The 144,179-nt window shown below is 44.5% G+C and overlaps 2 protein-coding genes across 2 annotated transcripts; both read right to left on the bottom strand.

Moving 5' to 3' along the window:
• Positions 1 to 3,593: 3,593 nt before the first annotated feature.
• Positions 3,594 to 56,342, bottom strand: PPP1R18 (protein phosphatase 1 regulatory subunit 18). The gene is made up of 4 exons (XM_082262676.1): positions 56,034 to 56,342; positions 51,351 to 52,757; positions 8,241 to 8,433; positions 3,594 to 4,076 (listed from the first exon to the last, which is right to left on the bottom strand). Exons 2-4 carry the CDS (start codon positions 52,614 to 52,616, stop codon positions 4,057 to 4,059), a joined length of 1,479 nt encoding a protein of 492 aa, XP_082118802.1. The 5' UTR covers positions 52,617 to 52,757; positions 56,034 to 56,342; the 3' UTR covers positions 3,594 to 4,056.
• A 46,448-nt stretch (positions 56,343 to 102,790) lies between these two features.
• On the bottom strand, positions 102,791 to 126,588 carry NRM (nurim). Its single transcript, XM_082263565.1, has 4 exons — positions 126,410 to 126,588; positions 107,799 to 107,998; positions 106,617 to 106,793; positions 102,791 to 103,283 (listed from the first exon to the last, which is right to left on the bottom strand). Exons 1-4 carry the CDS (start codon positions 126,585 to 126,587, stop codon positions 102,984 to 102,986), a joined length of 855 nt encoding a protein of 284 aa, XP_082119691.1. The 5' UTR covers position 126,588; the 3' UTR covers positions 102,791 to 102,983.
• Positions 126,589 to 144,179: the final 17,591 nt, after the last annotated feature.

Genomic DNA, 144,179 nt, shown 5'->3' on the forward strand with positions numbered 1-144,179 from the left:
AACCCCAACAGGTCCTAGCAGTCCAAAGTCAAGCTCATGTCTGATTTTACAGCATGTACATAGAATAGATAATGTTTACGGATTTTCATGCATCCAAGAAATACAAAATGACAAAACATATACAAACACATATATTAAAACATTACAAATTAAGTGCAAAACACAGTGCATTACTGAAGCAGAGGTAACTCTGCTGGAGTATTATCATGTCAGGTGTGCCTAAGAAAAGCACCCCTTTCTGTTCTGGGGTGCAAGGTAGGCCTGCCATAACCACACATTGGAGGCAGCCATTTTTTCACTGTATTTCAATGCTTGGACTTTATTCTGTTCAGTAAAAACCTGTCCTTCGGAGTCTACAACATGGAATTTGGAGGTGGTGGGCAACACAGGCTTACCCAAACTGGCATTTTCTCTTTTGGCTGTAGTGGGGAAGCGTTCGATCTTCACTGGGTCATTCCAACTTTCTTGGTCCCAAAAGGGAAATCACCCCCCCACATTTGTGATAGGATAAGATTTTCCATCCTGCATTACGTGCTACTAGCCTAAAGGGAATGTCCTTCTATCTGTATTGTGGGCATTTTTATTTAATGTGTCCTGCCCCCCTAGGGAATTCTCTGTTGAAACACATAAAAAATCCACAGGTTTGTGACTAGGTTTGCTCAAAATGCCATAGAATGGATTGTATTCATAGTCATTTGATCCTGCTCAATAAAAAACTTTTAAAAGTGTCTGATCTTAGAGCACATGTATGTGACCCCAGGAAGCCATAGCAGTCATCGTGCTGTGGTCTGCCTGTGCCAGCAATAATATAAAACAGAGCATGCAAAAAGAAGTCCATCACTTCCTGCTACAAGTTCAACTAAAATGATTCCACAGTACAGCAGAGTAAGGTGCAAAAATTTGAAAGCCTTGTTCAGCCAACATAGTTATGTTTTAGTCCTGAATAGACCTTTATCAAACTTGAGGGCTCGTTTACACGCGCAATGACCTGTGTTTTTTACTTACTGGATCAAGGCACACAAAAAAACAATTAGTTTTCTATGTGCCATGTTCACACTGCAGCTGAAGGTACAGTGCAGTGAGTTACAGTGCAATGCAGATATGTAGGATTTTGTCTCAGCCCACTGGAAGACACTGCATGTCACCACAGCGCACAGCTATGTGGAGACAATAATGAAATGTCACTTTTGACACTTCAAATAAAGTTAAAAAAAAAGTAAACTGTTTGGTGCACTTAAGCACACATCACACTAAAAACTTACTGCCCCTGAAGTTAAAACTGAGCATTTTAGCAAAGGTGCTGTGTGAACGTGCCCTAAATCAGATTCAGTCCAGTCAGGAGTAACATGCTGTCATGGTTAGGTATGCAAGGCTTGTAATCATACAAGGGAATTTATTCTTAGCTTGCAAATGCTAATCTTAAGAGCACTGCATTCAGTAGGCATTAAAGCAAGCTTTGGCAGCCATTTTCCACATGCCTGAAGCGGTCAGCCCCATGCAGCAAGCTGGGAGTGTACTTCTAGAAGCATTTAAACATAAAACCGCCACTCACTACAGCCAATCCTAGTGTGGGTGTATACATGTGAAAGCCTCAGTCAAGGCCTCTCCTCTAGCTATGCCCTCCTGACATGTTTCACCAGAAGGCGAGGCATTGACTGAGGCTTTAACATGTATACACCCACACTAGGATCAGCTATGGTGAGCGGCGGTTTTATGTTTAAATGTTGATTGCCCACTGGATGAGTTTTTCTTGTGCTGGCATCCCTACTTATCCTCAGCCTGGAGCGGCACCACCAACTAATGGCATACTTCTTCAAGAATGTTTCATTTCTTCTGCTTTCATTAATCACATTCAAACTTCTAAAGCAAGACTGAAAAGAAAGGTGACTGCAAAGGGTGAGTTTAGGAATTTCTTTCCTAGATCCCACACAGGAGTTCACAACCCAGCTAGTAGGGTATAATCACCCAGTGATGCTCTGTCACGCCATTCCTGCTGCAGGAACCTAACCCAGGTAAGCTGCAATGTAGGATTTAACCTAAAGTTGGGTACACACATATCGAAATTGGCCTAGTTCAATAGGAACTGGACGAATCTTGATCTATGTGTTGCCCTCCCTGTTTACCTGTTGATAACTGACTGACCGGGTTCTGTCGAATGGTCCTGCTGGAAAACCCCCAAGTAATCAGCTGCTGCAGCCAATGGCTGCATCACTGATTTGTGTATTCTGACAGAGGGGAGAGTCACTGTTGTCAGAATACAATAGCACAGCGGAGGAGATCTCTGCATCCACATCACTTGCGTGGATTCAGGAATCTGTGAGGTTTTTGTTTTCTTTAATCAGCCCGCAAGATGAATGAAAAAACTCACAGCGTATGCCCAGCTTAAGTGAATAATATCACTGCCTACATGACAGTGATTAGGTCGGGTATTCGGTTGCACATGGGGAAAGTCAAGTGCTCCCCCATACCTGGTTTATTGGGTGAACTAGATGGATTTGTGTCTTTTTTCAACTAAATTAACTATGTAGCATTACAGCAACAGAGCTAGGGCTTCAACTTAGCAGGTAATCACTAAAGGAGCACAGATTAGTGAGTATGCTTTGCTGAATGTTGCAAGAAACACTAGGTAGCATTTACAAGCATAAATAATAAAAAATGCAGCGTCCATTAAGCCTACAACTCTGCATTTTGCAGTTTATTCTACTATACTGTAAACCATTTTTAACACCTCAGTGCTCAGTCTAGTGAGCTTCCAGACTGCAAATATTCATATTCCTATGATCTACAATGGCTGCCACCGATACTAAGACAACTCTTCAACTCATTTTTCATTTTAAAAAACTGTAACAAGAACCTAAAAACAGAAACATTATAACATTCAATACAGCTGAAGCGAACAAGCCATTATAGTATGACTCTCCGCTCCAACCAATCAAAACAGGAATTGGCACTCAAATGTATACTGAACTTTAAAGCCTGGGTATCAATTGCTTCTTTTCTTATCAGCATCTTTAGAAAAAATACAAAAATATTAAAAAATATATATATAAAAAAGGGAAAACAAAAGCAGTTGATAAAAAAAAAAAATACTCGCCGGTAACACTAACTAGTAACGTAAACTAGCTTGAACCAGTGTGTCCTCACTAAAAAGTGTCCTCACTAAAAAGTGTAACAAACCTGAGCCAATATTTGCCCTTTGTTCAATGGCTGCAACCGGTGATCCCCAGCCAACTAAGGTATACCAGTGGTATTTACTATTCTTTCTATTTACCAGTACCTTTGACTAGTTTAACCAGTAATTTTCTTGGCTTACTAGTAAAGTTAAAACAGTTCACTGGAAACTTGTTTCAAAGTAAGAAGCTTGCATAAAACTAACTGGCTAACTAAATACAATTTTTTTTTTTGTTGTTGCTAACAATTACTAGCATGCAAAAAGATAAGCAAAAGCAAGCAGCTACTAGCTCTACTTTAAGTGGTTGGTAACGATAACTAGTTCTGCTAAAACTAAACCGTGGCCTGCTAGTAACTGGAAAGATTACATTTTGTTAAAGGTGTGATGACACAAATAGCTTGGAGAAAAAGGTAAAGTGAACTGAATGAGATGGCCCAAACTAGGTTCATTTTTTTGTGCTTGGTTAGCTATATCTAATTTCACCTTTAAAACATGTATGAGAACAAGTCATTGTTACCAGCTCTGCTTCAAAAAAGTAGAGCGCAGCTAGGTCCATAAACCGTTGGTAAGCCACCAAGTTGCAGGGGAAAAAAATAGACGGTTCCAATTCTTAGCAAAAAGTCTTAACGGAACCCATACTTTCGCATAAAAGTTTAACAGTAACCAGATAATCACTGGTAACACTAAGCCAAGTGGCTAAGCCACCATTCATAGGTAGACAGGTTCCAGCTCTTGGCTTTGGAAGTAACAGAGATCCACTGGTAAACTAGCAGATGTGAGCTGGTCGCCTTGTTTTATCCGTAAACATTTAGGTTCCACGGGTTTAGTAACCCAGATCCACAGGTGCTTGCTGCTCTGTACCAAGAATACATGGAGTCTGATCTTCAGCGCTTGCAAGACTCATCTGTAACAAACAGAAAAAAGAGGCATGTTGGTGAGGACAAAGACGGCTGCAGAGGCAGAGACTGCACTTTCACAAATACATAAGCAAATGCAGATTCATATATTGCTGTCAGTGTCCTGTTGGGGAAATTTACCTCAACTTAATGCCCATAGGATGCAATAGGAAGTTAGAGAGAGTGAGGGGCATTCACTTCTTTAAGGGGAACTTTAATTCCTCCTCAACCCCCCCCCCCTTCCTTTTTGGCATTTTTTTTGGGGGACAGGAGTGGGTAGCTTGTTTTGACAGAGGTTAGCCCCCCTAAAAAAGGGGGTGCATTTAGCGCCCACTTGCTTGGGATTATGGCCACCTTCAATATAGCTTCAGGAATAGCCATAGGTTTAGTGGGATGGTTGCAGGTGGGCTATTATGGGGTTAATTCTACCTTTTGGAGCTGAGGCAGGTATCAGCCAATGGGGTAATTAGAGGCTTCTAGAAGACAGGTGCAAGGTGTTATAAGGAAGTGCCTGTGCCCTGCTTCCTCCTTTTGCATCCGAAGAGCAAGAAGGAAAGTTCCCCACCCCCCCTCCCTTGTCGCGTGCACACTTTGTGTGGTAGGGTCACCCTAGTATTCTAGGGGGGACGGTATTTTTGTTAATTGATTATGAAGTTAACGCTTGCTCGAGTTCTAAATAACTGAGCTAGTACAATTTATTTTCACTATGTGATTTTGGTTTGAAGTATTATTATTATTATTATTATTATTATTTATTATGATTATTGATCATCTGAGTATTTGATTTCATATTTAAAACCAATAAAGCGTGCCGCGGCCATTTTCTTGCCAATACTGCTGTTAAGTCTGGTTATTTACTAATTAAAGTGATGTTTGAATGGATGAAAGTGTGGCCTATAATCCCATCTCCTTCCCCGCAGCCCTCTGGGACACATCACAGATCCCAGAAGAATGTGGCACCATTCACAAAGCGCAGCACAGCTTGTGCATGTGCAGTAGGAAGCTGGCTGGAAGCCAAAAGACGTTACTGCCGGTTTCCCTTAGTTAGGATGCTGGATCCTGGACCCAAAGCCGATTGAAGAATCAGCTCGGGTGAGGATAGCGCTGTAACCTGAGGTATGCAAGTCTCCTTTTATTAAAAGTCAGCAGCTACAGTATTTGTAGCTCTTGACTTTGAATTTTTTTTAGGGGGGAGACTTCCTCTTTAAACTGGCCTTACACCTGTAGAATTTTGTTAAATTTTAGAACATTTGTCTGATTACCTATGAGTGAAAGTGGACGATTCAACAATAGGTTTTGCCCAGAGCTAGCAAAATCTAACGACAAGGATGAGAATTTGTCAAATTTACTGGAAACAAACAGATTTCCAATCGTTAAATTTGCTGCCAGCTGAGAAAAATTTAGACATTGATGTGATAACTGAACATAAAGCTGTTCAAAATTTGTCAGCCCATGAAGGCACCATCGAATAGCTGAACAAGCGATTTTTATACCTTCTTGTCCAAAAAAAATTCTACAAATGTAAGGCCAGCATTAAGCCCCGTACACACGCGTCGAAAGTTGGCAGGGAATTTTCGTCCAACGTCCGATATGCCGATTTTCGGCTTGTTAGTATGATGCTTCCGACAACCAACTCCGACTTTTCGGCCGAAAAAAATCTGGTGTGCAGACCATAAAATTTTTGTTGGCCGTCAACACAACGGCCGATTTTTGTGCAGTCAGTACAGATTTCGACAGGGAAAAATCTGATGAGCAAGTCTGGGCATGCTCAGTGAATAAAAAACACAAACAAAACAAACCAACACATGACATCACTTCTGAAGTAGAATTTTGTTGGCCGAGAAAATTTGTGTGCAGTCTAGGCACATTCCAACCAACAAAACACAACTTGTACAAAAGTCGGACGATCGGTCGGCCGATAATCATTGCGTGTGTACGAGGCTTTAGTCTGGAAGCACATGGGTGACTAGTGCTTTAAAGATGTAGTGAGAGAGACAGATTGCTACTACATACAAGTGCATCAATCACTAGGAATTAATTGCTGGCTGATAGCGAGATCATTGATCGCTATAGAAGAAATTGACAGTGTGCACCCAACCTTAGACAGCTGAAACAATCCTTACTGGATGATTTCTCCTTACCTCTTGTCCTGGTGACAATGCTAACATTTTGGATTTCCCATCACTTTCTATCCCAGTGACAACAATCACCAATATAAACAGAGAGGGTGAAACAAGCCAGTAAAGACACGGAAATGAAAACTTCACAGAGGTTCTAATCCTTCCCTACACCATGAATAACTTTAAATGTAACTTTTAGATCACAATAAACTTTACTCCATAGAGGACACGTTTCCTAAAGAACAGCAGTTACAATGAGAAGAGAATAAAGTCAACTGTAAACACAAAGTTTTAATTGGCGTTTTGGGTAATGTCTTTACTAACCACCACAGCAACCACAGGAATACATTACAATACAGAATACAATCTTGCACATTATGTATAGAATATAAATTGAGTCATAAGGTGTGACAGTTTGCTTGATAGAGCTTATCACAGGAAACAGGAAATTATATAAAAGGCACAAATGCGGTAATATTTCACATATACAGTAGACCATTGAGAGGGCGGACTGGACATATTATATATGTGTATTAATCGATCATAACAAACATGCATGCTTTTACTAGCTGAACATAGTGTACTGAATTATAAAGGAATAATAGTAAATAGCTGTGAAGCTCCACCTGAGCTGGGAGAAATTATTTCATTACTTCTTCCTCAAAATTCAGGGAGGAAATCAGTCAGCTAATTTTTTCCCATGAAAATGGCCATGATTGTATGTCTGTGGGCACTATGTGACCTCTGCAGGACAGATAGTGTCCAATGCCTACTGTATTTAGCCAGATCAGGTGACAGTTATATACCGTGTTTTAAACCTTAATGAAATCTTGTCAGCAACCTTAAAAAATTGAGGCAAAAGCACAAAATAAAGTAAATTAAATGCTTATTGCAGCCTTTTTCCATGAACAATTTTGTATTCATTTGCAATGCGCCTCTGAACATGCTAGCTAACTTGACCATTTAAGAAGAGTAAGTTCTCTAGCACAGCTCCCTCCTTCCTTGCACAACATAGCTATATCCTTTTCTGGGAGTGTCTACTGTCTGATCTGGCCCCACTTTTATATAACCTTTTATGTAGCAGAGAGGGAGGAGCAGACGGGAATACTATAGCGTGTCATTAGAGTGACAGCTTGAGGTCTACGGACGCTGCTGACATCACATCCAAGATGGCGGCACTCAGTAGCAGCCTCTGGGCTTTTGAATGTCCAAACAAAAGAGCTACACAGGTAATTAACACGCATAAAATATGTTAAATGCATATCCAAACTTATGGAAAGATTGTTGTGCAATTGAATGGTCAAGCCACAGGGTCTCTTTAAAGCAGGGGTGGGGAACCTAAGGCCCGCGGCCGTATGCGGCCCCCGAAGCCATCTGATCCGGCCCTGCCAGTGGGCTGCCTCCGGAGGGGAAGGGGAGGGGGAGCGCCTCCTGATTACACACAGAGCGGGTGCGGCTGCTGTCATACAAAGTCACGCCTCCTATGATAGACAGCACAGTGGTGACGTCTATCACAGGAGTCGGTCCAGGAGGCGTGACCTCGTATGAAAGCGCCCGCGCCGGGTAAGTAGAAGAACCCTGCTCTGTGTGTAATCAGGAGGTGCTCTAATCCCCATGCACTCTGCATTGATTGGGGGCACTAATCACTCTGCATTGATGGGGGGCACTAATCACTCTGCATTGATGGGGGCACTAATCACTCTGCATTGATGGGGGCACTCATCACTCTGCATTGATGGGGGCACTCATCACTCTGCATGCATTCTAGCTCCCAAGAATACATAACAGCATTCAACAGATCAAATCTTTTTAAGGATGTTGGTATCCAGTCTTTATTTACAGTATATGTAACCTCTTATACAAGTTTGTGATACCTGGAATATGACCTGCTCCTGCCTAGTTTTCTTCCTTGTCCTGATTTATGTATATACAACCCTACCTATGTAACCTACAGAAAATCTGTAGTGAGAAGAATGCAGTTGTTGCAGTTGCAGACCCCCCCTTCTCATATTATTTGTTTGAGGAAAAGTGTGGTTAAAAGACACTACTCACCCACTATGAGAGCTTTCCTCCTTAAGATGCCACCTAACAGGACACTCTCCTCCTCTTCATCGTCCTCTGGCTGAGCGAGCGGAGGAATTGGGACCTCAGGCTCTTCACAAGGACCATACTCTGCCAGCAGAGAGCTCTCAGACGGATACTCAAAGGTGCGTTCAAGCTCCGCCTCAGGAAAAGAGATGTTCATCTAGAAGAGAATAAAATAAACAGAAGATCCTCCGGTTTAGGATATCGGCTTATCTTACATTGACAGCTTTGCAAGATTTACAAATTGAAGCAAAATTGTTAATAGGTGATATTTTGATATTTAAACAGTTCTGGCATTAGCAAAAAAAAAAAAAGTTTTGCTTACATTAGAGTTTATTTTAAAGCCTAATTCTAGACCCCCCTCTCTCCTCCAGCATGCAGTTTTTATTTTAATAATAACCTTCATTCAGATGTCTTCTGGCCAAGTGACACGCAGGGCAGTACTCTATAATGCACAGGGTTGCCCTGATGAGGTCAGGACTGCTCTCGGCTACATTGTACTGTGAGTACAACCCCAGGGGGTGAACCCCCGACACCCAGCACTCACAGGAAATAGGCTGAGCCTGGGTTCAAACTACTGCAATGCGGGAACCAGCGCGAATCTAGTGCAGGTTCCCACATCGGATCTCCCCCCGCAGGCAGTTCACACTATCTCTGCAAAGCGCTGCAGGTGTCAGTACAAAGTCAATAATACCCCTAGATCGGTTCGCAGATCACAGTGCTAACTGTGAATTTGGACAGGAATCAGATCGCATGGGTGTGAACACCCATGCAATCTGATTTCAGAGAAGGAAAAAAAAGGTGATCCCTGAAGACGTCATACGCTTCATGACGAAACGCGTTGGGTCCCGTGCTACGCCCCACGTCACTTCCGGTATCTGGAACGCAGCCGGAACACAAATCGGCTACGGCGCTGCTCCATTGATTCAGCTGTTCTTTTCATACTGATATGTAAGTGGCTATTGATTTTATTAAATATCGCATTTATACATACTGCACCATGAGTTTTCCTGCTTTTTTCATGGCATACTGAGACCACCATACTTCCGAACGGGGCACATATAGGAATCCCACCCAGCGCTCTTCCAAGCTAACAGCTAGCATTCCCGGACATATTTTCAGCGGGGAAATACAAGTCTGACAGAGATACCAGGAATCATATAAAGAGACCATTTATCCTCGCTAGACCCCAAGGGGTCATCTGGTATGTGGGCTGAACATTTGGTGACGGACTCCCTTCCCCTATCTTACATGAGGAAATTACTCTTTATTGAACACTAAGCACCTTAAAAACAATCACTTTAAGGTTTGAATATTTTAGGGGTAACCCACTGGTTTATTTAATTGTGTTTAATAAGCAATAATAATTTTTTATTAGAAGTGATCGATTTGATTTGAACCTTGTAAGTAATTGATTGAGCGCTGTCTTCTTATTTTTTCACAATTTCACAACCCACTGTTGTTTTTGACCAGCAGCTCTCTCTTTTTTCTTTTCATTTTTCACAACACTAATATTGATCTAATACCTAGGCGCGATCACTGAGTAATACACTCACATTTTCTTCCAGGAAAAAAAAGGTCCCTGCATCTTTTTCTTGCTAATCCAATGCAAGTTCAGCCATACAACTGTATGGCTAAATTCCCATTACACAGACATGGCATGTGATTGATCTGCACAGCAATGCGGTGCGAATCACATGCGATGTCTGACATCGCAGTAGTGCAAACCTAGGCTTAATGATGCTGGATGTCATTGAGAATTCCATTTTTTATTTCTACTGGTGTAGGGCTAATGATTTTTTTTTCTTTTAGACAAACAAGTCTAAAATCGTATTTACAAGCAGCTGCAAAACTGCTTACTTAAAGCGGAGTTCCAGCCATTCACTCACCTGTCCAACGGTCCAGCGATGCGGCCGCCCGAAGCCTCGATCCTCTCCCTCGGTGCCGGCATTACTGCTGTGGGAACCCGGCTGTGACAGTTTGCGGCTTCACAGCCGGGTACCCACTGTGCATGCGCGAGTCGCGCTGCGCGTCTTGATTGGCCGGCAATCTTCTGGGACCTCTGACATGTCCCAGAAGATTGCAGGGAGGGAGGGGGAGAGGAGAACTTCCGTTCAGGGCGCCGCGGCACTCCGAACGGAAGTGGGAGCGGGTACCTGTCAAAACTAGGTACCCGCTCCCCCCCCCAAAAAAATGACATGCCAAATGTGGCATGTCAGGGGGTCAGGACTCCCTAAAGCGGAAGTTCCACTTTTGGGTGGAACTCCGCTTTAAGCTGGCCGTATATTATACAATTTTCTTACTCCATTTCCTTTAGATTTACCTTCAACTATGTAGTGCAAGGACCTGCCTGATTGCATACAAATTGAAAGTGTTTAGGTTTGACCTCATATTATATGGTTTTGGTAAATCTAAAGAAAATTTGTGCAAAATCACTTCACAGAGCAGGTAAGTATAACATGTTTGTTATTTAAAAAAAAGCATGAGACTTTACAATCACTTTAATAAGCCCAGAGGTGTGTCATTATTGCATCCTTATGCTGGCCATACACTAGCCAAACATCGTTCGAAAACCTGTCATTTGATCCGTTCGTTCATTTTTCGTCCAGTTAATGGACACAACTAGAAAATTGTTTTAACTTTTCAGAGCCGAAAAATCGAAGGAACAGTTTGGACAATTCTGCCGAATGAACGATAAATTGAAAGATTTGTGTTTTAAGCAGACTTTTTACAGTGCAGGCCAGCAGCCTACTCTAATGACTGTAGCACCCTCCTAGTAGGTGCTAGTGAGAGAGTATAGTGGTTGGCTGTCTGCCTATCAGAGGAGCAGCAGGCAAATCTATATTGCTTTCTGCCTACCTACTCTGTGAGTTAGGACTGCTCAGTGTGTGATTCATTGGGTCTGGATAGTGTTTCACACTGGTCCAATAGGGAGGCATGTTGGAGAGTTGGAGGAAACCTGACCAATGGGTGCACAGGCTTTGATACAATCCCAGTGATTGGCAGAGACAGGCTGTCTCTGTGCATTATGGGATACAGTATAAAAGCCAGGAGCACGTGTGCTGCAGGGTCTTTGGCTTGTGAGCAGAGTCCCGGAGGGAGGGTGGGGGCTGCCTCCTCCTCTGTAGTGGAGGCACATGTCACAGGCGGTCGGCCTAGGGATCAAAAGGAACCGAACAGAACCCAGAGGTCCATGAGAACTGACTAGAGGGGGGAGAGACACTGGAGACCCTTGAAAAAAACAGTATCGTGAGTACAGGGGATCGTGTCAAGGGGCCTGACCTGAGGAGGGCCACCCCGGAGTAGGATAGTCAGAGGACAGGTGTCAGTGTGTCAAGTGAAAGGGGATACTAGGAGAGTATTCTGAAGAGAATTAGTTCATCAATTCTTCTGGATAGAGACTTAATCTACATTCACCTAGTAGCAGGGTAAATCAGCAGCCTGGCTGCATCATCAGATAGGAGTCCTCGTATCTTGTGAATAGTTAATCTGGAGTATCCCACTATTCCCTTCTCCCATCCCTATTTAAAATAAAACACCAAAAACTACAAACCCCTGGACTAATCATTGACGGAGCCAAGAAGTTAAGTGTTAAATTGAAAATGCCAGCCTTGCTTACGGTAACTCAGGGGGACCCAAAAGTGAGTTATCCAGCAGTCCTCAAGGGGGCGGTGCTACATGACTATGCAGAATGGATTGGCAGATGGGTTGCAAGTAGGGCTGCCAGCCTGGAAACAAATTTCATTTCTGCAACTTGAAAAATGCAGCTGGGGTGATATTAGCAGCAGAGGCTGAGTGGCTGTAAAATACATGGGGATGTTTGGTTAAACAGTATGTCATGTGCAGCCTAAAAAATTACAGTGGCTGAAGTTGCCAAGTTGGTATATGGCAAGGTTCTACCTGTGTATACTGCATATACTGGTTAGGCTTCAAAACCTGAAGTTGTAGGTCTTAATAAATGCCCAAGGTGATTGTGGATCTCTGCCTATGAAAGGGTTAAGAGTGGTAATCACAGCTAATCTAAATTGGATGTGCTAATAACCAGATTATGTCATTAGGGGTCATTCAGGAGAGACAGGCTGGGGGTGGATCAGGTGATCTCTGTCCAGGAAAGGAGCAGGGGGGGGGGGGAAAGGAGCAGGGGGGGGGAAAGGAGCAGGGGGGGGGGAAAGGAGCAGGGGGGGGGAAAGGAGCAGGGGGGGGGGCGAGGTGTGCAGGCGCCAGGCGGAGGTAACGGTGAAAGAACCGTAGAGTACAAGGAGGATTGTATTTAGTAAATGAGCTATGTCCTTCCGCTTTTCAAAGCCATTGCAGCAGCACTTTCATATCCTTTTGTAGGGCGGTTAATAAAAGAGTTTATTTTCTTGTCTCCAGCCTGCAGTTCATTCCCTCTATCCATTGTCCATCAATAATCTCTAGCTCTCCCTCTCCAGGGGATTTCCAGACTTCTGTCACACCCCCCCCCCCCCCCCCTCTGGTCTCACCCAGCTGTCTCTCTTCCTCTCTGACCCCAGATGTCATCAGCCTTCTCCTCTGCAAAGCCACAGTCTCTGCCCCACCTCTTTAATAATTATTTCCTAAACTGCCTCATTTATTAACTCTTCACTAAGCTGGCTTGAAAGAGATCACCTTCCACTGCCTGAAAATTATACAACGTGTATTTCTTAATATTACCAAAAAATAGAAGAAAAGGATATGAATACATTGCACACACTTTGCTTTACCACTCCCACCCTCAGCTACAACCTTTTGATAATCTGGAATTAAATCTTACTTCAGGGCTGCAGTAAGGAAAGATCATCCTCATGTTCCAACCTGCTGGGAAATCTCTGTGTGAGTTACCGCTAGTGTAAAAAGACAACAAGGCTGTTAGCGGGTAGGTACACAGCAATAGGTCCATGTTAGGCCAGACGTTTTGTCAGCTGATGGTGAGAAATAAACCCATCTACATCCTAAACCAGTGTCCCCAGAAATATACAAAGATTAGATTACATACTCTTTAAAATGTGTATATATGTGTAACTGTTTGCCGACCGCCGCACGACTATTTACTGCGGCGGTCAGCCCCTCACAGGCAAAGTGACGTAGTACTACGTCGCTAGCCTGTGAGGCTCTAGGGAGCGAGCGCGCGCAGCCGGAGGCGCGCTCCCGCGCGGTCACAGACCCCCCCCCCGCGTGTGCTTGGCGGACGCGATGTCCGCCGGGCACTCACGATCGTCCGTTACAGCGGAAGAAAGGCAGGCGGCTAATGTAAACAAAGCCGCCTGTCATTTTCCCCTGTGTAAGAATGAAGATCACACGGTTCTACTATGTAGGACCGTTGATCACTGTTCTTACACTAGTAGCCACAGCCAATCACAGTTAGAAACACGCCCCTAGGGACACACTTAAGCCCTCCCTCTCCAATAGAGTTAACTCCTTCACTGCCAGTGTCATTTTTGCAGTAACAGTGCATATGTATTGCACTGATTACTGTAGTAATGTCACTGGTAACCCCAAAAGTGTCAAAAATGTCAGTCAAGGGTCCGATCTGTCCGCCGTAATGTCGCAGTCCCACAAAAAAAAAAATCACAGATCGCCGCCATTACTCGTTAAAAAAAAAAAAACAACAAAAATGACAAAAATCTTTCCCTCAGTTAGTAAACACAATAACTTTTGCGTAAACTAATCAAAATACGCTTTTTTGCGATTTTTTTTACCAAACATAGGTAGCATAAAACAAATTGGCCTAAAATGTTAAAAAATTTTGATTTTTACATTTTTTTGGGGAATTTCATATAAAAAAAATGTGAAAAATATTGTTATTTTTGCAAAAATTTACGCTCTTTTTTTGTTTATAGCGCATGATCAAAAAATCGCACAGGTGATCAAATACCACCAAAAGAAAGCTCTGTTTGTGGGAAAAAAGGACGTCAAATTCGTTTGGGTACAGCGTCGCACGACCGCGCAATTGTCCGTTAAAGTCACGCAGTGCCGAATCGCAAAATAGGCCCTGGTCAGAAAGGGGGTAAAATCTTCCGGGGCTTAAGTGGTTAATTAATTCTTTATGAATATATACTGCATATCCCCAGTCAGGACACTATCTTCATGGAGTTTTCACATTCTCCCTGTGCTTGCCTGGGTTTCCTCCAACACTCCAAAGGCAAGCTAGTAGGTTAATTGGCCCTGGTGTATGCATGCATGTGACATAGGGACCTTCAATCACACAGTAAGTTCCTCAAATGCAAGGACTGAAGTCAATATACAGTATGTAAATTGGCTACATTATACAAATGTCTATCAATAATAATTTGAGTCCATGCACACAGGGCTTGAAAAAAATGCCAGTTCTTTTGGCTCATATAGAGCATTTTTGTACAAGCGTTTTTTTTTTTTTTTGCTAGAAAACTGCTCTCACATGGAACTGTTGTGTTCTCCCAGCAGGGGGAGGGGACGGGGGCCCATACATGGTTCAAATCTTGGACAGTCCCTGCTGAACCATCTGAGATTCAAACCGTCTATGGCCAGGCTTTACCAGGCTGTTGAACATATTGGCAAATAACAAAGTTTCCTTGTCCCCTCCTCCCATTTTCGTCTCCAGGACTTCTCCAGAGCCTCTCCTGTGTTCTGGAACTCTCTACCTCAATCTGTCCAGCTATCTCCTACTCTGGCCACCTTTAGGCTATCCCTGAAAACTCATCTCTTCATGGAAGCCTATCCTGCCTCCAACTGACAACTGTACTTTTAATTCTTCCATCCCCCACAGCTATTACCTTTTGTACCACTTGCCCAACCCAATAAGACTGTGGACTCTTTTAAGCAGGGCACTCTTAACCCTCTTGTAATTTGTTGCATTGTAACTGTGCCGTCTCTCTTTTTAGATTATAAAGCGCTGCACTATATACCACCAACTGTTGGTGGTATATAAATCCTATATAATAATAAGAAGAATATACTGCTAGGGAGGTTTGCCAGACAGTAAACCCAACATGGGCAAAGTACAAGGTTGACTTTAAGGGCCAATTTACATCATTGAATTTCTGTTTGATATCAATTGCAATGCATAAAAATGCATCACAACACATGCTTTATAAAACACGCAAATGTGTCATGATGCGCGTCATTGTGCTCCATTATGCGTTTTGACATTAAATACAAAGTACATTGTATTACACATTGAACACGCAGCGTTTTGACATTAAATACAAAGTACATTGTATTACACTTTAAAAACCTGCAGCATGTGTTTTGATGCCTTTCGAATGATTAAAATTGAAAGAAAAAAAAAATGAAATGTGTAAAATGCATAGATGTATGTCTTTACTCTTTTTTTTTTAATCTGTCTGCTCCACTTGCTCTCCTCCTGCCCTTTGCTTCCCCCTCCTCATCCCTTTAAAAGTCTGTCTTCATATCCTCCAGACTGTCAGCAGTTTTTTACTTCCCCTCCTAAACTCTAGGGGAAAAATTACAAAATAACGAAAATGTTTCAAACACAAATATACAAAAAAGTATTACATAAGCACAGCAACAGATAAGTTTGTATTTCACTTGTAAAAGGAAGTGGGGAAGTCAGTACAATCACTTCTGCTGTCTTTATTATTAAGAGGTAAATCTTTTACAAATTGTTCTGCTACTAAATGTTTCACTTGGTAATAGCCTAATAGCTGCCATACAAGGCCTAGCATTTGCATGAGATGAGCATAAGGTGTCACACCAATATAAAGCCTAGTACAGATGGGCCGAATTCCAAGCGGCCTATGTGTATGGCAGCCAGTTCTACAGAATCAGATAGTTCAACCGGCTTCTGTCTAAGCCTGGGTTCACACTGGGGCGGCTTCAAAGTCGCCCGACTCTGAAGCCGCCCCGTGCAGTGCGACTTCAGAGGGGCCTGCATACAACTTCTCTAATAGGAGTCAATGCAAGTCGCCCCCAAAGTAGTGCAGGAACCTTTATCTAAGTCGGAGCGACTTGAGTTGCTCCAATTAGAACGGTTCCACTGCACTGAATGGAGCGCAACTTGTCAGGCGGCTAAGTACCCTGACAGGTTGCCCCAGTGTGAACCGGGACTAAGAGCCGGTTCACACTACTCCGACTTGGGACACGACTTGTGCGCCCTCAAGTCGCCCCAAGTCTCTTGTCATCACAAATTCAATGTAAATGAATGAGAACCGTCTTAATATATGCACTAATGAACTCGCTCCGACTTCAGAAAAGTTTCCTGTACTACTTCAAGGCGACCTCTATCCGACTTGTGCACATAGACTTCAATGGGAGTCGCCTCTAAGTCGGATCCTTATCTATTTTCAAGCGACTGTGATCAGACTTTCCAGGAAGAAGAAAAAGATTACCCAGGCATTCCCCACAGACAAAGTCGCCTATCATTTAAGTCTCTTCAAAGTCGCGCTAAAGTCGGCGCTAAAAAGTCGCTCCTTCATGGGGCGACTTTGAGTCGGAGTAGTGTGAACCGGCTCTAAGGGTCATGACCAAAAAAAGGTCCGCTGACCAGAGTGTTCTAGTGGAGCTGGGGGGGGGGGGGGGGTGGGGGTGTCACATACTACCTCAATGTCTGAGAGGGTGTTCATTTGTGTTCCTGTCCTGGTTAGTTGTTTCTGTGCTCAATGTAATGTCTCTAGCATGATGCACACAGCCTTACTGTATCTCCACTGTACTTTTATTTATACATGTAGTAAGGTGTATATCTGTCTGTAATTTCTCTTTGCAAAACGAAAATAAAGAATTCATAAAAATAATAAAATTGGGAACAGCAGCTGTGTCCATGCAGCCGCTGCACCTTAATGGACATAAATGGGACTTTCTGCATGAACACCTGTTTGGATCAAGAATACTTTAAGACAGAAAATAAAAGCCACAATTAAAAACCCCAAATGTCCCAAAATAGTGTAATCAAGCTTGCATATGGAAGAAGGAATACAAAATGGTTCCATTATTTTTATAATAAGGCGGCTTCAAAATTTCCCAGGAACGTAAATCATTACCAATTGTGTTATCAGAGAGTAAATATTTGGTACCGAATGGATCAGTTCCAATCCAACAGTTAACATAGAAAACAAATCTTTGTCCATTGTATGCAATGTCTATTTAATCACTGGAATCAATATTTTGATACAAATGAGGTTGAAGATTTGATGTGCATAGATCTTCAGCCACTAGGTCTAATGAAAAATGATATCTGAATGGGTATTCCAGGAGTCTATCAGTCACAATATAATGACAAAAATCTCTGCCAGAAAAAAATTGATCCTTCTATAATCAGGCTGTATGAAGGCTGGTTGTTTCAAACTAAAGCTGGCCATAGAAGATTGATCTATCAATTGTCTTCAGCACAACCTGCCTGTCAAGTTTTTTTTTTTCATTCCATTACTGCTGCTGGCTATAGCTGGCAGCAGTTATTGTATGGCGGGGAAACCTTCCGCTGTCAAAATACAATAGCGCAGAGGGAGGGATTCCCCCCATCAACACTGAATGCGTTGATGGGGGAAATCAAGCAAGCTTCTTTCCTTCAAGCTGTATGGCCAGTCTTATAGTTAGGAAATGGGGATAAATAGTAGTATAAGCTCGACATATATAAAACACAATGGGTCTCAGTGGCTCAAACAGTATAATGTAGATGAACAAGATACAGTATAAAAAGTGTGAAAATATAAACTTAAAACCCGCGCTACAAAAAAAATAATAATAATATAATATGTAAAACAGTGCTACCTGAAGCTGCTGCTCACTTAGGTAAAAACCAAGATAGAATGAAACATTGTAAAAACAGCGCTATCAGGAAAGTGATGAATAAATACAATCCATCAATAAAAATGGACAATATAAAGTGCACTTGGTGATAGACATATTAGAAATATATCAATAAAAATTATATATGAAAATATATGAAGTGCAATAATCTAAAATACTTTTAGTGCTAAAGTGGATAGTGCAAAATAAAGTGCAGTCCAAAATTATGAGTCCAATATTTAAATATTTCATTGAACTCATAATTTTGGACTGCACTTTATTTTGCACTATCCACTTTAGCACTAAAAGTATTTTACATTACTGCACTTCATGTATTTATATAAGTGCACTTTATATTGTCCATTTTTATTGAAGGATTGTATTTATTTATCACTTTCCTGATGAAAGCGCTGTTTTTACAATGTTTCAAGATACAGTATAAAATATAAGATATAAATGGAAAATCGCACCCATATACAGTCAAGTTCAATAAGATAAAGTGTGCCACATGTAGAAGTAAAAGGCGCCCAACCAAAAGCCAGACAAATAATAAAACTGTAAAGGTTTTATGCAACACTACCAAGTCATAGTACATCACCCAATGTCAGCTCCTGGATGTCAGATACATATTAAAGAGGACGTAAACTCCCCCCCAAAGAAAAAATCCTGTAAAGACAAAGGCATAATGAGCTAGTATGCATCGCATACTAGCTCATTATGAAATACATACCTTAAAATGAAGCCCCCGCAGTGCCACCCGCTCAGCGACGGGATGGCCGACATGTCCGGCCGTCCTGCTTCCTGGTTCGCGTCCTCCGGACATCTGATTGGCCGGAGGTGCGATTACATCACGGCACTGGGCTCTGAAGGAGCGACATGGGTGGCCGTTCCTTCAGAGCGCATGCGCCGATGACGTCATCAGCTGCATGCACTGTAAATATCTCCTAAACGGTGCAAGTTTAGGAGATATTTATAGCACCTATAGGTAAGCCCTTAATATAGGCTTACCTATGGGTTAAAGTCTTTAAAGTGGGTTTACAACCACTTTAAAGTGGAAGTTCAAATATGCACCCTCCAGTTGTCTAATAGGTTGTTGCTACAAAGACCAGTGATGCAACTCATCACTACATAGTAGATTATAGTTACTGACAAGTCCACATTTGGCCAATTGGAACGACTGTCTCAAAAGAGCGCGCTCATTAAAGAATTGTTCATCTAAACAGGGGTCTTCAAACTATGGCCCCTCCAGTTTTTCAGGAACTACAATTCCCATCATGCCTAGTCATGTCTGTGAATGTCAGAGTTTTTACAATGCCTCATGGGATGTGTAGTTCCACAACAGCTGGAGGGCCGTAGTTTGAGGATCCCTGATCGAAAACGATGCAATTTTAAATCACTGAGACCCATTGATATTGTGATTTTTATTCTGTGGATTCTATAAAGAGCTATGTGTCTCCATTTACCAACTTAGTTTGTCACAACCAGCCTACAATTATATGGAGAGATCTTTCTCTGTCAAATTATTGTGTCAGTATATTGTGACTGTTCGCTAGAGAAGTGATAGACACGCTTAAAAAACCCATTCAGATTTCATCTTTCACTAGATGCAAAGACTGAGGAGTCACACCAAATCTTTAACCTCATTTATAGCCAATTATTGATTGTAGTGATACAAATAGATGTTGTATACAATAGACAAAGATTGCCATTATGTTAGCTGTTGGGTATGTTAAGATTTGGAACTGATCGGTTACATGCCACTACCAAATATTTACTCTATGATAACACAATTGGTAATGATTTAAGTTCTCTGGAAATTCTGAGAAGAATCTAAAGCTGGCCACATGTGGATCGAAATTCAGCCAGTTCAGAAGGGACCCACCGCATTTCAATCCATACATGGCCTTCTCCACTAGACAGAAGTCAACTGTTATATTGTCTTTTGCCGAATAGGAATATTGGAAACTGTTTGTTGATCAGCGGCTGCAGCCACTGATCAGTGAATTCTGACAGCAGAGGAGTCCCCTCTGTCAGAATACAATGTCTCAGCAGGAAGGATTCCTTTATCCACCTCATTTGTGCGCAGTGGCGTATCATGGGTTGTCAGCGCCCGGGGCATGGTAAGTAATTTGCGCCCTCTACACAAATCTACTAGACCACAACACAGACCACTACAATGCCACCTACACTGACCTAGCTGACCACTACACTGACCTACCTTATTCCTACACTGACCTACCTTATTCCTACACTGACCTACCTTATTCCTGCACTAACCAACCTGATCACTAAACAGACCTACCTGACCACTACACAAATCTACCTGACAATTACACTGACCACTACACCGACCTACCTGTTTCCTGCACTAACCTACCTGATCACTATACTGACACCTACAGAGACCTATCTGACCACTACAGAGACCTACCTGATTCCTACACTAACCTACACTAACCGACCTGATCACTACACTGACCTACCTTATTACTATACTGACCCCTACACTGACATTCCTGATTCCCACACTGGCCTACCTGACACCTTCACTGACCCCTACACTTACACACCTACACTGACCCCCCTACACTGGTCATCAATGAGCGGGAAGATGGCAGCTGGAGCGCCGGAAGATAGCAGGACTATATATTAAAGTGACACTGGTGCGGCCGCGGGATGCGCCCCCCCCAGATTTTGCACCCGGTACTGCTGGCCCCCCCAGCACACCCACGCTACACCACTGTTTGTGCGGATGGAAGAATCAATTTGTTTTGAAACAAATTAGTTATCTATGGCCAGCATAACGCCTGGTATACACAAATAGTTTTTTTTCGGTCAAAAAAAAACCTGACAGCTCCGGTAGGAGCCGCTGTACTAACGATCCAACGTTAGTAAAGCGATCTCCTCCACTGAGCTGTTGTGTTCTGACAGGGGGAAACTCCCCCCTCCCACCAGAACACTCTGGTCAGTGGGCTGCTGGTTTTCCAGCAAGCTTGTCCGACAGAAGCCGACACACGGGCCGAATGTCGGCCATTTTTCATTGAACCGTCCAATGTCTCCAGACATTCAGCCAGTGTGTACTGGGCTTTATTTTGTGATTTACCTTTGTTTGCTTGGGAACCTTCTTATTATAAAAACAGAGGCATTTGGAATGTAACCCATATTCGTTTATTTTTGTGCGTTTTTTTCTGTTTTAAGTAGAACTAAACCTATCCCTTTAATGCGGAGTTCTGCCTTCCCCTCCAAAATTTTAAAGTCAGCAGCTACACATACTGTAGCTCAGGGGCGTAACTACAGGGGTTGCAGGGGTTGCGATTGCTACCGGGCCCCATGCTCCAGGGGGCCCAGTAGCAAACCAGTGGGTGAACTTCCAGGATTGCAAAAGTCACACTTGCGACCGGGCCCTGGCATTGCACCACTGTGGGGAGGCCCAAAGATTGCAGGAAGGGAGCCCACTGCAGAACTTGTTAAAGAATCCTGCTGCAGGACCGTAATAAAAGGCCATGCAACGAGAGTAAAGAGCCCCAGGATTAGTGGGAAGAGCCCCGGGCTTGAAGGGAAGGGCCCCGGCCAGGGATCTGGGGGGGCCCTTCATGGTTTCTTGCATCAGGGCCCTGAAGGCTCTAGTTACGCCTCTGCTGTAGCTGCTGACTTTTAATATTAGGACACTTACCTGTCCTGGAGTCCAGCGATGTCAGCACCGCAGCTGATGTTTCCATAGTCTGTCGGGTGCTGCCGCCGCCATTGGGGTAAGGGAACCTGGCAGTGAAGCCTTGCGGCTTCATGGCCGGTTCCCTAATGCGCATGCGCAAAGCGTGCTGCCCATTTCTAGTGGCTCGGCAGCGGGGGAAGGAGGAGGGGGCCATGGCGCTGTGTCCCGGAAGTGGGGAAGGGTACCTGTCAGAAACAAAAACAGGAGGAAGCAAAAGAGTGATAGTTCCACTTTTGGGTGGAACTCCGCTTTAATTGTCCCAAAATAGTTACATTCAAAGGCATGACAGCTGTCACATGTGCTTGTGCTCTCAAAGAAAGTGTCATAACTGATCACATGTGAAGCACCATGGCAACTGCAGATCAAACCGAGGCTAAGATGGCAGCTTCCTTGACTGTCAAGGATAGGACAGTTTAGTTTTGCTATAAGCATTTTCCTTTGTTTTTATTTCTGTCTGTGACCCCCATTCCCTTACTTCCTGTCCCTGTGTTGTTAGTACTAGAAATGGAAGAAGCAGTTGTCACCAGGGCAGGACAGTACAGACAGCAACAAAACACTTCCAGAAATTCTATTTCTTCCCTTATCTACTAAAAATGTATCTTGTTTGCTTCTCTACTTGAGGGAGAGATTTTCTTTTCCTAGCTGTCCTGACAGGTGGTGAGGGAAAATCTCCCCAATAGAAATACAGATGGGACTAAAACATTAATATAGGGTTTCACCTCTGCCCACTCTTTCCAAAAAAAATCAAACAGATTTGACTAGAGTTGGACTTTAATATGGCAGATCCGCTGCAATTCAGTGTAGCCCAAGTCCACTTTGGCATATCGAAGAGAGGACAGCACGTCCCCGAGCACCTGTGTGTATGAATGGGGTCACCTGGCTCATTGCCCCCCTCATGCAGACGTGAGAACCAAGTACTGTACTCCCCTTTTGGCTCTTTTGTTTAAAAGCCCCAAACTTTAGAAATACATTCACAGGACTGAACACACAAAAAGGAGTTGTGAAACTCTCCCTATGCACAGAACACGAATCGAAAGATTATCATTAATACTAATTGCTTCAAGAGATCCCCGGATACAAAGCTCTCCAGGGAGATGTATTATATTTCCTAATCATTTATTACAGCAATTTGCTAGTCATTTGTTCCTTCAGTCTTTCACACTGATGCATGATATTTCATCCACTCCACTTACCGGAGACCATTCATAGTCTGGGTTCATGATTAACTCCTTCTCACCTAGTGTATGCATATATGTGGCAGCACATGGCTTTATGTAATGCTGCCACATAAGTATATGCTCACAGCTGGCGACACTATATTGTGCAGGGAGCGCGCTCAATCGGGCTTCCCTAGCACTGTAACCGCATGCTGTTAAGGGTTAATGTTATTCCTGGGCTCCAACAGCAGCAAATAAGTGGGTATTTTGGGGCAGCACACAACACTGTCTTAGGCAGATTTGCCTCAATTCTGACCATGATTATAAAATGCCCAGGTGTGAATAAAAAATTGCACAACGCACATTTCAGATGCAATTCATTTGAATGGCACCTAAAAATGTAGTGCAGTTCTGCCGATTGTCTCATGATAAATCGCACTGCAGTCATTGCAAACCGCTTCGCGTGAAGCTTGTCGCCCCCAAAAAAAAGTTCAGGAGTTTTTTTTTGGACGACATGCATTATGTGATGCGGTTTGGTGCTATTGATTGGGCGACAATCAGTGCCATCTTAAGAGCATTAAAGGGCCCTGGTCAAGGCAGTGCACTGGGGCCCCCCTCTACACAATCACCCACCACAATAAAAATACAAATTATCGATAAGGCGATATTTATTGGTACAGCAGTGCCAGGCGAATTACAGTTTCCAAGTTGGGCGCCTGGGTCCAGTGACACACACACGGACGGGAGTCAGATTCGACTATCCTGTGTGTGTGCCTGTTCCCGTGGAGGTGAACAGGCATTCCTGCAGTTGTGGGCTCCCCCTCCTTGGCACAAGTGGCCTGACAGCACAGCAAGGCCAATAGGCGCTTGCCACCTGCTAAGTTCGGCGGCAGGATGCACACGGAATCGGGACTAATGCTTGGCTGGGGCTGGGTCGCTAGGCAGATGGGGCCCCCCGGGCAAGTAGGGCCCCCGGGCAACTGCCCAACGTGCCCATTCGGTAAGATGCAGCAGTCATACTTTGTGGCGTGGCATTTTTAACTGTGAAAAAAAATCAGTTTTTTTTTTATTTAACCACTTGCCGACCAACCGCGAACCGCTGTACCTGTAAGGGAGCGATCCTGGGGGGCGCCCACGCACCCAGTTGCCAGCAGGTAAGCTGATTCACGGAACAGGCATCCGCGATTACCGCCGGACATCCGCAGTCGCTCCCCGTGGAGAGAGAACGGAGGTCTGCTGCTCTCAGGAATCAATACAGAGCTCCTGTGTTCCTCCTATTTAGGAACACAGGTCTCTGTGTTGATTCCATAAGTCCATCCCCCTCACAGTTCGAAAACACCCCCTAGGCTCACATTTAACTCTTTGATCGCCCCTGGGTTAACCCCTTCCCTGCCAGTGTCATTATTACAGTAACAATGCATATTTTTAGCACTGATTACTGTAGTAATGTCACTGGTCCCCCCAAAAGTGTTAAAAATGTCAGTTAGGGGTCCGATCTGTCCACCGCAATGTTGCAGTCCCGCTAAAAATGTCTGATCGCCGTCATTACTAGCAAAAAATAAATAAATAAAAATTACATAAATCTTTCCACTAGTTTGTAGACGCTATAACCTTTGTGCAAACCAATCAAAAGACTCTTATTGGGATTTTTTTTTACCAAAAATATGTAGCAGAATACAAATTGGCCTAAAATGATGAAAAAACTTGATTTTATTGTTATAGAGCAGAAAGTGATATATACAGTATATTGTTTTTTTCCAGAATTGTCTCTCTTTTTTTGTTTATAGCGCAAAAAATAAAAACTCGCAGTGGTGTTCAAATACCACCAAAAGAAAGCTCTATTTGTGAGAAAAAAAGGACATTCATTTTGAGCACAGCATCTAACGACCAGCAAGAATGAGTCCTTACATTTAAAGATCACCTGTCATTTCCATCATGGCAGTGCTTGTTAGCGGGCATCCATTCACCTGCTGCCGCCGTCCCTCACCTTGTTGTGCCACTGCCGCATCACCAGCTGTCCCATTAAAGTGAATGGAACTGTTGGTGAGTCAACAGCAGGTCAGAGGAAGAACTGCAACGGGACAGAGATGACAGTTGCTCTTTAAAAATGATGATTTAAAATTCTAGTTGATTTAATTTAAATCAAACATTTTTACTAGTGATTTAAATCATACATTAAATCAATTTGATTTAAATCAAATCCACTCTGGTGTGCAAAGTTTAAAGATGTAAATATAAAAAAAAAAACACAAAAAAAAAAAAAACACACAACAGGCACTCAGGAGGCAGCAGTCGTGTCTTATGTCTTTTTAACCACTTCCCGACCACCCGCCGCAGATTTACTGCGGCAGGGTGGCTCTCCTGCACGAACCGATGTAGGTCTACGTCGGTCACGCGCGGGAAGCTAGGGGGGCGAGCTCGAGCCGCTCCCGCCCCCACTCGGCAGCGGGGAAGCCGATGCACGGGGCAGGCGGCTCCGATTGCCGCCTGACACCTACGATCGTTGCCCGCTGAGAGAGAACGGTCAGCTGTTGTAAACACAGCCGACCGTCCTTCTCCTTGCAATGACCATAGAGCCCGTGTGATCCTTCTATATAGGATCACATGTCTCTATGGTCATTTCACAAGCCACGCCTCCCCACATTTAGAATCACTCCCCTAGGCTTACATTTAACCCCTTGATCACCCACAGGGTTAACCCCTTCCCTGCCAGCGTCATTATTACAGTAACAGTGCATATTGTTAGCACTGATTACTGTAATGTCACTGGTCCCCTCAAAAGTGTCAAAAATGTCAGGTAGGGGTCCGATCTGTCTGCCGCGATGTCACAGTCCCGCAAAAAAATTGTTAAAAAAAATAAATAAATAAATATGACATAAATCTTTCCCGTAGTTAGTAGATGCGATAACTTTTGCGCAAACCAATCAAAATACGCTTATTGCGATTTTCTTTACCAAAAATATGTAGCAGAAAACAAATTGGCCTAAAACGTTAAAAAAATTGTGATTTTTTAAATTTTTTTTGGAGAATGTCATATAGCAGCAGAATGTAAAAAATATGTTTTTTTTGTAAAAAAAAATAAAAAAATCACACAGGTGATCAAATACCACCAAAAGAAAGCTCTATTTGTGGGGAAAAAAAGGACATCCATTTTATTTGGGTACAGCATCGCACGGCTGCGCAATTGTACATTAAATAACGCAGTGCAGAATCGCAAAATAGGGCCTGGTCAGGAAGGGGACAAATCCTTCCGGTCTTAAAGTGGTTAAATAACACATTAGACCTGCTCTGCTTGGTTTCGTATTATGGGTACATTTTTACTGTGTATCCTTCTGTAAAAATAAATGAAACAGGACTTATTGCATATATAATATTCTATTCACAACATGACATTGCACAGAAATTCTTTGGGTTAAAATCATGGACACTGTAACAGCTGCCATAGCCATTATCAGCGGTCCCCCTCAGTACTGTGCTCACCCCTCCTCCTCTCCGCTATGTCTTCATTGTAGTATTACTCACTGCTTCCATTTCCGCCTGTGACGCCAATCCTGTTTCCTCCGCTACATCACTGCATTCTGAAAGCCAAATCTGGAGGATTTTGCAACAGTAAAACCCTCTCTTCTCAGAGCAATGCTGAGGTCAGTCTGAATCACATCTCTGGAATAAATAGCACTGATGTATGCCCAAATGTGAACATTAAGGCCTCTTACACACCATACTCCTGTTTGAGCATCTCCTTTTTCAGCTGTAAATTTCAGGCGTATTTGTCCTATAGAAATGCACGCATTTTCGTGCAAATTTGCGTCTTTTCGCGCAAATGTATTCTCGCGTTCTTGTAAAATATGCAAATTAGCATTTTTTCTCAGATCTCAGATCAACAGTATGTTCGTGTGCGTTCATTTGTTCACAATCGTGCATATTTGCTCGCATTAAGCGTAAATTACTGTCTAAAAATGCAGATTTTTCTATTTTGTTGTTACTGAAGAATGCACGGCGCTCATTTACGCGCATGTGTGCACAGGCACATTACAATGAATGGCTGTATTTTAGCTCAGAAAAAAAAAAAAAAAAGCTGTACTGAGCTTTTTTTACCACTTAACGCAAACTGACGTAGGCCTAAGTCGGCTGACTTTAAGTGGTTGTACCGGGATGATGCCTCTAGCTAGAGGCATCATCCCGATACAGTTTTTTAGAGCCGGCGGACGGCTTTCCGGCGGTAAGGACCGATATGGCTCGGGAGCCGCCCAATCGTTACCCCGGCGAGTGGGAGGGGACATTCCCCCCCCCTCCCGCTGCCTTCCGTGGCTCTGCCCGGGTCTCCCATTCCACCGGAAGACCAGAGCAACCAGCCGGCACGTCCGCCGGCTGGATGGAGCCCCGATCAAAGCCAGAAGCGGCTTTGATTGGGTCTCCGATGACTTAACTTGGAGGCGGAGTCCATGACGTCACATTCAGGTTACTCGGCTGCTAAAGGCAAGAGTTTCAAAAAATGAATGTTTATTAAAAAATGCTGTTTGAATACATGGAAGTGTAGTGGAGGGGTCTATGGTCTTTTAAACTGGCAACAGGGTCAAGGTTTACTAATTCATGTGGGAAGCGAAGGCTGGCCTGTGTAATCCAATCCAATTGCTGAAAAAGTTAATGCTTTTTTTGCTAGAAGGAGGTCAGAACACACAGTGCATTTCAGTTTGTTGTGTATGGGGAGGAGTATCCGCAGACCAATCAGGATGCTCCATGCTGACCCGTGTTCACAGCCAAAAGCACCTACAATGGGCATATGAGCATTAGAAATGGACCACAAAACAATGGAAGAAGGCAACCGGCTCTGATGAACCACATTTTCTTTTACACCATGTGGATGGCCGGGTGCGTGTGCATTGTTAACCTGCAGAAGAGATGGCACTGGCATGCACCATGCAAAGAAGACAAGCGGAGTCCAGGCCTCGATGGGTCAGGGCTGTTTTGGTGGCAAAAGGGGGACCTACACAATATTAGTTGGGTGGACATAATGTTATGGCTGATCTGTGTATATTCTTGTGTAGAATTGTTCAAATTAGTAAATAAAAGCAGAAGTGTCCTCTTGCAAAAAATCAATAAATAAGCAAAGCAATTTTTTCCAAATCAGGCAGCCAGTTCCAAAATATCAGAACAGACCACACTGAGCTGCTGCACAAGCTGGCCTGGCTGATATTAATGAGCAACATGGAGCCTTGGCAGCTAGTCTGGCCAGCTGGTGGGGCAGAGCGTGCCTCCACACACGCCGAGCGTCTCACTGCACACAGGAAAGTGTTAGTGACAAGCTGTGACATCTATCAGCACCAATAGCCGAAAAGTGGGACACCGATTAATACATTTTTACCTGCATGCACTGAGGAAGGGCAAATATAGCAAAGAAAGCACAGATAGCATGGAAACAGAGTAAAGATATAACATACAGCACACAGGAAAGGTAAGTATAAAACTTACCAGATGCCTTTCTTCATTTATTTATTTATTTATTTTCATATGGATGGCAGGGTCACTTTAAGAATGGATTCAAAACCACATAACTCACCCAGAAGGAAAACTAAAGAGTCTAAAATGATTATTTCCAATGGCATGTACCTTGTAAGGTCAGCAGAACTTAAATGAATGGAGATGGTATTGGAAAATAGCAGTGAGCTGGAGGCCAGTGCCGGCTCATTGAGTGGGTGAGGCAGGGGGATGATTGAAACTCGTGAAGAGTGTTATAGAGACTCTATAGCAGGAATTTCCAACCTTTTGACCTTCATGGGCCACATTTTAAGAAGAGGAATTTGTCTTGGGCCGCACATAAAATACACTAACAATAAGGATAGCTGATAGCAGAAAACAAAAACAAAAAATCCGGCAGATCACAAGCGAACAATCACTGATATAGCTAATGTAATAAAACTTTCTTTAACAAGGAGGTTAAAAGCGGTTGTATACTGCTGAAAAATAAAACAAAAAAAAAAAACCCTACAAGATAAAGGCATAATGAGCTAGTATGCATCGCATACTAGCTCACTATGAAATACTTACCTTAAAATGAAGCCCCGACACGGACGCCCGCACACCGCTGTGGGAGCTGTCATGCTCCCTCGGCGTCTCTTCCGGGTTCTGCGGCTCCGGCGCTGTGAGTGGCCGGAGCCGCGATGACGTCACTTTTTGGCAAGTAGCCGGCAAGGAACTCTGAAGGTCAGCCGGAACTTCAAAGCGCATGCGCCGCTAGCGTCAGCGGCTGCATGCAGGGCAAACATCTCCTAAACCGTGCAGGTTTAGGAGATATTAACTGTACCCACAGGTAAGCCTGCCTTATTATAGGCTTACCTGTAGGTAAAAGTAAAAAAAATGAGTATACTACCGCTTTAATGGACCGTTCTCTTGTTACAAAGGCATAAAAGGCCAGTGAAACAGAAATTAAATGTACATTTAGGGAACATGGAAGATGACCACATCACATACAGAGGAACAGTCCAAAAATATATTCAGCTAACATACAGGAAAAGGCAACACACAACATATTAAGGCAGTCACATCCAGCCTAACACTGTAAAAGGTCCTTTCACACCAGCGGTGCACCCGGTGGACTCAGTTTTTCTCAGCGGGGATCGATCCGCCGATCCCCGCTTAGCAGGCAGATGACAGCTCTATCTCCGCTTACTTTGCAGAGACGGAACGGTCAGAGCCTCGCTTTCCTCTATGGGAGATCGGATGAGAACAGACCGTCTGTTTGTTTTCATCCGATCCTATCTGATCCGATCCTCCAGACGGATGGCAAATAGGGTTACCATCCGTCCAGATTTCACGGACAGGATAGGATCAGGTAGCAGCGGATGTCAGCGGACATGTCTTCGCTTACATCCGCTGCTCCATAGGAGGTACATGGAGCATCCAATCAGATCCGCCTGAAAAATTTTCATACGACGAACAATCGGCCAATTATCTGATCATTAGCATGGTGCTTTTGACAGCCAATTCAAAATATTCGGACGACAAAAGGTCCAGGCTAGCAAATTATTATCATAGGTGAACACGTCTGTAAGAGCAAGACTACACATGCTTGGAAACAAAACAATACATTACAATACAATTCAACACATTACATCACTTCAAAAATTGTATTCTGTTGTACGAGAATTTTGATATGTTTAGTAACCTCTTAATTTTCAATATGAGACTAGCATGCAAAAAAAAAAAAAAAAAACCCCCAAAAAAAACATAAAACTTGCGATTATTCGTCCAGTAATCTTATTGTGTGTACCAGGCTTTAGGCCTAATTGTGAAGAGTGGGATATTTTTCTTTGGAAAAATAAAACCTATAAAATTCCACTAAAGAGACACTGTCACAATTTTTCTTCGGCCGCATGTGTTTGCCAAGCATATTTAAACACATTTTTTACAAACAGTTTAAAAAAAAAAATAAGAAAATCAACATTTTTAAGTAAGATTACGATTTTGTGTTGGGCCGCATTTGTGACCGTCTTGGGGCTGTCACAGGGTGTACACCCATACTCTATAGACATTGGTCTCACAGTAGTGCAGCAAGTGTTGGAATGTGCAATAGACTCATATACATGTTAGAATGATGTATTTAAATCTGTTGCAACTCTGACACAACTGTGAAATGGCAGACGACTACATAAGTGCAGTAGATATATGGAAAACCTTGAGGAGTGTATATATGTATTTTAAAGAACAACCCTCCCCCACACCATAAGCATTTAACTTATGCAGTGCAGGAGAGCCCCACTGGAAGGGTTTTTTTTTCTTTCCTTTCCTGATGGGGCTTTAACATGTACATAAGCCGGGACAAGGGGTGGGCAGGAGGGACAGCTGCCCTGGGTGGAGTGACTTACTGCATGATGGGGGCCAGCGAGCTCATTGTGACATAAGGGATTTTGACAAGTAGATGACTGCTGGGGGTAGCATCCCCTAAGCTTGCAGGGGGGGCCCAGTTTGGCTTCTTTGCCCTGGGCGCTGGATGACATTGTCCTGACACTGAACACGAATATGGAAAAAGGTCTTACTATACTCCACTCTTCTTAGACGCAATATGGCAGTATGCTATAAAGAAATTGATGCAGCATTACTGACAGACAATAAAAGTGTTGCTACGATGAACGTATCTGTAAGAAAGTGTTATTTCTAATGTAAGGGTCACATGGCCTTCATGAATTTGATGCATTGCTTCTGACAAGATTCACACTACCACGAATATGTCGAAAATGCCTTACGGAATAGCCCTGGGTATCTTTTTGTAAACTCGGATTGGCGGTTTTTACATGACCATGATTGGTGGGAGTGATGCACTCCCATACAAAAATATATCATAAATCTGCCCAGAAACAACTGGATCAGTCAGTTGTCACTTCAGGCCTATGGGGGTGCTAAAGTGAGTTATACACTGGTACAGTTTCGATTTACATTTTTTGTTTTAAGAACATTTGTTTTATTTTCTAATTGTTAGTAGGGTCAAATTGGCATTCATTTTCAACCGCAGTAACAGGAAAATACAAAGGAGCATGATGGAAAAACAAATGTCTAATAGTATACTGTATATGTTTTTTGTTTGGTTTTGTTCCAAAATCGAATGTTAAGTGTCGGTTCACACTATTGTAATCCGACTTCGGGGGCAACCTGTGAAGTCGCGTGCACCGCGACTTCGGCGCGACTTGCACGGGCTTCACATAATGGAAGTCAATGCAAGTCGCTCCGATGTTGCCCCGAAGTAGTACAGGAACTATTTTCTAAGTCGGAGCGACTTGAGTCGCTCCTATTAGAACGGTTCCCGTGGCACAGAATGGACCGCGACTTGTCATGCTGACCAGTTGCCTGACAAGTCGCGGTAGTGTGAACCGGGACTAAAAGCAAACACATTTTGTTAACATCCGTTTTCATCCGCTTCCGTCAATGTCCGTTTTTTGAAACGGATGAATGCCCTATTTTTCATCCGTCAAAAAAACAGATCGGATGATCTGTTTTTCATCCATTTTTGCATTGGTAGTGGATGTAAAAAAAAAAAGAAAAATGGATGAAAAACGGACGAAAAACGGACGAAAAACGGATGAAAAACGGATGAAAAACTGATACATTTTGACGTGACTGAACTGATGAACTGAACGGACCCCGTATGTGTGAAAGGGGCCTAAAAGAGGGCATTCCAACACATATTGTGTGGTCATGGTTCACTGCTGTCACCATCACGAAACCCACCATGAGAAATGCAATGCAGCTGTTGCTGGAGTGCATGTAGACAGGAAGTGACTGCAAAAAGGCTATAGGAGAACAAAAGCAATGAGATGCAACAAGGGATTAAAAACGTTTGAAAAAAGTATTTTATATATTTAAAAAGCAAAAAAAAAAAAAACAACTGACAATTGTGTATGATACATAGTGCTTTGGCACACTAAAAGTAATTGAATTGGGCTTACTTCTACTGTAAAGCATATCTAAAGGCAAACATTTTTTTTTTTTGGACAGAGAAAAGGAGGGCCCAAATTGCTGCCAGGGTTTTTTTTCCACTTGTGTCCCATTAGGGAGATTTTCCTTAATTTCCTGCCCTGAGGACTCAACAAGAAGTGAGATATCTTTCTAATGTAAGGGAAATCCCCCTTAAGTGGGGTACACACTTGTAGAAAATCTGTCGAAAAATTCCCGTCCGAGGTAAAATCGTACGATTTTCGGCTCGTGTGTACACAACTTTCAGCAGCCGATGCCAACATTTTCAACAAAAAAAAAAACAGAGGGACAAACACCAAAATTTTTATCGTCCGTCCCCAGACGACCAATTTTCGTTTAATGTGTATGCAGTACGTCCACGAAAAATCGGATACGAAAGGCCGTGCATGATCTGAAGTTGCTGACGACCCGGAAGTCTAGGAACAAACGTCCCAAAAAAAAAAAATCGGACGAGAAATTTTGTGAACATAATGCACTGTCAACTAAAAACCGTTATGACCGCTGAGCATGAGAGAGAAAAATCAGAGGATATATCCAATTTTCGTCAAGTGTGTACGAGCCTTTAGGCCAGGTTCACATTAGCTGCAGCCGGCCAGTGCGTCCCTGTTCACCGTTTCAGGTGCAAATCAGGTCCAAATTTTTGTCTGAATTGGGACCTGAAACAGAGCCAAAGGGCCCTTTCACACGGGCGCTCCGTATGCCTGCAAATCATCCTATTTTTTTGCGGATGATTTACGGACATAATGTATGTCAATGGCATTGCGGATGTCAGCGGATGACCATCCGCAATACCCATAGACTTACATTATGTCCGTATATCATCCACAAATGGATGGGATGACATGCGGACAAGTGTCACCCGCTCCGTGAAAAAAAAAAAAAAAAAAAAGTGCCAGAGCGGATCGCAATGCAGTCCGCTCCGTGTGAAAGAGCCCAAAGCTGTGCAGGACCCTTTTCCAGTGCAGACTGCGGCCGCCCCAGAGCCGGTCACAGTCTCCGGTCATGCGAATTGGATGCGGAAAAATGAGAACCCTGCCTTAGACAGTTGTCACAGGAACAAGTGTTCCCCTTATAAAGATTTCTCCTTTTTTTTTCCTCTTCTGGTGGCAACTCAAAATCTTTTTTAGCTTAACCTCACTTCCTGGTGGCATTAGTGTTGAGGTCAAATACAGAGAGTAAATCCCCCTAATGGGGACGCAGACCGGAATAAAAACTCAGCAGAGATTGTAACCCAACAACAAATCCTGGTGATATATTTGATACAAAAATACATTCCAAAACACATGGATTACAAATAAGAAAGAACATCCCACAAGATCCAATTTTACAGGGTTACAAAGTAACATCTTGTTGTGTAAGTCTGTAACAAACATCTTTCTAAAGAACTTCCTGTGCTAGCTTCCTGTATTTACATGTACATATCCAGTAATGGCAACACACAGCTATCTTTGTACGCGCATCCGCCGATGTGTCTCATACACAGTGTAACAGTGAGAATACAGTTACTGGAACCCTTTACAGGCGGTCCACGGGTTACAAACATCCGACTTACAAACGACTCCTACTTACAAACAGAGGGAGACAACAGAAAGGAAGAGGAAAACTACCCCTAGGAAGGGAAATTCACTCCTCGAAGAGAGTTCTCATGGGGAAAAGGTGTCTCCACTGAAGCTTTATCACCAATCTTTGATCCCCTAACAACCCAAAATGTTCAAAATCTAATTATCACAGGGACAGAAAGTGAGGTGAAATCTTCTGATTAGGGGCACAGACAGCAAAACAAAGGGTACAGGGGTGTTAACCCTTCCCTATGCTATCCAAAAAAATATTTTTCTGGCTGGAGCTACACCTAAAAAATGTACCTGTTCCGACTTACAAACAAATTCAACTTAAGGCCTGTACACACTTGACGGAAATCGGACGAAATATCCTCCGATTTTTCTCTCTCTTGCTCAGCGGTCATAACTGTTTTTAGTTGACAGTGCATAAATGTTGAACAGACAAGGAGTCACTGCTCAAGGTGGTGTGATTGCCTGATGACTCACACAGGTGCATGCCCCGGCTCGCCTCCGTGAAAACTTGATAAAAGAAAAGGAATTGGCAGCACTCCAGGTTGAGTCAAAATCCAGGTTTATTGACTGGACATCCAAATATGACAATCGTGACAAGGTAGACGCGTTTCACACACTGACTGTGTGCTTAATCATTAGTAATGATTAAGCACACAGTCAGTGTGTGAAACGCGTCTACCTTGTCACGATTGTCATATTTGGATGTCCAGTCAATAAACCTGGATTTTGACTCAACCTGGAGTGCTGCCAATTCCTTTTCTTTTATCAAGTGCATAAATGTTCACGAAATTTCTCGTCTGTTTTTTTTTTTTTTTGGGACATTTGTTCCTAGACTTCCAGGTCGTCAGCAACTTTAGATCAATCATGCGCGTATCCGATATTTCAGGGACATACTGCATACACATTAAGACCGCATTCACACTGAAGCGGAACGACTTCAGGGGCGACCTGTGAAGTCGCGTGCAGCGGGACTTTGGCACGACTTGCACGGACTTCATAAAATGAATGTCTATGCAAGTCGCTCCAGGTCACCCCGAAGTAGTACAGGACCCTTTTTCTAAGTCGGAGCAACTTGTGTTAGAACCGTTCCTGTACTAAACAATGGACCGCGATGGTGCACGACTTGTCAGGCTGACCAAGTCGCCTGACAAGTCGTATTAGTGTGAATGGAGCCTAAACGAAAATTGGTCGTCTGGGGACGGACGATAAAAATTTTGGTGTTTGTCCCTCCATTTTTTTTTGTTGAAAATGTCAGCATCGGCTGCTGAAAGTTGTGTACACACTAGCTGAAAATCGGACGATTTTACCTCGGACGGGAATTTTCGGCAGATTTTCTACTAGTGTGTACCCCACTTTAGGAACATTTCCTACAGACCCTATCTTGTTTGCAGAGATGTATAGTAACGAAGTAGAAATACTTAAGTACTGTACTTAAGTACCGAAATGCGGTATCTGTACTTTCCTAGAGTAGAATTTTTTTCTCCTACTTCTACTTTTACTTCACTACATTTTTTCGATGATTTCGATACTTCTACTCAAGTATATTTTTTTTGTGCTGCATAGTTACTCGTTACTTTTAAAAAAATTACCACTGCCAGAACAGTAGATGGCAGGTTGCATAAAGCTCAAAAAAATGTGTATAATGTCATTTGTAAATCAGCGCATACGAAAATAAAGGCTGTGTATAATAAAAGCTGCTATACCAAATCTTTCCAATAAAAAGAAAATATGAAACAAACAAATAAATGGTGCTACAGCGCTTAAAGTGCATCAAGAAACTACTAACAAACACAGGTTAATCATTTGAATAAATCATTTGAAATAATAAAAACAATATGATGTTCAAACTTTTGACTTCTTTCTTTAATAACTACATAACACAGTACTTGTACTTTTACTTTCAGTACTTGAGTAGAATTCTTTTTTCAAAACTACTGGTACTTTTTACTTTTAGTACTTAAGTAGCAAATTTTTTGAAAAAACTACTTGCAATACTTAAGTAAAAAAAATGTTGAATACTTTAGTACTTCTACTTAAGTAACTTTTTCTGCGAGCACTTCCACTTCTACTCAAGTCACTTTTTGATTGAGCACTTGTACTTTTACTCAAGTAGAAATTTCGAGTACTTTATACAAGTCTGCTTGTTTGTAACCCAGGGACCGCCTGTAACTCACTTTGCAGTTGCAACCCTTCATTATTACCATTCTGTAGCAGAAAAAATGGCCATCCTTATTAATTCCAATGGAGATATTTAAAGAACAACCCATTCTCACCAAAAAGCATTTTTTTTGTTTATTGTAAGATCTTTGCGTATAACTTTTCTGGTTTCTGAATCTTGAGGCTGCTAGTATACAAATCAGGCAAGAGCCGAAATCAGACTGACCCCACCAATGACAGCGGGTCTGTTTCAACCAGCTGACTCCCATTATCCATACAACGCACGCTCACTGCTTTGCATTTGGTAGAAGCGGTTTGATGCGTTGTTACAACAGATGGCACTTTTTACTTTCTTTATACCTTTATTGAAATGTCACAAAATTAATTTAATTCAACTGATACCTCAACGCACTAAGGAAATGCACATGCGTTGCAGTGAGCTGCAACACACCATAGCGCGTTTCAAAATTTGTGGCCCATTTTCCCTTTGAATCTTTTTTGTGCGTTGTCAGTAAATTAATTTCAATAGGCTGCCCTAACGCAACATTGTTAATGCACCACACAGATAACTTCAAGTTATGGGCCACCGTGCGCACCATTTCTTTCACAGCAGACGTTAAAGAGGTTGTAAACCCCTTTTGTTTACATTTACCTATAAGTAAACCTACATTAAGGCTTACCTATAGGTGCTATAAATATCTCCTAAACTTGCACCGTTTAGTAGATATTTACAGCGAATGCAGCTGATGACGTCATCGGCGCATGCGCTCTAAGGAACGGCCACCCGTGCCGTTCCTTCAGATCCCAGTGCCGTGAACTGCGTCTCCCGTGCACATGTGCCGGAGTGATGTAATCGCCCCCCCGGCCAATCAGATGGCCGGAGGACAAGATCCAGGAAGCAGGACGGCCGGACATGTCGGCACTGAGGGGGCTTCGTTTTTAGGTAAGTACTTCATAATGAGCTAGTAAGCGATGCTCATTATGCCTTTGTCTTTACAGGTTTTTTTTTTTTTTTTTCACATTTTTTAAACGGGTTTACTTCCTCTTTAAAGTATAACTAAAAGTAGAACTTTTTCTTAGTTTTGTATAGAGCGTCGAGGGATTAGAACACCTGCCAGTTTTTATTGCCGTCTGTGCCCCCTGGGAGATTCACCCTCTCTATTTGTCATGTTTACTGTTATAATTGAAAGTGAAAGTAAAAAAAATTACCCAAATTTTGGGTTGTCCCGAGAAAAGTAATACAGGGGAAATCTTCCAATGAGTAAACAGATGGCGGAAAAAAAAAATCTGATAGGTGTTATAATCCTCCCGTACTCTATTCAAAATAAAAAAAACAAGTTTTGCCTAAAGTTCTACTTTAAAGCGGAGTTCCGGGCACAGGAGTAATTTTTTACTAAACATACCCCCGGGACAGTCAGGGCTAGCACATTCCACAATGGCTAGCCTCTGATCTGTCCCGGTTCGCACTTACCTTTTAGAAGAAATACTTACTTATAAAATTTCTTCCACAGCGTTTCCATCTCTCTTGTGGGCAGCTGAAGCCGGCGCGGTCCTCTTCTGTGTCTTCTTCCGCGTCTTCTTGTCCCAGAATGCGCCTGCACCGGCCCCTCTCGTCACTTCCGGCGCGGCGCCGCATTCCTCCACAGCTTCTGGGCATGCCCAGAAGCTGTTTAGCAGGGGAATGCGGCGTCGCCCGGAAATGACGAGCGGGGCCGGTGCCGTCGCATTGATTCCTGGGAGCTGTGACGTTTAGCTCCCAGGAATCATAGCGAGGCAAGAAGTGACGGGGTGAGCCACGGCTCAGAGGGAGGAAGTACTCTGAGGTGAGTATCTTCGATCTTCAATTGCAAGGTAAGTAAACAAAAAAAAACAAAAAATAACTATCCAATTTCTTTTCAGGTGAGGCATTCCTAGCGGAGGGGCACAAAAAAAAATATCGTTTTTGTGCCCGGAACTTCACTTTAAAGTGATTGTAAAGGCAGAAGGTTTTTTTTTTTTTTTACCTTCATGCATTCTATGCATTAAGATAGAAACCTTCTGTGTGCAGCAAACCCCCCCCCCCCCCCCCCAGCCCCCCAATACCTACCTGAGGTCCATCTAGATCTAGATCCAGCAATGTTGCAGGAGTGTCTCGGCTGCCTGGGACTTCCCTCCTCAATGGCTAAGACAGCACCACGGCACCATTGGCTCCCACTGCTGTCACTCAATCAAAGTCAGTCAGGCAATGAGGAGAGAAAGGGGGCAGGGTCAGGCTGCGGCTCTGTGACTGAATGGACACGGAGCTGTGGCTCGGCTCGGGTGCCCCCATAGCAAGCTGCTTGCTATGGGGCACCTAACAGGAGGGAGGAGCCAGGAGCAGAGAAGAAGGACCCGAGAAGAAGAGAATCTGGGCTGCTCTGTGCAAATCACTTTACAGGGCAGTTAAGTAGAACAAATTTGTTATTTTTAACTAAAAAAACCCGAGACTTTACAAATCACTTTAAGTTATGCGGTCAGTGTGGTCACAAACAGCACACAGGAGTTATTCCTAGAATCTGTCATTTACTAAACTTGATGTACTGTATTTTCTGGCGTATAAGACTACTTTTGAACCTCAAAAAAATCCCCCAAAAATGGGAGGTCGTCTTATACGCCGAGTATAATATCTCCAAGGTAACTTAAGTATAAGTATTACCGGTAGATCATGTAATAGGGGGGTCGTCTTATACGCCCAGTCGTCTTATACGCCGGAAAATACGGTAAAATCTACAAAATACTAATTGGTGCTGTAAGTACCTTTTATCATGCTGACATATCATTATGCATGTCACACCACTTCCTCAAACTGAGCTTATAATATTCTTGGAAACTGTTGGAACTATATAAAATATGTCTAATAAAAAAAAAAATAATCCTGATCTTTTCAAAAGTTTCACCAAAAAGGTGTTAAATAAGCAGCTTCCCGCCCCAAACTCTGTGTTCTAGCATGCTTCTCCTTGTGCAGCTTCTCTTTTAACCACTTGCGGACCCCCCGCCGCAGATATACTGCGGCAGGCTGGCTCGCTGTACCCATATGTCGCTCCTCAGGAACGAGCATGGGGGGGGCGCGCGCGGTGATTCGCGAGAGGGGAAGCTGATTTGCGGGGCAGGCGGCCGCGAAGACAGAACGGCGATCTGCCGTTGTAAACACGGCAGACCGTTGTTCTGTCAATTATCATCACAGGGCTCCTGTGTTCCTCTTATTCTGTGTTGATCCAATAAGCAGCCCATCCCCCTCACAGTTAGAAAACAACCCCTAGGCTCACATTTAACCCTTTAATTGCCCCTGGGTTAACCCCTTCCCTGCCAGGGTCATTATTACAGTGACAGTGCATATTTTTAGCACTGATTACTGTAGTAATGTCACTGGTCCCCCCTAAAAGTGTCAAAAATGTCAGTTAGGGGTCCGATCTGTCCGCCGCAATGTCGCAGTCCCGCTAAAAATCGTAGATCGCCGCCATTACTAGTAAAAAAACATATATAAAAAAAAAATAACATAAATCTTTCCTTTTAGTTTGTAGATGCGATAACTTTTGCGTAAACCAATCAAAATACCCTTATTGGGATTTTTTTTTTTACAAAAAATATGTAGCAGAATACAAATTGGCCTAAAATTTGATTTTTACATTTTTTTTCTGGGAATGTTATATATAGAAGTAAAAATATTGCTTTTTTCCGAATTGTCGCTCTTTTTTTGTTTATAGCGCAAAAAATAAAAATCGCACAGGTGATTAAATACCACCAAAAAGAAAGCTCCATTTGTTGGAAAAAAAGGACATCAATTTTATTTGGTTACAACAATGCACAACCTCACAATTGTCCGTTAAAATAACGCAGTGCCAAATCGCAAAAATGTTAAGTCCTTACGGTCCAGAAGTGGTTAAAAATGCAGTGTTGGGTGCAATGGGAATGAGCAATCAATAGCGAACAGTCACATTATACAATACCAGCCTTTCTAAACCTTTTTTAGCCCAAAAGAACTCTTGCAATAACTTCCAGGTCTCAGAGAACCCTACTTAAATAATATCAATCTAATTACAGTGAAATTATTCATAGTGCTTTACTTTTTCCACATTGTTATGTTACAGCCTGATTCCAAAATGGATTAAATGTATTATTTTCCCCAAAATTCTACAAACAATGCCCCATAATGGCAACATGAAAGACGTTTGTTTGAAATCTTTGAAAATTTATTAAAAATAAAAAAAACAAAACAAATCCCATCTACATAACTATTCACAGCCTTTGCTCAATACTTTGTTAAAGCTACTTTGGCACCAATTACAGCCTCAAGTCTTTTTGAGTATGATGCTACAAGCTTGCTACACCTATTTTTCTTCCATTTTTTGCAGGATCTCTAAGGCTCCATCCGGTTGGATGGGAAGCATCGATGCACAGCCACTTTCAGATCTCTCCAGAGATGTTTAATTGGGTTCAAGTCTGGGATCTGGCTGGGCCACTCCAGGGCATTCACATAGTTGTCCCGTAGCCACTCCTTTGTTATCTTGGCTGTGTGCTTAGGGTGGTTGTCCTGTTGGAAAATGAACCTTGACCCCAGTCTGAGGTCCAGAGCACAGGTTTTAATCAAGGATGTCTCTGTACTTTGCTGCATTCATCTTTCACTCGATCCTAACTTGTCTCCCAGTTCCTGCCGCTGAAAAACATCCCCACAGCATGATGCTGTCACCACCATGCTTCACTGTAGGTATGGTATTGGCCAGGCGATGAGCAGTGCCTGGTTTACTCCAGATATGATGCTTGCTATTCAGGCCAAAGAGTTCAATCTTTGTTTCATCAGACCAGAGAATTTTGTTTCTCGTGGTCTGAGAGTCGTTCAGGTGCCTTTTGGCAAACTCTAGGCAGGCTGTCAAGTGCATTCCATCTGGCCACTCTACTATACATGCCTGATTGGTGGAGTGATGCGGAGATGATTGTTCTTTTGAAGGTTCTCCTCTCTCCACCGAGTAACGCTGGAGCTCTGTCAGAGTGACCATTGGGTTCTTGGTCGCCTCCCTGACTAAGGCACTTCTCAACTGATCGCTTAATTTGGCCATGTGGTCCCCTCAAGGAAGAGTCCTGGTGGTTCCAAACTTCTTCCATTTACAGATGGAGGCCACTGTGCTCATTGGGACCTTCAATACTGCAGACATTTTTTTGTACTCTTCCCCAGATCTGTGCCTTGATATAATCTTGTCTGGGAGGTCTACAGACAATTCCTTGGACTTCATGGCTTGGTTTGTTCTCTGACATGCACTGTTAACTGTGGGACCTTACATAGACAGGTGTGTGCCTTTCCAAATCATATCCAATCAACAGAATTTACCACAGGTGGACTCCAATAATGTGGTAGAAATAGCTCAAGGATGATCAGTGGAAAAAGGATGCACCTGTGCTCAATTTTGAGTGTCATGGCAAAGGCTGTTAATACTTATGTACATGTAATTTGTTTCGTTTTATATTTTTAATAGATTTGCAAAGATTTCAAACAAACGTTTTTCACGTTGTCATTATGGGGTATTGTTTGTAGAATTTTGAGGAAAATAATGCATTTAATCCATTTTGGAATAAAGCTGTAACATAAAATGTGGAAAAAGTGAAGCGTTGTAAATACTTTCCAGATGCACTCTATCTAAAGCTCTAGATGTAATGATCTGATCAGAAAGTTGCAAAAAGAAATTGTCCCCTTACACTGATGGTCAGTGGAAAATTGTCCTTTTACATTTGTGGTTAGTGTAAACAGGAGATGAATCCACCAGTGCTTACTTGTCAAGGAACCCCTAGCTATGACCTGGACTATCTTGAAGGTGGGTAACTGAGTAAGTAATCTTAGGATACAACTGGATTATTGGCTGGGGTCCTTGAGGTGTCAGTAGCTGCCAAATTTCTTGTCTAATCCCTTTAAGTTCAGACACATCCAAGTTCTACAGGGTTCCTTTGTAAATTAGATTGTCATTGCTTTAACCGCATTGAATTAGCCACAGGTTCTGTGTAATTAGTGTGTCAGTAATTAAAAGTTCTGAGTTTGTGAGATTATTTGTGGTAGTCTTGTAGTAGTTTGGCTGCTATTTGGACAGCAACTCACCCTAAAGCCTCGTACACACGCAACAAATTTCCGCCGACCGGTCGTCCATCTTTTGTCCAGAGTGGTGTCTGTTGGTTGGAATGTGCTCTAGACTGCACACAAATTTTCCCACACGACAGAATTCTACTTCAGAAGTGATGTCATGTGTTGGATTGCTTTCTTTGTGTTCTTTCATCTCTGAGCATGCCTAGTCTTGCTCGTAAGATTTTTTCCCCATCGAAATCTGTACTAATGAGACGAAAATCGGTCGTGTTTTGACGGTCGACAAAAATTATATAGCCTGCACACCAGGATTGTTTTGGCCGAAAAGTCGGAGTCGGTTGTCGGAAGCACCATACTAACAAGCCGAAAATCGGCAGATCGGTCGTCGGACGAAATTTCCTGGCCAAATTTCTACTCGTGTGTACGGGGCTTAAGTGCTCTACATTAGGCTGGCCATAGATGGACATTTTAAGTAAAAACTCTTGGAAAAAGAAGGTTCTAAGAAAGTTTGTTTGGTTTTCTAATCATTAGTGGGCCAAACTGGCATTCAGTTTCCACTGCAGTGACAAGAAAATTTGAAGGAGCAGGAGAAATGTTCTCGAATGAACAAATTTCTAACAATGTTGTTTTTCGTTCAGAAAAGACCATTCAATTCAAAATCAAAATGATAAAAAAAGCCAAGAAAAATGACAAACACATTTTTCACATTCAACACATCTTGGAGTATCAGGTTGGAATTATAAATTAACAGATGCCATAAACCAGCACAGTAAAATCTATCATCATTTTCCGTCTCTGTATATTTTCTGGCAGTAGCATCTTTTGACTGACAGCAGATGCTAAATTCACACTTTACTAGCACAATGCAATGAAACAAAATGTCGCATTTAAGCCAACTTTAGGCCACATGTTTGGTCAAAGAGACCCTGCTATCAATTTACAAAACTGTAGATAAAAACACAGAAAAAACAAGAATTTGAAATGTTTATTTGCAGTGTTCTTCCGTCCGTAAATTATTTTTACTCACACTTGCAATTTAACTTGTAACTTGCGAAAAACAGACTACTCCGGGAAGAGTCAATTCCCTAGCATAGCCTCCTCCCTCCTTGTACATCTCATTGCTCTCTCCTCTTCTGGAAGTGTGCAATTACAATCTGTGCCGGCCCAGCTTCTTCATCCCTCACTTCCCTACATAACTCTTTATGTACAGTACCTACCGGGCGAGGAATCAAGGGGAATATTACAAAATACCACTTAGTAAAAAGCTCTAAATCTGCTGAAACCACATCCAAGATGGTGGAACCCAGCAACAGTCTCAGGCCTTTTGGATGGCAACAAAAGGGAATCTTTTATAGGTAGATACCATGTAGGAAATGTTAAATGCACAATCTCATGGGAAGAATTTTATTGCAAGTAATGGTCTGGTGATGGGGTCTCTTTAAAACAGCTTTAGATTAGCCCCAAAGAAGCTGAAACCTAGGTTATCCACAGCAGCCAGTCAACTTCTGTTTTTCATTTCCCACCTGCACTGGGAGAACACGAGATAGAATCTGGTTGAAATAAAGTTTTTTTCTCAGTGATCATTATAGACGAGAGCCGCTGAATGCTTACTCCCTGTCTCTGGGGATATCAACCGAATAACCGTCTCCCAGGAAAATTACAGGATCGCTAAACCTAAAATTATAGGATGCTGTGCTTGAAAGGGCCATTAATAACAAACAGACTAACCAACACAAAAACACAGGCACGCATATTTACATGTACATCTTTAACTCAATGGAACGGATGATATCTGATGTTCAATTTACATCTACATTACAAAAGGATGATTTGTTGATAATCAAAAATACAAAACTGTAGCCATTGCTAACCTCCGATGACAGTGGCCTGGCTGTCTGGCTTCAATACCTACCATTGACCTGCAATAAGTGTGCAAATAAGTGAAATCAAACAACCTTCTCCTCATACTGGTTCTAATGGGCCATACACACTATAAGATTTTCTGAAGACTTTTTCCTTTAGACATACCAAAACCATATAATATGAGGTCAAACCTAAACACTTTCAATTTGTATGCAATCTGGCAGGCCCTTGCACTACATAGAAAAGGTAAATCTGAAGGAAATCTAACCACAAAAGTTGGATAGTGTGTATTCAGCTTAAGTCTGTGCATCAAAATGTAGAATAGCATGACATCCAGACAACTAACAGCAACAACAGCCTCTGTATTACCTCTACGTAGATTTCATTTGAAATCATATAAATCAAAGTGCAAAGAGGAAGAAAGCACAGTAACTAATCAAAATTCCCATTTGACTGACAGCTAGAATTTGATTGGATGCTGTGCCATGCTATAATCTGAGAAACAGTATTACTTGGTACACTGCCTTACAAAATAAGGGGCGATTTGTTTTTGGTCTCACCATTTTGGTCAAAGAAAGCGCTCCAAGAGGACCTGTACTATAGTAATAAAGGAGGAAGCAGGCAAGTGGGAAGATAGGCAAAGTTCTAAAGAAGAACATTTAAGGCTACATTCGCTCGGGTATTTCGCCACATTACGAATACCTGCGGCAAGAATCTTCTGATTTCTGCAGCTGGGATTGACAGCAGTGTGTGGATAGCTGCAATCCACCATGTCCATACATTGCAAAACAAGCTGTTGGCAGCCACAGCTAATGATGACTGTTTGCACAGCAAGGGATAACCTATGGCTGGACACATCTTGTGCAGGGCAGGCTGTAGTGCAATTTTGTGTGAAAGTTTCAAGTTGAACTCCATCTTTCCTTTCAGTCTTGCACAGTTATACAGGCTCCTCTCCTGCCCTGAGATTTCTTACTCTAATTTCACACAGGGCCGGCGTTACCTGTAAGGCGACCTAGGCAGCCGCCTAGGGCGCAACCTAGCAGTACTGGACCAGCTACTCCTGTGCTGCCTGAGCGCTACAGCAAGCTACACTATGTGAGGACGTCCAGCATCGCCGAAATCCTTATAGAAAAGCATTGAATAATGCTTTCCTATTGGGAGGTCTAATGTGCGTGCGCGGCCAATGTGCGTGCGCATTAGGTCTCCCCCTAACGTCAGTGGGGGAGGAGAGTAGGCAGAGCCTGACCCAGTGCCGAGGTAAGTCACTGAAGGGGTTTTAATCCCTTCAGCAACTTGGGATGGGGGGTGGGAGAACATATTGGGGGGGGGGGGTCAATTCTTATTTTGCCTAGGGTGGCATAAATCCTTGCACCGGCCCTGATTTTAATGCACACTCAGCATTAGAAGCTGCAGCCAATCAGATCTGCTGCTGACATTACATCCAAGATGGCAGAACCCTGCAGCAGCCTCAAGGTTTTTGGATGGCTTTTACAGGTAAATAACATATATGTTAGCTGCTCATATCTAATGGGAAGAGTTGAAAAAAATGGTCTGGTTACACATGGTCTCATTAAAGCAGTAGTAAAGTTCTCCATGCTGATTTATACCTACAGTTAAGCCCATATTGAGGCTTACCTGTAAGGACAGTAAATATCTCCTAAGCGTACACCGTCTGCAGATATTTACTTTAGTAGCAGCCGGTCACTTTACCAGGGCATGAGCACTGCGCTCTCAACGAACAGCATGCCATCCATTCAGAGCGCTGTGCCGTGGCGTCATCGGAACTTGGCCATTTAAACAGTCTGCAAACCCGGAAGAAAGACAGGGTGAAGATAGAGGCCCTTTTAGTGGTGACAGCGTGCCACTGGGAGGCTTTGTTTAAGGGTAAGTCTTTCATAATATGCTAGTATGCAGTGCATACTAGTACATTATGACATTACCGGCACTGGCCCAATTATTTTTTTTTTTTGTAATTTACTACTGCCTACATACCAATACCATACCTTACAATCTGTTCGTACAATCTTCTTTTAATCGGTACCTTAGCATTTTGCATTGTGAGTATCACTGCTCTTTGAAAACCCATATAAACAGCCAAGTTTTAGCGAATGAATCAAGGCAACAAAAAAAAGAAAAAAAAAAACATCATTCCCAGTTGGCACACTACTGGGACCCCTCCATAAAAGGACAATCTTGTAGGAATGTCATTAGCAGTGTGCACTCTCCTGCTGGGGAAGACTATGACCTCTAACTTGTCCCAGCTTGTCAGTGGAATGATGATAACATTCTACTGCACAGATAGAGAGTAAAGTTATGTGTGAGGGGGCGAGACATCAATGGGGGAGGGAGGGACAAAGAACAGCATTTCTGGAGAGAGAGAGGAAACAGAGAAAAGAAGGAAACTTATTTACTGGAGATGAAGTTTTCCTTTGTTCACAGAACTCTTGGAAAGTATAGCTTTAGGCTCCTTTCACACTTGTGTGACTTGTCTTGCAACTTGGGACTGCAAAGTCGCATGACAAGTCGTACTACATTATTTTCAAGTTGCAACGACTTCAAAGTAGTCCCTGCACTACTTTGTTCTGACTTTGATGTGTTTTGAGGTCCATAGACATAGGCATTTATTCATGTCCAGTCAAAATGGCAGCAAATTCGCTTCATAATCGCGATAAAATCGTGCAACTTTTAGGTTGCACAAGTCTAAAAGGGGACTTAAAGTGAAAAGTCTCCAATTCCTTCATCTCAAAATGATGAAACACTGTGGCTTTTGCTTGCCTTACATGGACGGATGTCTCATTGCTTGAAATCTCAGAGCCAAAATCTTCTGTGGGACATTTATTAGAAGTGCTGCACAGTAAGGCTAGCCATACACAGCTTGAACAGCATCTAAATTCAATTAATTCCCCCATGCACGCAAAACAGTGTGGATGGAGGGATCTCATTTGCCATCCATTGTATTGAAACACACTGGGGAGCTGGATTCAGATTTTCTAAGGCTCTGTTCAAATATTGGCGCCCGGATTAGAATTGGATCATAATCGCGGGATGCCCGTGCGCTTCCCCTCACTTCCAATGGCACCCCAAATGCGGCGCGATTTTGCCACGATTGTCGCCCGAAGAATCACGGTAAAACAGCACAAACAGAATCACGGGATGCCTGTCGCCCAAAAAAGTACAAGAACGTCTTTTTGGCGACAGGCATCCCACCATTCTGTTTGCGCGATTTTACCTGCAGTCCGGGGTGCCAATGTGTGAACGGAGCTTAACCACTTGCCTACCGGGCACTTTCACCCCCTTCCTGCCCAGGCCAATTTTTAGCTTTCAGCGCTCTCACGCTTTGAATGACAATTGCGCGGTCATGCTACACTGTACCCATATGAAATTTTTATCATTTTTTTCACACAAATAGAGCTTTCTTTTGGTGGTATTTAAATCACCTCTGGGTTTTTTATTTCTTACAAAGAAAAAAGACAGAAAATTTTGAAAAAAAAAAAAAGTTTTTCTTATTTTCTGCGAGTAAATTTTGAAAATAAATACATTTTTCTCCTTCACTAATGTGCGCTGATGAGGCGGCACTGATGGGCACTGATAGGCTGCACTGATGGGCACTGATGAGGTGGCACTTATGGGCACTGATGAGGTGGCACTGATGAGGAGGTACTAATATGCCGCACTGATGAGCACTGATAGGCGGCACTGATGAGCACTGAGAGGTGGACCTGCTGGGCACTGAGAGGTGGCACTGCTGGGCACTGAAAGTTGGCACTGCGAGGCAGCACTGCTGGACACTGATGGGTGGCACTGATGGACACTGAAGGGTGGCACTGATTAGCACTGATGGGCGGCACTGATGAGCACTGATGGGCAGCACCATCAGTGCCCACACTCAGTGGCCATAGTGCTGCCAGTCAGTGCTCATCAGTGCCTAGACGAGCAGGCACTGATGGGCACTGACTGGCAGCACTGTGGGCACTGATTGGGGGCACTGATGGAGGGCACATTGTATTTTATTTACCTCTGTTGTAATCAGGGCACTGGTGATCAGTGCCCTGATTACATTTTTCTGTGTCTCCGAATGGCTGATCGGCTCTGCTCCTTCCTCACACGCAGTCTCTGTGTGAGGAAGGAGAGCTGGCGATGAGAGTTGATCTCATATGTTTACATATGAGATCATCTCTCATTGCATGGGCCGATCATGTGGTAAATGGCCGATGTGATTGGCCATTTACCACGATCTGTGATTGGCTGTGTCCAAGGGACACTGCCGACACAGATTTTCCCAGATGCGCACTCGCGGGAGCACGCGGGGAGCCTGTTACTGGGAGGTCGTTTAAAGACGGCCTCCCGGAAATTCGAGTCTGCGCTGTAGCCGTCTTTCGGCTATAACGCGGACCGGAAGAAGTTAAGGGGCGTTGCAAGTGTCAATAGGCACACTGGTTCCAGTTCGGCAGCAATCCACATAATGGGGACTACCCTAAGGAACAGGGAAAGGACCCAGAGTTGGGAATCCACATACATATAATCCAATGGGAGTGCCAAACAAAACATTCAAGAGATAATTCTGCTATGAATCAATTTTATCATTAAATTATCTTGGACTCTTGGATGTTTTTTGGCGCTTTCACTGGATTTGATATATAAATTGTTTTCAGGCAGCCATGGCAACCGCAGCTGTCTGAATGCAGTGGCGCTTCATTGGATAGCACGCAGTCATAGATAATTTTCCACCCAAGTCCATGTTTAAATTCAACCTTTGTTAAGCTGGGTGGGCTGTGCAGGGTCATCCAAAGCTCGAATTTCAGCTGATTTGTAATGAACTGGACAAAATTTTAGCAGTCTAAAAGGTAACGTATAGTCTTTTATTTTGCTTTCATATACTAGTAAAAGAGATCAGCTTTATGTAATCCTATCAATGTGTGTTGATGATTACATATACATTGTTATTGGGTAACATCCATCTACCAATTGTGCTCCTGAGTTGACACAATGTCACATGAGTACATGGTTAAGACTACAAAAAGAACATGCCGCCAAATATTTCTCAGGCATGTTTCACTGCCGTCAGTGAACCAGTTTCAAGCTATGATGTGCTAGAGTAAGTGCATGTAGAGAGAAAATGGCTGAAAGAGACAGGACTGAAATGCCAAAAAAGGTGGGGGGGAAAAAAAAAAAAGGTATAAACCGTAGTCTATTTAAATAAAAGAAATGGTAATTGCACATTATAAACAACCCCCCCAACCCACTGATACTAAGGTATTTCTCAAGTATACCCTGATGCTGCTTCCAGCAGTGCAGCCAGTAAAAAGGACTCCATGCTTGGGTGGAGGTAACATGGTCTCCTATACCCAGAAGGGTATAGGAGACCATGTTACCTCCACCCATAATGCAATGTTTGGAATTAGCAACCAATTGCTAGGCCTGAACATTGTCGTATGATGGAGGTGGTGATGCTCCCACTCCCTCTAAGCTCCCACGAGGGGATCACTGGAGAGGTGATTATTACTGGGTTGAGGAAGGAGTGTTTTTCGCATACATAGTTACTTTGGCAAGGTGACAGTGTCTCTTTAAAATAGGGAAGCGAAACCATTTTACAGATCTGCTTTTATTACTTGTGCCTCATCTACAAATCTCTACACATACAAAAACAAAAATATGGAAGAATAAGCATGTAAAGATGCAAAAGTCAAAAAAAAAAACTACTTTAGGGTAAACTGCAAAAATAACTTAAAATATGCAAACACTGCAAATGCTGTGCTTTCCCTTTAACGCTTCCTTCCCTCTTCTGTATTGAAACACGGTGTCCACATAAACTAGCAAGAAAATATATGTCTGTAGCAGTAAGCCCTTCTGTGGGTGAGATGGATTCCTTGCCTAGAGTACTCATATGTGGCCCAATTCTCATTACAGGTGAAGTTTAAATCCAATGGGAATCTACTTGTGTAGGGACATATCCTTATGTTGCCAGGTGTTTTATATCATTATCAGCTGAACAAGTTGCACAATTGCTGAATAATATCAACACAGGTGTAGCAAGCTATAACATGCTAAAATATGCAAGGTGGAAATATCAGAAAACAGGTTTTATTAGGACTATATGAAGATATAGGAAAGCCAGATAAATATGAAATTGTACACATTTTACTACAATGTTCACAGTAAACACTCCTGCCAGATGTCAAAACAGACCAGATTCTGAGACCTTGTCACCACCCTGTGCCTAACAATATAAACATACTGAGTAGAGAATCACACAAGGCTTACCCAACTGCTGCCAAGACCTTAGCTGACATTAAGGCCAGGAAGGGGAAAGCTGCTTGATCTCTGTGGAACACACAGCCTCCGACACTCCTGGAAGTGCTGGAGGTGCTTACAAATATAAAAGTCTATTTCCAGCCCAACAGGAAGGGAAATAGAAAAATAAAGCCAGTTTGACAGGATATTGATTATTGACGTACCTTTTCTCAGTCTGATTATCTGGTTAGGCGTGAGGGAGAGACATGGCCTCTTTAATGCAGTGAGAAATATCTTCTGTCTTCCCTGCAAGAATGGTTGCAGCACACATGCATAAAGCATTCACTTTTCTTCCCGTAGGGTCTGGGATGTGTTGAGTGAATGATTCACCCAGTATGTACAGCAAGGTGCACAAAACCCAAAAATCATGTATGCAATGTGTCTTGTAAAATTACTGCTGGTGCCATTTTTTGAGTTGCTTTTCCTTTGCTGTCGATAGAAGGACATGTTCCCTTTCTCATTCTATAGTCCTGCTGACTCTTATATTGGTTATAAATGATTCCTGTCAAAGCCTACAGTAACCATCAGTGTGCCCTTAGGCTGTACTAAAGCCAGTTCACAACTGGCCAGTAAGAGCCCCTAATTTCCAACAGAGGAAACCATACTTATTGCAATCAGTTTATATGGGGCACAAGGTGGACTAAAAGTATGAGCACTAACCAAGAGCCTATATTCTTGTTTAAAAATTTGATTCAATAAAGTGAAGTCTTATTGGTTGCATTGGGTTACTGGGCTTAACCTTTCATTAGTATTAACTCTGCAGGTGTTTAAACTCTTTAAGTGGAAGGTGCATGAAGGAAAAAGAATGTTATGCAGTAAGAAAAATGATCAACAGACGATCACAGAAAATGGAAGCAAATCCTGCAGCAATAACACATAAAGCAGGGGTCTTCAAACTTTGGCCCTCCAGTTGTTCAGTAACTACAATTCCCATCATGCCTAGTCATATCTGTGCATGTCAGAGTTTTACAATGCCTCATAGGATGTGTAGTTCCGCAACAGCTGGAGGGCCGTAGTTTGAGGATCCCTGACATAAAGCAAACAAAAATATGGTCTTACCTTTTTCTTGTCCCTTGTGTTTTTAGCCAGGCAGGACCTAGACAAAGCCAGATAGCCACCAATCACTTTGATCTCATCTACTGTTGGGTAACGCTTCTTGCCTGAATCTGGTTTAGCAGTTGGGGTCTTAGTCTCTGTGGCAGCGACACCATTCTCACAGACAGGTGCTTTACGTGGGTTTACAGTAATGGTGTTACCTTTCCTCCTCTGCATGGCTTGGCACTCCACCGGTCCTCTTTTGAAGGTCTGGAGGTTGGAAGGAGCCCTGGATGGACTGAGACTTCGATCTCCATCTTCCACTGATTTCTCAGGACTGGGTTTCAAGGTTTCTGGCTTTGTTTGGGTCGGTGAAACCTGGGCAGTTTGTTTGAACTGTCTGGGAGAGCCTGCAGATGCTGGACGTAGTTGGAAAGGAAAAGACCTGATTTCTTCTGTCATGCTAGGCCTGTTGCTAAAGCCACTCATGGCCGTGGGGGCCACGCAGGGCGAGAGCTCAGCTGGCTCAGAGTCAATGCAGGAAGGGGAAGGGGAGACGTGGGAGGAGAGAGTGGTTTCCTGAGTTAAAGACTGGCTTCCCGTGACAGCTCGATGACAGGAAGGAGAAGAAAGAAAAGGGTTGGCAAAAGCAGTAAAAGCCTGGGTCTCAAAGTCAGTTAATACAACAGGACTGGGTGACAGTGTCTTGGATGGTGAGCCTGCCTCCCCATTTATCAGCTGCAAACAAGGATCACTGTTCTCATCTTCTGTCCTTGAGCCTCCAAAACGGCTAAGCAACCTGCTCACTCTTCCCTTACTTTCTACAGAAAGAGGCTGGTGGTCTTCTGACTGAACCTCTTGATCCTTTATCTCATTAGCCAGGTGAGGATCCCTAGCTATGTCTTCTGTCTTTGCAGTGCGGTGGACTGTTTGCTCCGTGATAGGCTTGGACCTTGTACAGGAATACTCTGGGATCCTCCTCTGCCTCTCCTGTTGGATAAATGGATTTTGCTGAACTGGGCCAATGTTTTCCTTTAGGACCCTGCTCTCTTTTTCCTCCTCCTCGATAAAATCAATCTTCTCTCTTTCCTCCAGTTCCCCACCTTCCACTTCGACTTTATTCTCCAACATTGATGCCTCAGCTTTGGCCTTTCGTCTTAGAATGATTTCTCTTTTCCAGGCAGGCATTTTGGCAAGTCGGTCCTCCTCTTCCCTTTCTTTTCTCTTTGCCTCTTCCTCTTCTTTTCTTTTCCGCTCCAGTAGATGGAACTTCCAGTCAGGGACTTCCATCACGTTCTGGCTGTGGAATCCAGTTATAAAGCGTTTTTGTGGACTCAGCCCTGGCCTACTGTCCAAACACAGTGGCCAGAATCTTCCAAGGTGGCATGTTGTACGGAAGACAATTTAGTGTGCTTTACTTTTTTTAAACTCCTGGGAAAGAAAAAAAAAGGAGATTTAAGGAAAGGCAGCAGGAGGTCTAAAAACAAAAGAAGCAACAGAATAAATCTGGCCAAACATTGGCTGAAATTCTGCCAGTTTAGCAGGAAGGCCACATTTCAATCAGTTTGTAGCCTCCACCACTTAAAAGAAGGCCAATATTTAATCAACTTCTGTTGAAGAGACAGGTTGGAAATTTTTTCTCAATAGTTGTATTCTGACAGCTGCGGGTTGTGCTGTCAGAAAAAAATGTTCCTGTGGGAAGGATTCCTCCATTCATGTAATTTCTGCAGATAGAGGAATCTTTTTTTTGTTCATGTGCATATGTGCATGAAGCCTCTTCTACACATGTTGTGTAAGGCAGGCTTTATATGATGCAATTTTGTTTCCTGCAAGGGTTGCAGGAATGAAAATCGGTCATTTCCCCTATAAACATATTCAATGTTGATGAATCCCTCCCATGCAGCTATTGTGTTCTCCCCGCAGGGGGTTACAGGAAGCTGTTCCAGCCAGGAGAACACAGTGATTATTGCTTTCGGCTAAAGCCGCTGGCAATATTCGCATGTAAAAATCCGACATGCTGGTTGTACCCAATTCGATCAATATGTTGACTTGGGGACAATCCGCCTGCCCATAGTCGGTTCTAATCTTGGCCAGTCCTTGCTGAACAGGCCGAAATTTAAGCCATCTATGGCCGGCCTAAGTTTTCCTTTGGGTTCTTCACTTTCCTTCCACAACTCAAAGAAGTACTGGTAGATAATTTAGTCTTCCAATTTGGCATCCGATTGGCTGTACAAATTCTGTGACTGTAGTCGGGACATTACTTTGTGTGCTCCTTCCAGGGTGGTAACTGAAATTTACAATATTTGCAACAAAGTTCTCTCAAAAACACTAAATCGTAAATTGGAACAATTCTGTAATGTATTTTTTTTTTTTACATTTTCTTTATTATTCATCCTGAGATTATTTTATCACAAGATATATGCTATATGTCTTTTTGTGTATTTAAGACAAAAAAGACATAGCATTCATCTTGTGATAAAAAAAAATTGCAGGTGAATAAAAACAGAATTAATCATGTGCTGGAAAAAAAGGTTGAGTTTACATTGCAGAATAATGCAAATCTGGCAAAATCGATAAAAATACACGAGCTGCATAAGAATGGAAAAAATGAGTGAAAGAAATGTAAGAAGAGATAGAGATGAATGTTGACACTGAAAACAAGAAAGAAGTGCGATGTCTGGTTTCTCAATGGCCATATCAATATCATTGTGGCCATTTACCTTAATTTATTTGTCAATGATTTCAGAGGGCAAACTATAGGTGTTCTAGTGCAGTGTTTCTCAATCTTTTTTCAGTCAAGCCACCCTTTAAGAATGATGGACAATATCGAGACACCCTTTAAAAACGTTAGAGGTGATTTATTCTTTAAAGCAAATACACTTTTGCAAACTGGTATGGACTAGTATTTCAATGTTTCTCCATCATCCATTAGTAGCATTTATAGAACAAAAACGTAATCCTTCTAAACCGGTGGAATGTGGCCTATAGCAATATGGTGGGTGGTGACAAGGTGCTCCTATCTTCTTTTGAAGAACAGGATAGGCTGGCAAGATATTTTACACAATACTGTGGATTTGTTGTGAGCGATAGCCAAAGATTCCTAAACAGCAAGAATGGTGTAGACTGGAGATAAAAGTGATATACTGAAGGATCACAATGGACTTTGGATTGGTAATAAAGCAACACAAATCAAAAAGTCAAAAGCTGGAAAAAAAATACATAGTAAGGCACCAAACAGTATCATATGTAGGTAGCAAAAGGAGTTAAACAGTACAGTTGTACAGAACAGATGAAAAGGCAACACAGCCCAATCATACATGGTAGAGAATCAACCCAGAATAATCATACATATTAGATATGTATCAGCACAATCATTCATAGCAGAGAGACAGCATTGCACAGTAGTACAAAGAGGTGAGACAGCACAGTGCAATCACAGAGGGCAGGGAGATAGCACCATTATAAAAAGGCAGTAGGACAGTCCAGTGCAATTAGACAAAGGAACTGGACAGTACAGGACAAGGCAACCAGATCTCCTTAGATTGGGCTCTATGCCTTGTCACAGGATAGTGAGACATCTTAGAGCAACCAGACAAGGAGGAGGGGGGGGGGGGGGGTGAGGGAGACATCAGGAAGATACCACAGGCTTCATATAGCAGGACACAGATCCTAGAAATGGGGGGGGGGGTGCATTGAAAGGCTTCAAAATATTGTAGGGGCAACACAGAGCAATTAAACTATGCAGAGACAGCACAAATGACATGGCAAGTGTCACTGAGCAGAGTCCAGACAGTCATGATTGGAAGACATGCACAGTTTGGGTAATCAGGCCAGTCTATAGAGACAATGGCAAGACAAAGGCGCAGCTGTTCACACACACTCTGAGATATATACATGTACAAGGGGGGCTTCTGGTATGAAATCTGACACACAGGCAACATATAGAACAAGTACCCATCACTGTAAGGACAGATGGAGAATAAATGCATAGAAGATTGTAGATGTTAAAAAAAACTAATTATAATATATACAGTATATATATATATATATATATATATATATATATATATATACACACACACACCATTTTACAAAGTTATATTGTACAGTATGCATAGGGGTGCAGTGTATAAAAGGGGCATTATAAAAATCTATTGTATAAAAAAAAAAGAAAGTTATAATCTACATGTATGCAATTAAAAAATAAATATAGAAGGTGTACAGTATACAGTACAACAGCATTACAGAGAGAGAGAGAGAGAGAGAGAGAGAGAAAAAGAACAAGCAGCATACAGTACAAAATACAGCATATAAAATACGAGCAGTCTGTGCTGTTTTTGGCAACCAATTATATTCTTCCTTTCCCTTTCTAAGCTTCCCTTGAAACTTGTAAAGGAAAATTTAATGGGCTGTAAAAGGAAGACGGGACATATATGCGGCCCATTGTTCAAAACATTATATATATATATATATATATATATATATATAGACACATACAATATATACTGTATACATGCACACATATAAAACAAAAAGTGTAGGTATGTATACATTACCGAGCGTGATAAGACTTCATTTACGGTTTACACATACTGTAGAATGACACATGGATATATAGGTCTAGGAGGGAGACGATCCATACGTGTACATCTTATTTTATACAGCGATATTCAGAAATGACATGATGGACAGTACAGATGTACATACCACTGCTTGCCTGTTCTCCAAAGCTGGACACAAAAGCTTCCAAATATTTTGCTTGCTCTCGCTATGTCCATTGACCCATCCTGAAGTGAACGTCCATCTGTCCGTCTGTGGAAATGGACCAGGGATAACTGTCGCCGACTCTCCTCCTACAACCTAAGTTTCAGTGAAAATAACAACAAATGCTTACTGTGGGTACAGGGGTTAGGAGTCATGGAAATCACAGCCAGATCCTGATTCTTCTAGGATTTCTCCAGGAGAAAAGTTTGGATTTTTAGAATATGGGTGCTTATACTTGGAAGATGGAAAAAAAAACAACAAAATCCTAAATTTCTCTAAATGGAAAAGAGAATATGGAATAAAATCCCTTTAAATGAAGGAGAGAGAGAGAGAGAGGGAAGAGGGTATGTGGAAAGAAGAAATTGAATCAGAGACAGAAGGAGAGAGAGGGGGTGGAGGGTGAGGTTACTGCTATGAATAATACTGCAAGTAAAGGGGGAGGGTGGAGATACTGAGGAGGGGGGGGGGGGGGTGATACAGGCTTGTTAACCCTGTCACTGCTGAGGGGCTTCTGCTAAATGCTCCGATAATGTTACTCAAAACCACATTCCGATGCTGACTGCTCACTTCCCATCATAACTTCCTCTTCATCTCTAGTACGCAAAAGTCCCAATTAGACAATCAGCATAGAGAAACTTTGTTAGAACAGAAAAATCGTTTGTCTACTTTTCAAAAATATCAATACGAGAGCTATACAGATTAAAAAAAAAAAAAAAAAACTTCCTTAAGACTATCCATGACCTGGAATTCATAAAGAGTTTCTTTTACTGCCCATACACAATTCCTTTTTTTTTTTTGAAAAAAAAAAAAGAACTGATTTTCCATCAACACATTCGACAGGGATAACAGAAAATTTCCTATCAAATACTTACTGTAATTTTCCTTTCCTGATGGACTCCATGGCAGCCTACGTGTGGGTTAACCCCGCCTCCTCTCCAAGGTTATAGGACCCCCCCCCTCCCATAAATTTCAGCTCATGGATCTAGATTTCAATAGATTTTTATTTGGTTTATGTGCAAAGAAAAATACACAAGAATGCTTAGGGTTACATCTGCTATGAAAATAAACACAGAACAATGTTGAACAGTCGACATAGCCCCCAAAGGATCGCATGACAATGGTATACAAGGCAAAAGAGCACCCTTCCGGTTATTCTCCGAACCGGGGCGACGCCGACCAGGTCCAGGCCCGCTCCCCCCCTCCGGCGCCCCCAGGGGAACATACTGCGTCCCAAGGAGGAGAGTGGTCGCCCAAACCCCAGCCCACCGCAAAATCCCCGGCCCCTGGCGATCTCCAGGATCGGGCTATGGCAATTTTGGCCGCCGTAAAGATAAAGGCAACCAAGCGTTTGACGTGTTTGGGGGCCTGTTCAATAGGTTTGCCCAATAGCGCTTGTAGAGGGGACTTGACCAAATTAACGTTGGTAAGTGAGTATATAAAATTATACACTCGATTCCAGAATCTGCGGACCTTGGGACAGGTCCACCATATGTGTAGAACCGTGCCCGATTGACCACAGCCCAGAAAGCATAAAGGAGAGGCCTCCCGGACTGCTGCCGCCAACCGGACCGGGACCATATTCCACCTCAAGAAGACTTTATAGTTGGCTTCTATCAGAGAAGTATTAATCAGGGATTTTGACTTCAACTGCGCCAACTTATTCCATTCTGCTCTTTCCAATTCCTCCCCCAAGTCTGCTTCCCAACGGGTCATATAAGGCAGTTTAGTACAGTCATCATGCAATACATTGTATATCGTAGATATGTAGCCTGTTTATATTTACATAGTACATAGTAACATAGTTAGTGAGGTTGAAAAAAGCCATCCGTCCATCCAGTTCAACCTATGATGTGTGTGTGTGTTTGCTGTTAACCGTACATTGTATACCCATGTATGTTGTGGTCTTTAAGGTGCCCATCTAATAGTTTTCTGAAACTATCGATGCTCCCTGCTGATCCTTACCGCTCTTACAGTGAAGAACCCCCTACGTACTTTAAGGTTAAACCGCCTTTCCTCTAGTTTTAGTGAGTGGCCACGTGTCTTATTGTATTCCCTTTCTCTGAATAGTTTGTTCCTTATGCTAGGGTCGCCAGTATAGTATTTGTACATTGATATCATATCCCCCCTCAATCGTCTCTTCTCCTGAGAGAATAAGTCCAGTGCTTGTAGTCTTTCCTCATAGCTGATGTCCTCCATTCCCCAAATCTTTCCAGTTCCAGCACATCCTTCCCGAGGACCGGTGCCCAGAACTGGACAGCATACTCCAGATGTGGCTGGACCAGAGTCTTGTAGAGTGGGAGAGTAATCTCTTTATTTCTAGAGTGAATCCCCTTTTTTATGCATCCCAGTATTCTGTTGGCTTTGCTTGCAGCGGCTTGGCATTGCATGCCACTGCCAAGCCTGTTGTCTACCAGTACCCCCAGGTCCTTTTCCATCCTTGACTCACCCAGGAGTTTATCAAAAGCGTTGCACAGATACTCCATGGGAGTCGAGGTTGCTAGGTCACAATAGCGTTTCATAGAGGCAGCATAGTGGGAAATCTGATTATAGCGAAAAACCTCACCCTCTGGAAGAGAGTGTTTTTCCTGTAGTGTAGCACTAGGGAGCAGATCCCTCCTATCACAAAGGTCCGCCAGATGGAGAAATCCCTAATTGGTCCACCATTCGAAAGCAGGAGGACAGAGGCCCGGAGGGAACCGCGGATTGCCCAGTAGGGGTGCCAACGGTGTGTGGGGAGACTTGAAGCCATGGCGTTTCGCCAGTCTGTCCCATATCCCCAGGGACAGGGATAAAGTGGGGCATAGGATCGCAGGACAATCTTTGGGCCGCAGCTACATCAGGTGATTAATTGGAGTAGTGGGCAAATGGGTGGCTTCAAGCTGCATCCAAATCGGGTGGGGCAATTTAGAATGGAATCTGATTAAGTGAGTGAGCTGAGCAGCATAGTAATATTTAAGTAAGTCGGGGACCCCCCCCCCCCCCCCCCGCAATTTGGGTGTAAACAGAGTTCACCTATTCACTCTGGGCCTCTTGTCCCCCCATATAAACGGAATAAGCGTATTCTGAAATGCTTTAAGATCAGGCATATTAATTGAGATCGCTAAGGTGCGAAGCAAGTAAAGTAACCGTGGTAACATATTCATCTTCACCGAATGCAACCTGCCTAACCACGACAGAGGGCTAACCGCCCATCTCAGGAGGTCCGCCCGCAAAATCTTGTACAGGGGGGGATTGTTGGAGGCGTAGAGTGTGGCCACCGAGGAAGTCAGGTGGATGCCTAGGTATGGAAGAGACCCATCCTGCCATTTAAAGGGAAAATTGGTTTTAAGAGCAGACACAGTGGCGTCATCCAGGGTGAGGTTTAGGGCCTGGGACTTGGAATGGTTCACCCGCAGTCCAGAGATCACAGTGAACGACCCCAAGTCCTGAAGCAAATTAGGGACCGAGACCAGCGGGGTAGACAAGTACAGTAAAATGTCGTCCATGAAGAGGGCGCACTTGTGTACCCCAGTTCCACAGGGAATACCTTGAATATTCGGATTCTGACCTATTTTAATGGCTAAAGGTTCATGGGCTAGGATGAATAATAGGGGAGACAAAGGGCAGCCCTGACGTGTTCCCCTACGAATGTCCAGGTATTCCGAGCTATAGCCTTTGACCGATAGTTTCGCTATAGGTTCCCTATATAAGGTTTGCAATAACGCGAGGAAAGAAGGCCCAAATCCATATTGTTCAAGTGTGTGCCACAGGTATTCCCAGGCAGTGACGGCTGGTGCTCAAAATTTTGGGGGGGGGGGGGGGGGGCGCAAACAGAAAAATGTAATAGGCATTGCTTTGCGGCAAAAAACGCTGTAAAAAATTGCGTGACTTTGAGGTCGCAAAAGTGTGAAAGGGGCCTTCAGTAAATAAGGTATAGTGTGCCCCCTTTCAATGCAGAGTGACCAGCGTGCCCCCTTTAAATGCAGAGAGACCAGCATGCCCCCTTTCAATGCAGAGAGACCAGCGTGCCCCCTTTCAATGCAGAGAGACCAGCGTGCCCCCTTTCAATGCAGAGAGACCAGCGTGCCCCCTTTCAATGCAGAGAGACCAGCGTGCCCCCTTTCAATGCAGAGAGACCAGCGTGCCCCCTTTCAATGCACAGTGACCAGCGTGCCCCCATTGAATGCACAGTGACCAGTGTGCCCCCTTCAAAACAGTGACCAGCGTGCCCCCTTCAATGCAGTGACCAGCGCACATGCCCCCTTTCAATGCAGTGACCAGCGTACTTGCCCCCTTTCAATGCAGTGACCAGCGTACATGCCCCCTTCAATGCAGTGACCAGCGTACATGCCCCCTTCAATGCAGTGACCAGCATACATGCCCCCTTTCAATGCAGTGACCAGCGTACATGCCCCCTTTCAATGCAGTGACCAGCATACATGCTCCCTTTCAATGCAGTGACCAGCGTACATGCCCCTTTCAATGCAGTGACCAGCGTACATGCCCCCTTTCAATACAGTGACCAGCGTACATGCCCCCTTTCAATGCAGTGACCAGCGTACATGTCCCCTTTCAATGCAGTGACCAGCGTACATGCCCCCTTTCAATGCAGTGACCAGCGTACATGCCCCCTTTCAATGCAGTGACCAGCGTACATGCCCCCTTTCAATGCAGTGACCAGCGTACATGCCCCCTTTCAATGCAGTGACCAGCGTACATGCCCCCTTCAATGCAGTGTGCCCCCCCCCCCGAGACCAGTGCACTTATTAGGAGCCCTGGAGCAGCCGCGGTGGCTTCTCTTCAATCCCCCAGCGTCTCCTCAAGTGCTCCCGCCTCCTCCTCGGCCAATGGCATGGGGTTTGCCTTGCGGCCAATCAGGAAGCGCGTATCGGACCTGCTCCCTGATTGGCCAGGAGGAGGATCCATGTGACAATAGCGAATCTTAATTCGTTATTGTCACACAATGGGTGGGCTCGGGGCGCACTGCTCTGCGCCCCGGGTCCACCCTTTGCTGCAGCCTATTAGAGCCTCTGGCTCTAATCAGGTGATGCCAAAAAAAAAGCCCTTTTGAACTCCCCCTGCGCCCCCAACGCACCGGCAGCCACTGCTCCCAGGATAAGGAGTCAAGTGCTTTATGGAGATCGAGGGACAACAGCATGCCCTTCCGCTGTCCCCCCCATCACAATTCGACTGGAGGGCGGATATAATGTCGATAGCCCGTCTGGTCTGGTCAGAAGCCTGTCTATAATGGACAAAACCCACTTGATCGGGATGAATGTACTGGCCTAAGAAAGAATTCAGTCGTGTGGCTAAAATTTTAGTCATGATTTTCACCTCTAAATTAGTTTGAGAAATTGGGCAATAATTTAAACAGTCTCCGTGGTCTTTGCCGGGTTTGGGCATAACATGTATGAAGGCATTATTTTTGTATCGAGGGATAGGGGTGCCCCGTCTAATCGCATTGAAATAGGAGTAGAGGTGGGGGGTAAGAGTCTCTCTAAATTTCTTGTAGTAATGGCCCGAAAAGCCATCTGGGCCTGGGACCTTGGAGGAATTTAGGTGTTTGATGGCCACCAATATCTCGGATTCAGAGAATTCCCCATCCATTGTAGCCACATGCTCCGTGGTCAGCCGTGGGAGGGGGAGATCGCGAAAGAAAGCGTCGAACAGGGGGTGTTGGAGAGGGTTCGGTTGGGAGTATAGCTTAGCGTAGAAGTGGTATAATTCTTGATGATCAATTGAGGGTTTTGAGATCTACTGCCATTTCGGAGTTTCAATTTCGGGAGTGCCGGGGGAAAAATGTCTCGGGGTCAACTTGCGGGCCAACATCGTGTGCGGTTTATCGCCTTGGGTGTAGAAACGGTTACCTGACCAGAGAATGGATTTTTCGGCTCGTGTGATTAAACTAAGATTGAGGGAAAGTCTGGCAGAGTCTATTTTGTGTCGTATGTCAATGTCAGGATTTTGTTTCTGTTCTCTCAAAAGATCACGAAGATCCGTTTCCTGTCTGTAAATGTCCTGAGCGCGTCCTTTTTTCTTTCTGGAAGCTATTTGAATAAGCTTCCCTCGTATCGTCGCTTTGTGGGCCGCCCAGCGAATCGACGGGGAGGTATCAGTACTATCGTTGTCAATGAAGTATTGGCGTAAAGTGTCTTCCACCTCTTTAAAGATGAGTGGGTCATTAAGAAGGGAGGCATTGAGTCTCCAGGGAGCGGGTTTCGGTTTAGTTCAGAGATCAGATACAGTCATAACGACAGGTGAGTGGTCCGACCACGGAGTCACCAGTATTTGGGACTTCAATACAAACGGGAGGAGGGGAGACAGGGTAAACAGGTGATCAATGCGAGCTTAGATTTTGTGAGCATGGGAATAATGCGTAAAATCTCTCGTAGTGGGGTGATCGTTTCTCCAAACATCCACCAGGTCGCTCGAATGCAACAGGCATGCCATTTTAACTCCCTGTTTGGGGACGTGCCGGAGGGAGGCACGTAGGGAGGTCGATTTATCCAGTATCTGATATAGCGGAAGATTACTGTCGCCTCCAAAGATGACATGGCCCGTTGCATACGGCATCACCACCCTCAGCATGTCCTGAAAGAAAGCTAATTGACCAATGTTGGGGGCATAGTATGAGACAAGTGTAACCTCATGTTCGTTAATTTTGCTATGTACCATTACCTATCTGCCCTCTTTATCGCGGATTACGCTTCTAGGTGTAAACTGGACTCTTTAAGCTATGCATATTGCCACCCCCTTCTTTTTATCAGAACTATTGGAGAAATAACAAGTGGGGTACTTTGTGCTAAGGAACTTAGGAGAGGAGGAGTGGGCAAAATGAGTCTCCTGTAGCAAAAGGATGTCAATACCCTGCTTAGAGTAATACTGGAAGGCTTTCATGCACTTAACAGGAGCATTGAGACCCTGAACGTTGTGGGTTAGAATTTTAAAATGGGTCGGGACTTGTTGTGTCATCGCAGCACGACAGGTTGCACTCGCCTGAATACGTTGGGGGTCACCACCCGCGGGAACCACAGACCTGGGAAAACAGCGACAGCTCTCTCAAAGCCGGAGGACCTAGACACCAAGGGAAAGACAAGTAGAAAGACGAGGAGAGAGAGCTCTCACCACGCCCTCCCTAGCAAGAACCTCACAACCGGCACTGCTCCCAGCCAAGGGAAATCCGTAGATTAAAAATAATGTAGCATAACTTCCCGGTGGGGTGCGTGGACGGGCGTGGGCCCTCCGGTGCGGCTGGGACCACAGGGGTGACAGTGGTCTGGCTGATGTTGTGGGGGACTCAGAGCGGGATGTAGGCGAGGGACCGTCCCTGGAAATGATACCTAGGCCCAGGAGAACATCTTCACAATCATGAAAAGTAGAACGACTTTCGCCCAGTTGCACTCACCCCTATTGTTAAGAAATGCTTTGAGAAACTGGTCCTGAATCACCTTACTGCGGGCCTACCACCTACACTGGACCCACACCAGTATGCCTATCGCCCGAATAGGTCAACTGAGGATGCAGTTTCCACAGCTCTTCATTCTGCTCTCACCCACCTGGATAAGAGCAATACATACATTAGAATGCTGTTCATTGATTTTAGCTCTGCTTTCAATACAGTCCTCCCCACTGTACTGATCACTAAGCTCAGGGAACTGGGTATCTGCACCTCCATTTGCAGATGGATTCTGGACTTTCTCACCAACAGACCCCAATCTGTCAGGTTGGGAAACCAGGTATCCTCAACCCTCATTCTGAACACTGGCATACCGCAGGGCTGTGTTCTGAGCCCACTGCTCTACTCCCTGTTCACCCACGATTGTGCTCCTCTGTATTAATCCAACATCTTTATCAAGTATGCGGATGACACCACCGTGGTCGGCCAGATTGAAAACAATGAGGAATCGGCCTACAGGGAAGAGATCTGTAATCTGGCAGTATGGTGTGCCACCAATAATCTGACTCTCAACGCCACAAAGACCAAAGAGCTCATTGTGGACTTCCGGAAATCCAACAGCAGGAGACATCTACCAGTCAACATCAATGGAACCGAGGTAGAGCTAGTCTCCAGTTTTAAGTTCCTGGGAGTTCACATCTCTGAGGATCTGTCCTGGCAGCAGAACACGTCAGCTCTGGTAAAAAAAGCACAACAACGTCTGTATTTCTTGAGAAGTCTCAAGAAATCTCATTTGTCCCCGGGGATTTTAACGAGCTTCTACCGCTGCATCATTGAGAGCATCCTGACCAACTCCATCACTGTATGGTACGGAGGCTCCACTGTGAGTGAACGTAAAGCACTGCAAAGGGTGGTCAAAACTGCTCAACGCATCACTGGCACCCAATTACCTGCCATTGAGCACCTTCACCACAGCAGATGTTTGCGCAGAGCTCACACAACATCATCAAGGATTCTTCGCATCCCAGTCATAAACTGTTTAACCTCCTTCCATCAGGAAGGAGATACAGAAACTTGCGCACTAGAACCAGCAGGTTCAGGGACAGTTTTTTTCCATCCACCATCATATTACTGAACTCAACATTACACCGCTAATCATTACAAAACAAACACAAACAAAAGACTGTATGTAACCTCTGTACTATACATGTACATACTACATAGTATATCTTTTCACTCCTCAGTACATCTGCACTATTTATATCTGTATGTATCTTTATCATTACAGTACATTTTGCCCAATATTTCACATTCATTTGTGTATATATATTTTTTAATTATGCTAGATGGTTATCTGCACTGTAAATATGCTAGATATTTATCTGCACTTTTGCACGATTGCTACATTTTGCACTTCTGGTAGATGCCAAACTGCATCTCGTTGCTGTGTACCTGTACTATGCAATGACAATAAAGTTGTATCTATCTATCTATCTAGAAAAGGAATGTGTTTTACCCTTGTAGGTGAAGGAAAGGCGGAATGGATATGACCACCAATACTTGATCTGCCGATTGATGAGGTGGGTCAGCAGGGGTTTCAATGATCTCCTCTTCTGGATGGTCGTTTGGGATATATCGGCGAAGATTTGGATCGGGTGGCCAAGTAAGGAGATGTCTTGCTTGAAGCGGGCTGCCGCCATCACTTTTTCTTTAACTCTACAGAAATGCGGTTTAACAATGATGTCTCTAGGTAGGCCATCTTGCCACGGGGAGGTCAAGGCCCTATGAAAGCGGTCCAATTCCAAATGAAGGGGTGTAATATCAGGGATGAGATCAGACATAAGGGTATGAACAGCAGGTTCCAGGTCGGTGATGGATTCAGGGAGCCCCCTAATTCTAAAATTGTAGCAGCGGGACCTGTTCTCAAGGCATTCTATTTTGTCCTGGGCCTGTTTCAAGCAATCCTGCAGAGAAACGATCAGCTTATGGTTCTGATTAACCCTTTTGACAGTGCCATCAACCTTAGATTCGATAGAGTCCAGCCTATTGCCTCTGTCCTGGAAATCACCCTTTAGGTCCGCTGTGATAATGGCACAGGCCTTAGAGAATTCTTGCTGCAATAGGGCCGAAAATCTGGCTATCAGTATTGAGTCCCCCGAATATGTCCCTTGGGGAGGAGGGGCAGATGAGGCCGTGGAGCCCCCCTGACTCAGAGCCAGTTCAGCTATGTCCGCCATCTGCCTGTCTATGGAAGATGCCGGTGAGACTGCACCCTCTGATGAGGCCTGGTATGGGGAAAAGTGCAGCGCTTCAGCCTGCGAAGGCTGGGAAATGTCCCCTTGTGACTGGGAAGAGAAGGGATCCCTTACCTCCTCCTGGTCGGCTACTGTGGGTGCCTGTGACCCCAGACGGGGAGGCGCCGACTGCGAGGGTGGGGGGCCGCCTCGTGCTGTGGAGCTGCGGGTCGCCACCATCTTGGCTCCCTGTGGCTGTGTCCTGGGAGGAGAGGGGCGCGCTTTGGAAGAGGGCTGGAGCGATGCCTGCTGCTTCTTTTTTGATGTGCAGCATCGCCTCCCCTCGCAAGTGTGATACCTTTGGAATGTCTCTCCTCTCACTGACCGCTGATTATTGCTGAGAAACTGCCGGGATGTGCGGAGCTCAGTCAGGTTATGTCCGACGTCGGCGCCGCGCGCATGCGCACTTTTTCCAGCTCATGGATCTAGACCATGTTCCATATCTTAGCGGAATTCAAGACCAGAGGGTGGGAACTCCGGCTGCCATGGAGTCCATCAGGAAAAGAAAATTACGGTAAGTATTTGATAGGAAATTTTCTGTTTTTCTGACAGACTCCATGGCAGCCTACGTGTGGGAGATAGCCAACTCCACACGGGTGGGAATGCTTAAACAAAGAAAATTGAATTAACATTATTAACTGACAGAACAGTCAGACCAAAATTAACGGAAGACAAGGAGGCTGTCTCCACAGTAATGGGACATAAAGGTGTTGACGGATGACCAAGAGGCCGCTCTACAGATCACTTCTGGAGCCACGTGATGCAAAGCCGCCCAGTACATCAAGATACTTCTCGTTGAATGGGCTGTCACCGCCTCTGGGAGGAACCAAGCCCTTTGCCCTATAGGCCTGTTGTATGGCCACCAGGAGAACCTTGGAGAACACCCTCGGGGATGTAGACAGACCGAAAGGAAGGCAGGTAAACTGGAAGTGCCGATGTTCGACCGCGAACCGGAGGTACCTGCAGAAATCCTCTGCCACAGGCACATGGAACTATGTGTCCTTGAGGTCTATCGAGGCCAACCAGTCGCCCGGTAGTACTACTGCTTTTTGAATGGTGGACAGAGTCTCCATCTTGAATCTCTAGTTTCTTATAAATTTGTTTAGGTAGGAGAGGTCTATGACAGGCCTCCAGGATCCATTCTTTTTTTGCACTAGAAAGAGGGGTGAGTATACGCCTTGGAACCTCTCTTGATTCGGCACCGGAACCACTGCCCCTTGGGACACCAAAGTGTCTACATAGGCAAGCAAGACTCCTCTTTTCTCTTCTAGACTAGGTAAGAGAGTGGGAATGAATCTGGGAATAGGGTCTACCAGAAAGGACCATGTGCGACCCTTGGAGACTGTTTTGATGGTCCAAAAGTCTGAGATTGAGGCCGCCCAGGCACGCCCCCACCTGGCATGTCTGAGTGGGCCCAATCTCAAAAAGACTTTAAAGACTTTGTGGCTTCCTGCCCAGAGGGAGCTGGGTTTCTAGCTGGTCTTTGGGAGGACGACTGGCCTCCCCTCCAATTCCTCCGAAAGTCCCGACCAGGCCTGTAGGAGCGGGCTTCCCTTGCTCGCTCCGGATATTGCTTCCTTGGCTGGGATCTTTTCTGGCCAAACAGGCACCTATCCTGGGGAAGGAAGCATGATTTTCACATGCTATAGTGCTGTCCAGTTTGTTCCCGAATAGAGAGGAACCTTCAAAAGGAATCTTACACCAGGCTTGTTTAGAAGCTGGATCAGCGAGCCAGGGGCACAGCCATAGGGCTCGTTTAGCCGTTACAGATGAAAACATAGCCCTGGACAGGAGGCAAAGGACGTCAATGGAGGCTTCCCCCAAGAAAACTATTGCCAGTTTAAGTTCCTGAATGGGAGAGTTTTCAACTACCTCAGCCGAGATGCCTCCAAGCTTTGACTCAACGTCGGACACCCAGGCTTCCATGGCCTTGGACATAGCCGCCAGTGCCAAGATAGGCTTACAGGCTGCGCCTGCCGTAAAATAAATCCTCTTCAGGTCCAGGTCTCTTTTCCTATCCAAGGAGTCCCTGAAGGAAACTGCATCATCCAGGGGCAGGGTGACATGTTTCGCCAGCCTTGTAACCGCAGCATCTACTAAGGGTGCCGACTCTTGTTGACTCACGTCCTCTGGTTTGAATGGGTAAAGCTTTGCTAGCTTGGAGGATAGGGAAGATTTGCTGTCCCCCTTGCTTCACTCATCAGTGATGACATCTCTTAGTTCCGCAAGGAACGGGAAGTTAGGGCGCTCCTTTCCCAGGTGTTTGAAGAACTTACGTTGTTTCACCTGGGGTGTCATGGGATCTTTTCACTTCAGGGCCTTTTGAATAGATCTGATTAGAGGTGAAACTAGGGCAAAGTCGAAGCCCCCTACTGCTCCATCCTCTTCAGAGTCACTCTCTGATGACCTCCCGGAAGCAAAGCTCGGCTGAGAGGGGCCCTGATCTTTATGGGCCTCAATGGGAGAGCCAGTCATAGAATGACCTTGTGTGGGGGTAGTGCCCCATTCTTTCAGGGACTGCTTTACTACCAATTTCACCAGGGACTCCAACCTCTGGTCATCGGCTACCCTCTCATCGGCTGCTCGAGCAAAGCATGGCTTGCAAAGGGACTTGTCCTCCGGGACATGTGCCCCACATCCCCAACAGGCTCTCTGGGCCGTGCGGCCACCGTGGCGGTAGGTGCGGTGTCTGGAGGAGGAACTAGAGCGTCTGAAGCATGCTCCCTGATAGAGACTCATGGCGTCTGGATCTGGAAGATAAATCTCTTTGTGGCCTGGCAGGGTCCCTATCCTGATGTATACCAGACCTGGAAGAGCTAAGAGGAGAAAGAGAAAAGTTTGGGGAGAAACGGGATTTAGAATGGGGAGCCAGCCACCCCCCCCCCCCGACTGCACCAGCACCCACCTGTTATGAGAGGGCTGGCCACAGGAGAGCGGTGATATAGGATCCATAAACAGGCAAATGGCAAACTGGGGAAGGCAGGGAGGATCAGCTAAAGTGAGCATTCCTCCCTCCCCCCCACACTTCACAAATATCCAGCACATACCTGGGCAGGAGAGTCAGTAAGCATGGGGAAGCTGTCGCAATGCCCACAGGACTCCCCAAGAGCACTGGGGCTGACAACTGGTTTAAATCCCCAGCCGGAATGACGTCATCGGCTGACACGGGCGCGACCGCAAATTCGCGAACCAGGCCTCGATTCCGATCGCGGCAACCGCGCATGCGCGAAACCAAACCTTGATTCCATCCGTGGTTTGCGCATGCGCCCCAGCAATTTCCGAACGGCAGAGGAAGAGGAGGTCAGCGCCTGGAACGCAGGGAGCATTCCAGCCTCCATGAGGGCCAAAACCACTAGCACCAGGGAAAAGAAGCAACACACACAGAACAAAGAGAGCTGCCATGGAGCAATACCAAATTTCAGACGCTGCCAGAACTTACGCCGGCCGTGTCCTGAGAACTGCACAGAGCCAGGGGATTGAAATGCCACTGACCCACCCATGGCTGGGCCCCGGGCAGCACACACACCGCAAATCAACTTAAAATAAGCAGGACGCCATCCTTTATGCAGATAGTCCATAGGGTCCTTGGAGGAGGACAAAAAAGGAACACGGTCTAGATCCATGAGCTGAAATTTATGGGAGGGGGGTCCTATAACCTTGGAGAGGAGGCGGGGTTAATCCACACGTAGGCTGCCATGGAGTCTGTCTGGCTGTGCTATTGTATTCTGCTAATGGGGAGCCTTCCTCACTGTCAGATAACAATGATCAGTGTTTCCAGCTACAGCCAGAGTCAGTGGTCAGGAAAAACCCAACAGGCAGATTGCACACAAGTCGGCTGAATTTCAATTCATGTATGGCCGGCTATAAAAATTCCTCAAAAATCTGTCTCCCATTCAGGCAACAAATGGTGCAACAAGTAACAGATTATTGTCCCCGTTCATACCTGTGCTTTGGATGTTGTGCAACAACAGAAATCCCATTATTGTCTATGGCAGCCCTCAAAAATTCCACTCGCAAAATGCGAACTGGCGAATTATGAGGATGGCGAGTAGTAGAGCCTGTGCCTGTGCTATGCCTGCCACCGCCGCCGCCGTTCACAGGCAGCCTGCGATTACATTCATCTTCAGAAACGGATGGGCTCAGGGAGCAGAGCACTGCGCCCTGAGCCCACCCATTGCGTGACAATAGCGAATGAAAATTCGCTATTGTCACAGGGATCCTCCTTCTGATCCTCCTACTAGCCAATCAGGAGGCAGGTGTTTCCCGATTGGCCGAAAGGCGAACAATTGCAACTGGCCGAGGAGGAGGAGGACTCGGGAGACACGGAGGACGCGCAGGATTGATGAGAAGCCGCCCGCTGCAGGTAAGTGCACGCTGGTCTCTGCACGCTGTGGGCGCTCTGCAATGAAAGGGGTCACGCTGTGGGCGCTCTGCAATGAAAGGGGTCACGCTGTGAGCGCTCTGCAATGAAAGGGGTCACGCTGTGGGCGCTCTGCAATGAAAGGGGTCACGCTGTGGGCGCTCTGCAATGAAAGGGGTCACGCTGTGAGCGCTCTGCAATGAAAGGGGTCACGCTGTGGGCGCACTGCAATGAAAGGGGTCACGCTGTGGGCGCTCTGCATTGAAAGGGGTCACGCTGTGAGCGCTCTGCATTGAAATGGGTCACGCTGTGAGCGCTCTGCATTGAAAGGGGTCACGCTGTGGGCGCTCTGCATTGAAAGGGGTCACGCTGTGGGCGCTCTGCAATGAAAGGGGTCACGCTGTGGGCGCTCTGCAATGAAAGGGGTCACGCTGTGAGTGCTCTGCAATGAAAGGGGTCACGCTGTGGTCACTCTGCATTTAAGGGGGCACGCTGTGGGCACTCTGCATTGAGAGGGGGCATGCTGTGGTCACTCTGCATTTAACCTCCCTGGCGGTATGATTCTTTTGGATTTTAGGTGCTGAAAGCGGTACCATTATTTTGCATGTAATTCTTGTGAATGAGCAGCCCAAACCAACTGTATACATTTATTATACGATCGGGAGGAAGCTCCACCGCCGCATACCGCCCGCATACTTCGCTGGATCCCGGAGGAAAGGTAATTAAAACCTCTACCAGGATCCAGCGATCTTCCTAGCGCTACCCCCGAGTGTGGCTCGGGGTTACCGCTTTTGGCTCTAAAATCTAATCCCGAGTCACGCTCGGGAATACCACTAGGAAGGTTAAGGGGGCACGCTGTGGGCACTCTAAAGTTGTTGTTGTTAATATTTTTTTGTAACTTAATTCTGAATAAAACATCTAACAGTGTAATTTTATGAGATATTTTATGAGGGCGTGTTTAGGGACGGAGCAGGGTAGGGTTTGGGTGGGGCAACAAGTGGCGAGTAACTCTTAAGGCCTGGCTAGTAGCTCATGACTTGAAATTTTGAGTCCTGGTCTATGGGGCCCATTTTAACATAGGCAGCTCACTTCTGTGCAACTGGAAAAAGGTCCTGTTTGTTGCATGTTGGGCCCCATAAACTTCGATGTGAGAGCATGGAAAATGCACCAAAAAATACATTAAAGTTCAGACACACAAGTATAAACCTAGATTTAAAAGAGAAGTTCAGGAATCTAAAAAAACAAAACAACAAAACATACATATTCACCTAGATGGCTGCAGCACTGATCCCAGCTGTACCGACCCCCCCCCCCCTCTACACCGAAAACTTCGCGATCAAAGACAGCCGATTGCTCAGTACTTGTCCTTCAGTGAACAGAGAGCGGTGACTGTCAGTCACCAGTTCTGTGCTCTGCCCCTCCAGTGCTCCCTGGAGAGCTGGGCTTTGCAGGGGGTGTGAGCAGCTGGCTCAGTCTCTCTTTCTCAGGGAGGCTGAGCCACCTGCAGATTCAGAAATTTGGGTGAATCCGGACTGTAAAGTCTGGATCGATCCACAGCCTGGACAAACTGAGTGAAGTCAGCTGACAGCAAAATTTGGCACACTATCAGCTGAAAACGGGTCACAGAAGTGCAGAACAAAGTGCACTCCTGTGACCGAAAGGAGAAGTAGGACCACAAAAAAAAAGCTTCGGCCCTACTTCTCCTTTAAGGCTGGATTAACAACTATGTACTGTATCTACACCCCAATGCGTTTTCTATTGAAATCAATGGAAACACAGCAAAATGCATGTCAATACGCTGTCATGCATTTTCAGTGTGCGTTGCAATGCACTTTGAATTGAATATCAACACACATCATCACCTCATCAATGCATTTTGACGAGTGTCATTTACATGAACATGCGAACTATCATAGAAAATGCATCAAGCAAAAAGGCAAAAAAACATGAAACCAATTGGTAAGGTGTACATAAAATTTGTTGCAGAGTTTTGTCTACAACACAATGCTAATATATGCGACACAATTTACTCCAACATAGAAGAGGTCCTATTTACCTCCACTTATTACCGACATGGGGAAATTTCTTTAAAAATGTATCCCAGCCAAAAAGTGACGGCATTTAATAATTAGACACAGTAAAGTGTTGCAAATGCTTTATGGAATCCCCCCTGCTGTCACACATTCTTAGATTGCCGCCACATTCACAAAACATTGTATTGACCTCAGACTTTTGCAGGCGACTCTTTTGGGGTCACGGTGAAGATGGTAGACACCATTCCACCGATTTCCGATTGGATTCAGGATCGTACTGATAGCACCAGGTCTCATCCCCTGGGATGATGGTTCACAGAAAGGATATATCCTGGTCACACATGGCAATGAAATCTCCAGAGGTTTCCATCCGTTTTGCTTTCTGTTCATCTGTCAGCTTGTGCGTCACAAACCAGGAACAGGTCAACCACTTACCCAGATCTCTGCGGACGATGGTGAGCACCATGTACTTGCTAATGCCCAATTTCTCCACCATCAAATTGTAGAGTCAGTCGCTGATCTCATGCCAGCATTTGTCTCACTTGCTCGATCATGTCTGGGATTCTGCTGGTCGACAGCCGACCCCGAACATGGCTCATCCTCAGTCTTTTCCTTCCCGTCACAAAACCGTATGAACCAGTCATAAACACATTTTCTGCTTGCGGCTTCCGTCCTGTACACTGGCACCAATAATGAATGCGCCTCTGTCGCTGTTTTTCCCAATTTGGAGCAGAACTTGAAGTTCACTCATTACTCCATTGCACTGTGACTCTACCTCTCACACTGACTAAGTTCAACTGCCCGCTTCTCGACATGTCTCTTCACCAAACTTTTTAGACACACTTAGTAAAATTCAAGAAGGGTAAATGTACCCATTCAGTGTGTTTTTGCTCTTTTATTACCCCTGTGACCTTAGGAACATGTCTTATGGATCCCATCCCAGCAAGCCTTTTTCCACTCTTAAGAGCCATATCAGACATGTCATATCAGAAAGGCCACCCTCTTTTTTTTTTTTTCTTTTTAAAAGCAATTTTCTGCTAAATAAATTATACTTTTTTTTCTGTAAAATTTCTCCTTTCTAATCCTACAGTGATCTGTAGCTACATCAGCCGTGGTTCACGCTTATGCGATGCAGTAAGCGCAGCAGATCATGTCAGTGGTAAGATTGCCAGCAACAAACGCTCTTCATTTACTTCCATTAATCAGCTAAGAAAAAAATAAAAATATCACTGAATGAGGCTCCATTCACACTTTCACGTTCCAGGAACGCACGCATGAACAATCCCAGAAATGGCCATTGCGCTTGCGGCACCATTATTTCCTAATGGCACATCAAACATGACAAAATTTGCGGTATAAATGCGAGGTGCAATGCCCAAAAAAGGTGCAGGAGCTACATGGGAGAATTTGTCGAACTGCGTGCATAATGGCAGCATTTAGTCACTGCTGAATGCAGCAAAGTATCCGCAGATATGCACCCTTGTGAATATAGCCAAGGTCTACAGATAGACACACCCCCGCACACAGGACACCATGGAAATACAGCGCTAGCCTGGGCCCCTCCTCTCACTGAAGCAGCGACGGCCACTGAACCCCTCCCCAGCTTCCCTCCTCACACTGAAGCAGCGCCGACCACCGGGCCCCTCCCCTCCTCCCACTACATATCGCCGGGTGAGTTAATTCTGTACAGGGCAGCGGGCCCCCTTACCGGCCTGGCCCTCGGACCACGTCCGAAGTGCCCGACCGCTCAGTCCGCCCCTGGCCACAGGCCCACAGCCTGCCAGCCAGCCAGTAAGCCTACCAGTGCCAGCCACAGGCCCACAGCCAGCAAGCCATAGGCCCACAGCCAGCAAGCCACAGCCTGCCAGCTAGCCAGCAAGCCACAGCCAGCCAGAAAGCCTGCCAGTGCCAGCCACAGGCCCACAGCCAGCAAGCCACAGGCCCACAGCCAGCAAGCCACAGCCTGCCAGCCAGCAAGCCAAAGCCTGCCAGTGCCAGCCACAGGCCCACAGCCAGCAAGCCATTAAGCCACAGCCTGCCAGCCAGCAAGCCAAAGCCTGCCAGCCATCAAGCCTGCCAGTGCCAGCCACAGGCCCACAGCCAGCAAGCCACAGGTCCACAGCCAGCAAGCCATTAAGCCACAGCCTGCCAGTGCCAGCCACAGGCCCACAGCCAGCAAGCCACAGCCTGCCGGCCACAGACTGCCAGCCAGCAAGCCAGCCAGTGCCAGCCACAGGCCCACAGTCAGCAAGCCACAGGCCCACAGCCTGCCAGCCACCCAAGCAGCAAGCCACAGCCTGCCAGCCACAGCAAGCCTGCCAGTGCCATCCACAGGCCCACAGCCTGGCAGCGGTAGCCAGCAAGACCACAGCCTGGAAGCCATAGCCAGCAAGACCACAGCTTGCCAGCCAGCAACTGTAATTAAGGTAAGAGGAGCCAACTTGGCCTAGGTATCAGGGAGCTATGTTGTGTTGTTTTATTTTGGGTATGGCTGGAGGCGGGGTGTGGGTGTGGATGGAGGCGTGGCAAGGGTGTGTCTGGAGGCAGAACATGGGTGGGGCCTGGAAGGGGCCCTCGATTTATTTTGCCCGGGGGCCCTGAGGGTTCTCAGTCCGCCTCTAAAAATGCATCAAAAAACGTTTGAAAAATGCAAAAAGACCGTGTGTTCAAAAACGAATAGTGCACTGCAGAAACTAAACAAAAGCAAACTGCATAGGTGTGAACCAAGCCTTATTCCGCTTTGTGATTTTTCTTTTTCCATACTTAGTGAAAGGATTATTTTGAAAAGAACTACAACTATAGGCTGGTCACAAAAGATTTTCCAGCATGCGTAAGACCAGTCATACCCCACACAACATTAAATAATCTTGGAATCTTCCTTTCACTCAATATATAGAACAGTGTTGGTTTGCAAAAGCATGGCTATGAAACACCAGTGCCATTTTACTACAATCATGTTGTATTGCAGTCTTGACCGGAAACTCATTCCTGCTTTACCAAGGCTTGAGGAATGCTTCAGTCTTCTATCAGGATGGTCAGTATTTCAAGCATGCCAGATTCCAGTCTCCAGCTGGGACTCAATCAATGCACTGCCTTTACCGTACAAGCTGTTCCTGGACAATATTTCTGAGTCCCCTCTAACAGCATCCTCCGTGAAGACGTGAACCAACTGCGATGCCAGAGTGTACACAGAAATTCTGGCACAATGTATCTGTAAAACCAGACTAACAGATTTTAGATTAAATTCTCAAAATAATATTGTATTTTTTTTCTTTCAATTAACCATGGCCTCATTTACATCACATGTTGAGCAATGCTGGTTAAGGCCTCTCACACACTAGTGGCAAACTTTACTGTTCTCTAAAAAGACATCTATGGTGCATCGCTTTTCAGAATGTGATTGACAGCCAGTTTACAGGTATTCGGGAGGGAATACTGCTGCCTCTTGCATGCTTGTTTGACCGATCCCAATGGGGATTAGTGGCATCGCTATGGGAATGCAGACCGCACCCGAGTGACACCCTCCACAGGGGTACCGCCCGGCCTCCTGTAGGGGGCCTGGGCACACATGGGGGCCTGGACAGCAGGGGAATATGAGGACAGTTACGGTACGATGCATTGTGTCTATGTCTCTCCCTCCATCAGCTGAAAGTGGGTTTCTCCCCCAATTTCTCCCACTGGAAAGAGAGACACAGACACAGTGCTTTGTTCTGTAATTGTCCTGTCCCACCGCACCACTCCCTCCCTGTACCCACCCTGTACTACCCAATCTGATCCCCCCTGTGTGCCCAGGCCCACCCCTTCTCGTCCCCCTGCAGTGCTGCTGGCTTCCCTCTCCTGCCGGCAGGCGGATAGAAAGTGGGGCCAGTAAATGATTCCAGAATAGCAAAAAGAAAATGTATTACAACACAGCACACCTCAACATACATTAAAAACAAGCTACCATGCATATCTGCAGCAATAACATGTTGCAGTAATTCATGCATGTTTTTTTTTTTTTTCAACTCATTGGTATGAATTGACCCTAAAGATTTCATCACTTCAGCATGCAGTTTTGAAGCTTTTTATAGGTTTTCATGCACGCTTGGTATGGCCAATGGAAAGCAGTATTATCTGTGACATTTATATGTTGTCATTGTCATCTTTCTGTTGGCTTCCTGGTTTTTTTAATGTGGTGGTATAGTGTCTTTTGGTATCAGAGCTCTTAGACCATGTCCATTATGCCTTTTCAGGGCCTTTGGCGTTTGCCATGGTTCTTGTAACGAAGATCACTTCGTAATAGAGGTTCCTGTGGGCACTCACCAGGCAAATAAAATGTCTCACGTTCAGCACGGACACTCTCGAATCCTCAATATTATTCAATATTATTTAAGGACCTGATTGTCAAACTATCACAGGAAGCGTCTGCACAGAGACCTTCTTGGCAGGATCACTATAAATTGTTTTTATGAAAACTGCAATTTGGTCTTTGTCTGTGAGGCTGCATAGCTGCGTACTTCTCTTTCTGTTAGGAGCACGGGGCAGAGCCCACTCCCAGCACAGAGACCGGGATCTCACCGAGAGCCTTGGGTTTTGTACTAACGATCAAGACCCAGGATTCCAGGTTCAAAGTTTGATCTAGGTCAGGTTTAGTATAATTAAAAAAAAATAAAAGAAAAAATAAAAAGCATTCTACAAATTTGTGTGAGTTCAGTGTGAGTGGGGTTAATTTACTAGAACTAGATAGTGGAAAATCTGGTGCAGCACTGCATAGAAGCCAATCAGCAATCCATGTTTTATTGTGGCATCGCTATGGCTCTGTAATAATGTAATATGTCAATGACAATGTAATAGCTCTGCCCCGTGCTCCTAACAGAAAGAGAAGTACGCAGCTATGCAGCCTCACAGACAAAGACCAAATTGCAGTTTTCATAAAAACAATTTATAGTGATCCTGCCAAGAAGGTCTCTGTGCAGACGCTTCCTGTGATAGTTTGACAATGATGACGTCTTGCCTCGCAGTTGTACTTCTGTATTGTCACACTGGCTTCTGATGAAGACTGCATGTTGCTGTTTCAAGACGCACTGCTTAGGCATGGTACATCAGAAACCTGCCCTGAGAAATTTAATGCAGCCATGAAATGCCAGCAGAATGCTTGGATGTATAGGGAGAGGTATAAGCAGTAGAAAGAGAGAAGTGCTTATGCCGCTGTACAGAACACTGGTGAGACCTCACTTGGAGTATTGTGCGCAGTACTGGAGGCCATATCTCCAGAAGGATATAGATACTCTAGAGAGAGTTCAGAGAAGAGCTACTAAACTAGTACATGGATTGCAGGAAAAAACTTACCAGGAAAGGATAAAGGACCTTAACATGTATAGCTTGGAAGAAAGAAGAGACAGAGGGGATATGATAGAAACATTTAAATACATAAAGGGAATCAACTCGGTAAAGGAGGAGAGCATATTTAAAAGAAGAAAAACTACCACAAGAGGACACAGTTTTAAATTAGAGGGGCAAAGGTTTAAAAGTAATATGAGGAAGTATTACTTTACTGAGAGAGTAGTGGATGCATGGAATAACCTTCCTGCAGAAGTGGTAGCTGCAAATACAGTGAAGGAGTTTAAGCATGCATGGGATAGGCATAAGGCTATCCTTCATACAAGATAGGGCCAGGGACTATTCATAGGATTCAGATATATTGGGCAGACTAGATGGGCCAAATGGTTCTTATCTGCCGACACATTCTATGTTTCTATGTTTCTATTGTCAAAGTGCAGGTGAACAAGCGGAAGTTAGAAGCTGATTGGCTACCATGCAAGGCTGGACCAGATTTTTGCACTCTGCAGTTGTAGTAAACCAACACTAGTGTGTTTGTTTTACATATGATTAAAAAAAATAAAAATAAAAATACGCACTACTACGGTTACAAATAAAATACACATATGTGGTATCGCTGCAATTGTCAGGAACAAGAGACTTTATTTTGGGTTGTTCTTTGGTTGTCAGTTATGGTAATAGTATTTTTTTTTAAATTTAGCTGTATATTTTTTGCTATTTTGAGTCAGTCTTCCGCGATAGCAGTTACCATTTACCACCAAAAGAAAGCTCAATTTGTTCTAAAAAAATAAGAAATACTGTAGGTATTATCCACCTGGATAAACAAAGTCATTGTGATGATACGTACAATTTTACTAACACATGACAAAGTTGTAAAATTTTCTTTTGGTCTTAACATTTGTTTTACCCTCCATCATGAAGGACTTACTATGTTACAGCTTCTGAGAGATTTGATTGATTACCTATACTTTAATACATTTCTTGAGGAATAATAAAAACTTCATACCAAAGCGATATTCATTTTTGCAACAGCCCAGTGAAGGCAAATGGTGATATTGGTCTATCTAGCTCAACTTCTTAATGTAAAAAAAAAAGACATTGTCAAGCCAAATGGATATCATAACTGCAGCCTATTTTTTTTTTCTTAACAGGAACCAGAAACTTTTACCAGCAAATCACTGCTAGTGCTCTTTATTTCTTTGACCAAAACCATGCTTTACTGCCTGGTATCAGAATCTATTTTGTAGACATTAGACTTTGTTTCTGATGCTAGTCATTATCTTTTTTTGATGAATGTTCAAGCATCAAAGACATCAGTGGCATAACTGAAACCTTCAGGGTCCCGATGCAAGAAACCATGAAGAGCCCCCTCTGACCCTTGGCTGGGGCCCTTTCGTCCGAGCCCAGTAGCGGAACACCAGGGCCCAGTCACGAGTGTGACCTTTGCGACCCTGGTAGTACCACCACTGGTGTCAGTTTTTTTATTTTTGTAATTTTAAGAGCACATAGGGGGGTGCAGAAGAAGCTGGATTTAAGGAGCGTCTGCATATAGAGGAACTAATCTCTCCATTTTCCTCCAGAAGCCGCTGAATGCCCACTTCTCCTCCTCTCCCTCCCGCAATGCATTCAGTAGCAGGGGGTAAATGGAGAGATCAGTTCTTCTATATGCGGCCGCCTCCACCACTCCTCCTATCCAGGTGTACAGAGGGGGAGCAGGGGCCCCCTGCAGCATGGGGCTGGGTCACATAAGTGACCCCTGTAGATATAACTCTGACATGAACAAACATTTAGGATTTTGTCAGTGTGGAGGGGGGGGGGGGTGAACCGGTAAATGTGTAATTTACTGGCCCATTCCTTTTCTGAATGGAGAGTCAGTAATCCGTACTGATCACTGATATCATTCATAACTGAGGCATAGTAAACTGTGTTTATTATGCTTCAGTTTAATAATGGACAGGAAACTCTGTACAGAGCTCTTCCTGTCCATTCATTCAGTGCAGCTAAGGCTGCAGAGAAAGAGATTATGGGCTCAATCTCCTTTCTCTGTCTCAAAGGCGAAACATCAGAAGTCTTTTTAGACCCCTGACATCTAACTAAAAGTCCCCCAACAAGGCTCATAAAAAATTGTAAAAAATAAAAAAATATATTGTAAACAATAAATAAAAGCTAAAAAAAAAAAAAAAAAAAACTACCGACACCAGTGGTGGAACTACAAGGGTCACAAAGGTCGCATTTGAAACCAGGTCCTGGTGTTCTGCCACCGGGGTCAGAGGGAAGGGCCCCATCTGGGGGTGAGGGGAGCCCTTCATGGTTTCTTGCATCGGGGCCCTGAAGGTTCTAGTTACACCACTGGTGAGATCCATTTGAGATGTAACTTTCTTTAGCCATGTACTGTAGAAGTCACAGAAGTACACACAAGCCACTTGTGCATGTTCTAGAAGGTTAAATATAAGCTTTGGCCAACTTCCAAGAAGTTAAAAACATTTTTCTGCACTCAAAACCAAAATAGAAGTAAAACAACATTAAGGTTTCTCACCTTTCCATGATTCCTCCTACCTGGACTCCCAATACAAACTTAGGATCGGAGACCAGCCTACCACGCCGAGACCCCTTCCCCCGTCTTATTCATTCCCTTTTCTTCTCTTTTTCCAAACCTTAAAGTATAACTAAAGGCAAAACTTTTTTTTTTGTGCAGAGGGAATACCTGTCAGTTTTGTATTGCTGCCTGTGCCCTGATAAGGACATTCACCCTCTCTTAATTGCCCTGTTTATATTATCACACAAAAAATAATCCCAAATTTTTGGTTGTCTCTAGAAAAGTAATGGAGGGGAAATATTCCAATGGGGACACTAGTTCTGGTGACTTAAGTGTCCCCAAGGCATTCCCATAATTTGCAGGGATTTCCCCTCACTTCCTGTTTGGCTATGAGGCAGGAAGTGAAAGGGAAATCTCCGCAATGGGACACAGATAGTGAGAGAAAAAAAAATGTGACTGGGGTTATAACCCCCACTTACACTATCCAAAATGTAAAAACAAAAAAAAAAAAATAGCTATAGTTCTACTTTACCTCTATCCTGTCTTTTCTCTGGTCTCCACACGGGGCCATTGGGTCTGTCAGTCTCTCACACAATCTAATTTATCAGGCCTGGTTTAAATGAAACATCTGCAAACCTATCTAGCATTCTGATGTACCTATGAGTGTCAAAAGTGGTCACTTTTTACACTGCCCTACTTGTATCTTGTGAATGTAATAACATTCTTAAAAAGAAAAAAGAAAAAAAAAGCCACAACAAAACCATATATAACATGATCATCTGAGCACATCAAAATCAAGTTGCAGAAATAGAGTCAACTAAAAAAGTTTCAGGTAAAAGCACAGAAAAAATTAAGCATTTTTAATGCTTACTTGCAGTGCTTCCACAAGATTTTATTGACTTGCAATGTGACTCGGAACTTGCTAGCTAATATTGCTACTCAAGGAAGAATAAATTCCCCAGCACAACCCCCTTCCTCCAGCCATGTCATAGCCCTCTCCTCTTCTTGGAGTGTCTAATTATTCTCTGTGCTGGCCAAGCTCACCCACCCTCCCTTCATATATGTTTAAGCAGCAGCCAGGGGAGAGGTGAAGCAAGATTTTACAGAATGTCACTTCTGACAGTCCGAGACTTTTGGACGTCTACACAAGAGAAGCTTTTGCAGGTAAATCATTTGCCTAAAAAACAGGATATATACATATTATATAATTATATTCTGTACTGTCAGGCAAAATACATGAAAATAGGCAGATGTCCCCTACGCATCATCAGCAGATAAAGAGCATCTAAGGACATCTCTGTTACTTCTCATCGCTTTCTGCCATAAATGTTAATATAGCAATCTCTAAACAATGAATTAATAGCTCAAAAATGAGCTGGTACTTTTCTGCCCTCTGTTGTTTAGTTGTAGCACTACAGGAAACATGCATTAGCAAAATCATTTACCAACTACACAAAACAAGGCGTCAACAGCATGAATTTTTAGGAACAATGCATCCTAAAATAATGGGGCACAGCTCCTGATCTTCTTAACCATTGGGTTATACTGCCCCCTACAGGAGTAGGACACTAGGTAGAAAAAAAAGTCTGGCTACGACTATGGGCAGTCCCAGGGGGTATATTCCCTCTGTCTGCTATAGGTACTCAGTTTTGTTACAAGCAGTGTCAGAAGAATTACAACTCCACAGAGGGGTGGGTGCTGTGTCCGTCAATGAACATCAGAGAAATGTATTTTACAGTAAGTCAAAATTCCCATTTTCTCTTTCCTTCATTGACGGACACATCAGATCTTTATAACCATTGGGACGTCCCAAAGCAGTGTTAAACATGAGGGGTGGGAACAGCCAATTCCCAAGGCTAAACAGTAGCCAACCAGGCAATAGGAACTCAACCAAACCGACTGGAGCTCACCTGAAAAAAAAACAATATACTTTGTAAAGATGTGCACCGACAACCAGATGGCCACCTTGGAAACCTACGTCACTGACGCCTGATGACGGAAGGCCCAGGAGACACTGAGCGCCTGAGTAGAGTGCGCCTTGACAGGGAAAGGAGGAACCTGATCCTTGATGGAATAGGCCTGGATCACCATCTGTCTGATCCATCTGAAAAAGGTCGCAGAGGAAGCAGACAACCCTTTCCGAGGCCCATTCGTAAGCACAAATAGTGAGTCTGACTTTCCTAAAAGACTCCGTAGCTACCAGGTACACCCTAATCGCCCAGACCACATCCAAGACATGCAAAGCAATCTCCTTCGGATGTTTTGGCCTGGGACACAGGGAAAGCAACACAATTTTCTTCATTCAAATGAAAATCAAAGACAACCCGAGGAAGGAACGACGGACAGGGGCGAAGAACCACCTTATCACTGTGAACCACCAAGTAAGGTGAATAATAGGGTAACGCCGCCAATTCTGACACCCTTCGTGCAGAGGTGAAAGCCACCAAAAAGGCCACCTTCTGGGACAGTGTAAGCAGGGGAATGTCCCGAAGATTCTCAAAAGGAGGCTTCTGGAGGACTGAGAGCACCAAATTGAGGTCCCAAGGCGGCAACAGGGACCGCACTGGAAGGGTCAAGTGCTTAACTCCCTGAAGAAAAATATGCACCAAGGAATATATGTGGCCAAGGGCCATTGAAAGAAGACTCCTAAGGCCGACACCTGACCCTTGATAGTACTCAAGGCCAGTTCCTGCTAAACCCTGTTAAAGGAAGGTCAAGATCCGAGCCACCGAAAAAAGAGAGGATAAACCCCAAGAGACTCACACCACGCAATGTACGTCTTTCGCGTACAATGGTAGATCTTCCTGGAAGTAGATTTCCTAGCTTTTAACAATGTTGGAATCACCGACTCAGACAAACCTCTATGCATCAGCACCTGCCAATCAACAGCCAAGCCGTCAAAGCCAGCGACTGTAAAGCAGGATGAAAGCTTGGTCCCTGGGACAGCAGATCCTCCCTGAGAGGAAGCTTGCAAGGAATGTCGGGGACCAGCTGCACCAGATCAGCATACCAAGCCCAGTGAGGCCAGTCCGGGGCCACTAAGAGGACCAGAATAACTTCTGCCTCGATCCTGCGTAGAAGTCTTGGCAGAAGCTTGAGAGAAGGCAAGGAGTAAATCAGACGACGATACTGACCCCACAGGGACACCAATGCATCCGTAGCGTCCACCAGAGGATCCCGTGACCAAGCCACAAACCTCTGCACATTTCTGTTGAGCCAGAACGCCAACAGATCCACCTCTGGGATGCCCCCCCCCCCAGGGACACAACTGCCGGAACACCTCTGGGTGAAGGGACCACTCCCCTTGGTCCAACGCTGACTGAGGTAATCCGCCTGCCAGTTTTCCACCCCCCGGGAATGTGTACAGCGAAGAGGGCTGGAACAAACTGTTCTGCCCACCTTAGAATGCCAGCTGCCTCCAGAGCCACCAGGACACTTCTTGTGCCCCCCTGATTGACATAAGCCCAGGCCGGGGCATTGTCCGAATGAATACGCACTGGACATCCCTGAAGACGATCCGTCAAATCTTTCCAGGCACAATCTGATCACTCAGAGTACCAAGACATTGATCGGTAGTCTGGACTCTTCCCCAGAATTTTTGCCGAGGACGCCTCCCCAGCCGGACAGGCTGGTATCCATGGTGACCACTGTCCAGAGACTGCGGATTCTTGTCCCATTTGGCCAGAATCTCCCTTGCAGGGACCTCGTAGGGAACTGTGCAAACAAAACTGCCTCTAAGGTAGACACCATCAGGCCCAGCACCTGCATGCAAGTCCAGAGCGATTACCATCTGCTGGACAGCAGGAGACGAATTACAGCCTGCAGTTTCTGGAGTTTGTCCAGAGGAAGGAGCACTCTGGCTAAGTCCAGAGTCAGACCCAGATAGTCCAGCTTTATAGACGGAACCAGAGCAGACTTCTAAAAATACAGAATCCAGCCAAATATCCTCAAGCTCATATGGTGATTTGCAGGTTTTCCACCAGAGCAGTAGGAGACACCGCTCACAGAAGGATGTAAATAAAGTCAAGGAGTTTTCAGTCACAACTTACCAACCAGCCTGCAACCAACCGAAATAACCGGTCTTAACAGTATGCGTTAAAAACAGGGGTTTCGTTGCACACATTTGCAAATACATCCGTAAGCTGCAGGCCCTGGCAAGGCACCTTGATATCTGCAGACCCTAACTCTACCTTTAAAGAGTCTCCACAGTGAGAGCACATGCATTCTGATGGATAGATGGAGGACAGGTGATTGGAGGGATCCCACCCCCTCCTTAAAGGCACAGGGTCACACTGAACACCCAGCACATAGCACAATGGCAGCAAAGGTGTCAGTGCATTGCCTGACCAATACAACAACAATACAAAAAAATGGTCACTTCCCCCACCTATAACCGGTCTTAACAGCAAGAAGCACTGGAAGGGCAAACGCATGTCAAAAAAGTCAAGGAGTTTCCAGTCACAACTTACCAACCAGCCTGCGACCAACCGAATTAACCTAACAGTATGCATTTAGTTGAACACATTTGCAAATACATGCGTAAGCTGCAGGCCCCGGCAAATCACCCCGAGGTCGTCCAAATAGCCCAGTACCACGACCCCCCATTGGCGTAACAATGCTAGCAACGGGGCCAACACTTTCGTAAAGACCGGAGGAGCAGAAGCGAGACCAAAGGGTAATGCCACAAACTGATAATGCGCCTCTCCGACGGCAAAGCGGAGGAAGCGCTGGAGACCGACACATATTGGAATGTAAAGGTAAGCGTCCTTGATGTCGATGGAGGCAAGAAAAATCTCCCTGATGCAGTGAAGCCACCACCATGCGAACGGACTCCATTCTGAACTTCTGCACCCGCACAAAGCAGTTCAGCCTTGATGTCCAGAATTGGACGCACCTTGCCTTCCTTCCTGGGGATTGTAAACAGATTTGAGTAAAAATCCCTAAAAATGTTCCGAAGTCAGAACCAGGAACATCACCCTTTAAAGTAAAAGGTCTTGCACCGCCCCAAAAAGAGCCTGTAAGCAGACCGGGGACAGTCGCACGTTGGAAGGAAGTACCTTACCGGAGGGTAAGAACAAAATTCGATTTTGTAGCTGGACCGAATTACCTCATGGAACCTCCTGACTTGTACCAGGGGAGTCCACGGTTCCAGGAACTAGCGAAGATGTCCCCCTACCCCAGATACAAGTGAGGGCACACCTTCATGCTGAAGGGGCCTTGTCTACTGGTCTGGAGAAGCCCGCTCTTGACTTGTCAGACCAAATTCGCTTGGATCTTCCAGAGGAGGCCCTGAGGGACGGAAAAACTTCTTATGAGCTGAGAAGGAGGGCCCTCATCTAGGACGAGGGTCCTTGCCCTTAGTAGCCTGCGGAAGAAAAGGTACTCTTTCCCCCGGTGAGACCTTTAATGATGTCATCCAGGGTAGCACCAAACAAGCGATCTCCTTGAAAGGAAAGATCAGTCAAGGTCTTTTAGAAGTCTGGTCTGCAGACCAGCATTTGAGCCAAAAAACATCCCGAAGGACCACTGCCGAAACAGAGAGCCGAGCCACAAGGGGTGCCGCATCAAAAGAGACATTACAGATAAACTGCAGCCCTTGGTCCAGCAGCTCAGCAAAGGCAGGGGGGAGCTACTCCCCTTCCAGGTCAAGGCGCAAAAGCCTAGTCTATTCAGTCAGAGTCTGCGGCCTCAGTGCCGAACCAGCCAGGGTGTACATATTGCGGGCCACAGCCTCCTTCTTCCTGTAAGCCAGGTCCTTAAAGGGTTGGACTCTTTAACCAGAATCATGGTTGCCTTGTTCAACCTGGAAACTGGAGGGTCCACCACAGGTGGAACAGTCCACTTCTTAAGAAGGGACTCCTCATAGGGGTATCACTAGCAAATCCCTTAGGGACCCCAAGGGGACGCTTTGGTCATCCCCACTATGTAGTGACAATTCTGTCAAAATAGAAGGGGAAAGGGAACACCTTTTCCACTGTGGATGGCTTGTGAATGCCAAAGGGAACCTGTGCCTCCATTGCAGCTGCATCCTTCATCATTAAGGTCTTGCGCACAGCTACGATCAGTGCGTCCACCAGCGCCTTTTCGTACGCGGTTGCAGAAGTGGAGGAGCACTATCTGAGGATTCAGGGAGCGTGGTCGCAGACCCAGCAGGGTGACCCATGTCTGCGGTGGCTGAATCAGATTTAGGATGAGACAGAAGAGGCAGGAGAAGGCGGGGGTGCTTTTTTCCAGCTGTCGCCCAAAAGCCCCCTCCACCCGAGACACCAAAGACTCCAGGACCACTGTCAGTGCATCAATGGATGGATGGGACCCGGAGGGCCCCACAGCCTCAGAGAGGGGATCAGATGTGGTGATGTGCTCCAAAGACTCCATGAGTCCCAAAGGGGTCCCCACAAAAAAGTGTAAAACACTGCTAAGGGACAATCCCCACTGCTCTGGCAGCCCACCCAGTTGCCAGCCACAGAGCACCAATTGATCCTCAATAGAGAGGTAGAGGACTCCACCAGACTCACCACCCCGCAGAAACCAGGAGAATCTGCACTGCACGAACGGCGTTCAGAAAACTAAAAGATCCAGTCAGCACCAGGGGATGAGGAGGGGCTCCCACTGCCGAAATCACCACCCAGAGGGCTCCACTGTCATGGCCGCTGCTATTTTCAATGGCAAATTACCGAAAAATGGCCTCCGGACTACACCAACATGACCACCGTGCATTAAGCACACAGGCTACAAGAAAATGGTGGCACCACAAATCTCCCAGGAGGGAGCCTCCTAGGCCTCAGTAAACAGGACAGGCAGGAAGGGGGACCCTGGCAGGAGCCCCTAACAGGTACAACCCCCCCATAATGGCCAATCGCCCTTTTGCCGGCAGCGCACCCCCTCCTCCCCCATCGCCAGCACTGCACCAGGCCACCCCACAGCCTCAGTAAAGGAGGGGGGGGGGAATTTGGCCCACAGGGACCACCAGACCGATGAGAAGGGTGCCTAAATGGGAAGGAGGGGAACCAAGGGGTCCGACCGTCCCATGGAGGGTCCCACGTCCACCCCAAAACCCTCCAGGGGGAGAGGGGGGACGGTCACTTACCATACCAGGAGCCAGGCAGGCACTGCTCCAGACAGAACCTCCTCTCCATCTAAATGGGGGGCTGTTAGCCAGGAGGAACGCTGCGACTCGGCCCAAGACCCGGTCGTATGCGCCTTTGCGAGGAGTTTAACTTGCAGGCCAGCCCCCGTCTGGTGGGGCTAAGTCACGACAAACTGCAGAGTCCGTTTACTCCTGGCTGCCAATAGAGCAGACATGACCTGTCCATGTCTACTTTGCAGAAACTGAGTGAACACAGAACTGTTATCTTCCCTGCTCTGTTTTGATCAGCAGGGGATCAGTGGACAGATTTGTGAAAGGACCCTTAAGTTAGAAAAAGAAAAAAAAACGTTTCAAAAACATGCATCTTCAGTCTAAAGCTGGCTGTACACTTTAAGATACCTCTTCAGCATGCTTATTTCTGTCTGCCAGCTATGGTTGTCTGACAGCCAGGACCTGCAGCTGTCAGAATACCTGAACAGTGGCTGCATCTGATTGGATGCAGGCACTGTTTGGTTGACAATTTTCTGCCCCATGTCATAATGTTGGGGATTAAATGAGCCCCACACCAGGATAAAAGGGTTTTGAATGTATGGTGGTACACAAACCTGGAGACAGACTTTCTCGCCTTAAGAATGGTAGGAAAAAAGTATCAGAAACACCCCTAGCCAAGTCATTGGGACTGGGGATGTCCAGCTACGAAGCAGAATGGAAGATTGTAACCCTGTGACAGAGAATCTTGACCATGTGGAAGAGCCCACAGCTCGTTTGCCAAGAGATTTACAATGTTTGCATACCATGATGTTCTTTGCCAGTTGTGATAAACATTACTGGAATGGCCTCCACCTGCACAACAGGTAAGAAAAAAGCTGCAGTGGAATGAAAACATAGATCACATTAAAATTATCCCAAGGAGTCACCAGGGCATCTACTGCATACACCTACGAATTCCTGTCCAGTTTGTTGATGAATATGGAGGCCAGGAGATCTAAATCAGCCACCCCCGACACAGACAGGTCTGTGAAAACACCTCCAGGTGAATAGCCCATCCTCTCGGTTTCAGCTGCTGATTGCTGAGAAAGTTTACCTACCAACCAATATTCCGCACTGGGAATGTGCACTGGAGAGGGCTGAAACATAAAGCTCTGCTTCTTCCGGAGCAGCACAACGTCTTGCCTCTCCTTGATGATTGATGCATGCCTTGGCAGTGGCACAGTCCGACTGCACCTTAACAGGGAGACCGTGAAAGTGTAGGAGAGCCAGCCAAATCGCCCAAAATGCCATGATGTTAATCAGCAACTTGCGCTTCTCTGACAACCACATTCCCTCAATCAAGAGGTATTTCAATACCTGTATCATCTGCTGGACATTTGATGTTAGCTTTTAATTCAATTGCTCCGTGAGAAGCCGGTCATCCAGGTATCCCACAATGGGAAAACCCCCCCCCCCCCCCATCTTCGATAACCCCAGAACTGGAGCCAGCACCTTGGTAAACAGTCTGGGTCCATGGACAGGCCCAAACAGCAATGGCACAAACTGGAAATGAAATGGCAATCCTCCATTGCAAGTTGCAGGAATCAGTAGGCAAGGCAGGAAAATCAGGATGTATAGGTAGACTTGTTTCATATCCACTGATGCTAGGAAGTCCCCCTCCTTAAGCAAAGCAACCTCTGATCCCGTAGATTCCATCCTGAATTTCTGTTTTCAGTAACCTGTTTAGACTTTTAAAGTGGTAGTAAACACTCTCTTATTTTAACACACAGGAAAGCCTATATAAAAGCTTACCTGTGGGTAAAATGAATATCTCATTATAGGATGGAGAGAAAAACTCTCTCTGTGAAATTCTGGCACTGTCCACTCAAAACATAGAAAATTATGTAGATATAACCAGGTGTGGTGGGAAAGTGAAGGGGATAACCGGAAATGGGAAGGGGAAGGAGAAAGAGAAAGAGGAAAAAAAGTAGGGGTGTATCAACCAAACCTGGATATGGGGATTTCAGTGTGCCTAGATATAAATAACAAAAATAAGTTAAAAGAAGTTCACTTTCCCACCACACCTGGTTACATCTACATGATTTTCTATATATAGAACAGTATGGAGCTATATCTACTAATCTCTCCCTGTATATAGAGAAGTATGGAGCTATATCTACTAATCTCTCCCTGTATATAGAACAGTATGGAGCTATATCTACTAATCTCTCCCTGTATATAGAGCAGTATGGAGCTATATCTACTAATCTCTCCCTGTATATAGAGCAGTATGGAGCTATAGCTACTAATCTCTCCCTGTATATAGAACAGTATGGAGCCATATCTACTAATCTCTCCCTGTATATAGAGCAGTATGGAGCTATATCTACTAATCTCTCCCTGTATATAGAACAGTATGGAGCTATATCTACTAATCTCTCCCCGTATATAGAACAGTATGGAGCTATATCTACTAATCTCGCACTGTATATAGAGCAGTATGGAGCTATATCTACTAATCTCTCCCAATATATAGAGCAGTATGGAGCTATATCAACTAATCTCTCCCTGTATATAGAACAGTATGGAGCTACATCTACTAATCTCTCCCTGTATAAGCCCCGTACACACGTACCGAATGTCGGCCGAACGATCGGCCGTCTTTTGTCCGTTGCTGTCCTGTCGGTTGAAAAGTGCTAAAGACTGCCCACGAATTTTGTCTGTGATGCCATGTGATGATTAACTTTCCGTGTGTTTTTTCTTCTCTGAGCATGCCCAGTCTTGCTCATCTGCTGTTAGTCAGCCGAATTCTGTACTGACTGGCGAACAATCGGCCGTTCTGGTGACGGCCAACAAAAATTTTATAGCCTGCACACCCGATTCTGTTCGGCCGAAAAGTCGGAGTCGGTTGTCAGAAGCATCATACTAACAAGCCGACAATCGGCCAATCGTTCGGCGGCCGAATATTTACGTCCGACAATCGCTACGTGTGTACGGGCCTTATATAGAACAGTATTCAGCTATATCTACTAATCTCTCCCTGTATATAGAGCAGTATGGAGCTATATCTACTAATCTCTCCCTGTATATAGAGAAGTATGGAGCTATATCTACTAATCTCTCCCTGTATATAGAGCAGTATGGAGCTATATCTACTAATCTCTCCCTGTATTTAGAACAGTATGGAGCTATATCTACTAATCTCTCCCTGTATATAGAGCAGTATGGAGCTATATCTACTAATCTCTCCCTGTATCCCACATGAAGACGATTGAAGGTATAACTGATAATAGCTGTGTGACTTCCTACCTTCGTATCTAAGCAGTGGGGCAGACCGGAGCGGCAGATGCTCAGGTTAGATGAATCCAGACTTAAGCATGAAGATGAAATCAAACGTGGGTTTATTCAATCCAGATACAGCAATAGACGGTGATACAATACTGTTCTGTAGTAGTGGTATCAATACTGTCCTGTTGGTGTCTATCCTGAGGCTAACTGCTGGTCAAAAACTGATGCCTTTTCACAAGTCCAAAAATGTGGAGAGTTTCCAGTCACACAGCCTTAACCACTTGCCTACAGTTTACTTTCACCCCCTTCCTGCCCAGACCGATTTTTAGCTTTCAGCGCTCTCACACTTTGAATGACAATTACTCAGTCATGCAACACTGTACCCATAAAAAATTTGTGTCCTTTTCTTCACACAAATAGAGCTTTCTTTTGATGGTATTTAATCACTACTGGGTTTTTATTTTTTGTGCTATAAATAAAAAAAGACTGAAAATATTGTGAAAAAACGCATTTTTTTTTGTTTCTGTCATAAAATTTAGCAAATTAGTAATTTTTCTTCACAAATTTTGGCCAAAATTTATACTGCTACTTATCTTTGGTAAAAATAACCCAAATAAGTGTATATTATTTGGTCTTTGTGAAAGTTATAGAGTCCACAATCTATGGCGCTAATCATTGAAAATTGACCTTACTTGATCACACCTGATGTACTGAAGGCCTATCTCATTTCTTGAGACACTAAAAAGTCAGGAAAGTACAAATACCCCCAAATGACCCCTTTTTGGAAAGTAGACATTCCAAGGTATTTAATAAGGGGCATGATGAGTTTTTTGAAGTAATTTTTTCCCACAATTCTTTGCGAAATGAAGATTTTTTTTTTTTTTTTTTTACAAATTGACGTATTAACAGGTTATTTCTCTCACACAGCATATGTATACTTGGAACTACACCCCAAAACACATTCTACTACTCCTCCTGAGTATGGCGATACCACATGTCTGAGACTTTTTCACAGCCTGGCCACATACAGAGGCCTAACATCCGAGTAGCACCGTCCGGCATTCTAGAAGCATAAATTACACATATAATTTCCTGACAACCTATCGCACTTTTGAAGGCCCTGGAGCACCAGGACAATGGAAACCCCCATAAAATGACCCCATTTTGGAAAGCAAACACCCCAACGTATAATTTGTGAGGCATAACGAGTCTTTTGAACGTGTCATTTTTTTCCACAAGTTTTTGGAAACTGTGGAAAGAAAATGAAAATGCATTTTTTTTTTTTTTACACAAAGTTGTCCATTTATGAAATATTTCCAACACATAGCATGTACATATCAAAAATTGCACCCCAAAATACATTCTGCTATTCCTCCTGAGTATGGCGATACCACATGTGTAACACTTTTACACAGCCTAACCACATACAGAGGCCTAACATCCAAGTAGCACTTTACACAAAGTTGTCCATTTATCCACTTTTAAGACTGGGCCTATTTTTGACACTTGGTGTTTACAAGCTAAAATCATTTTTTTTGCTAGAAAACTACTTAGAACCCCCAAACATTATATATATTTTTTTAGCAGAGACCCTAGAGAATAAAATGGAGATCGTTTAAATATTTTTTATCACACCATATTTGCGCAGCAGTCTTCCAAATGCAATTTTTTTGAAAAATATTCACTTTTTTTAATTAAAATATAAGAAAACAGTAAATTTAGCCCAATTTTTTTCCATAATGTGAAAGATAATGTTACGCCGAGTAATTAGATACCCAACATGTCATGCTTCAAAATTGCGCACGCTCACGGAATGGCGCCAAACATTGGTACTTAAAAATCCCCATAGGCAACATTTTAAAAATTTCTACAGGTTACTAGCTTAAAGTTACAGAGGAGGTCTAGGGCTAAAATTATTGCTCTCGCTCTAACGATCGCGGCGATACCTCACATGTGTGGTTTGAACACCGTTTACATATGTGGGCGGGACTTGCGTATGAATTCGCTTCTGTGCGCGAGCTAACGGGGACAGGGCGCTTTCATTTTTTTTTTTTTTTTCCCTATTTATTTTATTTATTATTTTTTTATTTTACACAGTTTTAAAAAAAAAAATGTTTTGATAATTTTTATTCCTATTACAAGGAATGTAAACATCCCTTGTAATAGAAATAGGCATGACAGGTCCTCTTTATTGTGAGATCTGGGGTCAAAAAGACCTCACACCTCACAACTACACTAAAAAAGAAAAAAAAAAATTGTTGAAAAAGAAAAAAAAAAAAAGCGGCCCTTTAAAACTTTTGACGTAGCTCCGGTCCTCCAAGACCATAGAGTCGAGTGAGGGCCATCTTGCCCTCACTCGACTTCCTGTCTCTGAGGATCCGGGACCGGATAGTTTTCCCCGCTGCCGGCGGGTTCGGTAAGCTGGGAAAACGTCTGGGACGCAGCGGGAGAGGGGGGGGCACCTATTCCCCTGCACCGTAAGGGTAATTCCACGGCGAATCCGCCACTGGGACCACCTTTATCTGAAAGCCAACCGCCCGCCGTTTAAAAAAATACCGGGGTTATGGCAGCTATCTGCTGCCATACCCCCAGTATTTAGCTTTTAATGGCCGACGTATATTAGTCGTTAGGCGGTCGGTAAGTGGTTGCATGTATATAGCAAAAATTGCACCCCAAAATACATTCTATAAAGGAAAGTGTACAGGAATAGTCCGAGTCCATCTCCGATCCGCTACTATTAGCGATTTCAAATTCCGAATCGGATTCGGGTATATGGATTCGGATACTGATGAGAGCTCCCCGGTGCTCTCATCAGTCATGGAGAGGACCTGAAGGGCCTCCTCGCTGCTGTATATCCTTTTTGACATGCTGGCTGTGATGGGCTGTGCGACGGGTGACGGTTGACTGCGGATGATCACTGATGGGTGGCAGGTGACTGATAGGTGGCAGGTGACGGTCACTGATGGGTTGACAGGTGACGATGACTGATGGGTTGACAGGTGACGATGACTGATAGGGTGACAGGTGACAATGACTGATAGGGTGACAGGTGACAATGACTGATAGGGTGACAGGTGACAATGACTGATAGGGTGACAGGTGACAATGACTGATAGGGTGACAGGCGACGATGACTGATGGGGTGACAGGCGACGATGACTGATGGGGTGACAGGCGACGATGATTGATGGGTTGACAGATGACGATCACTGATGGGGTGACAGATGACGATCACTGATGGGGTGACAAGTGACAATGATTGATGGGGTGACAGGTGACGATGACTGATGGCAGTCTCTGGTGACAGGTGAACTTTAGGCTACGTTCACATGTGAGCGTAGCGATCATGGGCAGAATCACCGCGATTCTGCCCACGATCCGGAAATCATTGCAAATCGCGGGGCGCCTGTGCGTTGCCCGTGATTTGCAATAGCACCCCAAACGCTGTGCTATGTTGCCGCGATTTCCGCCTGCTGAATCGAGGTAACATTGCACAAACAACGCATGACGCCCCAAAGAAACTCTTGTACCTTTTTTGGGCGTCATGCGTTGTTTGCGCGATGTTACCGCGATTCAGCAGGCAGAAATCGCGGCAACATCGCACAGCGTTTGGGGTGCTATTGCAAATCACGGGCAACGCACAGGCGTCCCGCGATTTGCAATGATTTCCGGATCGCTGGCAGAATCGCGGTGATTCTGCCCGCAGTCGCTACGCTCACATGTGAACGTAGCCTTATGGGTGTCAATTTCTGGGCACTGATGAGGTGACTGTTGGGTGACAGGTGCAATTGGGGGGGGGCTGAGGACTGTGTGGGGACCTTTATTGGTGTGATTTTACTTTGACAGGTGTACAGAGCAGTGACTCACTGTTTCTGGCTCTGCTCTCCTCACACTGGAAACTGTGTGAGGGGAGAAGAGCTAGTAACAGTGAGTTACTGCTCTGTGTTTACATTTTGTGATCGGCTGTGAATGGATTCACAGACGATCACATAGTAAACAGTCACTGATGGTTTACTACTGCCGGTGACTAGCTGTGTTCCTAGGGAACACAGAGCAACCGACATGACCGCGCTGGTCGCCCCCGATTGCGCATGCGCGGTCATCTTCTGGGCTCCTCTATTGTGATCGGCTGTGTCATTGGAACACAGCCGATCACGTGGGAAACAGCCATGCCCATTGGCTGTTTCCCCCCTGCCGGTGACGGGCTGTGTCCCGGGGACACGCCGACACCGGCAGTGCAGGGCGGCGCGCACACGATCGTGCACCTGCCCTGCCTGAATGTGCCGCCGTCATATGACGGCGGCCCAGAACAATAGTTGCACCGCTCCGCCGTAATATGACGGCGGGCGGCAAGTGGTTAATGAACTGAAGATGGCTGCTGGATGTGACAAGACACACAGTTTGAAAAACCACGCCCATAATGTCAAAAAAAATTTACTGACAAGAAGAACAAAGAGCAAGGCGTGCGGCATGCAAATTCTGGCCAGCAGATGGCAGCAGTACAACAATGCATAAAAACAACAAGAGAAAGAAAGATGATAATGCAATGTACAAATAACTGAGGAGAACAGCACACTCCCCGTCTGAAATTTCCTTTGGAGATTTCACTATGACGAATGTCCAAGAAATATGATACAACCTGCAACAAAGAACATGTGGCCACCTTGCAAACCTGCATCACGATTGATGATGGGAGGCATTGAGCGTCTGAGTAGAGTAAGCCTTGACAGGGAAATGGAGGAACCTGACTGCTGATGGAATAGGCCTGGATCACCGTCTGTATGATCTATCTGGAAATGGTCACAGAGGAAGCGGACAACCCTTTCCGAGGCCCATTCGTGAGCACAAATAGTGAGTCTGACTGCCTAAAAGACTCCATAGCTGCCAGGTACACCCGAATTGCCCAGACTACATGCAAGGCAATTTCCAACACCCTGCGCACAGAGGCGATAGCGACCAAGAAGGCCGCCATCTCGGACAGCGTAAGCAGAGGAATCTCAAAAGGAGGCTTCTGGAGGACAGAGCACCAAATTGAGGTCCCAAGGTGGCAGAAAAGTACACACCAGGGAGTATGGGGCCAAGGGCTGTTAAAATAAGACAGCTAAAGCAGACACCTGACCCTTGATAGTACTCAAGGCCAGTTTCTTCTCAACCTCCCCGGCAAAGGAAAGTCAAGATCCGAGCCACCGAGAAAATGACGACGATGAACCCCAAGAGACTCACACCACGCAATGTACGACTTCCACGTATGATGGTAGATCTTCCTAGAAGTAGATTTCCTAGCTTTTAACGACGTTGGAATCACCGGTGCAGACAAACCTCTATGCATCAGTACCTGACGTTCAACAGCCAAGCCGTCAAAGCCAGCGACTGTAAAGCAGGATGGAAGATTGGTCCTTGGGACAGCAGATCCTCCCTGAGAGGAAGCTTCCAAGGAATGTTGGACCAGCTTGAAACCAGCTGTATGGAATCCCATCTGTCTCGATCCTGCATAGATGTCTTGGCAGAAGCTTGAATAAATATAAAAAAAAAAAATGGGGGGGTGTAAATCAGATGATACGGACCCCACGGGGCCACCAGCATGACTGTGGCGTCCGCCAGAGGATCCCGGGACCGAGCAACAAACCTCTGCACCTTTCTGTTGAGCTGAGACACCAACAGATCCACCTCGGAAAAGCCCCACCAAAGATGCAACTGATAAAACACCTGCGGATGAAGGGACCACTCCCCATGGTCCAATGCCTGCCAACTTAGGTAATTCCCCCCTGCCAGTTTTCCACATCCAAGAATGTGTACGGCGGAGAGGGCTGGAACAAACCATTCTGCCAACCTTAGAATGCTGGCTACCTCCAGAGCCGCCAGGAAACTTCTTGTGCCCCCCTGGTGATTGACATAAGCCACGGCCGTTGCATTGTCTGATTGCACACGCACTGGACATCCCTGAAGACGATCCGTCCAATAGTCCAGGCACGGTCTCATTCCGCTGAGTTCGAAGACATTGATCAGTAGTCTGGACTCTCCAGTGTCCAGAGCCCCCGAACAGAATTTTTGTCGAGGATGCCTCCCCAGCCAGACAGGCAGGCATCTGTGGTGACCATTGTCTCAATAGAAGGGAAGGAAGGATTTGCCCAGCCGAAGCGCCAGAGAATGAAGCCACCACATCAGGGACTCCTTCATTCCCTGGCTCAGCCGGATCGGACTGTCCAGAGACTGCGGATTCTTGTCCCATTTGGCCAGAATCTCCCTTTGCAAGGACCTCATATGGAACTGTGCAAAAGGAACCGCCTCTGAGGTAGACACCATCAGGCCCAGCACCCGCATGCAAGTCCGGAGGGATGACCATCTGCCCGACAGCAGGAGACGAATTACAGCCTGCAATATCTAAAGTCTGTCCAGAGGAAAGCGCACTCCGGCTAAGGCCAAGTGCCAAGTCAAACCCAGGTAGTCCAGCTTTGTGGATGGAACCAGGACAGACTTCTGAAAATTCAGAATCCAGCCGAAATCCCTTCGTGTGGTGATTTCCATCAGAGCAGGAGACTCCACTTGCAGAAGGAGGTCATCCAAGTAGCCTATTACCACGATTAGGGTTGCCACCTCATCCCTTTAAACCAGGACACACATTACACAGGTTCTGTGGCTGATTGGTAATTAAACTCACTTTGTGCCTTATGTCCAATATATCAGCCTCAGAACCAGTGTAATTAATGTGTCCTGGATTAAAGTGATGAGGTGGCAACCCTAACTACGATCCCCCGTTGGCGTAACAATACCAACACTGGGGCTAACCCTTTTGTAAAGACTCGAGGAGCAGAGGCGAGACCAAAGGGTAATGCCACAAACTAATAAGGCTCCTGTCCCACGGCAAAAGCGGAGGAAGCGCTGGTGACCAGTTACATTGCCTTGTTCAATCTGAAAACCAGAGGATCCACCACCAGTGGAACAGTCCACTTCTTAATTAGGGACTGCTCAAAGGGTATTGCCTAGCAAATTGCTTAGGGACCCCAAGGGGACACTTTGGTCATCCCCACTCTTTAGCAACAATTCTGTCAAAATAGGCAGGGAAAGGAAAAAACACCTTTGTCGCTCTGGATGGCTTGTGAGTACCAAAGGGAAGCTGCGTCCTCCATCTTTAAGGTCTCACGCACAGATACAAGCGGTGCTTCCACCAGCGCTTTTTCGTGCGCGGTTGCAGATGTGGAGGAATCATCCTCACTATCTGAGAATTCCAGGCGTATGGTCGCAATCAGATTCAGGATCTATGCAACAGATGGGGGGGCACTTTTTGCTAGCCTGTCGCCCAAAAGCCACCTCCACCCGGTACACAAAATGACTCCAGGACCGCCGTCAGTGCATCAATGGATGGTTGGGATGCGGAGGGCCCCCCAGCCTCAGAGGGGATCAGGTGGGGAGATGTGCTCTAAAAGACTTCAATGGCAAAACACCACAAAATGAGGAGACTCCCAGGGGGGTTCCCTAGACTTCAGGACAGGCCCACCAGGACAGCACAATCGATGATCCGGTCGCTGGCGGTGCACCCCCTGCCACCTTTCTGGTCCCCAGAAGGTGGACCAGACCACCCACACAGCCCCAGCATAGGTGGATGGGTGACAGATGAAGGGGAGTGCCTGACAGGAAACCAGAAGGGTACGACTATCTGAAGGAGTGGCCCACGTCCACCCCAAAACCCTCCAGGGGGGAGAGGAAATGGGGGGGCCAGGAGGAATGCTGCAACTCGGTCCCAGACCCAGTCATATGTGACCTTGTGAGGCGTTCAACTCGTAGGCCAGCCCCCGTCCGGTGGGCCTATGTTGCCTAGCGCGGAGCTGAGGTCTGCGCACGCTCGCTGGCCAGACTGGGGTGGCCACTGGATCTAGATTACCTGGGCCGTGGCCCAGTCCGGCAGTTGATTGTAGATCTCACAGAAAAAAAAAAGAACACACACACACAAAACATTTCTATTTAAAAGAAAAAAAATTGCCCGGACCAGAGATCTTAGCAAGGAACTAGGTCCTTACTCCTGACTAGGCAGAAGAAAAAAAAAACTGAGTACCTATGGCAGAGAGGGAGTATACCCCCTGTGTCAATCTCCACCATTTCCAGACACAATCAGAAAGATAACTCCTCAATAGAACACAAGAATGGAGAATGGAGCATCCACATCTGGATCACAGTCCAAAAAAATTCATAATACTCCCTCCTTTCCCATAGAGGGCATGTCCAACTTGGTTCCTTCCATCAATACTACAGACGACCATTTTTTTAGTTCCCGAGGCTGCAGGTGTCCAGGCGCCTGCAGTCAAAAAGTCTATGAAAAGCACTGTCATCCACCGGCAGAAAAGAGGAGGAAGATGAGGAATGGTCCACCAACAGAGAGAGAAGGTGATCATCGCCTCATATAGCACCATCAAGAGATCTTTAACCTCCCCAGTTCAGTATTCACCGACACAGAGCTTGAATTGTTGAGGAAAGGTCTTAACTTTGCCGCTGCCATCCCCCCCCCCCCCCCCCCGCAACCTATTTGAACGTTTCATTGCAATTAGGGATATGTCCACTGAGAGATAAACTTGTATATAGACAGGGCGTCCCCACATAACTTTATGCATATCGCTCTGCAATCATTTTTTTTTCCTGTTTACTGTAAACCGTGTTTGTACTCATCATAGTCATCACTCTCAGGTGAGATCTATTATATAGCGCAATTGGCATTTTTTGACGGATGATAGAACGATTTCTAAGTACGTCCGTGAATACCCAGAGATGGTCGTCTATAGGAAGTCCAAATCTCTAAGGGATTCCATTGTCCACAGTCATTACCAGCAGGTAGATGCTGAAAGTGACCATGCATCCAAGGGTACCTTACCCATGTGGCCAATGTGACGTTTGCCCCTGGATCTATGCGGGACCCACACGTGTGCTCCCTAATGGCCTCACACACACACACTGAAAAGTTATGCAGATTGTCAGACTATGGGGGTGGTTTATATTGCCTTCTTCTATGTGGGCAAAACAAAGCGGACGCTGGCAAGCCATATTAAGGACCACTTGTATTATATGGATATGGGGCTCATATATACCCCTATATGCAAGCACGTTGCTAGTCATCACAACTTTGATCCTGATGTCAAATTTCATGTACTGGATGTCGCTAATCAGAATGCCTGTGGGGGGGATTTAGACAATAAAATTCTCAAACAGGAGGCCAGGTGGATTTACAACCTGCGTGCCACCTCCCCGCCAGGTTTAAATTCTGTAATTTCCTATCAACCATTTTTGAAATAGTTTGGTGCTTGCATATTCCTTGATGCATCAATGATTGGCCATATATGTACCGAACATTATCTCCCCCCTTTGGTTTTTTTGTATACACGTCTTCTTTTTCTTTTAGTGTGACATATGAGGTGAGTTTGTGGCGTCCGTCTGACACTTGGTGCTCTGGCTTGGCCTCTGGGGTGACCATGGCATTTTGGGGTGGCTGTTTGGGCGCAAAGCCGTGAGCTATTACCATCCTCTTTTTGCCGGAGATCTGGATGTGACCGCGCCCCCAGTGCCTTTGCCGCGTCGGGACGTGGCTTCCGTCCTTTGCGCCCGCGCCGGAAGTGGCGCGGCTTCCTAGCTTGTCACTTCCGGTGGAGCCCTGTATTAAAAGGGAGATGGCGGCCAGCGTTTACACACGGCTGTCTCTCCCCCTCGGACGTGTATCGGCTTCCTATCACTTCGGACAGGACGCCAAGTCCCTTTTTTCTTTTTCTCCCCTTTATGAGGTAGGTTTTATGGGGGAATATACATTATGATGCCTTAAACACATTTTTGGGATATTTTCCTCTCCCTCTCATGCCCGGGGCCATGGTCTTTTGACTGATTATGCCTCTTTTTTATGGGCTATATGCTGTTGCATAGGTGATAAATTAGAGATGTATATATAGTGAAGTGGTCTGTATTCAGGACCCTCCCAAGAATAATACTAACACTATTTTGTATGGGATCTTATATATTTTCTTTTCCCCTGCCTCCCCCCCTTTTTAGCCCAGTTTTGGTCTTGGATGTACACTTATATCTCCCTTTAGGTGTCTCCCATGGGGGCAATTCATGTCTTATTCTGTCAATATGAATATCTTTATATAGATCCTTATATAAGTATATGATTGCGTCCTTCTTAGACGGGGTTCTTATCACAGTCCGGTGATTCATCAGTGATCTCCTTGTTGCCTAAAAGCAGGTCTGCTTCCGTCCGAGGTTACAGGACTCAACATCCTCCCTTTGCAGGGCCTGGGGGCATACGCTAGGTACCTTTCAGTGGTCATACCCATGGGCCCATCTGGTGAGCGATTGATGCCTTGAACTCATAGCCTCATGCTGTTAGCACTTGCACTTTTGGTGAGCATCTAATGTTTGCATAAGACGTTATATATAGATGAAAGGAATGATTACTTGTCATTGTTCACAATGTTGTATGTAATAATTTAATCATTATGTATTTTTCTTTTGTAATAATCAACCTGGCATCTCAAAGGGGTCTTTGAGAAAGCTACTACACAGCGAAACGCATCAGCCCCGTCCGCATTGGTTGTGACTATGAAATGTGCTTGTACAATCTGTTATGAGATATGTGATGTCAATTTATGAATCAGTCTCATCTAATTTTAATTAACTTTTTATGTGTTAATAAAATGTTTATATATGTTTGCTCAATATTTGTGCTGGTTATTTTTGATGCTCAGATGCACTGGTTTGGATACCCTCTTCACCATCCCTTTAATTTTATGGTGTGATTGAAGTCCTTTCCCCCTTTTTAGGGATGATTGGGCCTCGCCATACATATGCTTTTATTTAAAAAACCTTTAGGCTTTCTTTAAATGTTCCATAGGATTATATTCAACTACTTGATTAGACGCATTCAACACAGACCTCAGGTCTTACAGTCCAGTAAGTAGAGAATACAAGAAAGAAAAGTAAGATTGCACTAAAACAACTCAAGAGTAGAGATTCAGATAAAAAAAAAAAAAAATTGAGAGGTGTTGAAAACAGTATTAACAAACCCTTTCCAATCATTCCGTGATCACTACACCACATGTGGTAGCTGCATTAGTTTAATTTGTTTTAGGATTTTTTTTTCTTCTATTTTTACCTAGTGATCTATACAGTAACACCTCCACACAGCAGAGTGCTGGAGGTAGTAATAAATGTACTAGCAGATGTACATTCACAAATTGAAGCAACACTGCAGCTAATACTTTATAAGCAGTTACAGGAAACAGTTTTTCCTATGAGTAAAAGCTGATCATTTAAAGCACCCCAGTCAGTGGTAAATAGTTTGTCTCATCTTTACATCTGTAGGAGATATTGTTCTTTTGAGAAACAAAAACTTACTGGCAGAATCAGCAAATTAAAATAGCAGCCATGCTGAAGAAAAAAAAAATAGTGCAGCCATCACATCTGAAAATTGTTAAGCTGCAATATTAGAAAAATGTTTGCTTTTGAGTTTAATATCACTTTAAGTGGAACGAATGTTCAGTCACAGTTCGATGCAAGCAACCAGTTTATTTAAAGCAGAAGAGACATGTAAAATACACTTACCTGCCTGTTTGTAACATCACTCATGTAAACTGAGCTGTGCATGCACAGCTCACATCAGCCAGCCCGATCCCCAATGTGCCAGAATTTACAGCCTTCTGCACATGTTTAAAGTCACCCTGTGCTGGCCCATGAAGATGTCGGAAACCCGGCACAAGGAGGAAGATGTAGGCAGTGACAAGAGACATGACCGTTGGGAGGAAAGGCGAGAAAAAAACTACCTTTAAATAAAATGTATCAATGCAGGCCAAAAGTTACAGGCCATTGTTCAAAATTATGTTGTAAGAATTAAAGCTAGGGTTTGCTAAAATTTTCTGTGCAGGAACGTTTTTTTTTTTCCTTTTTTTTTTTTTATTTGAAATATTATACAAATTTACACAAAATATAAAAAGCTTTAAAATAAAAAAACACCTCAAGTTTAAAAGAAACTAACTTTACTCCCCCACCCCCATTTTTGCTTTCAGTGCACAGTCAAAAAGCAAAAGCAGCAAAAATAGCTTTGTAGAAATCTAACTCCTAAGCACATGGACAGGGTTTGCATGGCAGCAATGGCTACAAAACCAGAAAGCAGAGCAATTCTCTACAGGGAGCTTTGCACACGAGGGTTATATCTTGAAACCCAGTCCTGAAGAACATGGAGCCTGGTCTAGGATTACCAGGTAACGGAAGACGTTGATGGCTGCTTCCTTAAAAAATACTGCCATTTCATAAATATAGCAACCCATGGGTGGGGGTTTTTTTGCTAACATGTTAGCAATTCCAATTTCATCCTAAAAGCACTGCTCTGGACACGATCAAGTTGATCTTACTTTTAAAACTTCCCAAAAGTTAAACCTAATTAAAATCCAATGATTAGATTCTGGGGGTCAAGGTGCAAAGTTTCTTCCTTATTTAAAAATACTTAAAAATCTTCTATCCATCATCGCATTCCACAGTCAATGTCCATCCAAGGCACTTGTTTTCTGTAGACCATCACTTATTTACAGCTCAAAACACTTCATCCAAGTTAATCTCTTTTTCCTATACATTCTTTTCAAAACCCAAATTACAAAGTCATCTCTCAGTCATTTTTCCACATTTCCCGGTCAGTATTAGCTTCCTCACGGGTAAAAAGTGAAAACTTCTTCTCAAGCTGAGACCGGAGGTAGCTGTAATCTTGAACATCCAGTCGATGAACACAGGAGACGTACAGAGTGAGGGCAGAGGCCAGGAGAAGGCGATCCGGAGGAAGGGAGGGTACCACCCATAGGATTACAAGCAATTCCAAAAAGACAGGGTGCCTGAGGTGGGCATAGAGGCGAGCAGCACGAGGTGACTTATGAGACAAGGGGTCACCCATTCCAAAGCAGTGGTAATACACCTGTGAGAAAGTCAATTGAACAGAATGGAGTTTAAAATACTTCAGCTTATTGTCGGCATTCTAAGTTGCTGGGAACTAGTAGAATACCAGAAGTCAAACTTTAAATGCCAAAATCTAAAGTGGGATAAGCATTCAATACTTTAAACATGAAAGTTAAAAACCGGCATAACTAGTGCAGCAGATATGCATTATAGATTATGCAGGACTAGCTATTCTTGAAAAACACTACTACTGCTCAATTTGGTCAATTAAAGCCAAACAGTAGCAACACTGCACATATATTGGCTCTGTGTAACCTATACAGACACCTCTGGCTGACAAATCGTGGGGAAATCACTGCTGCTGTGTAATTTTTTTTTTTATCAAAAGTCAGTTGCTACAGTATGTGTAGCTGCATTTTTTTTTTTTTTACAAATATTGTAGCGACTGACTTTTAATATAAGGACGCTTAAAGTGGTTGAAGAGGCAGAAGTTTTTTATCTTAATGCATTAAGATCAAAAAAAGTTCTCTGTGCAGCAGCTCCCCCTCAGCCCCCTTATACTTACCTGAGGTCAGACTAGAGCAAACATTATTGCAGCAGTGTCTTGGATGTCCCAGACTCCCCTCCTCATTGGCTGAGACAGCAGCGCCATTGGCTTCCGCTGCTGTCAAAGTCAGCCAGCCAATGAGGAGAGAAAAGGGGAAGGGCTGGGCCACAGCCCTCACACAGCAAGCGCGCGCACACACACACGGTTTTACAATCACTTTACCTGTCCAGGGATAAGGAATGTCGGCACCTTGAGCTGCTTCATCAATTGGCTTCAGGTGCTGGCATTGTAAGTAAGTGAAACTGCTAAGTAAGTTTCCATACTGCTGTGTGTCTCCCAAAAGGCAGCGGGGGGGTGTTTGAGGAGAGGCAGGAAATGTTGTATATTGCTGATCTTACTTGGAAGTGGGTACCTGTCAAAACCAGGTTCCTGCTCCCCCTTCCCCCCAAAAATGTGGCAGTGGAGGAGGGGGGGGGTGCAAACAAAGGGAGGGTGGAGCTCAGTTTTAAAGATCCTTCAGTGTGCAACAAGCCCCTCCAGCCACCCTAATACTTACCTGAGCCCCATCTCTAGCCAAGAGTTCTCGGCTGGTCCGGGACTCTTCCTCCTGATTGGCTGAGACACAGCAGAGGCACAGCAGAGGCACCATTGGTTCCCACTGCTGTCAAAGTTCGTAAGCCAATCAGGAGAGAGGAAGTGCGGGGCTGAACAGCAGCTCTGTGTCTGAATGGACACATGGAGCTTCAATTCGGCTCGGGTGCCCCCATAAGCTGCTTGCTGTTGGGGAACGCGACAGGAGGGAGGGGCCAGGAGCAGCCAAGAGGGACCTGAGGGAGGGTCTGGGCTGCCCTGTGGAAAACCACTGCACAGGTGTGTTTTTTTTTTTTTTTTTAAACAACACACAAGACTTTACAATCACTTCAAATAGCGATGTATATTGCAATGTATATGGCTTTATACTGTTTGCTGTGGTCCTGAAGTCCCAGGGGGAGTGGCAGAGCCTGAAGACTGCAAAGGAGTTTTTTTTTTTCTTGCAGCCTTCAGATTTGATTTTAAACAAGCTACTTTCTACCAAAGCAATTGTGAAATTGTTTAAACCTTTTGATTGAGACACATCCTTGGTAGTCAAAGGGTAAATCCTATAATTAGTCAGTAGTACCCCTTGAGGTACCCTAATGTGTTTACTTACTGAATTCATCATTACCAGCTGAAAACTTTAAAGTGTTAAAAAAAAAAAAAAAAGGGATCCTGTACCTTGCATGAATAGCACAGTGCTTGTGCTGTGCAAGTCTTCTCTTCCCATCTTGTAATAAACCTGGTTGATCCTGCCTGTTCCCATGTCCCCCTATCCGTGCTGACCACAATAATCATGGCTGCTGAGCCCCGATTACTGTGGTCAGATTATGTGCTTCCATCATCCACTGTGTCTCCTCCTCAGACAGTCTCTCTCCTCTCCCCCTCTTTGTCATCAGAGCGCTTTCCTCCCCGCCCCTCCCGCCGCTATTCAGCTGCAAAACGCAGCATATATCAATGTATCCCATGCAGGTATCAAGAATATAATAGTGGATGTGTTTGTTTAAAATGTAAAGGCTAAACACCTTTTGTCACACCGCAGCAGTGCGGTCACATGATTCTCCTATGCTGCCCAGCCTCGATCTATGAAGAGAGAGGGGGGGAGTTGAGATTCCCCTGTGCTGGCCGGCTGACGTCACATGGGAATCTCGGCTACTCCAGCTTCTCTCCATAAAATAGAGGCTGGCCAGCACATCACGTGACCGCACAGCTGTGGTGTGACAAGTATATAGCATTTTCGTCTTAACTACTTCTGGACCACCCGCCACAGTTTTACTGTGGCAGACAGCCCCTCCTGCGTGAACTGCCATAGGTCTACATCGGTTGTATGCATGCAGCTAGGGGCGAGCAGGCGCCGCCGTCAGCAGGGTCTCCAAAGCACAGGGCAGGTGGCTCCGATTGTCGCCTGTCACCAGCGATTGCTCCCCGGTGAGAGAGAAGAACAGTCAGTTCTTCTCCCTGGAATGATAGAGTGCCTGTGATCCTGCTATGTAGGATCACAGGATCTCTGATCATTTCACAAGCCCCGCCCCTAGGTACACATTTAACCCCTTGATCACTTACTGTGTTAACCCCTTCCCTGCCAGTGTCCTTATTACAGTAACTGTGCATATTTTTAGCACTGATTACTGTAGTAATGTCACTGAAAAAAAACACCACAATAAAAAATTACATAAATCTTTTCCGTAATTAGTAGACGTGATAACTTTTGTGCAAGCCAATCAAACTACGCCTATTGTGATTTTTCTTTTATACCAAAAATGTAAAAAATTTTGATTTTTAATTTTTTTGGGGAATGTTATATAGCAGAAAGTGAAAATTATGTTGTTTTTTTTCCAGAATTGTGGCTTTTTGTTTATAGCACGAAAAAAAAAAAAAAACACAGGTAAACAAATACCACCAAGAATAAGTGCCATTTGTGGGGAAAAAAGGACATCAATTTTATTTGGGTACAGAGTCACACGACAGCGCAATTGTCCGTTAAAGTAACCCAGTGCCGAATCGCAAAAAAATGGCCTGGTCATTAAGGGGGCAAATCCTTCCGGTCCAGAAGTGGTTAAACACATACACTATTGTTAATGGCTGGATACCTACATGTAAAGTCACATGGTGACTTTACAAACACTTTAATCTGTTGTCCTAAATTTACTTTAGCAATAGAAGTAGCTCTGGTTTCTGGAAACACACAGGGACTAGGAAACAAAAGTGTTACGTTTTACACAACTCACTTACCTGTTTAATTCCCATGAGCTCTGCATAGTCAAAAATAAGTAGAACACTGAAAATAAGCAGCCACGATATGGTGTGTAGCAGTGCGCAGATTACAGGGAATAATGCACTCCATGGAGCAGTAGGGACGTTCCACAGGAAGGGCCCACGTGGGAAACACTGCCAGTATCTCATCATGATCTATAGGAGGAAAAACACTTTGAGCTAGATATAAAGAAAAGCAGCCACTAACACACATCAATACACCACCTATCAGATAATAAGCCTGCTGCCCTTTCCCTTCAAACAGCTTTTTGTACCGAGAAAAAAAAAAAAAATTACATACACACACACACACACACACACACACACACACACACACTTGCTGTTTTACTTGCATAAAATTCCTCCTTAGCTTTACCCTTTTAAGTCATGTTAACCGTGCTGTGCTGGCAGATCTCATTATCAGTTGTAAACTATATGTCCACCTAACAAAGGTTTAAATGATCTTGAGGCTTGGGTGGTACATTGTATGCTACAAAAGGTGGAATTACAATTTAAGGTATAATGATTGTGTGCTATAAAAAGGTAATTTAAGCAATAGTAGCCAATACAAAATGCAATCACATGGCTACAAATGACAACCACTGTGAAAAATACCATATGTATAATAATCATTGAATTGAAAATGAAGCCTTTAATCGCTTCAAAAAGAAGTATGGGATTAGAAAAAAGATCATAATTACCCAAATGGCAGTAGCACCGATCGCAGCTGGAGCTGTTCACTGCCGCCTCTAGGACTGAGCAATCAAACACTGCTGATCACTCAGCTCTCAGTCTTCAGCCTGCAGAGAGCTGGTTACTGACTCACAGGCTCTCTGCTCTACCCCTGCAGCGCTCACTAGAGTGCTGGGCTGTGGAGGGGTGGGAGCAGCTGCTCAGGCTCTCAGCTGTTCACCAAGAGGCTAAACCACAGGCTTCTGGGCAGATCCTGACCATATGAACAGGATCTTTTCAGAGCCTGGACCGGGTCTGTGATGCCACCCAAAAGCGGGCGTATATACAGGAGTATAGAAAAAGTGAAGCAAAGAAAAAAAAATCTGTGGCTTTATCTGTGGCTAAGAAATGGTGTTTTTTTTTGGTTTCTTATTTGAGCAGAAAATGTAAAACAGAAGGTGTATCCATGATGCTTAAGACTGACAATACCTGGAGGGAAACAGCAGTGCACAGTATATAAATGGAGCGCTGAAGAACACCGAACACCCAAATCACCCCCTCCTTTAATGGAGGCCAGGCCATGAGGCTGTGCTGGAGAACAAATACAAGAAGCAAGGCCAAATTTATCCCAAGAGCGCGTAGGAACTCAGAGTCTCCAATAGCATCTCGCCACAGCAGGGGGGACTCACCTGTGAAAGGAAAGATGACAAGTTAGCAGATGTCAGTCCATTTACATCAAGTGTGGACCATTCTATACAAAATTGAGCTAATTAGGTTTAAAGTCAGAAAGTTTTTTTTTTTGTTTGTTAAAAACAAAATATGTCATACTTACCTGCTCTGTGAAGTGGTTTTGCACAGAGCAGCCCCGATCCTCCTCTTTTCAGGTCTCTCTTCAGCTTGCCTGGCCCCTCCCTCCTGTTGAGTGCCCCCACAGCAAGCAGCTTGTTATGGGGGCACCTGAGCCGAACCGCAGCTCCCCGTGTCCATTCATACACAGACCCTTCCTCTCTCCTCATTGACTTACTGACTACAGCAGTGGGAGCCAATGGCGCAGTAATGCCATCTCAGCCAATGGGGCGGGAGAGTTCCAGGCAGCTGAGACACTCCTACAACATCACTGGATTGAGATGGGGCTCAGGTAATTGGGGGGGGGGGGCTGCTGCACACAGAAGGCTTTTTATCTTAAAGAGGAGTTCCGCTGGGAGAAAAAAAAAATAAAGTCAGCAGCTACAAATACTGTAGCTGCTGAATCTAGACACTTACCTGCCTTTCAGCTTCATAGCCGGTTCCCTACTGCGCATGCACAAGGCGGGCTGCATACTCTCATAGGCTTGGCGGTGGGGGAATGAGAATTGAACTTCCGGTGGGCGGCACCATTTCTCATAAGTGGGGAAGGGTACCTGGTACCCCCCCTCTAAAAGGGCACCGGGGGGGGGGGGGGGAGGAAGCAAATGAGCAGAAGTTCCACTACTGGGTGGAACTTTGCTTTAATGAGAATGCGTTAGGATACGGATACAAAAAAAAAAAAAAAAAAAACTACCGTTAGTTGATCAGTAACGGTTTTTCAACGAACCTTCCAGGATGGCAAACTTATGAGAGATGTCTTGCTCCTCCCTAATGGAAACACAATCAATTCACAGCTTGTTCAAAGGCCTTACCCTTCCCCTTGTTCCAAAGGTTGTAACAAAGAAGAAGTTTCCAGAACAGATTCATAAGGGATGTACAATCACTTAGGTACTTACCACCTATATTATACATTTTTACCACACACCCTTTTTTAACAGGATGGGAAGTAGGCCTTCGGTCCTGGAAGGTTCGTAGAAAAACCGTTACCGGTCAACGTACAGTAGGTTTTCTCCTCTCACCTTCCAGGATGGCAGACTTATGAGAGGATATTAAAATCAACCCCCCAGGCCTATCTTAGGGTGGGACCACTGCCTGTAGACCCTTTTGGCCACAGGCTAGAGCTTGTTGAGACAGCACCTCCACTCAGTAGTGCTTGAGAAACCAGTCATGGCTGGACCAGGTGGCTGCATTGCAGATCTGTTCCAAAGACGCGCCAGCTTTTTTGGCCCAGGATGTTGCCAGGGACCTTGTTGAGTGTGCTTTCAGCTTTGCTGGAACTGGAACACCTACAACCTCCTAAGACATATTAATGACTTGTCTAATCCACCTAGAGACTGGAGGTCTTTAAGCCTGCAGACTTTTCTTGGTCCAGAGTAGAGGATCAGAAGAGAACTAGATCTCCTAAACTCCCTGGTCCTCTAAATAAGTGAGGAGGCGGCTCCTCACATCTAAACAGTGAAATTTCATTTCCTTTTCCATTCTTAGGGTTATCACCTAAGGATGGTAAAATTCTTTCTTGCTTCCTGTGAAAGGAAGATGCTACCTTGGGTAGATATACGGGATCTGGCCTGAGGATAATCCTATCTGGGAAGATTAACAAATGGTTCTTTCAAAGAAAGATCTTGTAAATCCCCTATTCTCCTGGCTGTAGTGACAGTTAACAGGAAGGTTAGTTTTGAGGACCAAAACCTAAAGGGGACCTCTTCTATGGGTTCAAAAGGGCTGGACTAGTATATACCCAGAGTACAGCAGACCTAGGACTTCAGTCACAACTGAATGTTGGCATGTCAGTTGTGAAAAAAAGTTCTATATTATTCACACTCCTCCTTATACCTTGCCCGCAAAGAAAAAAAAAAAAAAAAATATGCGGAAAGGGAGTTTTGTTAAAAGAATGTTTTTAACCATATCTTTAGCGATCAGGTATCCTACCTGATGCCTGGAACCATAAACTACTCCCTATAGATCTGTCCGCAACTAAGCGGACATGAGGAAGGTAAAAGTTTTTTAATCATATCCTAGCAATCAGGTGTCCAACCTGATGTCTGGAACCACAATCCACTGCCTCTAGATCCGGCCGCAAATAAAATTAAGCGGGAGGGAGATAAGCAACTTCAATACCATTGGGTGCCTTTTTGGTACTGATGAGGAATACATCCCAAATTGTAAACCTATTGGGTTGGATATACAGGTCAGATAAGTTCTGATCTCTCTCATTTGCAGCACTCTCAGAATGTAAGGACAACATGGATATGGACTCAAGCACAGAGGGTGAGAAAAGATCGACTCCTATGTCTAATGTATGCAAGACTGCAGCCAAGGACAAAAAAGATAAAGTGAAGTCTCAAAGGAAGCAGCTGTTGCTGGGTGATTCAATCATAAGAAGTGTGGAGCTTAAAGAAAATGGTTTTGTGAGATGTCTCCCTGGTGCTACTGCTAGACGAGATAGAAGACGTATTATTAATATTGTTAAGCAAGCAAAGCAGGAAGGGGACGTGGATGTTCTTGTCCATCTAGGGACAAATGACCTGGCTTGCAATGAAGTGTCAGAGGTGAAAAAATCTTTTATCACACTTGGAAATGACGTACAGGATTTTGCATCCACCATTTCATTTTCTGAAGTTCTGCCTGTGCATAATGTTCAGAATGATAGGCAGAGGCGCATAAAGGAGTTCAACATATGGCTTAGTAAATGGTGTCAAGAGCAAGGATTTGGCTTTGTTTCTCATGATAGCTCTACTTGGAATAGAAAGGAACTGTACAAAAAAGATGGTTTGCATCTTTCTCTCAAAGGAACAAATGTACTTAGTGAACAACTCCAAGAATTTGCGAAAGAGTATTTAAACTAGGAAGGGGGGGGGCAAAAGAGTGGAATTACAAGAGTCCAATTGCCCCCCGAAACAATGCCAGAACAGGTCAGAAGCACAGAGGTTAAGAAATGATAAGCTCAGAGTCCTGTCTACAAATGCTCGCAGTTTAGGTAAAAAAATCAATGAACTTGGGTCAATTATGGCATCTGAGAATGTAGATTTAGTGGCTGTTACGGAGACATGGTTTAATGAAAGAAATGACTGGGACATAACCATACCAGGGTACTCTTTATACAGAAGAGACAGAGAAGGCAAGAAAGGAGGAGGAGTGGCCCTGTATGTGAAAGATAGCATTAAATCTAACCTAATACAAGTTGGTGAAGCCAACATAGAGTCAGTTTGGGTTACATTGCAGTTTGCTAATCATGCAGTAACTCGTGTAGGTGTGATATATAGACCACCTGGTCAAGTCAAAGAACTAGATGATCTACTAGTTGAAGAAATAGCTAAAATGACAATGAAAGGAGAAGTTATCATTATGGGAGATTTCAATCTTCCAGATATAAACTGGAAAACCAAAATAGCAAGTTCTACCAGGAGTACAGATATTCTAAATTCCCTACTGGGGTTGTCTCTGCAACAAGTGGTTGAGGAGCCAACACGGAGGGAGGCCATTTTGGATCTGGTATTCACAAATGGGGATTCGGTATATGATGTCACTGTAGGCGAAACCTTGGGATCCAGTGATCACCAGTCAGTGTGGTTTAATATAAGAACTGTGAAAGAGTCACACCACACAAAAACAAAAGTTTTAGATTTTAGAAAAACAGACTTTTCAAAAATGAAATTAGTCATAAATGAGTCCTTATCAGACTGGTACGGATTACATGGAGTCCAGGAGAAATGGGACTACTTAAAAGGTGCATTATTGAAGGCAACAGAAAATTGCATTAGACTTGTCAGTAAAAGCAAAAAAAGGAAGAGACCACTGTGGTACTCAGCAGAAGTGGCCCAAATCATTAAAAATAAAAAGCTAGCATTTTGTAATTATAAAAAAACCCAGAGCAATGAAGATAAGGAAATCTACAAGATTAGGCAGAAAGAGGCCAAGCAAGTTATAAGAACTTCTAAAGCGCAGGCAGAAGAAAAACTAGCTCAGTCTATGAAAAAGGGGGATAAGACATTCTTCAGATATATAAATGAAAAAAGGAAATTAAAACAAGGAATAACTAAATTAAAAACAAAGGACGGAAGGTATGTAGAAGAGAATAAAGGGCTAGCCGACTGCCTTAATGAATACTTCTGTTCAGTTTTTACAGAAGAAAAAGGAGAAGGGCCTCCACTTGAAAGGATGACTAATGAATCGTTTGATGCATGTGTCTTTACAGAGGAAGACGTTCTAAGATTGCTGTCTAAAGTGAAGACAAATAAGTCACAGGGTCCTGATGAGATACACCCAAAATTATTAAAAGAGCTTAGTGGTGAGCTGGCAAAACCATTAACAGATTTATTTAACCAATCATTAGTAACAGGAGTCGTCCCGGAAGATTGGAAATTGGCAAATGTCGTGCCCATTCACAAGAAAGGTAGTAGGGAGGAATCGAGCAACTATAGACCAGTGAGTCTGACATCAATAGTAGGCAAATTAATGGAAACCCTATTAAAGGATAGGATTGTGGAACATCTTAAATCCCATGGATTGCAAGATGAAAAACAACATGGGTTTACTTCAGGGAGATCATGTCAAACAAATCTTATAGATTTTTTTGACTGGGTGACTAAAATAATAGACGGTGGAGGTGCAGTAGACATTGCATATCTAGATTTTAGTAAGGCTTTTGACACTGTCCCACATAGAAGACTTATCAATAAACTGCAGTCATTGAGCATGGACTCCCATATTGTTGAGTGGATTAGGCAGTGGCTGAGTGACAGACAACAGAGGGTTGTGGTCAATGGAGAACATTCAGAACAAGGTCATGTTACCAGTGGGGTACCTCAGGGATCTGTACTGGGACCAATTTTGTTTAATATCTTCATAAGTGATATTGCAAAAGGCCTCGATGGTAAGGTTTGTCTTTTTGCTGATGACACAAAGATATGTAACAGGGTTTATGTTCCTGGAGGGAAACGCCAAATGGAAAAGGATTTAGGAAAACTAGAAGAATGGTCAGAACTCTGGCAACTGAAATTTAATGTGGATAAGTGCAAGATAATGCACCTGGGACGTAAAAACCCAAGGGCAGAATATAGAATATTTGACACAGTCCTGACCTCAGTATCCGAGGAAAGGGATTTAGGAGTAATTATTTCAGAAGACTTAAAGGTGGGAAGACAATGTAATAGAGCAGCACGAAATGCCAGCAGAATGCTTGGATGTATAGGGAGAGGTATAAGCAGTAGAAAGAGAGAAGTGCTTATGCCACTGTACAGAACACTGGTGAGACCTCACTTGGAGTATTGTGCGCAGTACTGGAGGCCATATCTCCAGAAGGATATAGATACTCTAGAGAGAGTTCAGAGAAGAGCTACTAAACTAGTACATGGATTGCAGGAAAAAACTTACCAGGAAAGGTTAAAGGACCTTAACATGTATAGCTTGGAAGAAAGAAGAGACAGAGGGGATATGATAGAAACTTTTAAATACATAAAAGGGAATCAACTCGGTAAAGGAGGAGAGCATATTTAAAAGAAGAAAAACTACCACAAGAGGACACAGTTTTAAATTAGAGGGGCAAAGGTTTAAAAGTAATATGAGGAAGTAGTGGATGCATGGAATAACCTTCCTGCAGAAGTGGTAGCTGCAAATACAGTGAAGGAGTTTAAGCATGCATGGGATAGGCATAAGGCTATCCTTCATATAAGATAGGGCCAGGGACTATTCATAGGATTCAGATATATTGGGCAGACTAGATGGGCCAAATGGTTCTTATCTGCCGACACATTCTATGTTTCTATGTTTCTATGATCCGCATCTTTAGGCTACAATACCCCTATGAACAAAGTTCTTAAAGGGAAGGAGGAGGATATTTTATAACCTTCTAGGGTTCTACAACCTTACCAGGTTTTTTAGCAGAGGAAAGCCTCTGGTATGTCTTAATGAAAGGGACTGGGTCTTCTGACACCCGACGTTTCTGCAGCCGAACTTCTGGCCCTTCCATTTCCCTGAGGATATAAGGTCTGCAACACAAGTGATATACATACATACATACATACAAGTAATATCACACGTATAGAAGACCACCGATCGTGTGTTACAGACGCACAGCCCCAGAAAAATAGATGCAGACGTAGGCCATGTGTATTTCTGAAGTGCTGCAAGATAGACCAACCCTGAAAAGATACAACATAACTTCCTAGTTGTTAGTTGTGTGTTTTTAAAAGTGCAAAGCTCGAGCTAAATAGAAAGAGCAAAGGCATCTACACTGTAGCGTATACAGATGCGCAGCCAATTGTAAAGACAGAAAAAACACAAGGACATTCATGTTGTGTAATTCTGAAGTGTGGTAAGATCAGCAATAAAACCAATATAAAAGACAAAAAGGACACGGGCTCCCGTGCTGTTCATTGCTGATGCCTGACCGGGTACCTTCATATAACAAACATAACAGAAAAGATACAAACTTCCAAGTTTTCTTAATTTCTGATAAGCAACAAGGTATGGTTATATGCCAGAAAGACACTAAACATCCATGTTGTGTATTGCTGATTGTCAACAGGGTACCGTCACAACAGAAGACACTAACTTTGTCAATGTTGTGCGTTTCCCATTGGTCACTAGGTATCGCCACAAGATGCAAATGCACTGCTAACATCAATGTTGCATCTATCTGATTAGCAACAGGGTACAGCTTGAAAAGCCAACATGTAGACAGGATAGAAATGTTACTGGCCATCTTGATGGTGTGCGTTTTTGAATGGTAATATAGTATACGCATGTAATTTAGGCATGCAACAGAAATGTTACTAACAAAATTTAAAATTTTGTGCAATTTGATAAGTGACTGGGTAGCCCTACAGAGAAGTCACTTAGCTATCTTTAATGCTGTGCATATGCAACCTTGAAAAGTAACAATGTAGTCTTGACAGGAATGTTACTAGAAAGGTCACCAGCAATCCTGCGCATTTCTGAATAGAAACCTGGTACAACCATGTAACAGGGATGTTACTAGCAACACTTTAAAGTTGTGCACTTTGATTAGCATCAGTGTAGATATAACAGACATGACTTTGGGAACCTTTGTGCATTTTTTACTTAGCAGTCAGGGTACAGCCAAGCACTCACAGAAATGTTACTAACAATGTAGTAAATTTCTAATGTACAGAACAATAGGGTGTAATAGGCAGGCACCCCCAACTTTCGATATGGAGCATTTTAGTAAGAAACAGAACCATATAGCCAAAATAAACAGAAAAAACAGACAACTAGTGTTGCGTATTTCTGATTAGCCGTAATGCACCACAGACATAAATAAACTTCCATATTGTGTATCTATGAGACACAGTCAGCCTAGGCCTAAAGTCAGAGTCATGTTGATTTCAACTAAAAAATAGCCAAGGCAAGCTTTTTATAATCATAGTTTGTACTCTAGATACTAAACCTTCCTCCACCAGAGGAGAATCTGGGTAGTTCCATATATTGGAAGTCTAAGGTGAGTGTATACACCACATTAGTAGCAGCTGTTACCCTACCTTTGTATGGGTAGGTGTAGTTATCCCACCCCCAGGTGGGAATCCAGGTCTCCCAGCCTCTAAGGTCTTAAAGCGGAGTTCCGGCCTCGGAGATGAAAATTTAGATAAAAATATCCCCGGGACAGTCAGGGCTAGTACATTTCATAATGGATAGCCTCTGAACTGTCCCAGGTCGCACTTACCTTTTAGAAGAAATACTTACCTTGGAAATTTCTTCTCCAGCGTTGCCATCTCGGTGTGGGCAGCTGAAGCCAGCGCGTCCTCTTCATCCCAGAATGCGCCTGCACCGGCCCCGCTCGTCACTTCCGGGGCTGGCGTGTCATCCCTGCACAGCTTTTGGGCATGCCCAGAAGCGGTTTAGCAGGGAATGACGTGCCTGCAACTCCCATTGAAGTCTATGTGCACAAGTCTGATAGAGGTCGCCTTGAAGTAGTACAGAAACCTTTTCTAAAGTCGGAGCGACTTCAGTAGTGCATATTAAGACGGCTCTAATTCATTTACATTGAATTTGTGATGACAAGAGACTTGGGGCGACTTGAGGGCACACAAGTCGTGTCCCAAGTCGGAGTAGTGTGAACCGGCTCCAAGAAAGGTTACAAAAACAAAACCCATCAACACCAGCATAAACACAGCCTTGAAAACCCAAAGAGAAAAAAACAAAATAACCGTGTACCTCTAGTCACCACATACAATCCAGCACTAGAAGGGATAAGAAAGATAATCAAAGATTTAAAATCCATCATAACAGAAGATGAAACTCTGAAAGGAATATTCCAACAACCTCCAATACTGGCTTTCAGACAACCACCCAACCTCAGACAAACTAATCAGCAGGAAACTTCATTCTGATTATCAAGTCACAAATAACGGGAGCAAACCCGGCCATAGAAAACGCTGCAAACTGTGCAACCAGATCAATCTGTCTAAAAGTGTCACACACACAAATGGGACCTTTAATATAACCAGATCATACAACTGCAAAAGATGTAGCAAAGGATCTTATGTAGGCGAAACAGGACAGAAGTTGAATTTGCACAGACATACCATCAAGGAACATAAAGAAGATAGTTTCTGCACAACTGTGGGACATCATTGTTCACAACCGGACCACACTATAGACGACCTCAATGTTTTAGTTCTTAAAGGGAATTTCAGAACTATCTAGGAAAGGAAAACTTTTGAATTAAGAATGATACTTTTTTGACACAAAAAATAACGGCTTAAATTTAGATATGGGTTTCCTTACTCATTATCCCACAGTTTTACGACCCCCTCTGTGACTATCCCCCCCCCCCCCCGTCTTCAGATCTCCCTCTGTCTTATCTCACTAACTATGCTTACCATTGCCAGTTAAATTTGTTTATGTTTGTTTGGTTTTCTCTTTTTTTTTTCCTTTGGCTTAGAGATTGTGTTTTTTTTAACATTTTGTGAATCAGTACTGCTTGGACCTTGAAGAAGGGGACATACCACGAAAGCTTGTCCTGAAAAATTGTATGTTAGTGCAAATAAAAAAAGTATCACAGACAGTACTCAATTAACTTGTTCAGTGACATGGGTAGAGTCGGTTCACACTATGGCGACACGACTTCGGGGGCGACTAGTGAAGTCGCCGTGCACCGCAAATTCGGCACGACTTGCACAGACTTCACATAATGGAAGTCAATGCAAGTCGCTCCGACTTCGGTCAAAAGTAGTGCGGGAACCTTTTTCTAAGTCAGAGCGACTTGAGTCGCTCCTATTAGAACGGTTCCCATAGAACAGAATGGAGCACGACTTGTCAGGCGAAAGTCGAGGTAGTGTGAACCGGCAGGTAGCCTGTAAGAGACTCTGTGTCCAACAGGTGTCACTCCTTCACTAGAATTACCCTTATTGATGTGCAATAAGAATTCTAGTGAGAGACTGGCAACTTAAAGCGGTAGTATCCCGCTTTTTGACACTTTTACCTACAGGTAAGCCTATAATAAGGCTTACCTGTAGGTACAAATAATATCTCCTAAACCGGCATGGTTTAGGAGATATTTACAGTGCATGTAGCCGCTCGCGCGAGCGGCGCATGCGCTCTGAAGGTCCGGGGGGACCTTCAATTATCTTGCCGGGAGCTTGCCGGAAAAATCACTCCCGCGCGAACGCGCGGGAGTGACGTCATCGCGGCTCCGGCCAATCATCGCGCCGGAGCCGTCTCTTCCGGCCAATCACCGCGCCGGAGCCGCCGAACCCGGAAGAGACGGCGAGGGATCATGGCAGCGCCCGCAGCGATGTCCGGGGGTCCGTGTCAGGGCTTCGTTCTAAGGTAAGTTACACATAATGGGCTAGTATGCGATGCATACTAGCCCATTATGCCTTTGTCTTGCAGGTTTTTTTTTTTTTTTTGTTTCTAGGGTTTACAACCGCTTTAATGTTGAAGTAACCACATACTCTCTGATTTAAATGGAAGCTGTGGACATGGGTCTGGCTGAAGATTCTGGGTTACTTGTTCCCAGGCCTAAGGCACCTTTCACACAGGCGGACCCCGTTCAGATCCGCCTGTCCGTTTTTTTGGCGGATCTGAACGGTCCCCCCCCATGCATCTCTATGGGGGATCGGATGTCAGCGGAGACATGTCCGCTGACATCCGATCCGTCAAATCTGGATTTCCCCCATAGAGATGCATGGGGAACTGACAGCTGTGTCTCTGCACACAGCGCGGAGACACAGCTGTCATCCTCCTGCTCAGCGGGGGATCGGTGGCTCGATTCCCCGCTGAGAAAAACGGAATCGGTCCGGACGGACGGATAGTGTGAAAGGGGCCTAAAGGTGCCGCATCTGGGTTACTTGTTCCCAGGGCTACAGGAAAAAAAATAGTAGTACCCTCATTAAGGGAGGGAGTACTATGACCAGCCGAAGGAACCACCTGGCTGCTATCAAGAATACTGCTGCTAAGCTCCCCAGGTAAAAGGACGTATACACTGCTGTTTTCCCCTTTTTACACTGCCCCGGGGCTTGCATTTACTATCCTCCTGACACATGGAAGGATGAATTCTCACAATAACCCTGAGGCCTCATTACCAACCAGTTTAATACCCCATCTGGGGATTCTGCAAGAGATGGGGAAATCACACCAGATCACTCTTCCTGCTCCATAGCAAGTTGGCTTCAGGCCCCGCTGAGGGAACACAAGGGAACTTACCAAGGATTAAGCTTAATACTGGTATCCGTCCCAAACAGCAAAGGAAACACAGCACTTACCTGGTTTCCGTCTGGGTTTACCTGTAGCCTTCTGAACCGACCTTCCCTCCTCCTTTCCACAAGGTGGGTTTGCGGTAGGCTTCATTGCTTTTTGCAGTTTTCCGGGCTATTGGGGCCTGGGAGACTGCTCTCCCGCTTCCATGCGGGTCCGGCGTCCCCTCCGTGATCGCTTACCTCTTCCGGACAGCGCTGCGCAAGCTCTGTCTGCTGATGTTTTCCCAGGGGTTCTGGTTCTCAAGCGAGGCTTGGGGTGCCGTTTTTCCGGCGGCCTTTTCGAATCTTCCTTTGAAACCGCTGGAAAATCGGAGGAGACTTCTGCTCGATAGCAGGACACAGGCCTAGAAAGGACAACCCTGGTGACCGACGGCCTGTGTCTTTGGGGGCGACCTGTGAGAAGCCTAGGAGGCGGGCAGGTAGAGTGCAGCCCTCACCGGCATTCCTGTACCTGGCTCACAGGGGTACCATCAAAACTCTCCGTTTTTTTCAGGTCAGTGAAAATAACAAATTTTCAATGTGGGGAAACACAATCTAACTGAGGAACAAGGGGAAGGGTGGGGCCTTTTAACAAGCTGTGAATTGATTGTGTTTCCGGTAGGGAGGAGCATGACATCTCTCATAGGTTTGCCGTCCTGGAAGGTGAGAGGAGAAACCTGACTTTACAACCAATTTAAAGAGACTTGCGCCATAATAAATATGGAAATAAAAAAAATTCCCAGGAAAGACTCGTCTCTCATCGCTGACTGCACTGTCAATCTTTGCTATGGCGAAAGAAAAAGAACCTGCCAGCTGAAGAGTCTTCAGCATCTGACAGTGAGAGCGTGTGGCGGGATAACAGGAAGACCACCCGAGTGTCAGACTCTGAAGATTCTTCACCTAGCGGTTTCTCATGGTAATAGAGTGGAAGGACAGGCTAGTGCGTACTGCTTTCTTGGCACCACTGTTTTTTTATCCTAGCTAGTTGTAATAAAGCTCAACTCTGAGATAAGCAATATGGTCTACACAGAAGAAGCATGTGTATTCTAAAGCCCCGTACACACGTACCGATCGTCGGCCGAACGATCGGCCGTCTTTTGTCCAGGGCTGTCGGTGTCTGTTGAAAAGTGCAAAAGACTGCACAAGAATTTTGTCCGCCGACTGCAGAAGTGATGTCATGTAATGGTTAACTTTCCCTGTGTTTTTTCTTTTCTGAGCATGCCCAGTATTGCAAAACTGCTGTCTGTCGGCCGAATTCTGTACTGACTGGCGAACAATCGGCCGTTCTGGTGTCGGCATACAAAAATTTTCATGCTTGCAAGACAGATTCTTTTCGGCCGAAAGTGCGCTGTCGGCTGTCGGAAGCATCATACTAACAAGCCGAAAATCGGCCGATCGTTCGGCGGCCGAACATTTTCGGCCGACAACCGGAAAGTGTGTACGGGCCTTTACTTGAATCTTGGCGTGCTTCTTCTAGATCTGTAGAGTATTCTTAGCTTCTGTAGGAGCTTCCTGTAATCAAGACTAATCACTGCTGCTCTCAGGCCTTGTACACGGTGACTGGTCTTGTATCCACCCCCTCCTGTAGTTTTCTGAAGGCAGCCTGTAGCGAGTGGGGCCTGCTGGGTCCCTCACACAGTCTTGCTTTCTAGAGGTGAAACCCAGCCATGGTGTCGCCGCTACTTTTACCAGGCGATATCTGGGTGCAAAAAAAGCATTGTGTGCACACAAAGTGGATTTATACCTTTGGTGACTACTGAGGAATATAATTGCATGAAGGTTGTCCCCGGAGTTCAGCTTTAGGCACTGTAGAGAAACCTTTCATATTGATAAAACACAGATAATGCCTGCCTCCCTCGATTCAACAGTACTTGTTGAGTGCGTGTCTGAGCTCAGTGCTACCACACAGGTAGGGATCATACCCCAGTTTATGCAAATATCTTTCAAAACTCTGTATTTACAGGGCCACTAAGAGGACAATCCGTCCCTTTGTAGAGATTTCCACTCACTTCCTGTTGGATCTCCAAGACAAGAAAACAAAGAAAGGAACTCTACCCAACAGAACAGAGGCAGTATAAAACAAACTGTAACATTTTTAAATCCACGAACTGTACTAATATATAAATCAATGATCATACATAGTATATATAAAATCTGGCATGTCTAATTCACATGTGCAGCACAGACTGCCACACTGAAAAGTAATCCACGCTCAAATCACTTTAGGTGTTTGACAGGCACCTCTGTTGCCTCCCCATCACCTAATTTAACCCCATAATTGCCATACTTCCACACTGCAATTGTATACATTGCACACACTTGTAGTGCAACTCTTTAGTACTGCAATAGTCACAACCAGAGGAGGCACCACCTACCAAAAGTAACATACTGTTTAAGTTTAGCTGCGACTGTATGTAGGTGCTCAGGCGGATGGTAAAACCATGGCTTGCCTGCCTTGTTTTACACCCCCCATGCATGTGTGAATTAATCCCAAGGACTCTTATACACTTGCAGTCCAGAAGGTAAGGGGGGTAAAAAACCGCAGTTTTATAGCCCTCCCTCCTTAACCACTTGCCGACCGCCCCACCCAGATTTACTGCGGCAGGGCGGCTCGGCTGCGCATAATCACGTAGATCTACGCAATTATGTGCATGTGGTTTCGAATGCGCACTCGCCACTGAAGCCGCGTTCCCCTGCTGTGATTAGACACAGTGGGAGGAGCGGGCTCGATCGCCGCCGGCCTCCTGCAATCTTCAGCGATACTGACAGGAGAGCTGTCTGGAATGTAAACCATGCAAGACGGCTCTCCTGTCAGAGATGAAGGGAAAGATTGTGTGATTCAGCTAAGCTGAATCACAGATCTCTCTCTGCCTCTGTTAAATCCACCCCCCCCCACCCCCCACAGTTAATAAGCGAACACATTTAACCCCTTGATCACCCCCCAGTGTTAACCCTTTCCCTGCCAGTGTCATTTATACAGTAACCACTTCTGGACCGGAAGGATTTTCCCCCTTAATGACCAGGCCATTTTTTGCGATTTTGCACTGCATTACTTTAACGGAAAATTGCGCAGTCGTGTGATGCTGTACCCAAATACAATTGATGTCCTTTTTTCCCCACAAATAGCTTTTTTCTTGTGGTGGTATTTGATCACCTCTGCGGTTTTTAGATTTTGTGCTATAAACAAAAAGAGAGCAACAATTTTGAAAAAAAAAACACCATATTTTTTTACTTTCTGCTATAAAACATTCCCAATAAAAAAAAATGTAAAAAATTAATTTTTTTTAGCAGTTTAGGCCAATTTGTATTCTGCTACATATTTTTGGTAAAAAAAAAAAAAAAATCCAAAAAGCGTATTGTAATTGGTTTGCGCAAAAGTTATAGCGTTTACAAACTACGGGATAGATTTTTGGACTTATTATTTGTAATGGCGCAATCTGCGATCTCTCCCTGCCTGTCTGAGAGAAGATCCGCCTGCTTTGTTTACATAAGCAGGCGGGTCTTCTCTCGTTTTTTTCCGACGATCGCTGCCGCTCCTCCCGTGGCTTGCCTCCTGCTGTGTCTAAACACAAGAGGAGCACAGCTCCGGCGGCGCGCGAAACCACATGCACTCCAGTCACGTAGTACTACATGACTGGACGAAGCTGAGCCGCCCTGCCGCAGTAAAAAGCCGGCGGACGGTCAGCAAGTGGTTAATGTCACTGGTCCCAAAAAAGTGTCACTTAAGGCCCGTACACACGTAGCGATTGTCGGCCGTAAATGTTCGACCAAACGTCCAATCGGCCGATTGTCGGCTTGTTAGTATGATGCTTCCGACAACCGACTCCGACTTTTCGGCCGAACAAAATCTGGTGTGCATGAAAGAAAATTTTTGTAGGCCGACAACAGAACGGCGGATTGTTCGTCAGTCAGTACAGATTTCGGCCGACAAACAGCAGATGAGCAAGACTGGGCATGCTCAGAGAAGAAAAAACACACGGAAAGTTAACCATCACATGACATCACTTCTGAAGTAGATTTTTGTTGGCCGACAAAATTCGTGGGCAGTCTTTAGCAGTTTTCAACCTACACGACAGCACCGGACAAAAGACGGCCGATCGTTCAGCCGATGACCGCTACGTGTGTACGGGGCTTTTGTGTCAGATTTGTCTGCTGCAGTCCCGATAAAAAAAAAAAAAAAATTGCTGATCACCGCCATTACTAATTAAAAAAAAAGTAAGTCAATTAATCTATCCCATAGTTTGTAAACGCTATAACAAAACTTTTGCGCAAACCAATTATACGCTTTTTGGGATTTTTTTTTTTTTAACAAAAATATGTAGCAGAATACAAATTGGCCTAAACTGGTAAAAAAAAAAAAAATTTGATTTTGAAAAATGTTTTTTTATTGGGAATGTTATATAGCAAAAAAGTAGAAAATATAGTTTTTTTTCAAAAATTACGCTTTTTTTTCTTTTTATATATTTATGGCGCAAAAACTAAAAACCGCAGAGGTGATCAAATACCACCAAAAGAAAGCTCTATTTGTGGGGGGAAAAAAGGACCAGTGTTAATTAACACTGATACTGGTAACACTGATACTGGTTGCACTAATGCAGCACAAAGGGGTTAATTAACTGCCACTGGTCGGTCACTAATAGATGAGTGACCAGCAGTGGCAATACATTAACCCCTCATGCTTCATAATACAAATACCATTGGTAAGCTGAATCAGCTCTCCCCCCCCCCCCCCCCGCCTCAGCATCCCCCTCGGCAGTACACCCTCCCCCCCTCTGGCCCAGCGTCCCTCCTCGGGTGTCCATTCAAAATAAGAGCCTCTGGCCAGCGGCCCGCCTCCCGGTGATGTCACTACTACGATCTGTGTATGAATGAATTGACATGCCGGGCAGGAGGGCGGGGCGAGCGGCCGCTAATAGATATAACTATGTGATCCTTCCCTGTCAGCGGGACTATGTGTGGATGAGAACTGACCTGACACCGGCAGGGGGGCGGGGGGAGCGGCCGCTAATAACTATAACTATGTGATCCTTCACTTCCCTGTCAGAGGAGATACATGCCTGACAGGGAAGTGAAGGATCACATAGTTACAGTTATTAGCGGCCGCTCCCCCCTGCCCAGTGTCAGGTCAGTTCTCATCCACACACAGTCCCGCTGACCGGGAAGGATCACATAGTTATATCTATTAGCGGCCGCTCGCCCCGCCCTCCCACCTGGTATGTCCCTTCATTCATGCACAGATCGTAGTATTAGGGACGTCATTGAGAGGCGGGTGGCCGGCCAGAGGTGGGACTTTTAAAACCTGCCCTGCGCCTTCCTCACGGCGGCCATATTAATTTCGGCAATGTTAACCCATTATCAGCCGAAATGGGATAGGCTCATTTTCAGCCGATAATTTCGGTGGCCGAAATTTCGGTGCATCCCTAGAAAATACAGCCGTTCACAGATTACGGATGTGATCACCACGTATGAACGAGGCCTAACACCCATTCATGTGAATGGGGCCACGCCAAAAGCGATTGCATTGCGCACGCACACAGGACTGCAGGCTTTTAAAGGATTAAACCAGCACAGGGGAGGCCTCCCTGCTGCCCACAGATGACTTTGCAGAGGGGAATAGAGGGAGTTTAACGTATATTACCCTTAACCGCTTGCCGACTGCTTGCCGCATATATACTGCGGCAGCGTGGCTCTCCCAGGCAAACCAACTTAGGGATACGTCGGTCGCTTAGTGGCAGCTAGGGGGCAACTGTCCTTCTCCCTGCAATGATCATAGAGCCCATGTGATCCTTCTATATAGGATCACATGTCTCTATGGTAATTTCAGAAGCCACGCCCCCCACAGTTAGAATCACTCCCCTAGGCTCACATTTAACCCCTTGATCACCCACAGGGTTAACCCCTTCCCTGCCAGTGTCATTACAATAACAGTGCATATTTTTAGCACTGATTACTGTAGTAATGTCACCGGTGCCCCCAAAAGTGTCAAAAATGTCAGTTAGGGGGTCCGATCTGTCGCAGTTCCGCAAAAAAAAAATGATAATAAAAATGACATAAGTCTTTCCCTTAGTTAGTAAACGCAATAACTTTTGAGCAAACCAATCAAAACACGCTTATTGCGATTTTTTTTCTACCAAAAATATGTAGCAGAAAACAAATCGGCCTAAAATGTTAAAAATGTTGATTTTAAATTTTTTTTTGAAAATGTCATATAGGAGAATGTGAAAAATGTGGTTTTCTTTTTTCAAAATTGTCGCTCTTGGTTAGAGCGCATTTAAAAAAAAAAAAAAAAAAAAAAAAAAAAAAAAAAAAAAAAAAAAAAATCGCACAGGTGATCGAATACCACCAAAAGAAAGCTCTATTTGTGGGGGAAAAAAGGACGTCAATTTAATGAGTGTATAGTGTCGCACGACCGCGCAATTGTCCATTAAATGAACGCAGTGCCGAATCGCAAAATAGGACCTGGTCATTAAGGGGGCAAATCCTTCCGGTCTTAACCGCTTGCCGACTGCCCACAGTAATATTACTGTGGCAGTGCGGCTCCCCTGCGTCCAGTCACGTAGTACTACGTGACTGGAGTGCATGTGATTCTGGCGGCGCCCACGCGCAAACTGTGTTTAGACATAGCAGGAGTCAGGCCGCGGAAGAAGCGGCTCCGATTGCCGCTGCCCTCCCACGATCATCGGGGGAAGCGGTGAGAAGACCCGCCTGCTTATATAAACAAAGCAGGCGGATCTTCTCAGTGACAGGCAGGAAGAGATCAGCAGATTCATTTAACCCCTTGATCACCCCCAGTATTAACCCCTTCCCTGCCAGTATCATTATTACAGTAACAGTGCATATTTTTAGCACTGATTACTGTAGTAATGTCACCGGTCCCCCCAAAAGTGTCAAAAATGTCAGTTAGGGGTTCAATCTGTCCAACGCAATGTCGCAGTCCCGCAAAAAAAAAAAAAAAAACCACACAAAAATTACATCTTTCACGTAGTTAGTAAACGCGATAACTTTTGCGCAAACCAATCAAAATACGTCTATTGCGATTTTTTTTGACCAAAATCATGAAGCAGAAAACAAATTGGCCTAAAATGTTAAAAAATTTAGATTTTTACACTTTTGTTTTGAGATATATCTATATATATATATATATATATATATATATATATATATATAGCAGAATGTGAAAAATATTGTTTTTTTTTTTTCCAAAATTGTCGCTCTTTTTGTGTTTATAGCGCAAAAAATAAAAATCGCACAGGTGATCAAATACCACCAAAAGAAAGCTCTGTTTGTGGGGAAAAAGGACGTAAATGTAGTTTAGGTACAGCGTTGCACAATTGTACGTTAATGTAAAGCAATGCAAAATAGGGCTTGGTCAGAAAGGGGGGGGGGGGTAAAACCTCCCGGGGCTAAAGTGGTTAAAGGAGAGCATACAACTCCATTGTATAAGGTGTGTGAGCTCCTCAGGAGTAGAACTACGAATAGAACTACACACTGATCCTGGAAGGCACAGGACCCCCCTCCAGCTAAAGTCACCAGAACCTTCCCGCCATGTTCACTCACCCTCCGACCCCTCACTGATATTCCTCAGCAGAGCTCCGAATGACAGGAACCGCACGAACTCCACCCCGGTACCGAACCCAGCCACAAAGCACAGCAAGGAGACCAAGCCCAGAGCCGCGCACACCGGCATGGAAGGTCCCGGAGACACCGGACCGCTTATTTCACTGCCCGCCGACATGTTCGCAGGGCACTCAGTTCTGTAAACTCCACTGTCCCGCCCCGCCCATTTCCATACCCAATACCAAGCTTTCGGCCTCGCCTTCTGGTCACACCCACTATTTTTACATCAGAGCATCTTACAACCATTTACAAGGGTTGACTTGAAGTATGCATGGTTTCTACACATGCCCGGCTAGCTCAGTCGGTAGAGCATGAGACTCTTAATCTCAGGGTCGTGGGTTCGAGCCCCACGTTGGGCGTAAAGTTTTTTTTTCCCTTCTTCTTTCCCATACAATGGAGATAAAAAGTCTTATGGAAAATATCCAACTTGATGTTCCATCTCAACTCCCAAAACAGACAAGGTTACACTATAATCTACTGGAATCATCCTTGCCTGTTTCTACAGGGAATCCTCTCATTACAAAATGTCCTTTTTGACAGATTTTGACATTGTCATACAGCGTGTCACAATGCGTTATGGTAACAGCAGTTAAGGCCCCATTCACCCCTCATGTGTGGGGAGATTTTCCACACATTTTGATGTGTCGCCCATAAGGAGGTCTTTTCACCTGAAAGGTCTGCACTATGTGCGTTTGTTGCGAAAAAGAAGCTCCTTCACCTTTTTGGGCAACAAGCTTCACAGGAATTTTTTTTCACACACCTTTTGCTGCAATTGCCATTTGTTTCTGTCGCATGACCATCGCTGCAAAATCGCACCACATTTGGGGTGCCATTAGGCAGGGCCAGATTAATGTAGGGGCTATTGGAGCTGCAGCTCTAGGCCCCCACCTTAACCACTTTACCACTGGAGCATTTTGCTGTCTTACGTCTGGGCCACTTTTTGCGATTCGGCGCTGTGCGACTTTAACTGACAATTGCGCGGTCATGCGATGTTGTACCCAAACGAAATTGACATCCTTTTTTTCCCACACACAGAGCTTTCTTTTGGTGGTGTTTGATCACCTGTGCGATTTTTACTTTTTGCGCTATAAACAAAAAAAGAGCGTTTATTTTGAAAAAATAACAATATTTTTAACATTTTTTTATATGAAATTCCCCCCAAAAAAAGATGTAAAAACCAATTTTTTTAAAAATTTTTGGCCAATTTGTTTTCTGCTACCCATGTTTGGTAAAAAATTCACAATAAGCGTATTTTGATTGGTTTGCGCAAAGTTATTGCGTTTACTAACTAAGGGAAAGATTTATGTAATTTTTGGTGTTTTTTTTTAACGAGTAATGGCGGCGATCTGCGATTTTTTTTGCGGGACTGCGACATTGCGGCGGACAGATTGTACCCTTGACTGACATTTTTGACACTTTTGGGGGTACCAGTGACATTACTACAGTAATCAGTACTATACATATGCACTGTTACTGTAAAAATGACACTGGCAGGGAAGGGGTTAATTTTATTGGAGAGGGAGGGGTTAATGTATGCCTGGTGCTTACTAACGTGTGGGGGGGGAGGTGACTGAGTGAGTCATGGACAGATCGGATGTTCAACTATGCTGAACACTCCGATCTGTCACTCCCTGTCACTTAGGAGATCCGCCCGCTCTGTTTACACAAGCGGGCGGATCTCCAAACTGGATTCCCCGACGATCGGGGCAGAGCAGCGGCGATCGCCACCGCTCCTCCCCTGGCCCGACTCCCGCTGTGAATGAAAACAGCGGGAGCGCGCCTCCGGCGGCGCGTGAGCGCCGCCTACAGGGGGAGGAGTCTAGCGACGTAGACCTACGATAATGAGCCACTGTGCCGCAGTAGCAGCACAGTGGCTAGTGTTAACCACTTAAGCCCCGGAAGATTTTACCCCCATTCCGACCAGGGGGTATTTTGCGATTCGGCACTGCGTGACTTTAACGGACAATTGCGCGGTCGTGCGACGCTGTACCTAAACGAATTTGGCATCCTTTTTTTCCCACAAACAGAGCTTTCTTTTGGTGGTATTTGATCACCTGTGCGATTTTTTGATCACGCGCTATAAACAAAAAAAGAGCGTCAATTTTGCAAAAATAGCAATATTTTTCACATTTTTTTATATGAAATTCCCCAAAAAAAAATTTAAAAATCAAAATTTTTTTACTTTTTCGGCCAATTTGTTTTATGCTACCTATGTTTGGTAAAAAAAATCGCAAAAAGCGTATTTTGATTGGTTTGCGCAAAAGTTATCGCGTTTACTAACAAAGGGAAAGATTTCTGTCATTTTTGTTGTTTTTTTTTTAACGTGTAATGGCTGCGATCTGCGATTTTTTTTGCGGTACTGCGACATTGGGGCGGACAGATCGGACCCTTGACTGACATTTTTGACACTTTTGGTGTTACCAGTGACATTTCTACAGTAATCAGTGCTATATATATGCACTGTTACTGTAAAAATACACTGGTAGTGAAGGGGTTAACTTTATTTGGGAGGAAGGGGCTGTGTGTATCCCTAGGGGCGTGCTTTCTACTGTGATTGGCTGGGGCTTGAGCTGTATGGACACTGATCAACGGATCTACATACTAGATCCGAGTGATCAGTATCCTAACAGCAAGGAGAATGACAGGTGACTTGTTTACACAAGCTGCCTGACATTCTCCCTCTCCCCCGCCGATCGCCGAGTGACCGGCGGACATCGGGTCCGCCGGTCACACGCGCGGGGGGGTCCGTGACCACGCGGGAGCGGGAGCACGCCTCCGGGGGCGCGCGCTCGCTCCCTAGACCCTCACAAGCTAGTGACGTAGCCCTACGTCACTTTGCCTGTGAGGGGCTGACTGCCGACGTAGATCGGCGTTAGGCAGTCGGCAAGTGGTTAAAGTGGTTAATATAGGCCCAGTAGGGGCAGATGACTATTCAGCTCAGGGCCAGTAGGGGGCCACATGAGAGGCTCCCGCCACCTCCTGCAGCAGGGGAAATATGACAGTTGGGGGTTTATCAGTGCGGTGGTGGGGGTAGTTACAAGCACCAATCTCCCTCTTTGACTCTCCATGAAGCAGAACCAAGTGTAAGCAGGTGCTTACAGGTTGGTTAGTTAGTTCTCCACACTGCCCAGAAGCGAAGGGGTTAGGTCAATCTGCCATTTCCCGGGCATTTTTGGGCACTGCTCTCCACCCTGTGTTGATATATAAACCGGGGGATGGCTCTGCTCTGGGTGCCCATGGCCTGTATGTGAAAGATTTAAGAGGCCAGCCCTAAAGATATAAACAAGGGGGGTATGGCGCTGCCCAAAAGTGGAATAGTGAGTGGTGGTATGTAAAAGATAAATATGTCACAAATAAATAAAATACAAAGGCAATGCAATATAAACGATTTGATGTATACAAACAGACAGAGGTTATAAAGTAACTGGTGCCATAAAGTGTAAACCCAATGAATTATAACAAATGGTGGTGAATACCAGGTGAGTGGTATATACAGTATTAATAAATAATAAATAATAAAAAATAATAATAAAAAGTTTATCCAATGGTGGTGATCATTAGTATCCAGTGAGTGGACGGATATCTAAATGAAAAAATAAATAAATAAATAAAGGTGGCCCTGATTAGGGTATATATCTAATCAAGATAAAGTGACACTGTGCACAAATAAAGAATTAAAGTGACAATGTGCAAAAGGTAAACAGTGACAATGTGCTAAAGGTATTCGATGACTGATGATGGAAACAGTCCATATATAGAGCAAACCAGATCGTAAATCTTCGTGTAATAATTCCGGTGGTAACCCTGTGGTGGGTATGGTGGTGGGGTGCTTGTGGTCCCTCAAGTAAGTAGCACACTCACCAGAAATATCCACCCCACACAGGGGTATAGAGCGGGTATAAATATGAGTAAGCGATCCCTCTGGTGTGTCCTGGTTCCCTCTGGGGGTTCTGGTATATGGACCTGGTACTCCCGTCTGTCTGTTTGTATACATCAAATTGTTTATATTGCATTGCCTTTGTATTTTATTAACTTTCTCCCATCCGCGCTACAGCCTATATACAGCTGCAGCGCGGACTCGGATTTTCGGGAGGCCGTTTTTAAACGGCCTCCAGTGACACGCCCCCCCCCGCGCGCTCCCGCGAGCGCGCATCGGGGAGAATCTGTGTCGGCCGTGTCCCTTGGACACGGCCGATCACAGATCGTGGTGAATGGCCAATCACAGTGGCCATTCACCACGTGATCAAGCCGTCCAATGAGAGATGATCTCATATGTAAACATATGAGATCATCTCTCATCGCCGGCGCTCCTTCCTCACACAGACACTGCAGTGTGAGGAAGGAGGGGGAGCCGACAGCCGCTGGGGACACAGAGAAATGTAATCAGGGCACTGATCACCAGTGCCCTGATTACTAAAGGTAAAAAAAACACACACATTCCCCCCCCCCTATCAGTGCCCACAGTGCCCGCCATCAGTGCCCCCATCAATGCCCACAATCAGTGCCCATAGTGCTGCCAGTCAGTGCCCATCAGTGCCTGCTCATCTAGGCACTGATGAGCACTGACTGGCAGCACTATGGGCACTGAGTGTGGGCACTGATGGTGCTGCCCATCAGTGCTCATCAGTGCCGCCCATCAGTGCTCATCAGTGCCACCCGTCAGTGTCCATCAGTGCCATCCGCCAGTGCCCATCAGTGCCGCCTATCAGTGCCCATCAGTGCCGCCCGTCAGTGCCGCCTCTCAGTGCCCAGCAGTGCCACCTCTCAGTGCCCAGCAGTGCCGCCTATCAGTGCCGCCTATCAATGCCGCCTATCAGTGCTCATCAGTGCGGCATATTAGTACCTCCTCATCAGTGCCCATAAGTGCCACCTCATCAGTGCCCATAAGTGCCACCTCATCAGTGCCCATCAGTGCAGCCTATCAGTGCCCATCAGTGCAGCCTCATCAGCGCACATCAGTGAGGGAGAAAAATGTATTTTCAAAATTTACTTGCAGAAAATAAGAAAAACTTTTTTTTTTTTCCAAAATTTTCTGTCTTTTTTCTTTTTTTTTTTGTAAAAAATAAAAAACCCAGAGGTGATTAAATACCACCAAAAGAAAGCTCTGTTTGTGTGAAAAAAATGATAAAAATGTCATATGGGTACAGTGTAGCATGACCGCGCAATTGTCATTCAAAGTGTGCGAGCGCTGAAAGCTGAAAATTGGCCTGGATGGGAAGGGTGTTTAAGTGCACAGTAGGCAAGTGGTTAATTTGTGACATATTTATATTTTACATACCACCACCCACTATCCCCCTTTTGGGCAGCGCCATACCCCCCTTCACCCCCCCCCCCATTTTTCTACTGTGTTCATATAACTTCGGTTATATCTGAGGGAGGTCGCAGCCTATTTACCAAACCCCTGTCCACTTCCTTAGCGCAGAGTACACTCTCTTTCTCTTCCTAAAGATGGAACCACCGGCAACATCTGGAGCGCACGTTAGGAAGTTCACCTGAGCCAGGATTCCACCACATATGGACCCTCATCTTTGGGGAAGGTATGCACTGGTAGCCTGTGTCTACCTAGTTAGGAGTGACCTGTTATTGCACTGTTGGACTGTGGGAGGACGTTGCTTGTGATACATGGCTGCAAAATGTGTACAGCTCACTTCTAAGCTGGGGTTCTGCCTTAAAGTAGAACTGTAGGCAAAACTTTTTTTCCCCCCATTTTGGATAGAGCGGGGGGGTTATAATTCCTGTCTGATTTTTTTTTTCGCCATCCCTTTGCAGAGATTTTCCTTCACTTCCTGTCCCATAGCCAAACTGGAAGTGAGAGGTATTCCCTGCACATAAAGGGAATTCCTTAGCGACCCCCAGGTCACCAGAACTAGTGTCCCTATTAGAAGATTTCCCCTCTATTCCTTTTCTGAGGACAACCCAAAATTTGTGATTCTATTTGCACTTTAACTTTCAAGGGTAATGGTAAACAGGACAAATAGGGAGGATGAATCTCCCTAACGGGGGCACAGACAGCAATACAAACTGATATGTGTTCTAATCCCTCTCCATCATATCCAAAACATATAAAAAAAAGTTTTGCTTTTAGTTATGCTTTAATGTTGAGTTTACATGACCATGGCCCTGCTTCGTACCAGGCATTAGTGAGCACGTACATAAGAGGTATACCTACATGCAGGATTAGTAGGCCCCACCCACACGTGATGTCAGCACAATTTGAAATTGCGAGCAGAATAAAACCTATTCTGCCTGCGAAGTGTAAATGGGGCCGTAGATGCCTTATGAGCAGCATTTATCAAAACTGGATCAGATGTGCATGGCGACCAATCAGCATCTAAGGGCTCTTCACACTAAACCACTCCGCTCTGTTCAGCAGTGGTTCCGTGAGCAGGTCCCCTACTAAATGAAAGCTGAACAGGACAGATGTTGGTTTGTGTACACATTTATTCCATTATTCCATTATATTGGCTTTTGAAATTCACAAATGCAGCAATTTAGAAATTGGAAACTGGATGAAAGGTTTAGCACTGTGAACACTTTCTGATAGATAAGTAGTGCATTTTATATAAAACTATATAGATCACACCAAAATGAGGGACAAATGAGGATGAATGAGGGACTTTGTTCCAAATCAGGGACAGTCCCAAGCAGAGATGAATAGTAACTAAGTAGAACTACTTCACTACGGTACTTAAGTACCGAAAGGCGGTATCTGTACTTTCCTAGAGTAGAATTTTTTTCTCCTACTTCCACTTTTACTTCACTACATTTTTTCGATGATTTCAATACTTCTACTCCAATATTTTTTTTTTTGTGCTGCATAGTTACTCGTTACTATTATAAAAATGACCACTGACAGAACAGTAGGTTTCATGAAGCTCAAAACATGTGTATTATCAGCACATACGAAAATACTGTATGTATAAATAAAAGCTGCATTTGAAATAATAAAAAACAATATGATGTTCAATTTTTTTACTTCTTTCTTTAATAACTACATAACACAGTACTTGTACTTTTACTTTCAGTACTTGAGTAGCATTTTTTTTTTTCAAAACTACTCGTACTTTTACTTTCAGTACTTGAGTAGCAAAATTTTTAAAAAAACTACTTGCAATACTTAAGTACAAAAAATGTTGAATACTTTAGTACTTCTACTCAAGTCACTTTTTGATCGAGCACTTCCACTTCTACTCAAGTCACTTTTTGATCGAGCACTTGTACTTTTACTCAAGTATGGGTTTTGAGTACTTTATACAACTCTGGTCCCTAGAAATTAGGGACAGTTGGGAGATATGCATTAACTTGCATGGTAAGAAAAAAAATAAAATACGTCCAGCAGTTTACAACCGCTTTAAGGCTCTTACAAAGTCAGTTAGTGATGTAATGTGTCGGGCAAAGTGATAGAGAGCTTTCAGTTTTAAGAACTAAGAGGGAGGACAAAGAGCAGGAGCACAGATTAGATGATTGATGATTTGATCTATCAATAGCTGAAATAGCCGAAAGTAAAACTATGGGCAAAACCTTTTTTTTTTTTCATTTTGGATAGAGCAGGGTTATAACCGTGTCATATTTTTTTTCGCAATCTGTGTCCCATTGCGGAGATTTCCCTTCACTTGTCCCATAGCCAAACAGGAAGTGAGAAGAAATCCCTATAAATTAACCACTTTACCACCGGAGGATTTTGCTGTCTTACGACCAGGCCACTTTTTGCGATTCGGCGCTGTGTGAATTTAACTGACAATTGCGCGGTCGTGCGACACCGTACCCAAACAAAATTTACATCCTTTTTTTCCCACAAACAGAGCTTTCTTTTGGTGGTATTTGATCACCTGTGCGATTTTTACTTTTTCCACTATAAACAAAAAAAGAGCGTTTATTTTGAAAAAATAACAATATTTTTAAAATTTTTTTATATGAAATTCCCCCCAAAAAATGTAAAAATCAAATTTTTTTTAATTTTTGGCCAATTTGTTTTCTGCTACCTATGTTTGGTAAAAAAAATCACAATAAGCGTATTTTGATTGGTTTGCACAAAAGTTATTGCGTTTACTAACTAAGGGAAAGATTTTTGTAATTTTTGGTGTTTTTTTTAACGCGTAATGGCGGCGATCTGCGATTTTTTTAGCGGGACTGCGACATTGCGCCGGACAGATGGGACCCTTGACTGACGTTTTTGACACTTTTGGGGGTACCAGTGACATTTATACAGTAATCAGTGCTATATATATGCACTGTTAATGTAAAAATGACACTGGCAGGGAAGGGGTTAATTTTATTGGAGAGGGAGGGGTTAATGTATGCCTGGTGCTTACTGACATGTGTGGGGGGAGGTGACTGAGTGACACAGGGACAGATCGCATGTTCAGCAAATTTGTCACTGTTTGTCACATAGGAGATCCGCCCGCTCTGTTAACACAAGCGGGCGGATCTCCAAACTCAATTCCCCGACAATTGGGGAAGAGCGGCAGTGATCGCCGCCGCTCCTCCCCTGGCCCGACTTCCGCTGTGACTGAAAACAGCGGGAGCGTGCCTCCGGCGGCGCGCGAGCGCCGCCTACAGGGGGAGGAGTCCAGCGACTTAGGTCTACGTCGCTGGACGGAATCGAGCCACTTTCCCACAGTATAGTCAACGTGACTGGTCGGCAAGTGGTTAAGGGAATTTCTTGGGTACCCTCAGGTCACCAGAACTAGTGTCCCTATTGGAAGATTTCCTCTCTATTACTTTTCTGGGGGCAACCTAAAATTTGGGTTTTTCTTTTACTTTTAATGATAATGGTAAACAAGACAAATTACGGAAAATTGTTATCAAATACGCAATTTTCCTTTCCTGGCCTACCCTTATGTCAGCACACAATGGGTAACGCCTTCTCTGGAGCCCACAGGACCACCTCTTCCTAGTTAAATAAAGGACAGCCCCTCCCCCACTGAAGTGTTCAATAACCTAGCCTGCGACAGGCCACTAGGGAGGGAGTCCTGTGCTCCTTGATGGTCGTATATGGATTACTTGCAAAGAAGTAGTAGAACCGCACTCAGGTAGATGAAAGTAAAAATAATACTTTTTTATTCTTCAAATCATAGATGAACAGACAGTGCAGGGGAACAGGCAATCCAAGGAACCTTGGATTGCCTGTTCCCCTGCACTGTCTGTTCATCTATGATTTGAAGAATAAAAAAGTATTATTTTTACTTTCATCTACCTGAGTGCGGTTCTACTACTTCTTTGCACTTCATCCAGATGACGGGTCTTACCAGCACCAGGTCGGACTTACACACCTGAGCGGCTCTATCTCTCCCATACCCGTATATGGATTACTGCCTGCATGAAGCATTTGTACAATGGCTCTTTTACCCATCTGTAGCCTGAAAAAAAAAAAAAAAAGATAAAAGGCTGAGCAAACAGAACAAACTTCCTTCCTATCCTCTCATAAGTAGCGTTCATGGTCTTGTGGTCTTCACCAAGGTCTGAACCACCTTGGATGAGAATCCCTGCACCTCCAGTCAAGCTGATTCAATAGCCAGGTTATTAAAAGAGTCTTGTTTGACCAGAAACAGGATTGGTGATGCTGATGACATCTGGGGGAGCAATGAAAACCATGGCCTCCTCAGCAGGTGGAAAGCACCTGCATGGCATAAACATCTTCTGTCCAAATTTTCAGAATAATCTTAATAAATAATGACACTGAAGGAATACAAACACCAACAGAAAAAATCCCATGGCACTGTGAACCCATCTTCTATAACTTCACCTTTGTACCTTGTGGCAAATCCCGAAAGTTGCATGCTCAGTGGAGTCTATGAGAACTACAGCTGGAATGCCCCATAGAGCCTATACTAGTTGAGGTACTTATTGTTGGAAAACGATTTGCCTAGCTGATCCGTTAGTAGATCCTGCTTTCCTAGTAGGTAGACTGCCATTAACTGCCTGTAAGCGGATCTCCGGTCATCGAAAAAGTTCATGTTGTGAAACTTAACAGAAAAAGACTCTTGGTGCTCCCTTGGTGGGCATTGGGCAATGTAGGCTGCTGCTGTCTTGTTGTCAATCACCAACTTCGCTTGAGCCCCCTGAAGGAAGAGCCTGAAAGGCTTGAAATTCTAGAAAAAACTGCCTTCCATTTAAGAAAAGCCAGAGCATTTGCATTCCACCAAGCTCCAATTGCCTTGCACTTGTCTCCCCAGACTGACGACAGATTGACATCTGATATCAGAGTTATTCCATCTCCTAGGCTGAGAGGCACACCACAAAAGAGGCACACTGGTAATGTCCAAAACTCCAGTTCTTGCTAATTCGTGCAGACATAAAGAACTTTTGATCCATAAACAGCCAATCCCATTGGCTGAGGAAGGCAAGCTGAAAAGCCCCTATGTGCCACCTGGCCCAAAGCAACACTGGAACGGCCGCTGTAAAATGTTCCAATGAGGACAAGCAGGGGCAGACTGACAACTCATGGGCCCCCCGGGCAATAAGAGATCATGGGCCCCTGTGTCCCTGCCCACACTCAAGCCACACCCACACAAAGCCCCACCTACATCTTGCACTGCCCACATTACATTTGTTCGTCACAGAATTTCTCTACACTATGTTCAAAATAAATGTTTATTATAGAAAAAAAATAAAAGTTACATTAAATAAAGTGCAACAATGGTACATTTCCAAAATTAAGGTTTTCATGAATTAACACAATATAACAGGTGCAACAAATGTCTTCTTAGCTGAACAGTTTAATAAAAAAGATACAAAAAATAAATAAAAAGCTCTGGCCAGCATGTTACAAAATTATGGTCCTAGAATTGCTCTCACTCCGACGTTTGACGATACCATACATATGTGCCGCCATTATTGTTTACATACGTGTGCTTGTCCAACATAACACCCTACCTGGATGTGCTTTACAATAATTTTTTAACAATAATTTTTATTTACTTTATATCATTTTCACTGACCACCAATGTAAGGGGGCCATTCCTCCCATTGGCCACCATTGTAAGGGGCATTCTTCCTACTGACCACCAATGTAAGGAGCATTTTCTTCACTGACCAATAATATAAGGGACATTCTTTCCACTGACCACCAATGTAAGGGATATTCTTTCCACTGGCCACCAATGTAAGGAACATTCTTCTCACTGACCACCAATGTAAGGAGACATTTTTCTCAGTGACCCCCAATGTAAGGAGATATTCTTCTCACTAACCACCAATGTAAGGAGACAATCTTCTCACTGACCACCAATACAAGAGATATTCTTCTCACTGACCACCAATGTAAGGAGACATTCTTCTCAGTGACCACCAATGTAAGGAGATATTCTTCTCACTAACCACCAATGTAAGGAGACAATCTTCTCACTGACCACCAATGTAAAGAGACATTTTTCTCAGTGACCACCAATGTAATGAGATATTATTCTCACTAACCACCAATGTAAGGAGACAATCTTCTCACTGACCACCAATACAAGAGATATTCTTCTCACTGACCACCAATGTAAGGAGACATTCTTCTCAGTGACCACCAATGTAAGGAGATATTCTTCTCACTAACCACCAATGTAAGGAGACAATCTTCTCACTGACCACCAATGTAAAGAGACATTTTTCTCAGTGACCCCCAATGTAAGGAGATATTCTTCTCACTAACCACCAATGTAAGGAGACAATCTTCTCACTAACCACCAATGTAAGGAGACAATCTTCTCACTGACCACCAATACAAGAGGTATTCTTCTCACTGACCACCAATGTAAGGAGACATTCTTCTCAGTGACCACCAATGTAAGGAGATATTCTTCTCACTAACCACCAATGTAAGGAGACAATCTTCTCACTGACCACCAATGAAAAGAGACATTTTTCTCAGTGACCACCAATGTAATGAGATATTATTCTCACTAACCACCAATGTAAGGAGACAATCTTCTCACTGACCACCAATACAAGAGATATTCTTCTCACTGACCACCAATGTAAGGAGACATTCTTCTCAGTGACCACCAATGTAAGGAGATATTCTTCTCACTAACCACCAATGTAAGGAGACAATCTTCTCACTGACCACCAATGTAAAGAGACATTTTTCTCAGTGACCCCCAATGTAAGGAGATATTCTTCTCACTAACCACCTGTAACGCTCCTGCGTTTCTTATATGGTGTGGATTTTCAGCTGCAGAAATAGTTCCACGTCAGTAGTCATGTAAGAGATATGCTGAGATACCATTCCCAACCTCAATGACTCATCATGTGTGGAAGGTCTTATTTCAGCCAGTAAATACACACAATTAGCAAGCTGGTTCCTAGAGTGACTTTATATATGTGGTAACACAATGATGAAGGTTGAGGGATAGGTTGAGTGGAGGTGGTAGGTGATAGACACTTGAAGGTGAGACAGTAGCAGATGGATGCAGGAAGGTTTAGCAATGTTGTATGATAGCAGATGATAGAATAGCAAGTGGACATACAAAAGAGATCAACCCAGTGCAGAAAAGTAGCAGTAGTCTCAAGAGCTAGCAATCTAGTTTATGCAGATGTAATAAACAGTCTTTACTATGCAGAGCTAGATAGTGTAAGCTTAGTATAAGTTTATAGAGAATTCCCCTGCGGGGTACTTAGCACTTTAAGCGATACAGCCGAAGGGTGGTTCAGGAGAGGCGGATGATCCAGTAGCGGGATACAGGGATCAGCGCAGCGAGGTTCCGTCAGCGAAGTAAGCTTGCAAGCATGGAAGCTTCAAGCAAGGTTAGCATCCAGGTAAGGGTGTTTGAACGAACACATGTGAGTGAGAACCGGCGCTTTAAATAGCCATCTAGTCCGGCGCTGGGTGATGACAGCTCCAGTCTTAAAGGTGTATGCGCACCTTTCCAAAAGTAAATGGTGGGGCGCATACACTTGTGGAAAATGTAATTTAGGGTACCAAAGGTACCGGAACATTACAATACCCCCCCCTTAAGGCCTGCTCCTGAAGGCCTCTGGAGCTGGTTTGCCTGGGTATCTCGCATGAAAATTGCGGATTAATCTAGGGGCATGTATGTCAGAGGTGTTTAGCCAGGTGTCGTCTTGGGGCCCATAGTTCTTCCATCTAACCAAGTACTGAAGTCTTCTTCTGTAGATACGAGAATCCAGAATCTCTTTTATCTCGTATTCTTCTCCACCTTCAACTTGTACAGGAGGGGGAGGTGGAATATTAGGCCTTATTCCTTGGTCCGGAACATGGGGTTTTAGTAGCGACACATGGAAAATGGGATGGATTTTTAGGTCCATTGGCAATGTAAGCTGCACTGCAGCTTTTCCAATAAGTTTCTTGATTGGGAAAGGTCCCAAGAACAGAGGTCCAAGCTTTTTGCTAGGGATCTTCAGTCTCAAGTTTTTTGTTGAGAGCCAAACGAGGTCCCCGATAGTATACTGTGGAGAAGGTCTTCTACGAAGATCATAGTACTTCTTTTGTTGACTGTGAGCGTGTGCAATGGTAGTATTTAGTAAACCCAGAGAATCCTTTATTTGGGTAAGATAGTCTGAGGCTACTGGGTTATTTGAAGGAAGGATGCGTGGAGGGAGAATAGAGGGATGGAACCCATAGTTCAAGTAGAACGGACTCTGCTTGGTTGTACTGTGAGTTGCGATGGTGTAGGCAAATTCTGCCAGGGGGAGAAGATCCAACCAATCATCCTGTTGGTAAGAAGTGTAACAACGTAAATACTGCTCGATGCATTGGTTGACTCTTTCAGTCTGTCCTTTGGTCTGCGGATGGTAAGGAGAAGTGAGCTTCCGCTCAATCCGTAGTATGTGACATAGTTCTTGCCAGAATTTAGAAATAAATTGGGATCCACGGTCAGACAGAAGAGTTTTTGGGATACCATGTAATCTGAAGACATGTTTCATCAGGAGTTCTGCCGTTTGTTTGGACGAAGGTAGTCTGCGAATAGCAATGAAATGTGCCATCTTTGTCAGATGGTCCACTGACACCAAGATGGTATTAAATCCTTTGGAAGGAGGCAATTCTACGATGAAGTCCAATGACAAAACCTCCCATGGAGTTTGGGGTATTGGTAGACTGCATAGTAGACCGGATGGTCTCGTAGTGTCAATTTTGGACCTGGCACAGACATTGCATGAAGAGACGAATTTTTGTATAGATGTTTTCATGTCAGGCCACCAGAATTGTCGAGAAATCAAATTGAAAGTCTTTGTCATACCCATATGTCCTGCCATAGGCACATCATGCGATAATTCCAAGATCTTGGTGCGTAGGGTAGGTGGTATGTAAAGTTTGTCGTTGTAGTAGAGGAAGCCTTCTGCATCAGTATTTAGTTGTGGTGGGGGTGAATCCAAACTTATACCATGCAGAACCTCTTCCTTTAAGGAACGGACAACTCCAATAATGCGTTTGTGAGGTATTATAGGAACGGAAGGGATTTCAAAGTAGTTTTCTTCAGTTAGTCGTGATAGTGCATCCGCCTTTTTGTTCTTATCTGCAGGTGTGTAGGTCACTAGGAAGTTAAACCTTAGAAAGAATAGTGACCATCGTACCTGTCGATGCGAGAGAGTTTTGCTAGTCTGAAGATATTGGAGGTTTTTATGGTCCGTGTATATAATTATTGGTAGTTGGGTGCCTTCGAGTAAATGTCGCCAATTCTCCAGAGCCAATTTTATAGCAAGCAGTTCCTTTTCACCCACGGGGTAATTTATCTCGGGACTGCTCAGGGATTTAGAAAAAAAAGCGACTGGATGAAGTGGTGAAGTGTGGGTAGGTCGTTGGGAGAGTATTGCTCCTACTGCCATGTTTGACGCATCTACCTCCAGAATGTATTGGAGGGATGGGTCTGGATGGCGTAATATGGGAGCGGAAGTAAACCTTGTCTTTAACAAGTGGAAAGCCTTATTTGCTTCTTCTGACCATTTAAATGGTATTTTTATGCTAGTGAGCTGTGTGAGGGGTCTCACAATAGCAGAAAAGTTTTTTATGAACTTCCTGTAGAAATTTGCAAATCCCAGGAATCGCTGTAGCGCCTTGCGTGTAGTTGGTGTAGGCCAATCCTGAATGCAGGATATTTTACTCATGTCCATCTCGATTCCTGTTTTGGATATGATGTAGCCTAGAAAGAGTACCTCATCTTTATGGAACAAGCATTTCTTCAGCTTCACATAAAGATTATGTGCAAGCAATCTCGATAATACAAGTCTTACATGTCTTATGTGTTCAGACAGGGTCCGTGAATATATAAGTATATCGTCCAGATATACCACAACACAGACATCTAGTAAGTCTTTAAAAATATTGTTTATAAATCGTTGGAAAACTGCAGGGGCATTGCATAGGCCGAATGGCATCACAAGATATTCGAACAATCCGTATCTAGTTCTGAATGCAGTCTTCCACTCGTGTCCATCACGGATTCGAATGAGATTGTATGCTCCTTTCAGGTCTAATTTTGAAAAATAGGTAGCTCCACGCACCTGCTCAATGAGCTCGGGGATAAGCGGTAGAGGATAGCGATCTTTTATTGTGATAGCATTCAATTTCCTGTAGTCGATGATAGGTCTGAGACTTGAATCTTTATTGCGAACAAAAAAGAGTCCTGCTGCTGTGGAAGAAGTGGAAGGTCTAATAAAACCTTTTTCCAAGTTCTCATCCAAATAGGTTTTGAGATGGGCAAGTTCATCCTGTGAAAGAGGATAAACATGACCGAACGGCAATTTGCTATTTGGGAGTAGATCAATGCTACAATCATAGTCTCGATGAGGAGGTAATGCTTGAGCATTTTTCTCAAGAAAAACCTCAGAAAGATCCTGATAACATAGTGGTGCAATCTCATCTGTCACCACAGACAGAATCTTCCCGGAAAACGGGAGGTTACACGTTTCCTAGCAATAACAAGAAGGGAAGGTCAAGGACCGTTTCTTCCAATCTATGGTTGGTTGGTGTGTGTGCAACCAGGGAAGTCCCAACACAATGGGAAAGTGGGGTGATGGTATTAAATCGAAGGTAGAAGTCTCCCTATGAGACTCGTTAATAGTGACTAGAAGTGCTTGTGTCTGATCGGTGATCGGACCAGAGGATAACGGAACACCGGTAATAAGACTTACTGAGACAGGTTTGAGTTTAGAAATAATAGGAATTTTATTTAAAGCAGCAAAACATATATCCATATAATTTCCATAAGATCCTGTGTCAATCATGGCCTTAGTAGTAATCCTGTTCTGGTCCCACTGTAATGTCAAAAAAACAGAAATGTAGGGGTTAGTGAATGAAGTTGTCAATCCTCCTAGGGAGACATGTGAACACTCACCCTTCTTTTTGTTGACTAGGGGACAGACGTTTATCTTGTGATCCGGGGATGCACAGTACAAGCAGAGATTTTCATTTCGTCTTTTGGCTTTTTCCATAGTTGATAGCGGTGGGCGTATGGTTCCTACCTCCATAGGAACGGGGTCAACGGCCAGACTCCGAGAGGAAACGGATAATGGCATTCCCATCTTTTCAGCCTTTCTTTCTCGTAGTCTTCTATCTATGGTAATACAGAGTTGTATTAGTGCATCCAGGGTTTTTGGCAGATCCGCTCGGGCGAGCTCGTCCTTAACGGCTTCTGATAGGCCAAGCCTAAATTGGGTTTTCAGAGATGCATCATTCCATTCTGAATCAAGGGTCCATCTCTTGAACTCTGCGACAAAGTCTTCTACAGGCCTCCTTCCTTGTTTCAAGGATCTTAACTGAAGATCAGCAGTACTCTGCCTATTGGGGTCATCATATAGGCTAGTGAGCTCTGCCAGGAACAAGGCATAGGAGTTGAGAAGCTGGTCGTTTTTCTCAAAAAGAGAATCTGCCCAGGCTCGAGGATTGTTTGATAGGTAAGAAATAATAGTACAAACCTTAATGTGATCAGTAAGGTAGGTACGAGGTTTTAGCAAAAAAAAGTAACTCACATGCGTTTTTAAATTCGTGAAATTTTTTGCGATCGCCTGTAAATACCAAAGGGGGATTTATCTTGGGTTCAGGGGACTGAGCAGAGGTAAGTTGTGTCAGTCTAATTACCTGCTGCGACAGAGCCTGATTGTCTTCTTTTAATTCAGCAAGTGCGTGTATTAACGCAGATACTTGCTGTTTTAATTGTGTCACCTGAGTGGTTATTTCTGCTGAATCCATTTTTGGTTCGTTCAATCTGTAACGCTCCTGCGTTTCTTATATGGTGTGGATTTTCAGCTGCAGAAATAGTTCCACGTCAGTAGTCATGTAAGAGATATGCTGAGATACCATTCCCAACCTCAATGACTCATCATGTGTGGAAGGTCTTATTTCAGCCAGTAAATACACACAATTAGCAAGCTGGTTCCTAGAGTGACTTTATATATGTGGTAACACAATGATGAAGGTTGAGGGATAGGTTGAGTGGAGGTGGTAGGTGATAGACACTTGAAGGTGAGACAGTAGCAGATGGATGCAGGAAGGTTTAGCAATGTTGTATGATAGCAGATGATAGAATAGCAAGTGGACATACAAAAGAGATCAACCCAGTGCAGAAAAGTAGCAGTAGTCTCAAGAGCTAGCAATCTAGTTTATGCAGATGTAATAAACAGTCTTTACTATGCAGAGCTAGATAGTGTAAGCTTAGTATAAGTTTATAGAGAATTCCCCTGCGGGTTACTTAGCACTATTAGCGATACAGCCGAAGGGTGGTTCAGGAGAGGCGGATGATCCAGTAGCGGGATACAGGGATCAGCG

The sequence above is a fragment of the Pelophylax lessonae genome, assembly GCF_965119305.1.
Source record: "Pelophylax lessonae genome assembly, chromosome: 7".
NCBI classification, from domain to species: Eukaryota; Metazoa; Chordata; class Amphibia; order Anura; family Ranidae; genus Pelophylax; species Pelophylax lessonae.

Excerpts from the sequence above, each read along its gene's own strand:
- PPP1R18 (XM_082262676.1), bottom strand. The coding sequence starts at position 52,616 with ATGGAAGTCCCTGACTGGAAGTTCCATCTACTGGAGCGGAAAAGAAAA. Across the intron at positions 8,434-51,350 it reads ACACAAGGGACAAGAAAAAG|ATGAACATCTCTTTTCCTGA; the intron begins GTAAGACCATAT and ends ATTCTCTTCTAG. Across the intron at positions 4,077-8,240 it reads GAGGAAAGCTCTCATAGTGG|ATGAGTCTTGCAAGCGCTGA; the intron begins GTGAGTAGTGTC and ends TGTTTGTTACAG.
- NRM (XM_082263565.1), bottom strand. The coding sequence starts at position 126,587 with ATGTCGGCGGGCAGTGAAATAAGCGGTCCGGTGTCTCCGGGACCTTCC. Across the intron at positions 107,999-126,409 it reads TATCAGTGAGGGGTCGGAGG|GTGAGTCCCCCCTGCTGTGG; the intron begins GTGAGTGAACAT and ends TTCCTTTCACAG. Across the intron at positions 106,794-107,798 it reads GCACTGCTGTTTCCCTCCAG|ATCATGATGAGATACTGGCA; the intron begins GTATTGTCAGTC and ends TTCCTCCTATAG.